Source organism: Scomber japonicus, chromosome 10, assembly GCF_027409825.1.
Source record: "Scomber japonicus isolate fScoJap1 chromosome 10, fScoJap1.pri, whole genome shotgun sequence".
NCBI lineage: Eukaryota > Metazoa > Chordata > Actinopteri > Scombriformes > Scombridae > Scomber > Scomber japonicus.
This window is the reverse complement of record NC_070587.1, coordinates 2,917,793-3,059,531: the sequence shown is the minus strand read 5'-3', so window position 1 is coordinate 3,059,531 and position 141,739 is coordinate 2,917,793. Positions and strand designations below refer to the sequence as shown.

General features: G+C 38.4%; 13 protein-coding genes across 21 annotated transcripts in view; 5 read left to right on the top strand and 8 right to left on the bottom strand.

The window, feature by feature from the left end:
* The window catches only part of lamtor2 (late endosomal/lysosomal adaptor, MAPK and MTOR activator 2), a 4,639-nt gene extending 2,280 nt beyond the window's left edge, over nucleotides 1–2,359 (bottom strand). Inside the window, exons 1-3 of the mRNA XM_053326984.1 lie at nucleotides 2,162–2,359; nucleotides 385–547; nucleotides 174–263 (exon numbers count right to left, since the gene is read on the bottom strand). Coding sequence (XP_053182959.1) covers nucleotides 174–263; nucleotides 385–547; nucleotides 2,162–2,229 — 321 coding nt within the window. The 5' untranslated portion in view covers nucleotides 2,230–2,359. The remainder of the gene's footprint in view (nucleotides 1–173; nucleotides 264–384; nucleotides 548–2,161) is intronic.
* A 3,069-nt stretch (nucleotides 2,360–5,428) lies between these two features.
* Nucleotides 5,429–6,448, top strand: LOC128366171 (uncharacterized). The gene is made up of 2 exons (XM_053326851.1): nucleotides 5,429–5,481; nucleotides 5,605–6,448. The coding sequence occupies exons 1-2, from the start codon at nucleotides 5,429–5,431 to the stop codon at nucleotides 6,446–6,448; spliced, it is 897 nt and encodes a 298-aa protein (XP_053182826.1).
* A 1,984-nt stretch (nucleotides 6,449–8,432) lies between these two features.
* Nucleotides 8,433–13,824, top strand: LOC128367088 (transmembrane protein 176B-like). The gene is made up of 7 exons (XM_053327888.1): nucleotides 8,433–8,524; nucleotides 9,658–9,852; nucleotides 10,274–10,390; nucleotides 11,264–11,320; nucleotides 12,147–12,389; nucleotides 12,595–12,717; nucleotides 13,334–13,824. The coding sequence occupies exons 2-7, from the start codon at nucleotides 9,676–9,678 to the stop codon at nucleotides 13,397–13,399; spliced, it is 783 nt and encodes a 260-aa protein (XP_053183863.1). The 5' UTR covers nucleotides 8,433–8,524; nucleotides 9,658–9,675; the 3' UTR covers nucleotides 13,400–13,824.
* Nucleotides 13,825–16,262: 2,438 nt separating this feature from the next.
* On the top strand, nucleotides 16,263–37,336 carry LOC128367087 (transmembrane protein 176B-like). Of its 5 annotated transcripts, none has more exons than XM_053327886.1 (7): nucleotides 16,275–16,371; nucleotides 33,415–33,597; nucleotides 34,041–34,157; nucleotides 34,660–34,716; nucleotides 34,914–35,147; nucleotides 35,508–35,628; nucleotides 37,138–37,336. In XM_053327886.1, exons 2-7 carry the CDS (start codon nucleotides 33,433–33,435, stop codon nucleotides 37,146–37,148), a joined length of 705 nt encoding a protein of 234 aa, XP_053183861.1. In that variant the 5' UTR covers nucleotides 16,275–16,371; nucleotides 33,415–33,432; the 3' UTR covers nucleotides 37,149–37,336. The 5 variants fall into 5 exon arrangements, with proteins under 5 accessions (XP_053183858.1, XP_053183861.1, XP_053183859.1 ...); XM_053327884.1 differs by lacking the exons at nucleotides 16,275–16,371; nucleotides 33,415–33,597 and adding exons at nucleotides 16,579–16,968; nucleotides 17,558–17,752; XM_053327887.1 differs by lacking the exon at nucleotides 16,275–16,371 and adding an exon at nucleotides 32,122–32,195.
* LOC128367089 (uncharacterized) lies at nucleotides 26,849–31,767 on the bottom strand. 2 transcript variants are annotated; one of them, XM_053327890.1, is made up of 7 exons: nucleotides 31,691–31,767; nucleotides 30,155–30,349; nucleotides 29,601–29,714; nucleotides 29,366–29,422; nucleotides 28,911–29,135; nucleotides 28,636–28,761; nucleotides 26,849–27,747 (listed from the first exon to the last, which is right to left on the bottom strand). In XM_053327890.1, exons 2-7 carry the CDS (start codon nucleotides 30,329–30,331, stop codon nucleotides 27,682–27,684), a joined length of 765 nt encoding a protein of 254 aa, XP_053183865.1. In that variant the 5' UTR covers nucleotides 30,332–30,349; nucleotides 31,691–31,767; the 3' UTR covers nucleotides 26,849–27,681. The 2 variants fall into 2 exon arrangements, with proteins under 2 accessions (XP_053183865.1, XP_053183864.1); XM_053327889.1 differs by having other exon boundaries at nucleotides 28,641–28,761.
* Nucleotides 37,337–38,281: 945 nt separating the features above from the next.
* Nucleotides 38,282–43,063, top strand: LOC128367093 (membrane-spanning 4-domains subfamily A member 4A-like). Of its 2 annotated transcripts, none has more exons than XM_053327895.1 (7): nucleotides 38,282–38,333; nucleotides 39,654–39,823; nucleotides 40,443–40,553; nucleotides 40,786–40,842; nucleotides 40,996–41,157; nucleotides 42,156–42,269; nucleotides 42,540–43,063. In XM_053327895.1, the coding sequence occupies exons 2-7, from the start codon at nucleotides 39,719–39,721 to the stop codon at nucleotides 42,606–42,608; spliced, it is 618 nt and encodes a 205-aa protein (XP_053183870.1). In that variant the 5' UTR covers nucleotides 38,282–38,333; nucleotides 39,654–39,718; the 3' UTR covers nucleotides 42,609–43,063. The 2 variants fall into 2 exon arrangements, with proteins under 2 accessions (XP_053183870.1, XP_053183871.1); XM_053327896.1 differs by lacking the exon at nucleotides 38,282–38,333 and adding an exon at nucleotides 39,076–39,106.
* Nucleotides 43,064–44,871: 1,808 nt separating this feature from the next.
* LOC128367090 (uncharacterized) lies at nucleotides 44,872–48,000 on the top strand. Of its 2 annotated transcripts, none has more exons than XM_053327892.1 (7): nucleotides 44,872–44,925; nucleotides 45,885–46,078; nucleotides 46,423–46,533; nucleotides 46,720–46,776; nucleotides 46,893–47,063; nucleotides 47,412–47,528; nucleotides 47,760–48,000. In XM_053327892.1, exons 2-7 carry the CDS (start codon nucleotides 45,908–45,910, stop codon nucleotides 47,826–47,828), a joined length of 696 nt encoding a protein of 231 aa, XP_053183867.1. In that variant the 5' UTR covers nucleotides 44,872–44,925; nucleotides 45,885–45,907; the 3' UTR covers nucleotides 47,829–48,000. The 2 variants fall into 2 exon arrangements, with proteins under 2 accessions (XP_053183867.1, XP_053183866.1); XM_053327891.1 differs by having other exon boundaries at nucleotides 47,757–48,000.
* Nucleotides 48,001–58,284: 10,284 nt separating this feature from the next.
* rpz4 (rapunzel 4) lies at nucleotides 58,285–65,165 on the bottom strand. Its single transcript, XM_053327879.1, has 3 exons — nucleotides 65,035–65,165; nucleotides 61,051–61,114; nucleotides 58,285–60,898 (listed from the first exon to the last, which is right to left on the bottom strand). Exon 3 carries the CDS (start codon nucleotides 60,871–60,873, stop codon nucleotides 59,698–59,700), a length of 1,176 nt encoding a protein of 391 aa, XP_053183854.1. The 5' UTR covers nucleotides 60,874–60,898; nucleotides 61,051–61,114; nucleotides 65,035–65,165; the 3' UTR covers nucleotides 58,285–59,697.
* Nucleotides 65,166–65,672: 507 nt separating this feature from the next.
* Nucleotides 65,673–69,837, bottom strand: rpz5 (rapunzel 5). The gene is made up of 2 exons (XM_053327878.1): nucleotides 69,763–69,837; nucleotides 65,673–68,127 (listed from the first exon to the last, which is right to left on the bottom strand). The coding sequence occupies exon 2, from the start codon at nucleotides 68,054–68,056 to the stop codon at nucleotides 66,875–66,877; it is 1,182 nt and encodes a 393-aa protein (XP_053183853.1). The 5' UTR covers nucleotides 68,057–68,127; nucleotides 69,763–69,837; the 3' UTR covers nucleotides 65,673–66,874.
* An 11,600-nt stretch (nucleotides 69,838–81,437) lies between these two features.
* LOC128367083 (protein rapunzel-like) lies at nucleotides 81,438–82,748 on the bottom strand. The gene is made up of 2 exons (XM_053327880.1): nucleotides 82,255–82,748; nucleotides 81,438–82,128 (listed from the first exon to the last, which is right to left on the bottom strand). The coding sequence occupies exons 1-2, from the start codon at nucleotides 82,746–82,748 to the stop codon at nucleotides 81,438–81,440; spliced, it is 1,185 nt and encodes a 394-aa protein (XP_053183855.1).
* Nucleotides 82,749–88,856: 6,108 nt separating this feature from the next.
* LOC128367091 (protein rapunzel-like) lies at nucleotides 88,857–93,195 on the bottom strand. Of its 2 annotated transcripts, none has more exons than XM_053327893.1 (2): nucleotides 93,137–93,195; nucleotides 88,857–89,617 (listed from the first exon to the last, which is right to left on the bottom strand). In XM_053327893.1, the coding sequence occupies exon 2, from the start codon at nucleotides 89,559–89,561 to the stop codon at nucleotides 88,878–88,880; it is 684 nt and encodes a 227-aa protein (XP_053183868.1). In that variant the 5' UTR covers nucleotides 89,562–89,617; nucleotides 93,137–93,195; the 3' UTR covers nucleotides 88,857–88,877. The 2 variants fall into 2 exon arrangements, with proteins under 2 accessions (XP_053183868.1, XP_053183869.1); XM_053327894.1 differs by lacking the exon at nucleotides 93,137–93,195 and adding an exon at nucleotides 90,409–90,538.
* Nucleotides 93,196–96,570: 3,375 nt separating this feature from the next.
* Nucleotides 96,571–100,462, bottom strand: LOC128367086 (uncharacterized). The gene is made up of 4 exons (XM_053327881.1): nucleotides 99,884–100,462; nucleotides 98,212–98,478; nucleotides 97,467–97,554; nucleotides 96,571–97,022 (listed from the first exon to the last, which is right to left on the bottom strand). Exons 1-4 carry the CDS (start codon nucleotides 100,269–100,271, stop codon nucleotides 96,602–96,604), a joined length of 1,164 nt encoding a protein of 387 aa, XP_053183856.1. The 5' UTR covers nucleotides 100,272–100,462; the 3' UTR covers nucleotides 96,571–96,601.
* A 13,059-nt stretch (nucleotides 100,463–113,521) lies between these two features.
* On the bottom strand, nucleotides 113,522–124,852 carry il21r.1 (interleukin 21 receptor, tandem duplicate 1). The gene is made up of 10 exons (XM_053327877.1): nucleotides 124,837–124,852; nucleotides 123,206–123,275; nucleotides 122,696–122,808; nucleotides 122,357–122,465; nucleotides 121,508–121,695; nucleotides 120,934–121,082; nucleotides 120,619–120,814; nucleotides 120,422–120,506; nucleotides 119,060–119,153; nucleotides 113,522–115,677 (listed from the first exon to the last, which is right to left on the bottom strand). Exons 3-10 carry the CDS (start codon nucleotides 122,748–122,750, stop codon nucleotides 114,910–114,912), a joined length of 1,644 nt encoding a protein of 547 aa, XP_053183852.1. The 5' UTR covers nucleotides 122,751–122,808; nucleotides 123,206–123,275; nucleotides 124,837–124,852; the 3' UTR covers nucleotides 113,522–114,909.
* Nucleotides 124,853–141,739: the final 16,887 nt, after the last annotated feature.

Sequence of the window (141,739 nt, the reverse complement as noted above, 5' to 3'; positions counted from 1 at the left end):
AATTAATCAGCTGTGTGGACTATTACAGGTCAGAGAGCGGGGACAATCAATCAAGCTGGAGAAGGTCCTATCACGTGCTAGTGCTGTAACTCTAGAAACACATGAGCTCCACAAGGTACAGCTAACCATAAGAATTAAAACGCCAGCACCGACTGTTGTGTTAAAACTCTCACCTTGGCTTTAAGCATACCGAAGCCCACCGTCTCTTTGGCGTACATACACAGGAGCAGGTTGGCTACACGTGTAATGGCCACTCTTCCCTCCTGAGAGACAAAACAAGAGAAGGAGCTGCAATGTCAGGTGTCCACATTCACAAATTCACAAATGTATCATCTCATCATGCATATCTAAAAATATGGCTTTGGGAAAAAATTCTCTTCCTACCATACAATCCATGAGGATGAATTTGAGTTTGTCTTCGTTGAAAGCTTGGTGGCCATTCTTGTCGTAGGCTGCCCAGATGTTGCTAGCGATGGCGGCTGTGACCCGAGCGTCGGTGTCCCCGTATCCAGAGTAAGCCAGCAGGGAACCTTCATTGTTCAGTAAACTGATGAAAATGCAAAGTTGCACATTTCAGTATCCAGCAGATTAGGGTTTTACATCGTACTCTACAGTTTATTCATTTAACTTTAGAGATCTCAAACAGAGCGTAGAGTCTACAGGAATATAGTAAATTATTATTAATCATGTTATTTGCTTGTTAAAATGATCATGTTGTAGTCACAATTCATCCAACGTGCTTTTAGGCTTAATTACACTATATTTATAACCCTTTAAAGACCATTTGAATGTCACCTTCACCCATAAATAGCTCAAATTCACTGCAAATGAATAAACCCACCAAAATCCATATGTACATTTAAACATTATAATTTCAGTAGAGGTTAGAAGCCATCAAATTTATCAGCTCTTTTGATCATTTCATTTATTGTTTCAGCTTCTTCAAAAGGGCAGATTTAATGCATTTGTTATATGTGATAGTAATATACATGTATCTTGAGCATATAGAAAGTTGACTGGATAAAAGAAGCAGTAGTTTGATGGTGTGTCGACATCTAACTTTTATGCATGTAACGATTAAACGGTTTGTTGCAGCCCTACATTTCAAACTATTTTAAGACTTAGCTCAGTCCTGCAGTGGAAGAAAAATGTGCTTAAAGTATAATAAAAGTAGTGCTTTAGTCCCTGTGACTGATATATTACCATATAAGACATTATTGGATTATTAATACTGAAGCATCAGTGTTAAAAAGCAGCATGTTACTGTTAAAGCTGCTGGAAATGTACTTTATATACAGTTAGCTAGTTTAGGCCAGTGGTTCCCAACCTAAGGGTCTGGTTCCTCCAAAGGGTCACCAGATAAATCTGAGGGGTCCTGATTATGATGATACACAAATCGGATTACAGTTTTGGGGCTCTTCCTTTCTTTTTAGATTTTTGGTGAAATATTGGATAATTTAATTTAATTGGAGCTGTTAACAACTCATAGATAAGTGAAATGTGAGCCCAACTACACAGTGCTTTTTGGTTTCATCTTTAACAATGTGCTGTATTTTAAAACCTTGTTATATGTTATATTATCCATTGTGTCAAATCTTCATCTGACAGTAACTTAAGCTGACAAATAAATGTAGGTTAGTGAAGTATGGTATATACTAATGTTCCTTGTGTCAAATCGTTTCAGAATTTGTAGATTTTGTAATCTGGGACACTATTTTTTAGGCTTAGAAATATTTTAATATATAAAAAGCAACCTTATCTGCCCAAACTTTCTGAAATGTGCACACTCATATTTGGTCATTTAATTTTGTCGGCCTGCTTTCTGCATCAGATGGTTAAAAAAAAATAGTACTCTGTATGTTTACACGTTCAATATCAAACAATATAACTTACACAGTTTGTATATAGTAGTAAGCTTTAAAATAATTAAAAAGAAAAAGAGAAAAATGCACTGGAGCCTGGTTGTCCCACACTGGCCAATGTCCCATATTACCCTAATCCACCGTAGCCTACTGTCTATTGTTCACGACATTATTCATAACGTTATATCAGTGTATAAATCCCCAAATTGTAACGTTATAATCCTTAAAAACCACAATTAAAGCTGCTAAAGTCACATAAATAGCATCTGGATAGCATGTTGGTAGCTCAGTGTACTTACAGTGTGCTTTGGACTCCGTTGGTGTTGGCCTGGCTGAGAACCTGCGTTAATGCTTTCGGTCGTAACATGGCTAACTTAATCACTAACGCTAAATTATTTACTTTATATTTTAAATTGAGTAAATGCTTGGCTTTAAACTGTCTCTAAAGTACACATCAACACGCAACTCAAGTCAGCTGATTGTGACGTTTTCTTCTATTTCCGGGGGACTTCGCAATGCATTATAGGAATTGTAGTTTATTTTGTTGCTTCTTCGTTTTTTTTTTAATGATAGATGGCAACCAGCGTTAAGGTGCATTACCGCCACCTAGTGGGGTATGTTGGAGAGGTGGATCCAAGTTTTCTACACCATTAAACAAACTAAACAAGAAAAGAAAGAGAGAAACCTAGATTTTGCTTTCAAATAAAGGAATGAACTCCCCAACTCAATGGTAAATACCTCTTTCAGGCTCAGTTCTTCAGCTCCAAGATTATTTCCATCTTTGTTTCTCATTCTCCACACAGTATTTTTGCCAGTGACAATTTACATGCTTCCTCTTTTTTTAGCAGTGCTCAGAAACCTGAGGGATTTTTGCTTTTTATCCTTCCTGTTGTCCTCCTGTCAACCATGCAACTTTTGTCCTCCCGGTTCAATTTCGACTATTAATTAAATAGTATTAAAAGTATAAATTATCAGACCTTTTAGCCAACTTCATTCCAACTTATTACACTTAGTTTGGGATTTTATGGTCAACAAGGCCTCATTTAAATGAGATCATACCTAATTTTGGTGTCCAAAAATGCAGAAATTATGAATTATTTTAACTAAATTTAAGATCAGAGAAAACTGATATATCTCAAAGTTTAGTCAGGATACAGTTTTGAAACCATTTGCATGACAGCACATAATCACACCTGCTGTCGTCCTGGGTCAAAATTGACTTGCTCTGGTTTGAATTTTTTAGAAAGCATAAAGTACCAATTATCACTCAGTTCAATGAAAGTAGTGATTATACTAAGAATGTAGAATGGAACCATCTTTGTGATTTTCAGGCAATTAGAAGAAATAAATCCATATTTAAAACAGGTCTAATTTGATTTGAGGACCACAGGAGGGTTAAGTGCAGTCTTTTATTAAGTCTGGTATGTCAGTCTTGTAAGGTCTCTTCTCCACTGTGCTACATAAAGATGTCGTCTTGTGTTTGCTGTATCCCAACTGTGCTGCCATTACATAGTGATGCTTTTAAATGTTCCTATTCTGCCACAAAAATGTGATCAAAATATTCCCATTTTAAAAATCAAATTAAAAATTCTAATCAAAACTTAAATTTAACATAACACACCTTACAAAACCACACTGTAAATGATTGACATATACTTAGAAGAGAATATTATTGCATAATAATATAGAATAAATATTGCAAACATTTAATGGATTGAATAAAAGTCACACTTTTGATTACACTATTAAACTAATAGCGTGGGTGATCATTATCAGCACCAAGATTTGCTAGGTAATGTTGGTCAATAGCACCCCACCCAGTCACAGAGATATGTTCAGCTATCGAGGGAAGCTGAGATTTGACTGTAACCATAACCAGTGACTGTGACAATAGCACGAGTGGGTACGCCCTTTGCTTTGGCTAAAAACATTTTACAGGGGACATTTTGACTTATCAAAGCAGGAAAAAGTACAAATGGTACTGATAACATTAATGATGGCTGTATTGCACTTAGGTCTACCATTTCCAGGACTCAGGGATTGTGTATGCTCCCTCACCGGCATGACTTACTGTTACAATTAATGGAACGGAGCCATTGTTAACATTATTGTTTATACTTGTGCTTTTCCTGCTTTTACAAACCAACTTCTGCTGTGAGAAAATGCCATGTTTGTGGCTATTGTGGCTGTGACTATGGCTAGTACTATTACAGTGGCCTATCACTGTTGGCTATAACATTAGCTTCAGTTTTGATGGTGACTGGTTACTTACAGAACATTAGGATTGTAACACTGCCCAAGACAGCATTGTTAAGCTACACATCCCTCGCAGGATTTGAAGATGGTGCTTCTATCAGATAAGACAGATATGTCACCAGTACACCTCAGGAATGTCAGGAACAGCTTCAGTAAAACAGCGCTCAGCTGACTCAGCCTATGTCAATTCACCCAGCACTTAATGTTGGGTTAGTTATTGTCATCCCAAGTTTGAACAGTGCTCCAATGCTTTCCAAGCATAGCAGACGTTGTGTTCAAGTGTTGCTGTTACCCATCGCTCATTAGTTAAACAACAGCTCTGAGTTTTGGAATAAAGTTGTATATCATGGATCTATCTAAAGATATCTAAGTTAAGTTCTTGTTACTGAGGTTTGGTACCGCCTTACCCATTTTTATTATTCTCGTAATCTTATGGAGACAATTTTGAAATCTATCAATGAATTACTACAATTTCTGATTTGGTTTATTGGGTCAGGTACATTGTTTGCCAACATACCTTGAAACCTATCTGACTGTAATTTTTGGCAAGTACTTTTCTCTATATTCATGCATATACTCCTGCTTTCAAACAAAATATGATACTCATCTCCCAGATGGATGTAGTAACAAAGGTTGCAGATAATCTGATTTCCATTCAGTCCAATTCTCACTTTCCATTTAAAATATATGCACATCAGTACATTTAGCCTATTTTATTGAAATTTCTGCAGTTCTGCCCTTTTTCCATTGGTGATTATGTTTTGTTTCATTGTGTTCCTTTGGCTGTTATTGCAAAGTTATGTCATAATTTTTATGCACGGGTGTGGCTGTATGCATTGGAGATCATTCCTGTTATACGTCAATAGCATATTTAAATAATCTAATCTAATCTAATCTGACCCAATTTCTTGTTCTAATAAGAGGACCCACCTTCTGAAACACACAAATGTCACAATCTGTCCAAACATGTTTGATTGTTCCGCATCAAGAACAATTGGTTTGACTCTTATCATGTGGTCCACACCTAGAAATTTTCAGATAATCAAGTAATATAAATTATGCATCTCTTGTGGAACTATACATTTCCCAACCATCGGAGTGGGTTGCTGTGAGATCTGTTTGGCTGTGAGGTACGGTAGGAAAAATTGGTACATTTTAGCTAACACTGTTAACTAAAACCTTCGAAGTGTATGTCTGTCTATTCTTGGATATTTAATTAGTCATTTATTCATGCATATCTTCACTGTCAGATTTTGTTTGATAAATACATTTTGCAAATCCTTTACTAGACTGCTCATATTTCTGCAAGAATGACGGCCGGTTACAAGAATCTGCTTTTTCACCAGGTTGTGCTTTCTGTCATGTAAGTATAATATGAGTATAGGTATAGTTTTGCAAGTAAAATACAAAGTACATCATTTTTAGGCTTCAACTTAGTGGCATTGGAGTTACTGTAACATGATAAAATCTTGCTCTGAATCAACAGTATTTTGTGCCATGGCAACGAATTTTTCAATGACAATGGAAACGTCATACTTCCGGGCTCCTACAACATTGCTTGGATGGCTAACGTTCAGGATTTCCGCACCCTCTCTCTCATCACCATTCCTGGCACCCATCACAGCATGGCCCGGTACGGAGGCCCGGTGGAGAAATGCCAGGCCTTGTCCCTGAGGGATCAGCTGAGGGCTGGCATTCGTTTCCTTGACCTCAAAGTGTTTGCACTCGGTGACACCCTCTACGTCATGCACGGGGTGATGTACCAGCGCAGCACTTTGAAGGAGGTCCTAGACACTGTCAGAGCCTTCCTGTCTGAGTTTAAGAGTGAGGCTGTGCTCATTAGAGTGAAACCTGAGTTTTTTGAGAAGGCAATGGTCAATGAAATGGTCCAGAGTCTGATTGCCAATGACCAACAAGTCTGGGTGAGCTCTGGAATGCCAAATATGGGTCAGGTTAGAGGGAAAATTGTCTTTTTGCAGAGAAGCACCTTCACACTTGGAATTCCCCTCCTACAAACAAATGGCAAAAGTATCAAAAAGGTTACCAACGTTAAAGATAAAGACAACACAATAATCGATCAATTGAACGCAGCCGTTGAAGCTAGTGGAGGTGATAATGAAGTCTTGACTTACACTAGCGGTACCGGCTTTGGTACTTTCTGGGGTATGTTTCTGACTCCAAAAAGAGTGGCTGAAAAGGTGAATCCATGGCTCAATCAATACCTGAGGCAATTTTACCCCAATCATCCCAGACCATGGCTTGGTGTCATTGCCATGGACTTCCCTGGCTTTGACCTCATTCAAACTATTATCGGTTTAAACGAGTATTGATACACACTGCCCACATGTGTTTAAGAGGTTCAGAGCTTAAACCTGATAAATTACTATAAATTGTTCCTATATTTTTCCCATCACATGTCACTGTACACACTCTGATGAAGCAGAAATGATCCAAAACTGATACTCTGTGTGATTTTGTCAGTTGTGTCGTAAACTGTGTAATCTTGGAATCAGCTATCATTTTCCATTCATAACATAAAAATAAAATTGATTTCACTCCCTGCTTATTACTGTTCTGCTTATTGATGTTGCATCTAAGTGACTTTGTATGTGATATAATAATGCTGCTTGAATATTTTACTTATGTAAAAGTCGCAATACAAAAAGGTAAAAATAGAAGTAAAAGTACCAAATTTAAAATCTTATTTCAGTAAAAGTGTGAAACTATATCAGTGTAAATGTACTTAAAGTACAGTAAGTAAAAGTACTCATTAAGCAGCTGAGTTGCTATAATATACAGTATACCAGATTATTAGATTATAATTGCTGTGTAAGAAGCATATTAATATTTTAGCTAGCTAGCTAAGAATGACCTTATTTTAACTACTGTATATGCTATTGGCTAGTTTAATCTATACCAACTGATCACAATGATTGCCATAATGAAGTTTAAAAAAAGGATATTTGTGTTATTACATACTTACATAAAAACTCCATAATCATTTTTTATGTAGTTGTAATCTGTTAGTTTCAGCAATAGATATTAATGTGAGCCACAGGAGCTGCAGCTGTTGTCTCTTTTACACCAAAACTAAGCATTACAGTGGGGACAAAACACAGATTTCCAAACTGTATTATTAGATGCTGTCACCTAAAAGCTTTCTATATCTATGTTTACATATATGTCAATCTTACAGTTGGATTCACGTTGTAATAAAAAAGAGAAGTTATCCAGCACATTAAAACCAACATTTTTATACACATTGTTTTATGACCTGCACATCACAGTTAAAAAGCCTTCAGTTCTTAACATGTCAGTCACTATATTAACTATGTAAGAGATGTTTAAGAGAAGTTTAGCTACAGTATGCAGTAAAGGCCTGATGATTTATTTTCCCACTAGAGAGGCCTCATAGGTAATTTTTTAGAACTGCTTAGAACAAATCAATATTTAATATTAGTTATAATAGTTGTAAAAGAAAAATATTACTGTAACATCACAGTAAGTTACTTGCTAATAATTGCAGTAAATGTACAGTATTATGCTGTAATGATATTATTGTATATTGTATTTATATGATATTGTATTATTCATTATAGTGTGTTTATACAGCAAGCCAGACACAACATTACTGTGGAAATACAGTATTTTAATGTAAAATTGAAATATGATACTGTCATTATTGTCTGAAATTAATTCACAGTTGATGGATTTATTGCAATTTATAAATATCAATAACAGTAGTATCCCTAAAAATCGATTAAATCTAATATACTGACTAGTTTCTTAGCTGTCTCTATTAACAATAATAGGTGTGATTTATATAACGCCTTTCACAAACCCAAGGACATTGCACAATAACCTCTTCTTTATTTTCCTTATGTGTTTAACTCACCATTTGCAGATTTACACCTGTAGCTCTCAGACCTCACAATTTAACTATCTTTAAGCAGAAAAGTTAATAAATCACTATAACAGAGATAGTAAAATTATCTTCACTTTTCCTGGCAGTGTGGGAAAGTCCATAATATATACCACATCCTTGAATCAACATTTTGATAAACATGTAATGAGATAAAATATACAGACAATATAAGCCTAATTGAACATTGTTACATTTTTACAATAATGAATGATGGAAACATATTGAGAAAATGAATGTAAAATCATTAGAAACAATTTTTGGAGGCTAATAAAAAATAATTCTTCCTCGCTACAGTCCTGAATGTCTTTGTTTTTAGCCTTCAAACTCACTTTAATCTGTATTGATCTGACTGGACAATAAAGGGTTAACGTCCACATGAGGAGGAGGTTCTTCCTGTAACAGGTTGGCTATACTCCCATTCTCTAAATAACAACTGCGTAACGCAATCAGGAAGTCTTTTCGCCTATTTAATCAGAGAAAAGTAAGTATATTTTCTATATTTGAATCAGTTTGTAAAGTAACCTATTAAAATTGTGGTCAATCCTTGTTATGTATATATTGTCCTGTCCTGCTTCTTCATAGTGAATGGTTGAATATTATATATATCAGAAGATAGCTGAACGTTTTAGCAACATATCAGGGTAGAAAACGTGTGCAGGTGGGTTTAAAACAATAAGAAACACAGTTTATACCGATGGTGGGCGGATTGATTTACATTCAGTATTGACAACACATAGTTTGATATTATGGGCCAAAATGACGCAGCGCTGTCTGGGAGCTACATATTAATCCAACTGTGATATTTTAAGGTGGAAACATCTCTAAAGTCAGTCCTGAGTTAAGATATGTGTGTCAAACTATAGTCTACAGTGTTTAAGTTAAGATTTCACGCCACCGGCGGCAGCACTGAACACAGCTGCAGAACAAGCAGCACTCAGGGTTGCCAGGTCAGAGATAATCCTGCAGAATTGGGCTAATTTGGCAATGATAGCAGTGCTGTTGGGTTTTAAAGCAGTGAATAAGGTTTGACCATAGACTGACCGAAAGAGGGTTTGACCAAAGCATGTTTTGAGTTTTGGTATTATGCTAGTGTTTATGGGATGGCTTTGATTGGTTATTTTGTCAGACCTGGCAACCCTGACAGCACTAGTGACTGTGAGTAAGGAAGAGGACTCTACATTTGACAACAGCTTAACATCAGATTTCCTCTCCCTGGTCATCTAACTCTAACTTGGCCTACTGAAACCTCAAATGCGGTTTTTCACGAAATAACTGTGGGTTTACTTACATTGAATGCACATTTAAAGCAGATCTTTTAATAGCTAGTATGAACAGGAGAAATGTTTACAGTGAGGAAAACCTCTTTCACTGTTCATATTAGCTCCTCTTGACTGTTTAAACAGAATTGTTTACCTGCAAATCACTTCCACATTCACCAGAATATCCATTTCACACTGCTGTGGCTGCAAAATGGAGAAAGTTTATATGTGAAACAGTCGATTAGGGAGAGAGTTAGACTTTTCAGATTGGTGAAATATGACACAATCCTGTACTTTACAATTTGTCGAAATCAGGAACAAATTTCAAGTTTGTATACTCTCTCTTCTCTTTCAGTCTCCAGGAGCGAGCAGGATGTCTGTGGGCATGACCAAGACGGATGGGGTCACTATATTGACTTTGACCTCCGACCCCAATAGTGCTTGTCCACCTTTATGCCAAATCTTCAAGGCCCTTTGCTACAGCCCCGTATGCTGCTCTGTGTCTCAGCAGCTGAGGAGGGTGCAGAAAACTTCTCAGTCAGTACTGGGGGTGAGTTACCATCTACTGTGTTTCAACTTTAAAGTTAACATCTGCAGTTTCCTTTCTCCTTTGAATTCTGATTTGATCTTTGAGTAAGATGTGGTTTAGTGGAATCATTGCTGTTACTCCAAATTTATTGCACTGCACATTAAAGCTGCACATCATTTTCTCAATCACATCATATGTTTGTTTCTGCTATCAATATCTAAGAACTGTGCTGAGGAGAGTTTTTCCATTACACTGTCTCAGCTCAGCATGGTAGCTGTACCTGTCTTAGAGCTTCAGCTTCTATGTTTATGTAGGAAAATTAAATTTAAACCCTCAAGAGAACGTGGTCTAACATAACTTTATGGTTGACACCCATGTGTGACACCTGATAACTGCAGTTACATTGACGTTTGTTCTTCATACGGTGTGTCTTCCTTTACAGGCTCTGCACATTATGGTTGGCTTGCTCAACATTGGCCTTGGATTAGTCCTCTTGGGCGGTCACGGTGGCCCTTGGTGGATGATGGATAGCATGTTTCCTTTTTGGCTTGGAAGCCTGGTAAGCAACTTAATGCTGGATATCTTCCCACCAAAATATGTTCTTAAGTGGCATAAAATCCAACAAAGGCACGAGAACAATTACAACTTAATTGGAGCTGTTCAGTTGATTCCAAAGGGGACACAACTATCGGCTTTCTTGAATGGGACACACTCTGATCTCACTCTGAAATGTTAAATGTCATGAAATTCATAAAAGTCACAGACAGGATCATTGAGTAGGTTGGACATTGTTTCCACTCTCATTTAAGAGATGTTAACATTCACCACAGCTTCTGTCCTACCTGCTGCTGTTTTATTATGAGTTGGTAGAGACTCAGTGCCTTACCACTTTTGCCTCCTCACACCCTGCCTGTACTCCATTATAGCAGGTTTTCAGAGAATGAATTTAAATGCTCATAGTGATAGTGACTTTTAGCACATATTTATGGAAATAGCTTGCTTGGATGGCTCAAAATTGTGTAAAGACATTCACGGTTCCCTGATAAAAACACAATAAAAAAATAGGGTCAGATTAGCAAATGTTATCAAACACATGCAAACACCCCAGACTCTGCCAGATGTTCCCCAGCAGACCCTCACAATGCGTTTAGGTTTGCCAGGTCTGACCGGCATCCTCCCCCACCATCGTAGCCAAGTCACCACCAGGTGATGATCAGTTGACAGCTCCGCCCCTCTCTTCACCCGAGTGTCCAAGACATGCGGCCGCAAGTCCGATGACACGACTAAACCCAAGCATTCTTGTCATTGACTTCTTTTTCTCTTTGTTCTCAGTTTAAACTCAGTTGTTTTGTCTCACTTAAATTATAATTTATGGTTTGTGTGAAATTATGGAGGTTAAAGAAATTATTTCTCTTTTTTCTCTTTTTTGTAGTTCATACTTTTTGGCATCACGTGCATTTTGTCTGAGAAGTTTCCCAGTCGATGTCTGGTGAGTATTCCAAGTTTATAACATCCTGACATTATATTAAAATGACTTCATTTATTTTCTTTTTTTAATTTCAAGACAAATAGCATGAATATATATGGCCTAAGGCTGTCAAACGATTAATTTTTTTCATCGAGATTAATCGCAGAATTTCCATAGTTAATCGTGTTTAATCGCATTTTGAATTGCATGTTTAAAATCCTGTTATTTTACATTTGAAGGCAGTTTTAAGCCCATAATGTAAAGCATTTCTTACCAGAGTGTCTTAACTGGGAATCAATCACGGCTCTGCTGCGACTCCCACACTCCAAAATGGTCCTTTGGTGGAGCTGAGGCTGGCTTGGCTGCACCTGGGTGTTTAGCGTGGAGGTGCTAACTCCAACTCCACGTACTCCGGTGGTAGTTAAACTCCGTTTGACACAGGTTGCATTTTACTTTTGACTTGTCAACTGAAGCGTCTGGAAGTTTTTAAAGTTAAACAAGCCGTTCAAAAGTCCAGTAGCTCTCTTACTTTCCATCAGCGCGGTAGGTTTACTGCAGGAGGCCACTTCAAAGCATAGCACTACAGCTAGAGGAACCGTCTACGGGTGAGTAGAAGGGACAAAAAGGCTTGCAATATTAAAACGCGTTATGGATTGCATTAATCTAATCGCGATTAACGTGTTAACGCTGACAGCCCTAATATGCCCATATTGTTTCACATGATTGCTGTATATATTTCCATTGGACAGGACAGAATACAGATTAAACATCCTGCCCCAAATGTTCTTGATTGTAATTTGTGATGTTAATTTCCTGGTCTGATTTTGTTTTTGTTTTCTTCCTTTAGGTCATCATCAACGTGATTCTGAATCTGGCAGGAGTTTGTTTTGCCATTACAGGCATTGTAATGTACTCCATCACTATGCTAGAAAGTGATTGGGATTTGTGGGGGATGTGCGACGATGACCGTTATAACCGTTATAACCGTTATGACTACGGGTATGGCCGTTATGGAAGGACGACGGCAAGTCCATCTCCAGAGAAGCTGATCATGAAGGAGAAATGCTTGGAGGCAAAAGCACTGATTCTTGTAAGTGTGGAAAAGTCATCTCAGCAGTCAAAATGTGACCGAAGTGATGAGAAGAAAAATGAAAGGCTTTTATTATCTCACAGGACTTAAAACATATCACTCCTTAAAATGAGATTAGACAGAAACGTATCAATGTAAGAACAAATTCTCCGATTGTATTGAAGTCTAAATAAAACAGAAAACGTTGCTTTTTGTGTCCCATCAGATGCTTAATAGAAGCTTGAATGCTGTGCTGATCGTCATGTCGACTCTGGAGCTCTGCCTCGTCATCAGCTCTGTTGTCATGGGGATCAAAGCCCTGAAGAGCAGTCAGAAGGGAGAAAACAAGGTAGAGTATGCAAAGTTTTACATTTTATTGTTAAATCTGTTTGCCCAGAAATAGGACAGAGTATTAGTGTTACTGAGGGATAATAAAGGACTGTATAAATTGCTGTTTGGCTGATTCTGATCTCTAGCTTCGCCCCAGGTGTGTCCGTCAAAACACAGATGCTGACAACTCTTCTTTAGTTTGACTGTTTAATTAAGCTCAAGCAACAGTACAGAGCATGGGCATAGCTTTGTGTGAGTGGTTCTGTCCAGAAAAAGAAATAAAAATATTGTCTGACCCACATTACATATACAAAATATATTGACATAATGCACCTTTAATAATTGTAATAAACACACCTTTCTGCATATTATATGCAGTGTAGCTAATTAGCATAAACAGTGCACTTTCTAACTTATTACAGGAAAATACGTAGCTACACATCCTAGCTAATCAATTAACAACCACATGTTTTCATGTTAGCAAGCAGCTCTAAGCTAGGTGGCTATAATTAACAATTTATGAAAACAAATGATAGTGAACTAGCAACATAAATAATATGACTTACAGGTCTCACGGATGCACACACACAATTACCAATTGAACCAATTAACCAATGTTCTTTATTCTCTTTTAGAGCACTGATGAACCAGAACACTACAAACCACTTCTGGAGGAGGTCACCACTTACCCTGTAGTCTAAATGAACATCTGTAAGACTGTGTATTTACACCACTGACTGTAAACACAATCAGCCATAAGGTCAGGGGTATGTTTTCCATCAGGGGTTGCTTAAAAATATTTGCACTTATATTTTTGATTATAATCTATACTAGATTGTATGTGCTGCTTTCCATATTATCCTCTGCTTTTTTAAACTGTTCCTATTGATTATGAATTTCTGTGCCATGTGCCTTATAGTCAGTATGTGTGCAGGTGACATGAAGGTACCTGCATGTTTAATGTGGTATTGTATTTCTACATATGAAACCTTAAAGGGAAATTTAATCAGTATAATGACTAGTTGTGGTCTTTAATCACAAATTATCTCAATGGTTATAAAGAAATGCTGTCATGTGATGTGAAAAATTGAATTAAAGCCACTCTTTGCAAACTAGTGTCAATCCAGCTGATGTGAATGTCATTTTATCTGTACCAGTATGAATACACTGTACTTTTTGATTGAGTTTTACCTTTTTTGGTATCAATCTGAGAACCTGTATCAGAGGAAGACGTTTTAATCATGTTATCACACAGAAAGTATTCTGGCCAGGAAATATACCAGTTTATAAATCCCCCTAATGTGTCATTTGTCAGGTCAGTTATGTTGAGTTCAGTATAGGTCACTGTTTCTTCAGTTGACCTCAGTGTGATTTAAAGGGTCCTAGTTTTGAAATAGTTTGGTACTTGACACATATCGAGCCTGGTTGGACTTGATCATCAGGTAATGAAACGCTGTGGCTCCTGCTTATTTACAGTTTTGCCACATCTGAACTGTTAGTCTGTTAATCTGGAGTACATTTGATTAAACTTCATTTAACTTCACAACTCAAATGAAAGCATAATTCAGTCTGTGTGAGTATTAAAACATTATTTATATTACCTGGTTTCAAACTCAAAGGGAGTAAATCTGCTGTTTTACAGTTTTAAACAAGTCACACATATTAACATTATAATGCAGACTGTTACAAACCCTGGTCACTTTTTAATTCTAAATACATGTCCTAAATAACTTCAAATAATAACCAGAATGTGAAAAAGTATATGTATTTACTTAAGATTATTTGATTCCTTTTACAAATCTGATTTATGTGAAATACAGTGGAGGAACTGTCACTTCGTACCAGGACATGCCTGCCCTGGATGAAGGGAAGAGAGCCTTCAATGCAAGGTAAATGGTGATCAGTTCAAAGACATTTATGTGCTCCTCCCACCAAGGTAGTTCCTACACTGCTCCCCACCCTGTCAGGGAGGCATCAATGGTCACCACCGTCCTCCTCAAAGGAATATTTCCAAGAGGAACTCCTTGGTGCGTCAACTGGGATGTTGAGTCCCACAATCTTTGCTGCACTCAAACCTTTGGAAATGATGTCAATGGCTGAAGGATCGCCATTATTAAGGGTCGATGCCCCCTCAAACTTTGAGGATCTGGGCTGGTTCTTCTGACTCAGCAGTGCCATCAGTCTTCCCACCACTTTAAAAAATGAGGGGAGTTTTGCGCATAAAGAGAGAGAGAGTCTGGATTATCAACATCCCTCTCTGGAATAAGGAGTCAACCTGTCAGGGGAGGACTCCTTTGAGTGCCCAGGCTCTGGTGTGGCTGTCATAGCAGGCCACTGGGCCTCCACCCTGCCCAATCTCTCTGACAGACCACATATGGTGGCTAGGATTTGCAATTGGGTGTCCTCCTGGCTATCCAGGCCTTCTGGAGCCTCCTGCTGCAAACAGCAAGAAACAATAGGGAAATAAAATAAATCAATACAAACAATAGATGATGCGACTTCTTTAACTTGCTTAACTTAGCTCTGTAGCTTTCCCTCACAAGGGAGAAAAAACTGTGAAAAAAGAACACTTACCAGGCGCTGCAGGTAATTACTACCAGGTACAACAGAGTATCAACTACCTGAAACAAGGAAAGAGGTTAATACGCTCCACCAGCAATTACAGCAATCAAATGCACATTAAACATGCTTAGGGAACAATCCACATACAGTCCTCAGGGACACAAGGCACCTCTACTGCAGTGATGGCTCGTTAATAGTGGAGTCCCACTTATATACAACTTACCTGCGCTCTCGGATGAAGTGAGTGAAGCAAAGAGGAAGAGGTACCTGAATGCTTTTATAGGCGGAGAGTCAACTCTCCTTAAGGTCAGTCAGACTTGTTGTATAATGGTCTTGAGGACAGGTAAATGATGACATCATTAAAGGTAAAGAACATGGTGACGGTCTGAGTGAGGTTGAAATATATCAAACTGAGGCAGATGGCAGAAGAACCAGACTGTAGCAATTGCAGCCTCACATTACTACCAGGTGAGCTCTCTGAACAAAGACATTCATTTGGAGTTTACAAGGAGACCAGATGAGTGACCAGTTATGTTTTTCATGATCAAAGTCAAGAGAGAGATACATTTAAAGGATGTCAAACACAAGCCTGCAAGCAGTTTCTGGAAAACAAAACTTAACAACCCATCAGTTTACCTCATCTTTATTTTCCTTGTGTGTTTAACTTGCCTTTTGCTGATTTATGGCACAATCTGTAGTCGCAGACTTCACAATTTGACTACTTTTAGACAGAAAAAGGGATCATCTTCACTTCATTTCCTGGCAGTGTGGGAAAATTCATTTTAATAAACATGTAATGAGATAAAATATATAGATTATAGAGGCCTAGTTGAACAATTATGAAAATGAAAGTGAAATAATTAGAAAACTTTTGTTGGAGGCTGATAAAAAACAAAATAAAACCTGCAAATAAAACCTCCTACCTGCAGCTCTGTATTTCTCCTTTAAGAAAAGCTCACAGCATAGTTTCCTTTTATTAGTGTTGATCTGGCTGATCATCAGGAGGAAGTTACGCAGCAGTTTGGCTCTGCATCGAAACAAACAACAATTGCGTAATAAAAACAGTTTTTATTGAGGTGTGTTTGCCTCTGTTTACAAAAAATACAGACAGGTAAGTATATTTTCTATACTCAAATCAGTTTGTAAAGTAACTATTAAAATAGTAGTCGATCCGTGATATACTGTCCTGTAGGCTACTGCTGCTTCACAGTGAGCACATTAATTTAATAATTAAATCAATTTAAAGTTGTGAATGGTTGAATATTATATAACTACAAAGTCATCAGAAGATAGCTGAACGTTTTAGCAACATATCAGGGTAGAAAACGTGTGCATCAGGCGGGTTTAAAACAATAAGACACAGTTAATACCGATCGATGGTGGGCGGATGATTTACATTAAATCTTAACACATAAAGTATTATGGACCAAAATGACGCAGCGCTGTCACTGTTGTCTGGGAGCTACATATTAATGCAAGTGTGATATTTTAAGGTGGAAACATCTCTAAAGTCAGTCCTGAGTTAAGATGTTTGTATCAAAGTATTGTTTCCAGTGTCCTCACTAATATCTTCCCACCACCGGCGGCAGTACTGAACACAGCTGCAGAACAAGCAGCACTCAGGGTTGCCAGGTCCGCGATAATCCTGCAAAATTGGGCTAATTTGGCAATGATAGCAGTGCTGTTGGACTTTAACGCAGTGAATAAGGTTTGACCGAAGTATGGTTTGAGTTTTGGTATTGTGCTAGTGTTTTTGGGATGGCTTTGATTGGCTATTTTGTCACACAGACCTGACAACCCTGACAGCACTAGTGTCTGTGAGTAAGGAAGAGGACTTTACACTTTACAACAGTTTATCAGATTTCCTCTCCCTGGTCATCTAACTCTAACTAGGCCTACTGAAACCTCAAATGAACTTCAGATATTTAAAATCAGGTTTTCACAAAATAACTGTGGGTTTACTTACATTGAAAACACATTTAAAGCAGATCTTTTAATAGCTAGTATGAACAGGTGAGGAAAACCTCTTTCACTGTTCATATTAACTCCTCCTGACTGCTTAAACAGAATTGTTTCCCTGCAAATCACTTCCACATTCACCAGAATATCCATTTCACACTGCTGTGGCTGCAAAATGGAGGAAGTTTCAATGTGAAACAGATTAGGGAGAGAATTTGACTTTTCAGATTGGTAAAATATGGCATGATTCCTTACTTTACAATTTGTCGAAATCAGTAACAGGAAGCTTAAGCCTATTCAGCAAATGTCAAGTTTCTATACTCTGTCTTCTCTTTCAGTCTCCAGGAGCGAGCAGGATGTCTGTGGGCATGACCAGGGCGGATGGGGTCACTGTGTTGACTTTGACCACAGACCCCAATAGTGCTTGTCCACCTCTATGCCAAATCTTCAAGGCCCTTTGCTACAGCCCCGTATGCTGCTCTGTGTCCCAGCAGCTGAGGAGTGTGCAGAAAACTTCTCAGTCAGCACTGGGGGTGAGTTACCATCTACTGTGTTTCAACTTTAACTTTAAAGTTAACATATTTTGCTCAGCAGTTTCCTTTCTCCTTTGAATTGTGATTTGATCTTTGAGTAAGATGTGGTTTAGTGGAATAATTGCTGTTACTCCAAATTTATTGCAGTGCACATAAAAGCTGCACATCATTTTCTCAATCACATCATATGTTTGTTTCCCCTACATATCAATATCTAAGAACGGTGCTGAGGAGACTTTTCCATTACACTGTCTCAGCTCTCCATGGTAGCTGTCTTAGAGCTTCAGCTGCTGTGTTTATGTAGGGATATTGGGAAAACGTTTACCTGGTTTATCGCCCTGGTTCATCGCCCTTATCATGGTCCACTGTCTCTTACTTACTGTCATAAAGCTACTTCCACTGTGATTAACTGGTTCCCAATTCCTGTTGTTATTTCACATCGCGAATCAATTCACAGGCACAGGTGCAGACGAACTGTTGATCATAATGTCCGCCAAAATGTATCCACCACAGATGATCTGGTATCTCACTACAATGATGGACTTCATGGACTGCTAAATACTTTTGCACCTCTGAAAAATAGGTCTGTTTCTTTTACCCACTCTGCTCCTTGGTTTACACCAGCACTACGCCAGCTCAAAACTAAAGGCTGTCATTTGGAGCGCCTTTATGTAAAAACCGGCCTTGCAGTTCACAAAGAAATGTATTATAATCACATACTTCAATACAAGAATGCTCTTTCTTCAGCCAAGACCACATACTACACAACCTTAATCAGGACAGCGGATGGGAACACTAGAGCCCTATTCTCCAGTATCAACAATATTCTGAAACCACCTGATGCTCTACCGCCTCACTTACTCACAGTTAAACAGTGTGATGCCTTCATGACCTTCTTCAATGCGAAAATCGAAAATGTCCACCAGACATTGACTGCTTCAAATAACTCTGCATCTTCTCTGCACTCTTGGCCTACATCTTCCTTCAGCTCTCTGCTCACCAGCGTCATACCGCCAACTGTCTCTGAAATAACTGGTCTCATCCATAAATCCGAAATCATCTACCTGCCAGTTAGACCCTCTACCTACCCACCTGGTAAAGGTCTGCCTACCTGCCCTGTCTGCGTTAATAACTGACATCATTCATTCCTCACTGACTGCTGGTGTTGTTCCATCATCAGTCATAAAGTCTGCCGCAATAACTCCAACACTCAAGAAACCTGGTGCCGATCCGAATGATTTGAACAACTTTCGTCCTTTCCTATTTCAAACCTGCCATTTCTCTACAAAATACTAGAAAGAACTGTTGCAGCTCAGGTCCACACCCATCTGTCTGACAACAATCTCTATGTACAACTTCAGTCAGGCTTCCATCCCCTCCACAGCACTGAGACAGCCCTAGTGAAAATCACCAATGACCTCCTGATGGCATCTGACTCTGGACTTCTCTCCATTCTGGTTCTCCTCGACCTGAGTGCAGCTTTCGACACTGTTTCTCATGACATCCTCCTGGACAGATTAGCCTCCATTGGAATCACTGACATCCCTCTGGCTTGGTTCAGATCTTATCTCTCTGGCCGCACACAATTTGTTCAACTCAAGAATCTGAGATCTGGCTCCTCTCCAGTCTCTAGTGGTGTTCCCCAGGGCTCTGTCCTTGGCCCCCTCCTGTTCATTATTTATCTTCTGCCTCTTGGTCACATTCTCAGGAAATTTGATATACAATTCCACTGTTACGCTGATGATACCCAACTCTATCTTTCCACTAAGCCTACTTCCACTCTGCCACCCACAGCGCTATCGTACTGCTTACTGGAAATTTAATAATGGTTCTCACTCAACTTTCTTAAACTCAACGGTGACAAAACTGAGGTCCTCCTCATCGGTACCAGATCAACCTTAGCAACACTCAACACTTTCTCCACGTCCATCAACAATTCCACTGTTCCTCCATCCCCTCAGGTAAAGAGCCTGGGTGTCATCCTGGACAGTAAATTATCTTTTGAAGCCCACATCAATAGCGTTACTCGGTCTGCATACTTCTATCTACGCGACATCAATCATCTCCGTCCCTCACGTTCACCAACCTACACCGCTGTCCTGGTAAACACCCTGATTACATCCCGTCTGGACTACTGTTACTCTCTCCTCTTTGGTCTTCCTCGGAAATCTCTTCATAAACTCCAACTGGTACAGAACGCATAACCAGAACTCCCTCTATTGAACACATCACTCCTGCCCTGCAGCAACTTCATTGACTCCCTATCAAATCCTGCATTGACTTTAAGATTCTACTCCTCACTTCCTTCACAACATGGCACCATCTTATCTCTCTGAACTTATTCACATCTACACATCTTCCCGAACTCTCTGATCCTCCTCTGCCAACCAGCTCTCTGCCCCATCTGCCAACTTAACTACCATGGGGCCAAGAGCTTTCAGCTGATCTGCCCCCCGCCTATGGAGCTCTCTCCCACCAGACATCCACACTTCTGAATCTGTCTCCACCTTTAAATCCTGCCTGAAAACGCACCTATTCAGAGTGGCATACTCTCTTTATCTTTGCACTAAATGTCTGATTTATATTGTTTTATGTACTGTTGTTGTGTTATATGTGCCTTGTAAGGAGTCCTTGAGTGCTTTGAATGGTGCCTTTTAAATAAAATGCATTATTATTTATTATAATTAAAACATCATGAACCCTCAAGAGAACGTAGTCCAATACAACTGTATGGTTTGACACCCACAGTGACACCTGATAACTGCAGTTATATAGATGTTTGTTCTTCATGATGTGTTTCTTCCTTGACAGACTCTGCACATTATGATTGGCTTGCTCAACATTGGCCTTGGAGTTGTCCTCTGGAGCGATCGTTTTAGCCCTTGGTGGATAATAGAGAGCATGTTTCCTTTTTGGCTTGGAAGCCTGGTAAGCAACTTAATGCTGGATATCTTCCCACCAAAATATGTTATTAAGTGGCATAAAATCCAACAAAGGCACGAGAACAATTACAACTTACTTGGAGCTGTTCAGTTGATTCCAAAGGGGACACACCTATCGGCTTTCTTGAATGGGACACACTCTGATCTCACTCTGAAATGTTAAATGTCACGAAATTCATAAAAGTCACAAACAGGATCATTGAATAGGTTGGGCATTGTTTCCACTCTACTCCAATTTGGTACATAATACAGCACAAAAATGCCTGTAGGTGCACATACCTGCAATATCATAAACAATACAGATGAATAAATACACATTTCACATCGCTCAATGTGGCTGTATCCAAGTGGAAAAGGTGCTATATCATCTGTAGCAACCATTAAAGAGATGTTAACATTCACCACAGCTTCTGCCCTACCTGCTGCTGTTTCATTAGTTGGTAGTTGGTAGAGACTCAGTGCCTTACCACTTTTGCCTCGTCACACCCTGCCTGTACTCCATTTAAGCAGGTTTTCAGAGAATGAATTTAAATGCTTAAAGTGATTGAAATTGACTGTTAGCACATATTTATGGAATTAGCTTACTGGGATGGCTCAAAAGACATTCACGGTTCCCTGACAAAAACACAATAAAACCCTGAATTTCATGTAGGGTCAGATTAGCAAATGTTATCATGCCAACACCCCAAACTAATTCCTCAAATGAACATTGTGCTGCTACACCTGCCTAACATCAGCATCTCAACATTGTAATTAAGCATTTAGCTAAAGTTCAAGATGTTCTTCTGATCTAAACCTAAGCATCTTTTGTCATTGACTTCTTTTTCTCTTTGTTCTCAGTTTAAATGAATACATTTCAGTTGTTTTGTCTCACGTAAATTTTCATTTTTGTGTGAAATTATGGCGGTTAAAGAAGTTATTTCTCTTTTTTCTCTTTTTTGTAGTTCATACTTTTTGGCATCACATGCATTTTGTCTGAGAAGTTTCCCAGTCGATGTCTGGTGAGTATACCAAGTTTATAACATCCTGACATTATATTAAAATGACTTCATTTATTTTCTTTTTTATTTCAAGACAAATAGCATGAATATATATGCCCACATTGTTTCACATGATTACTGCATATATTTCCACTGGACAGGACAGAATACAGGTTAAACCTGCCCCAAATTTTCTTGCTGTTAATTTCCTGGTCTGGTTTTGTATTATTTTCTTTCTTTAGGTCATCATCAACGTGATTCTGAATCTGGCAGGAGTTTGTTTTGCCATTGCAGGCATTGTACTGTACTCCATCAATATGGTAGAAAGTGGCAGATTGTGGTGGATGTGCGAAGATGACCATTATTATGACCATTATGACTACGAGTATGGCCATCATGCAAGGACGACAGCAAGTCCATCTCCAGAGAAGCTGATCATCCAGGAGAAATGTTTGGAGGCAAAAGCACTGATTCGTGTAAGTGTGGAAAAGTCACCTCAGCAGTCAAAATGTGACCCAGTTATATAAGTGATGAGAAGAAAAATGAAAGGCTTTTATTATCTCACAGGTCTTAAAAGAAATCAACCCACAATCAGTAAAATCTGTGCCATATGATCAGTGAATTGAAAGAAGATAACCGATAAATAGATAATTAGTTGCAGACTAAATAAAACCCAGTTAGGAATATAGAAGAAAACCTCATGTGACAGAAACGTATTAAGTAAGAACAAATTCTCCGATTGTATTGAAGTCTAAATAAAACAGAAAACGCTGCTTTTTGTGTCCCATCAGATGCTTAATAGAAGCATGAATGCTGTGATGATCTTCATGTCGGCTCTGGAGATCTTCCTCGTCATCAGCTCTGCTGTCATCGGGATCAAAGCCCTGAAGAGCAGTCAGAAGGGAGAAAACAAGGTAGAGTATGCAAAGTTACATTTTATTGTTGAATCTGTTTGCCCAGAAATACGACAGAGTATTTCCTCATTACATGAAGAAAAAAAAAGAAAAAAATTCCGGGACTAAATTAAACTCGACATGATGACTTTAAAGTCAGCACTTCGACATTAAACTCCAAATGTCGAGAATAAAGTTGAAATATCATGCCGACTTTAATCTCAGCATGTCGACATTTAAGTCGACATGTCAAGATTAAAGTCAAGGTTTCGACAATAAAGTTGGCATGTCATGTCGATTTTAATCTGGACATGACGACTTTATTCTTGACAAAAGTAGGAGAGAGCACGAGCGCTCCTCAGATGCTGAATCTGGACAGTCAGCCTCAGACGCAATCAGTTTTCCCACAAAAATGCCTCGTGTAGATGAATTGTTAAAACTGTACTTCAGAACCAGTTTTAGCAACAAAAAAATTCTCATTCTTTTAACGCAGAAGCACAATGTTATCATAAGTGTGAGAATGTTGAAAAGGTTGTGCCGAAAACTGTCTTTTCAGAAAGATAAACCATAAAAATTTGTAGGAAATGGCTGAATTCTTGCAAACTGAAATTGCTGGAACCGGGCAGATGCAAGGATATCGATGGTTCCACCTGCGTGCAGTACAGAGGGGTTATATTGTCGAGAATAAAGTTGACATGTCGAGTTGAATCTTGAAAAAGTTTTCCTCATGTGGCCCTAATACTCCGATTAGCTGTTCACATGCTCTTTTTTAAAATCTTGAGTTTGTATGCATGAATGAGGCTGTAAGGATGTGAACCTCTGGTAAAATCTCCAGTTTCTCCAGAAGGAATGTCCTAAATGGCCGTTAGTGATGCAGTGCAATGCAGCACACTGTTTTAATGCTCTATTTACTTCCTCTTCTTGCATTGGAAGCACATCATGAATGCAGAACAGTTGATTTATTAAAGTTGAAATGTCACCACAATAACCTAAAAAAGGAAGCAGCTGGCTGGAGGGAGATCGTCATGTAGCTAGTCAAGTTTGTGGTTAAGTTGCTGTTCCCATGTAACGAGATGCAGCGTGATAGTTGGACACTCACTTGCTGTTAGGACAATGTTGAACACTGTTTTTAAAACAAACATTTGCATAGTTTGCTGCCAAGTTGTAAATGATTTTATTAATGTTGTGAACTTTAAGATGTGGCCAAAATCAAAAGAGTAAAGTGGTCTACCAAAAATGTACACTAAAGTTAAAAGAATGATTCCCTTGTGTTTGAAAACAGTAGAGTGGTACAGTTCATGAATGTATGCAACATATTTTAAAGACTTGAATGTGTTATATGATTTACTGATGTTCTTTATTCTCTTTTAGAGCACTGATGAACCAGAACACTACAAACCACTTCATCTGTAACATCTGTAAGACTGTGCATTTACACCACTGACTGTAAACACAATCAGCCATAAGGTCAGGGGTATGTTTTCCATCAGGGGTTGCTTAAAAATATTTGCACTTATATTTTTGATAATAATCTATAGTAGATTGTATGTGCTGCTTTCCATATTATCCTCTGCTTTTTTAAACTGTTCCTGTTGATTATGAATTTCTGTGGCATGTGCCTTATAGTCAGTATGTGTGCAGTTGACATGAAGGTACCTGCATGTATAATGTGGTACTGTTTGACAGGGTTTTGGGCTTTTTGTTCCATATAATCATTCTGCTTATGAGATTAAGCCACATTTATTTCTATATATGAAACCTTAAAGGGAAATTTAATCAGTTTAATGACTAGTTGTGCTCTTTAATCACAAATTATCTCAATGGTTATAAAGAAAGGCTGTCATGTGAAGTGAAAAATTGAATTAAAGCCACTCTTTGCAAACTAGTGTCAATCCAGCTGATGTGAATGTCATTTTATCTGTACCAGAACGAATCCTTAAGTCCTTATTGGACTTAATAAACCAAACTTACATCTTTCTACATTGTAAACTGTCTTTGCTTATCAATAAAAATGTGACTTCTAAATGACTTAGAAGTAGATCAGGATCATAGTTGATTTATTTTACAGATGGAAATTGAGCGGTTTGAAGCTCCACCTCAACCTTCTGAATCAGGGTTGAATGGAGGTGTGTGGGGAAGTTGATTTGTGCTGTTGATCGTAACCACTGAGAAACAATGAGAAAGTATTGTGTGTTATTGATCTGATTCCCCGGCTTTCTGTCAGCGCTCCCTCACTTCATTGCTCCCTACCTTGCTCGACCACAGCTAACACAGCAGCGTCCTGTAGCCACTTACTGATGGAGCAACTCTGTCCCCCATTCAGTGTCCGGACCTTTTATACAGAACAGAATAAAGTTGCAGTATTCTCACATTTAACAGCAGTGTGACGAGAAGAGACAGCGAACTGTAGCAGAGGTTAACGTTAGCTGCTAATTTCTCCTCTCTATCAGCGGTGGCAAATATCTTGCACGTTCATATCTTTGTACCACAAAGATACAACAACGATATATCGTTCAGCCCTACTACACAGTTAGAGGAAAACTTGAAGGTGTTTTTCACAAAGAGAAATGAGATGTCCACAGAGTAGGGTTATGTCATCTGGGCTGGCCCGGATCTACCATGCGGGCTATCTCTCCCTCCATGATGGGAGAAAAACATTTTTTTCTTTTTCGCTCTTGATGTTGATTATTGTCGCTTTCATGAGAAGATATCAAGTCTCATGATTGGCTGTTTCATTTCTCATTTTAATGGCTGGGCACTGTGGTTATTGTTCACTTAGTGGAAAATGCACGGTGCCAGCTGTAACCAATAGACCAGTGAGGAAGCCAAAAGAAAAGGAAGAGAAAGAAGCTGCTGCAATAAATCCTGTGAAAATAGTTTTATAATTAAGGTGGATTTTCACGGCCAGGGTGGGTGACATGGGGTGGACATGATTTGTGCAGCGAGACGGTGCGGGGTGTCCATGAGCATCAGTGCCCAGGGGCCCATGGGAGTATTAATCCAGCCTTGCTTCTGGGGGATTAGAGTCATTTTACCTGAGAAAGGATGAGAACGGTGCTGTTAAAAGAGATTCACTCAGGTCATCAAGGCATAGTGAAATCAAAAGCCCTAGCTCACAAATATGTTTGGACCAACCTTGACTGTGATGTGTAACAAATCTGCAGGTTCCACTCCATCCATGGGAGTTTCCAGGTGAGTCCTGGAAGAGACTGCACAGAGACATTGCAGGACCTTTCCTGAACAGCACGTTCATGATTGTTGTTGACTTAACGCAAAGTGGTTGGAAGTGTTTTGCATGTCACTAATTACTTCAAAAAACAGTATCAACAAAAACATCACCATGACTGCACAGCCGCTGTTCCTTCGATGTGGATGATGCTGTGTACCTGCGTAGGAGGAGTACATGTGGATTCCTGGACTGGTGGTGAGACAGATGGGCCCAGTGTCCTATGAAGTCAGAGAGCAAGACTCTGACACAGTACACAGATGCCATGGAGATTAGCTTGGAGCTGGAGTCATTGCTGAACCTAATTCAGGTAGTACTGAATCACAGGCGGAACGGGCTCACGATGGCACTAAGCCCCAAGGAACTGTTGACTCTACCATGCAGCCATCGGTGCTTTTAGAGCCTGAACCAGTGACTCTGAGGTGCTCTACTCCAGTGTGTAAACCACCAAAGCCAGGAATAAGCACTGTAAACTGTTACACACATTAAACACTGACACTTTAATCACCTGAGTTGAACGGTTATAAAATGTATAGAAAAAGGAAAAAAAGTTCTTTAAGTTTGATAGAGGTTATCTTTTATTTTGTTAAATAGTTACTAGACAATTAATGGTAAGGGAAATTATGGGAACATGTTTATTAAAATTGCCATTTTTTATTTATTTATTTATTAGGGACTATATTTATTTATTAGCGACTACGGATGCAAATTAGCAGCTTTGCTATAATCCGGCATGTTTACAGAGATGTTTAAATAAAGCATTTATTATTATTATTATTATTATATGAGATGTTTTATGTGAAATGTCATTCTCTGCTGAGGGGGGATGGTGTGGTATATTGATCACATTATCATACAGTATGGCTGTTATGTTTACATATGCTTTTTGGATCTCTGTGAATACCAAGGTAAGATTAACAGACTAACAGTTCAGATGTTTCAAAACTGTAAATAAGCAGGAGTCACAGCGTTTCATTACCTGATGATCAAGTCCAACCAGGCGCGATATGTGTCAAGTACCAAGTAGTAAGACTCCAAAATACAAGGTGTGTAAGCACAAAATGTTAATTTATTTACAACTTGACTTAAAATTTAAAAAAAAAAGTTTTTTCCAAAATACAAAAATATATGAATGAAAGAATAACTATTTCAAAACTAGGACCCTTTAAATCACACTGAGGTCAACTGAAGAAACAGTGATCTATACTGAACTCAACATAACTGACCTGACAAATGACACATTAGGGGGATTTATAAACTGGTATATTTCCTGGCCAGAATACTTTCTGTGTGATAACATGATTAAAACGTCTTCTTCTGATACAGGTTCTCAGATTGATACCAAAAAAGGTAAAACTCAATCAAAAAGTACAGTGTATTCATATTGGTACAGATAAAATGACAGTCACATCAGCTGGATTGACTATACTGAGCAAAAAATGGCTTTAATTCAATTTTTCACTTCACATGACAGCATTTCTTTATAACCATTGAGATAATTTGTGATTATAGAGCACAACTAGTCATTAAACTGTTTCATATATAGAAATAAATGTGGCTTAATATCATAAAATAATGATTAAATAGAACAAAAAAAAAACGCCCAAACCCTGTCAAACAATACCACATTATACATGCAGGTACCTTCCTGTCACCTGCACACATACTGACTATAAGGCACATGGCACAGAAATTCATAATCAATAGGAACAGTTTAAAAAAGCAGAGGATAATATGGAAAGCAGCACATACAATCTAGTAAAGATTATAATCAAAAATATAAGTGCAAATATTTTTAAGCAACCCCTGATGGAAAACATACCCCTGACCTTATGGCTGATTGTGTTTACAGTCAGTGGTGTAAATGCACAGTCTTACAGATGTTCATTTAGACTACAGGGTAAGTGGTGACCTCTTCCACAGGTGGTTTGTAGTGTTCTGGTTCATCAGTGCTCTAAAAGAGAATAAAGAGTTTCATAAATCACATTCAAGTCTTTAAAATATGTTGCATAACGGGGGATTTAAATCTTGGGCTACGAAGGGACTGGGAAAAATAGGAGATCTTTACAACTCCCAAAAGGTGCTGATGACATTTGAAGAAATAGTTGATCAATTTAACATACCCAGCAATCATATTTTCAAATATCTGCAGTTGAGAAATTTCATTAGAACACAACAAAATCAAACATTAGGCATCTATGAAATGTCTACCATAGAAAAACTAGTGAACATAAATTGTTTAGGGAGGGGCTTCATTTCCAAGATTTATAAATGCCTGGCAGATGGATGTACAGAAACATCTGTAGGACGGCTGGGGGCATGGAGAGAGGATTTACAGGAGGACATCTCAGTGGAGGAGTGGGAAGAGGCATGTACTAAAGAACAATCGAGAACTACTAACACCTGCCAGAAATTACTGCAATACAACTGGTTGATGCGAATGTATATAACTCCAGAAAAGCTTAATAAATATAAAAGTGCTATTCCTGATATTTGAACCAAATGTGAGAAGGCAAAAGGTCCACATTTCTGGCAAGAAGTGAAACAATGTATTCAAAGCATGTTACAGATTCAAGGACCCTTAATCCCACAGATGTTTATATTAGGTTTGTATCCAGATAATTTGAAGATTTAAAAAAAAATTCCAGCTACATGGAGATCCCCCTCCAGCCAGCTGCTTCCTTCTTTAGGATATTGTGGTGAAATTTCAACTTAAATGAATCAGCTGTTCTGCATTCATGATGTGCTTTCAATTTTCATTTAGTTTTTCTTTGTTCTTGACCCCTCATCGAGCCAATCTTTTCTGGGCAAATGTAATTAAATAAATAAATATTTTGCATACTCTACCTTGTTTTCCCTTCTGACTGCTCTTCAGGGCTTTGATCCCCATGACAACAGAGCTGATGACGAGGCAGAGCTCAAGGGCCGACAAGATGATCAGCACAGCATTCATGCTTCTAATAAGCATCTGATGGGACACAAAAAGCAGCGTTTTCTGTTTTATTTAGACTTCAATACAATCGGAGAATTTGTTCTGTGAGATAATAAAAGCCTTTCATTTTTCTTCTCATCACTTCGGTCACATTTTGACTGCTGAGATTACTTTTCCACACTTACAAGAACCAGTGCTTTTGCCTCCAAGCATTTCTCCTTCATGATCAGCTTCTCAGGAGATGGACTTGCCGTCGTCCTTCCATAACGGCCATACCCGTAGTCATAACTGTAATCTCTGCACTTCCCCCACAACTCCCAATCTCTTTCTGCCAAACTGATGGAGTGCAGTACAATGGCTGTGATGGCAAAACCAACCCCTGCCAGATTCAGAATCACGTTGATGATGACCTAAAGGAAGAAAATAATCCAAAATCAGACCAACAGCACAAATTACAATCAAGAATATTTGGGGCAGATGTTTAACCTGTATTCTGTCCTGTCCAATGGAAATATATACAGCAATCATGTGAAACAATGTGGGCATATATATTCATGCTATTTGTCTTGAAATAAAAAAAAGAAAATAAATGAAGTCATTTTAATATAATGTCAGGATGTCATAAACTTGGAATACTCACCAGACATCGACTGGGAAACTTCTCAGACAAAATGCACGTGATGCCAAAAACTATGAACTACAAAAAAGACAAAAAATGACATTCATCATTTTACGTGAGATCAGAGTGTGTCCCATTCAAGAAAGCTGATAGGTGTGACTCCTTTGGAATCAACTGAACAGCTCCAATTAAGTTGGATTTTATGCCACTTAAGAACATATTTTGGTGGGAAGATATCCAGCATTAAGTTGCTTACAGATCCACCAAGCCAAAAAGGAAACATGATATCCATTATCCACCAAGGGCCATGACCGCACCAGAGGATGGCTGCAAAGGAAATGTTCAACCAGCCGACCATAATCTGCAGAGCCTGTAAAGGAAGAAACACAGTATGAAGAACAAGTGTCTATATAACTGCAGTTATCAGGTGTCACAGGTGGGTGTCTAACCATACAGTCGTGTTGGACCATGTTCTCTTGAGGGTTTAAATTTAATTTTCTAAATTTTCCTACATAAACATAGAAGCTGAAGATCTAAGACAGGTACAGCTACCATGCAGAGCTGAGACAGTGTAATGGAAAAAGTCTCCTCAGCACAGTTCTTAGATATTGATATGTAGCGGAAAAAAAACTTGAATATTATGTGATTGAGAAAATGATGTGCAGCTTTAATGTGCAGTGCAATAAATTTGGACTAACAGCACTTATTCCACTAAACCACATCTTACTGAAAGATCAAATCAGAATTCAAAGGAGAAAGGAAACTGCAGATGTTAACTTCAAAGTTGAAACACAGTAGATGGTAACTCACCCCCAGTACTGACTGAGACGTTTTCTGCTCCCTCCTCAGCTGCTGAGACACAGAGCAGCATACGGGGCTGTAGCAAAGGGCCTTGAAGATTTGGCATAGAGGTGAACAAGCACTTTTGGGGTCGGAGGTCAAAGTCAATATAGTGACCCCATCCGCCCTGGTCATGCCCACAGACATCCTGCTCGCTCCTGGAGACTGAAAGAGAAGAGAGAGTATAGAAACTTGAAATTTTGCTGAATAGGCTTAAGCTTGCTGTTACTGATTTCGACAAATTGTGAAGTACAGGATCATGCCATATTTTTCCAATATGAAAAGTCTTCCTGATTATTACTTTGTCTAATTTGCAGCCACAGCAGTGTGAAATGGATATTCTGGTGGTGAATCTTGGAGTGAATTGTAAACTCAAGAGCTTGTTTCCAAACCCTTCACTTGTATGTCGAACCTGGGTTTCAACTGTTTCAACTAAGGCTGTTAAAATCAACACGTACAATAATGTTTCATCAGTGTGTAACTATTATTATGATGAAAAGTACTGGTTGTGTTCATTATAAACTAAAGACATGGTTTTCAAAATAACCAGGCAGGTACAATCTAATGACACATGAGTTCAAGCTGCAGTACATCAACTTTAGGATTCAGCCTTTTGTAGAGATTTACACACACTAAGAAAAAAAAGTCAGGATATTTTCAGCTGCACTGATTAAGAATCCCACAACCTCCTGGCTGCTCAATCCTAAATGTTGGAGTATTTCCTTTATTAAGAGGCAGGCTTGCTGGTGGGTTTTTGATAAAATGATTCATAACGTGAGTAGTTATATAGGGTTCACAATTTTTCCAAGTGTGTTTTAAAAAGAACAGTCTGCTAATATGAACAATGAAAGAGGTTTTCCTCACTGTAAACATTCCTCCTGTATATACTAGCTATTAAAAGATCTGCTTTAAATGAGTTTTGAATGTAAGTGATGGGGGGAGGGGGGTCCCAAGTGCACAGTCCCAAGTGCTGGCAGGGTTGCCAGGTCTGTATCGAAAAAACAGCACAATACCAGATATCAAAACATGCATCTGTCAAACTTTATTCCCTGCGTTTAAAATCCACCGATATCATTGGCAAATTAGCCCAATTTTGCAGGATTATCTCTGACCTGGCAACCCTGAGTGCTGGTTGATCTGCAGCTTTGTGGTCAGTGCTGCCGCCGGTGGTGGGAAGATATTAGAGGGGCGTGAGTTTATTATTGATACTGGAAACAACAGTTTGACACAAACATCTTAAATAAGGACTGACTTTTTTGGGATAATTTATCAGCCTCCAACAAAAAAAGTTTACTTATTATTTCACATTTATTTTCATAATTTGTTAATGTTACAACCGAGCTCGCAATAACATAAAACCAGATGTTGTGGTGGAAATATAAATGATTTATTCACCACTGAGGAAACGGAGGAAGTTGGAAAGGGGGGAGAGGCAGGTGAATGCTGCTCAAATCAACAAATAAATATAAGTCTGTCTAATAAGGAAAACAATGAAAATAAACCTACCTAACTCTCGTCTAGTGGTGAAAGTAAAACAAACACAATGGGAGTAGCATCCCTACTCCTGGTGAAGTTTACTGAGGATAACACGATAACGGTCACTGAACTTCTCAACTGTACTGCGCCATCACAATAATACAGGTCAATGCGCATGCGTGACTTGCAGCTCCAGACTGTTATTACTGATAACAGCCTGGAGCTGTAAATTGCGCACAAATTATGAAAATGAATGTAAAATAATTAGAAAACTTTTTTTGGAGGCTGATGAAAAATAAAATAAAACATTATTAAGCAGTGAGGGGAATTCCTCTCTACAGCTTTGTATTTCTCTGTTTTACCATTAAGAAGCGCTCACAGCAGAGTTCACGTTTATTTGTGACACTGCCAGATGAGGAGGGAGTTCTTCCGGCAACAGTTTGGCTCTGCTCCCATCCTCCAAACAACAACTGCGTAACAAAAACAGGAGTTTTTTTGGGGGGGTGTTTGCCTCTTTTTACACAGACACATGTAAGTATGTTTTCTATACTTGAATCCGTTTGTAAAGTAACTATTTTCCTGCCCTGTTGCTTTATAGTGAACACATTCATTTAAGCACTCATTACATTTGTGAATGTGTCAAAACAATAAGAAACACAACTAATACCGTGAAGTAGCCTAAATATTATGGGCCAAAATGACGCAGATTTTTTCCCCCTGCTCACCGTAATGCAATTGTGATATTTCAAGGGGGAAAACATCTCTAAAGTCAGTCCTTAGTTAAGATGTTTGTGTCAAATTATTGTTTCCAGTATCAATAATAAACTTTCACGCCTCTCTGATATCTTCCCACCACCGGCGGCAGCACTGAACACAAAGCTGCAGATCAACCAGCACTCAGGGTTGCCAGGTCAGAGATAATCCTGCAGAATTGGGCTAATTGGGCTAATTTGGCAATGATAGCAGTGCTATTGGATTTTAATGAGTTTTGACTGGCTATTGTGCTGTTTCAAAGTTGATCTTATAATAGCTAGTATGGACAGATGTTTACAGAAAGAAAAACTAGCTCCTGACTGTTCTTTTTAAAACACACTTGAAAAACTGTGAATCCTGACTACTAACGTTATTAATAATGTTATCAAAAACCCACCAGCAAGCCTGCTTCTTAATAGAGGAGACACTCCAACAATTTAGGATTGAGCAGCCAGGAGGTTGTGGGATTTAAAAGAAAAGAAAAATCTTAATCATTGCAGCAGAAAATAACTTTTTTTTCTTAGTGTGTGTAAATCTCTACAAAAGGCTGAATCCTAAAGTTGATGTACTGCAGCTTGAACTCATGTGTCATTAGATTGTACCTGCCTGGTTATTTTGAAAACCACGTCTTTAGTTTATAATGAACACAACCAGTACTTTTCATCATAATAATAGTTACACACTGATGAAACATTATTGTACGTGTTGATTTTAACAGCCTTAGTTGAAACAGTTGAAACCCAGGTTCGACATACAAGTGAAGGGTTTGGAAACGAGCTCTTGAGTTTACAATTCACTCCAAGATTCACCACCAGAATATCCATTTCACACTGCTGTGGCTGCAAATTGGAGAAAGTAACAATTGATTAGGGAGAGTTAGACTTTTCAGATTGGTAAAATATGGCATGATTTCTTACTTTACAATTTGTCGAAATCAGTAACAGCAAGCTTAAGTCTATTCAGCAAAATTTAAAGTTTCTATACTCTCTCTTCTCTTTCAGTCTCCAGGAGCGAGCAGGATGTCTGTGAGCATGACCAAGACGGATGGGGTCACTATATTGACTTTGACCTCTGACCCCAAAAGTGCTTGTTCACCTCTATGCCAAATTTGCTGCAGCCCCGTATGCTGCTCTGTGTCTCAGCAGCTGAGGAGGGAGCAGAAAACTTCTCAGTCGGCACTGGGGGTGAGTTTCCATCTACTGTGTTTCAACTTTAAAGTTAACATATTTGGCTCAGCAGTTTTCTTTCTCCTTTGAATTCTGATTTCATCTTTGAGTAAAATGTGGTTTAGTAGAATAAGTGCTGTTACTCCAAATTTATTGCACTGCACATTAAAGCTACACATCATTTTCTCAATCACATCATATTCAAGTTTTTTTCGCTACATATCAATATCTAAAAACTGTGCTGAGGAGACTTTTTCCATTACACTGTCTCAGCTCTGCATGGTAGCTGTACTTGTCTTAGAGCTTCAGCTGCTGTGTTTATGTAGAAAAAATGGGAAAACGTCACAAACCCTCAACAGAACGTGGTCCAACACGACTGTATGATTTGACACCCATAGTGACACCTGATAACTGCAGTTATATAGATGTTTGTTATTCGTAATGTGTTTCTTCCTTCACAGGCTCTGCAGATTATGGTCGGCTGGCTCAACATCGGCCTTGGAGTCGTCCTCTGGAGCGGTGGTGGTGGCCCTTGGTGGATACTGGAGAGCATGTTTCCTTTTTGGCTTGGTAGCCTGGTAAGCAACTTAATGCTGGATTACAACTTAGGGCAATTACAACTTAATTGGAGCTGTTCAGTTGATTCCAAAGGGGACACACCTATCAGCTTTCTTGAATGGGACACAATCTGATCTCACTTTAAAATGTTAAATGACACGAAATTCATAAAAGTCCCAAACAGGATCATTGAGTAGGTTGGGCATTGTTTCCACTCTACTCCAATTTGGAACATAATACAGCACAAAAATGCCTGTAGGTGCACATACCAGCAGTATCATAAACAATACAGATGAATAAATACACATTTCACGTTGCTCGATGTGGCTGTATCCAAGTGGAAAAGGTGCTATATCATCTGTAGCAACCATTTAAGAGATGTTAAAATTCACCACAGCTTCTGCCCTACCTGCTGCTGTTTTATTATGAGTTGTTTTGTCTCACATGAATTTTCATTTATGATTTGTGTGAAATTGTGGTGGTTAAAGGTGAATTGTTTTCTCTGTTTTCTCTTTTTTGTAGTTCATAGTTTTTGGCATCACGTGCATTTTGTCTGAGAAGTTTCCCAGTCGATGTCTGGTGAGTATACCAATTTAATAACATCTTGACATTATCTTTAAATGACTTCATTTATTTTCTTTTTTATTTCAAGACAAATAGCATGAATATATATGCCCACATTGTTTCACATGATTACTGCTCCAAATTTTCTTGATTGTAATTTGTGATGTTAATTTCCTGGTCTGATTTTGTGTTGTTTTTTTTTCTTCCTTTAGGTCATCATCAATGTGATTCTGAATCTGGCAGGAGTTGGTTTTGCCATCACAGCCATTTTTTTATCCTCCATCAGTGTGACAGAAAGAGGCTGGGACTTGTGGGGGATGTGCGGAAATTACCGTTATGACTACTATGACTACCGATATCACCATCATGCAAGGACGACGGCAAGTCCATCTCCTGAGAAGCTGATCATCCAGGAGAAATGCTTGCAGGCAAAAGCACTGATTCTTGTAAGTGTGAAAAAGTGAAAATGTGACTCAGTTGTATAAGTGATGAGAAGAAAATGAAAGGCTTTTATTATCTCTCATCTCAGTTTTTAAATGATATCACTCCTTAAAATGAGATTACAAGGATAAAAAACAATCAGTAAAATCAATGCCAAAATGATCAGTTAACCGAAATAATAGATAACAGATAAATAGATAATTAGTTGCAGACTAAATAAAACCCTGTCAGGAATATAGAAGAAAACCTCACGTGACAGAAACGTATGAAGTAAGAACAAATTCTCCGATTGTATTGAAGTCCAAAGAAAACCGAAAACCTGTTTGAAGAGTTAAAAGGTAACGCTGCTTTTTGTGTCCCATCAGATGCTTATTAGAAGCATGAATGCTGTGCTGATTGTCATATCAGCCCTTGAGCTCTGCCTCGTCATCAGCTCTGTTGTCATGGGGATCAAAGCCCTGAAGAGCAGTCAGAAGGGAGAACAAGGTAGAGTAAATAAAATTACATACACATACACACATACATACATACATACATACACAATAACAACGAACAAATTACAAAGAAAAACTAAATGAAAATTGAAAGCACATCATGAATGCAGAACAGCTGATTCATTTAAGTTGAAATTTCACAACAATATCCTAAAGAAGGAAGCAGCTGGCTGGAGGGGGATCTCCATGTAGCTGGAAGTTTGTGGTTAAGTTGCTGATGTATTGTTTTTCATTTCCAGTAAAGAAACATCTAAATAAGACTTTTTCTGTTGAACTTAGAGCAGCAAGTAGTCATCTTTTTTTTTTTCTTTTTTTTAAAAAGATTTCTTTCTGGCATATATATCCCTTTATTTATTTAGCAGTAGACAGACAGGGAACATGGAAGAGAGAGGGGGGTGTGACATGGCTGGGATTCAAACCGGGGTCAGCTGCGTACATGGCATGCGCTCTAACCACTCGACCACCTGTGTGCCCAGTACAGTTTTAACTCGAATGGTTTGCTTACATGAACTATCAGAAGTGCATATTTATCAGATTGTCGGCAGAGAGCGTCCCATGTAACGAGATCCAGCGTGATAGTCGAACACTCGCTTGCTGTTAGGACTCTTTTTTTTTTTGTATAGTTTGCTGCTGATGGGAAAATACAAATCTCTTATATTCATTTTGTGTTCCTATAACCAGTAATACCAATGTCTTATATTCATTCTTACATTTGTATAATCAGTTTGCAGCATTATATGCAGCTTATTGGTGATTGTACTTTAATGCATTATATTAGTATGTGTTAGAATAGTTAGCGTGACTATTTTTATGACCATAGTAATGATTAAAAGTGTATGCATTATAGTTTGCATTGCACACTTGTAGAGAAGAGTTATTGTGCTTGTGTTTGTAAGAGGCCACAGTGCACTTACTGGGTGCTGGACCACATTAGGAAGTCAAGAAGCTGATATTTGCTCTTTGCTTGCTGCAGCATCATGTGTTATGAACTGTTTTGACTAAGAGAATGTGAAGGTCGCAGTAGTGGGAGAGACTCGACGGCGCAGGATGGCTCCAGAGGGAAAACAGGCCACCACCTAGCGCACCGATAACACTTGTTGATAAAGATGATTTGTTACTTTTGTTAGCTATAAAGCTTGTACTCAGAGGACGGCCCTCTGAGCATTCTCTGTCCGCTGTTGGTAGCGGTGGATCTGTTGATTTGCTCCTTCTTGCAAGAGTAAAAGCAACTTTGACTTTTGGACTTGGTTTCAGCCTCAGTCTTGTATTTAATTTTTCTATCAGCTGCCAAGTTGTAAATGATTTTCTTAAGGTTGTGAACTTTAAGATGTGGTCAAATTCAAAAGAGTAAAGTGGTCTACCAAAAATGTACACTAAAGTTAAAAGAATGATTCCCTTGTGTTTGAAAACAGTAGAGTGGTACAGTTCATGAATGTAAGCAACATATTTTAAAGACTTGAATGTGTTATATGATTTACTGATGTTCTTTATTCTCTTTTAGAGCACTGTTGAACCAGAACACTACAAACCACTTCTGGAGGAGGTCACCACTTACCCTGTAGTCTAAATGAACATCTGTATGAAAGAACATTTTAACATTTTGCATTTGAGTGTCTGTTAGGAACAAGAGAAATTGATAACTGAAAGACTACAGTATTTTTATTTTTATTATTATTATTTCTGTGTGGTTATGTGTGTACATATGTATATATAAGTATGTGTGTCTATGTATATATGTAAGTATATGTATATGTGTGTATGCATAGGTTTTTCTTTTTTACTTTATTATGTTGTGTTGTTATATTTTGTATTCATTGTGTTATTTTATGCTTATGGTCAGACATCAGGAAGAATAGCTTCATCAGGGCTGCAGCTAATGAGGATCCTAATAAAACTAAACTAAACCTTCATACAGCTGATTCAGTGACAATGTTCATCCGGTGATTCCTACATGTTTCACTCCTGAGTTGTTGTGAAATCTCCAAAGTGAATCAATGTGTGTAATGTTTAGGAATCTCATAATTATAAGTAATCTACTTTTGCACCCCTGCAACTGTGAGAGCCACTTGATGGAAATGGATTGAATGGAAAAAAGATGCAAAAGAAATATTTCAACATCTTTTCATTTTGTTGGTGTTTTCTGTCTTGTCATCGTCATGTGTGGTTGGACTTGATCGTCATGTCAGCATGGGAATGAAACGCTGTTGCTCCTGCTTATTTTACAGTTTGCCCACAGCTGGACTGTTCATCTGCTAATCTGGAGTAAATTTGGTTCAATTTTTATGAAGTCATTGAACTTCACATCTCAAATTAATACACAGTTCAGCCTGTATGGCACATTATGTATTCAAATGTTTTTTAATTATTTAAAAACTCAAATTTAAGAGAGTAATCAACATTAAACGTATTAATGCAAACATTAAATTAAACATTTTAATGCAAAGTCAATTTAGGACACTTTACAGACAGGGTGGTTTTTTTTTTCTTTTTTAAAAAACAACTTAACCATCTACACACTTATTGAAGGAGCAGACAGCTTCTTCTGGTTCTGCTTATCAGACTAAATTTATCTTTGTGTGGAAATGGTGCTTTTACTCTGAAAAACAATGAATAGGAAGTTGCATGTATTGTTGCTGCTGAACAAACTGAGACGGATGACAGAGGAGCCAGACTGTTGCAGCCTCACATTACTACCAGGTGAGTTCTCTGAACAAATAATTTGGAGTTTACAAGGAAACCAGATGAGTGACCAGCTACGATTTTCATGATCAAAGTCAATTAAGACAAATTTGAATGATGTTAGTGTTTCTACCTTTTACCAGAGAGAGAGAGAGAGGTTTAATGATGACTAACACAAGCAAGCAGTTTCTCTAAAATGAAACTTAACAACAACCCATCAACTTTATGAAGAGATTCAACATGTTAATATCAATAAAAGTACACCTTAATGATGTTAACAGTTTAAATACGATATAACGTAGTCCTGAATGCCATGTAGTGTTTTAATTTTCTCATAAAACTGATTTTTGAAAGTGACGCATTTCAATGAAAACTTATGCGGGCATCAAACCGAAACAAACTTGTTGTCACTTTGCCAACGAAAACCTCTGCAGCATATATTAGAGTTAACACTAACATTACTGTTCAGCTCCAATTAAACCTGTTTTTTTGGGGGTTTTTTTACATCTTAGAGCTGTTAAAACACCCTAAACACCTTTCTTTTAGTTTGAATTTCTATGACACAAAATGACCCACAATATAGGTATTTCAACGTGTGTGTGTGTGTGTGTGTGTGTGTGTAGCTGACACATTTTTGTTCACAAAGGGTTCAATTAAGGTTAAATTTGACTTGTGTTTATTGAAACAAAAACGACCACTGAAAAATGTTGCTATCTTTACATTAAATAAAATTCACTGAACTCTGGCTATTACTTGTGTTAGGTCAAGTTGGACCATAAAATAGTGTGATTGTGAGTGTTTTCTGCATAAACACATAGTGTAAAACCTAAAGAGTACACACTTTCTGCTCTCTGAAAGCTTGAGGATTAATCAGCCATGTATTAATGACTGATAAGGTGAATAAAAAAGATTTGTAGTTCAGAAGTTTGGAATAAAGAGAGACTATTTATGACAGGATACTGTGAAGGGTCATAATATGAACAGTATGCACTGAAGGGGTTAAATAAAGAACTTCAAGCAATGTCTTGTTTTTTTGGTGAGTTGTACAATAAGTACAATCTTACTGCCAGATAGCGACCACAGCCATAATACACCTGCATATTTGGATTTGATAGGCTTGTTGATCGATACCTTAGACTCACTGTTTACTCTGGCAGGTGCTGAGACTTTAAAACATTCATACACTGACCCACTCTCCTCTACACACACACAAGCAGCACAAAATATGAGCACGAACTTAAGAGCTTCAGCTTTGAGTCAAACATCCCGTAATTCAAGGGAGACACCTTGAATTCCCTTTTCTGAATCAATCTGATAAATAGCCATTTCTTGTTTCAGGTGTTTGTGCAGGGCTGTGATCGTTGTCCATACCTGTGATCAAAGACAAGGCTGACAGTAAGACCATGTTTCCACCACTGTACCAAATCCCGAAGGCTCTTTGTCGCCATGCAGAGCGCTGCTCAGTGTATGAGAGGCTGATGCAGACAAGTGTCACAACAGCTTTTGGGGTGAGACATTAGAATAAATGTATTCACATATAGCAGGGGTGTCAAACTCATTTTCATTCAAGGGCCACATACAGCCCAATTTGATCTCATGTGGGCCGGACCATTAAAAAGATGGAAGGAGCGATGGAAGGAAAGAAGGAAAAAAGAAAGAAAGGGAGGAAGGACCGATGGAAGGAAGGCAGAAAGGGAGGAAGGACAGATGGAAGGAAGGCAGAAAGGGAGGAAGGAAGGAAAACAAGACTGGAAGGAAAGATGGAAGGAACGAAGGAAGGAAAAAAGAAAGGGAGGAAGGACAAAGGGTAGGAGGGAAGGACAGATGGAAGGGAGGAAGGAAGGGAAACAAGACAGGAAGGAAAGATGGAAGGAATGAAGGAAGGAAAAAAGAAAGAAAGAAAGAAAGGGAAGAAGGACAGATGGAAGAAAGGGCGGAAGGAAGGAAGGACAGATGGAAGGAAGGAAAACAGACAGGAAGGAAAGTGGGCTGGATTGGATACCTTGGTGGGCCGGTTCTGGCCCACAGGCCGCATGTTTGACACCCCTGACATAAAGCTTTTACCTGGTGCTTTCTAAATGTTTAAGACTAAGATGAAGTGATTTGAATGTTTCGAATCGATTACAGACTCTGCAGATCATGGTGGGCCTGTTCAACATTGGTCTCGGACCAGGACGGCCAAGCCTACATCCTGGGGATTTGACCAACTTGGGAGCTGCGTACTGGCTCGGTGCTGTGGTAAAATCATATTGTTGGATTATATTAAATATGTCTCCATGCTGTATTTAGCCATGCTATCAAAATCTTTACAAATACAGCAAGTTCCACACAAATGTAATGATTGTAAAAAGTTTCCCCCAAATAATTTTGTCACTTGAAAGACAAAACTTAGAGCACAATTCCAAAACAAATGCACTATTTTTATTGCTTGAATTTCTCTAATATGATCTTTCTGCTGACCTCTCATCAGTTCATTGTAACTGGAGTCATGACCATTTTGGCCGGACAGTTTCCTTCTTCCGGCTTGGTAAGTAAAATCCTCCAAACTGCATTGACTAATTGAAGGAAATGTGCAGTGAACTGTCAGTACAATAAAGTGTGATCTGTCTTAGTTAAAATACAAAATACTATCAAATAGGGTTTGAATTTTACTTTTAAATGAATGAAATGATCTTCTCAGGTGGGCTTCACTGTGTTTATGAACATTTGTGGAGCTATCTTTGCCATTACTGCCATTGTGCTGTATGCTATTGACCTGAGCGATTCCTCCTTCCTCTGGATGTGTGACCTCAGTAGGAACAATGATCAGGAGAACTGCAGAAATGTGGCATTTTTTGCCCAGGTAAGTATCATCTACACTCACACATCTTAACTTAGAGATGCAGGTTCCCCGCTGCCTTAAAACATGCAAGTTATCTGAGGGCCTGTAATGTAAAACTAAGTTAAATTAACTTATGTCACTGCCACAGCTAGAACTGCTGAAGTCACTTTGTATGATGTTTTTTCTCTCTTACAGGGACAGTGAATTGATTTTATATTAACGTCCATCACATTGTTTCATATGCAAAGAAACAACTGTAATAGAATTTTTGTAAAAGAAGTTTATCTGAAGAAAAGCACATACGATGGAGTGATGAATCTTTCTCTTTTACTCAGTACAGTACACGCCAGCATGGAGAAGGACACACAGTCGTTCTGCCAAGCAACAACTAGTTTCAGCTTTTATACAGTACAGTACCTCCCAGTGGAATTTGAATAAGACAGTAGACATAAGTCGTAAAGTAACAAAAGACAGAAACCCTTCAAAGACTACTGATATCATGTGCTGACCCCCTACTGGGTCAAAAGATGGTCAGTTTGCTTTTGATGTCTTATCTACTATAGCCAAAGGTCTGACACTTAGGTGTTTGCAGTCGTTACAGCCCACCTGACTTAATGCTTAATGTGTCTTATACAGCAAGCTTCCATTATGTATGTTTTCTTCAAAAGTACAGAAAAACAAAAAGATCTCTTGAGAGTTGTAACTCATAAAATTCATACAACTTACATAAACTTGGATATTTAAATTAATGAAAAAAGATGACTTGATTCCATTAAATTCCTGCATGATGTTGTACAGTGTAAAATTCAAACGAAAATCCTAAAAATGAATCATTGCCCAACTTGACAATTTGATTTGAAGTGACTTTGGCAGCTCCACATTGTAAACATCTCTGCACTGTGCTGTATTTTGTGCTCATTAAATCATGCATGCTTAGATTAAGCTGCAAAGTTTAAATATGAATTGATATGGATTTGAATTACATTCATTTAAAAACGTTTCAATTTTGTATCCATCAGAGATTGTTGAGATCCATGGACATTACGCTGATCGCCGTCGCTGTTCTTCAGCTGTGTGTCAACATTAGGTTTTCTGTTCTGGGCATCAAGGCTTTGTGTGAGAAGGAAAGAGAGGTATGAACCACAGCAATGCACACAAAGCTACACTCAGCTCACATTAGTTAGAGGAAAGCTGGGTGGTATATTCACAAAGAAAAAGCAAAGCATTACGAGCAACTGGAGTAGCAACAGGAGTAGCAACAGTAGGAGCAGAAGGAAAACATACTGTAGTTGTAAGAGATAAAAATTACAACAGCTGAATTTCTCAAGTAAAGAGTAAACGTGTAGAGCGATTAATGATTAATATCTGTTTTAATGAACGTTACTTTTGTTTTGTGTCAACAGGGTGGCAGATATGTTGAAGATCACCAGGCCGAGTTGAAAGACGTCCCTCTGGTCAGTCCTGGTGCTTAAAATAATTTCAACATGTGGATTAATGACTACATATAAGCACTTGCTGAAAGTAACCAAGACAATGTTATATTACATATATATAAAATCTATACCTTTTTTTGTGTATGTGTTTGTAATTGTTCTTGCAGGTGAATTATGTTTTTGAAATGGGATTTTTCATTACAAATTAAACTCAGTTCATCTAAACTGTAGAGGGAGGTGAAATATGTTAAAACCAGAATTATTCATAGCCATTCAAGTTAAATTGCGGAAGTAATCCCAGACAACATGATGGATGTACAAACCACATCTTCCACATCCTTAAGTACACTATCTCAAAAAACACTTCATGAGCTTACTGTATACACAAACTGTTCAAACTAAGTAATTAAAGTCATGATGGTACCTTTAATGATCTGTTTTACTTGCTGTCTGTTTTAATATTGTGTATCAACATGGAATAAAAATAATATAAAGCTCAAACAATCAATGTCTGAACTTGATGAATATTTCTAAACGATTTCTAAATGAAGCTACAACACAACTTTCATTGAGTATGAAAATGATTCTTATTCAGATTTTTCTGTTAATGTTAATTCATAACTCACAGTGGATAGATTATGGATTGATCACAAGCAGGACTGCACATTTTGATCCCTTTTAATCTGTTTTCTATCATTAAAATGTGATGAAACTGGAGTTCATCTTTTAAACTTTGGTGTTTAAGAAAATAAAGTAGGGATGCTGGAGTAAGACGTGAAGATGCACGGTCAACGGGAAGACAACAGGAGGGTTAAATGTGTAAAATTAATGTATTCGGTATCTTATCTTCTGCTGTCCAGAAGTGTCATTCCTTGATTTATAAGTACAGAGAGAGAGAACATTCATACCATCAACTGTTATTTGGTGAAGAGTGAAAGGAAAAGCCAGCTTGGGACAGAAGAGGAAAAACACAGAACCAAACACTAAGAAACTCTCTTCAGTATGTCAAAGTAACATTTCAAATGGTCAAACATGCACGAGTGAAACCAGCACAATCTGACAGTCTGATACTGATACTCCAATCATTTCAGCATTTTAGATATTCAGCATGTAGCTTCTGTCCATCTACAGCTTCCACATCAATCTATCTTACTCTGGATGCCCTCCAGCTGTGTGCCTGCATTAGCTTTATTCTTCTGGGCGTCATATAATCTTTAGTATTAGTTGTAGTAATATTCCTAGTAGCTGCTGGACTACTTAACCAACACAAGTGGCACTCAGTAATCAGCAATGGTGGTTGTAGAGACTGTAGGTGGATTTCTAGTGTAATAGTGTAATGGATAAACATATACATTCAGTCAAGAGTCACACTGTAGAAGTCTGAACTTTGTCATGTTGGTACTGTATGAAGTTTCACTTCTTTGTTGAGGTTCTGCAACCAGATTTGAAGGAAGTCCACTCATGACCAATCCTGGTGCTTAAAATAACTTCAACAAAACAAGTATGCATGAGTATGAATAAGCATCACATCAAATGTTTTAATGTTACTTCTTTCTATTAGCTTGTGAGTGATGTTTTTAGATATTTCATTTCCAAACTGTGAATGTGGATTCAACTGGATTTAGACTGGTTCACATAGTAAAAGAAAAGTCTTTATTCTCTCTCTTGAGTAACAAGCACAAATGTTTCAGCTACAGATTCCACTTCAAGCTATCCATGAGTATTGATAGAGAATAGATAAATCAACACAAAGGGCATCAGTGGCAATGCAAGAGCACAACGAAGCATTAAACAGTCAGTTCATCTTAACATTCAAAGTATCCTTCTCCCATTCAGTCCAGACTTAACATCACAGTGATGACACGCTGGCTAGACTGAGACAGAACAATCAACAATATTGCACAGACTGCTGAATTTTATTATCTATTTATCAAGGCATTAAGTGACACACAGAGGTTTTTAAAGTGGGAGTCGGGCCTCCTTGGTGGGGCTCCAAACAGTTTCAGGGGAGGCTAATATAACATTAGTTCAGATCACGTAGAGATACAGTGGTTTTGGGAAATTTTACTGTATTTTGTAGAGTCTGACATATTATTGGGCTGCTTTGTTGAGTGTGGGATCAATTTACATAATCATGATCTCATAGGCATCCAGAATTGAATGAAACTAAGCAAGTAAACTAAGGAGGGGTGAGGAGGGTGGAGGCAGATTTGTGGAAACAGTACCTTTATTTTGAAGAAATCAAGCAGGAAGTATAATTTTCTTCGCTTGTTCTTCTTGAACTCTCTGCTTCTTGAACTCACACAAATCAGACTTTCACAGTTAGAGGGAGTCTGTGGCACTGAACCAGCAACAGGTAAGGGCTCTAAACAAAACACACACTATGATGCATGATCACATCAATTTTACAACAGCATGTTCATCAAACTGAAACTGGGTGATATGGATATTTTTTTAAATGATAATCATGTTTTACAGACTACAACAGATAAATAGGGGGATTATGGGGGGGTTATCTAACTGTGATTATATAGTTTGAACAGGTTTGTTGATGGATGACATTCAAGACATTAATTCTTCATATTGGTGAATTTTATGACATCCCATGTTTTGTGTCAGAGTTTGAGATTTGGAAGTGCAGATCCTTCCTGTGAAACAGATTTCGCTCCATCCAGAACACAAAACCTATTTGTGAACCTTAAATTTGCAGCACTCTTATTTTTAAGATGCTGATTAATGTCATACTGGTTGAGCTGAACGCTGAAACACCTCCTCATATGTGTCAAGTCCTGGTTAATGAAGCTGTGAATGTGAGAATGAGTCTTGTGAAACTTTTTAAGAAAAACTGAAGCAAATAATGTTCTGTTTTGACTCTGAAGCACATTTAGAGTTCATTTACTACAAAGTTTATTGGTATTATTAAGGAGCATGGTTGCCCAGCTGCATATTTGGGTTAGAAAGTGTTCAAATACTCACTGTTTACTTTTACAGGTGCCAAGGTTTTGTGGTATTTCTTTCACTGGGCCATTGTTCAATACACACACACAAAATACCAGAGACTGAGGAGCTTTATCTTCAATGAAAAGACAAACAGTGAAAATATTTCTTCTGCCAGTAACAAGCTACAACAATGGAAGGGGCAAGAATTCACTCATCAACAACGCTCATTCACTTTTTTTTCAGAAGTCCAGAGGACACAAAAGACACTTCACACAGAGCTTAAATTGAACTTAAAATCAACGGGACACACTTATTAAAGGATGGAACACAAACATTAGTTTTCACATTTACAAAAACATCTCTGTCATGTTGCAGGTGAGGTATCAGTACTGTGAAAGATGACTGCCACTGTCCTGAAAGACAAGAAAGTGACCGTTGTCACTGGGGCGACTGACAATATGAGAATCTCGCCAACACTGCTGTGTCAAATCTTGAAGATGATTTTCTGTCCTCCGTGCAGCTCGGTGCTCAAGGGGCTGCTGCAGACAAATGTTACAACTGCTCTCGGGGTGAGAAAATGTATTCATTCACATATAGCATCACCTTTAAAGGATTAGGCTGGAGATTTTCTATATTTTCTTATTGTCAGCAAGTCTCATGTTCAGAGTCAAACTACAAATGATCTCAATCTCTAAGTTTTGGGTGTGCATCTAAGTCTCTAAAGTGATCTATCTTGTTCCTCTATGCCAATGTCCATAAGGACTAAGCACAGAGGAATAAGATATATCAGGCTTTGGATACACACAACACTTCCAAGTACGTTCAATTCTTTGTTAGTTTAATTCTGCACATTTGTTGTCAGTAAGGGAAATTAATAGACAATAAGATTTTTATTGATTTCAATCTTTTACAGACTGTACAGATCATGGTGGGCCTGTTCAGCATTGGACTTGGCCCAGGACGAATGGGCATCCATGCTGAGGATTTTGCTGGTACTGAAGTTGTTTGCTGGCTAGGTGGAGTGGTAAGAAGACGTTATGTTAATGTTACTATAATAGCATATCACTGTAATGTCTCTTGTTTTGGAAATGCAGCAATGTGTTTGTAATTCAATACCAAAAACCTTTAGAAATGTAGGAAAGACGTGTGATATTTATTATTATTAAGATAGTATTCTAGCTCTAATGATCAGTCTGGTGTATCTCTTCAGTTCATCGCTGCTGGCATCATGTCCATTTTCGCTGGCCAACTGCCCACTCTTGTCTTGGTAAGTAATGGCTAAAATTGATGAAAAGTGAAAAAATGGTAAAGACCATATTTTGGCAGAACACTATCAAATGGTATTTGTATTTAAGTTTTAAATGAAGGAATCTTTCCTCTTAGGTGGGATTTGCCATGTTTCTGAACATTGTCGGATCGGTCTTTGCCATTATTAGCATTGTTCTGCATGGCAGAGACCTGGCAGGTCCCTCTGTCCTCAGCTTATGTGACCGCTACGGGACCGATGCTGGTAATGACGATGACGCCTGCAGAACAGTGGCATCCTATGCCCAGGTAAGCATACTTACTGCTATTTGATCTTTATCTCATTTTTAATTGTCAACAAATTCTATGAAATTAGCCCATTTCTTCCACACTCAGTGTTAAGTCCTTTGTTTCCTGTACTAATCAGTCACAAATAAATTGTTTAATTGTGTGTTTGTTATAAATTATTTTCAACTGTGCATTAATATACAGTACATTTGGTGCTCTAGTGAGTAATAACAATTGATGGATTTGTTCTTTTCATGAGATTTGTGGACAATAAAAAATATATGATTTACCAGTTTACCAATTAATATTTCATTTTAAAGTGAACTAATCACAATGTTAATTTATTACATGTTTCTTTTCATCTCTCAGAATATGTTGACGGCCATTGACATCACATCAATTACTCTGGCTACTCTCCAGCTGAGTGTCAGCATCAGCTTTGTTATTATGGCCGTCAAAGCTTTGATCAATAGGAAGAAGGAAGAGGTATGAACCAACATAAAATACACAAGTCCACAATCTACACAAACTGGAGGTTGTGTGTGTGAGAATAGTAAAGTAAAATAATGTTTAATATATATTTACTATAAGCACAGTTACACTATCATAAGGTATAACATATTTAAATGGATAAACAAATATAGATTTAGTCAAGGCTCACACTGTAGAAATCTGAATTTTGTCATATTGTCCCTTCACTTTCTTCTTTCTCAGCAGGTTGATGAAGATGATGATGTTCTCCAACCAGAGATGAAGGATGTCCTCGTGACCTGTCCTGATGTTTAAAATAATTTCAACAAAACACATGTGTGCACGAGCATGATTAAGCATCACATCACTCACTGTAATCAGAAAACAATCAAAAGCACATTATATTACAAAAATTACCAGTCTTTACTTTTCAAATTGTGAATGTGGATATTAGAATCAGGAGATTTCACTGGGAGTAAACTTGTTACTGAGGGATAATAAAGGACTGTATAAACTGCTGTTTGGCTGATTCTGATCTCTAGCTTCGCCCCAGGTGTGTCCGTCAAAACACAGATGCTGACAACTCTTCTTTAGTTTGACTGTTTAATTAAGCTCAAGCAACAGTACAGAACATGGGTATAGCTTTGTGTGAGTGGTTAGGTCTCACGGACGCACGCACACAATAATCAATTGAACCATTTAGTCTCTGGCTGGCAGCTTCTGACTGGCAGCCTCCGCTCTCTCTCTCTCTCTCTCCACTCTGCACTTTCTGCCGTCTTCAGGCTCGCGTGTGCTCGCTCCCGATGCGCCGCGCGTAACTGTCACGCGTATCTGCCTCTGATCACCGTCACGCGCCCAGATTAATCAATACTGGCCTACGGCCCTTTCGTACAAAACTAAATAAGTTTGAATTTTTTGTATCTTTTAACAAGCACAAATGTTTCAGCCAATGCTTTCATGTACACAATTATACAATTAGAACAAAGCAAGCATATGTTCACAAATCTGTAGATTCAATTTCATGACTGTTTCATGACTGTTGCCGTGAGACTGGGTTGGTAAAAGGAAACAACTGGCAGAGTGAGTGTATGTGGTCCAACAAATGCATGCCATCTAAAACTTAAAAGACTTTTGAACTAATTGTTGTTTGTATGTTATGTAGCCTATGTTAAAGGATAATTACCGTTGTTACAACCTGGACCTTATTTCTAGCATTAAATACCAGTGGAGCGCCGTGTATATCCGTATAATGTGAGTACAAGGGGCACCGAAGCACAGCCTCTATATAACACATTATCTGCTGCCAAACTACTTCATTTCACCAATAGTTTCTTATGATACGTTAGTGCTATTCCCCTCCGAGCCCGTGGTGGCATGTTATCAACATCCGGGGTCTGTAGGTTCACCTACTAACCTCTGATCTGGATGATGTCATTTCCGAACGTTTCTACCACAGCCCGGTTTATCATTGAGCGGGAATCCTCCAGTGTTGTGATACAGACAGGTTAGTAGGACAACCCATAGACATATAGGCTATGGGTCAACCTACAGACCCCGGATGTTGATAACACGCCACCACGGGTGAGTAAATGATCGTATTTTATGCTAGAAATAAGGTCCAGGTTGTAAAAAACGGTAATTATCCTTTAACCACTTAACGCACGCTGTTCCGTCTACGGAACGGGACGGATGTTAGGAGGTAGCCACAAGTTCTTCTGGATGTTTTAAACACCAACCCTTAAACATATATACTCATGCCGTACATCGTTAGAAAGCTTAGATTGTCCTGATTCATTCAAGACCACTCACGATGTTATATGGTTGCTCACAGCCGTAATAGTATTAGCGATTAGCTCGGCTAGCCACTCAGCTAAGTGAGAAAAGCTATACTGCCTACATACCTTCAAAGTCTTCCCTTTATCCACAACGATCATCTTATGACTCAGGACTTCCTGTACAGCTCGCCAAGTATCCATTCTTGTGAAATATGAAATCCTTTTCCATAAAACCGAAATACTTTCCTCAATATGTCAACATGTATTTAGTCCAACAGGTAACGTAATAACACAAATAACAAACCATATGCGGTCCGTTTACGTCATTTCCTGACCTGCACGTCCATCTCAGAGTACACGTGACTAGATGTTTACGACCGTGAGCCTCTTCTGCTTCTGACGACACCACACACAAGCCAATCGGTGTTTAGGATTAGGCAGTACATGTCTCCAAAGCCAATGAGGACATGTGACCGACAACAATGACGGCATGGCTTTGATTGACTGCTGTTCTAGCCTATGGAAATATTCGGTGAAATGAAGTTGATAACCTTTTAGCCAATAGTCAGAGGTTTCCAGCGGTGTATGACACTAAGCTATTAGTTTGACTGTCCATAAACAAACTCCAAGCGTAACCGGCGTGCGCCCGGTGCGTAAAAGAGTTGAACCATATATCATTACGCACTCTGCATTTTGGTACACGGTTGGTTCTTCTTCGACTTGACATATGACTTATAACAAAATAAACAGATAGATAGATAGATAGATATGGCCAAACAAAAAAAATATGGTTATATGTAATAATGATGATGATGATGATGATGATGATGATAATAATATGGTGTCAGCTTTCATTAGAGACCAAGATTTTACCAAGATTTTGATTGTAGGCAAAGGGGATGTGAAGTTATAGGTGTTTGACTGCGGTTATACAGCTTTGGTAACCAAGTGTCCATTTGGAGTCTCCAAAAAGGACCTGAGGAAAACGCATGGACATACCTGTTGAAAAATAACTCTGTACAATTCATCTTTTGGTCTTTTGACTCCAAATGTGGACTGCATGAAGCCAAGACCTGTGGCTGTGGCCTCATTGTGTCTACATCCTGCTGAGAGGTCCCTGAATGTCTGTACACATGTCATTGTAAAGGCAAACCTATGGGCGAGTAAACAACCCCATTATTCTAACCTCTGCCACTCTTTGTCAGTAAGTCACAGAATCACACAGACATGTTTACAAGAATCCTGAGAGTGTTTCCTTTCCAATGATACCAGACACATCTCTGAGTCTCAAACTATGTGGGATCTGTGCTGCTCACAACTTGGGCATGTCGTTTAGGCTAACAACATAAAAAACAGGGGCGTATGTTAAGTGGTTAATGGTAATGGTATAAAGTTAGACGCAAAACAACCCTCATCACGAGACCCTTCAACTCACTCCAACTTCTCCCATCAGGCAGCAGTTATAAAAAATTATAACAGTGTTGCAATTTGAATCTCATTGATTTTGTTAAAAATAAAATATATTGCATTGACTCTTTCCTTTTAACATTACCTCACTTTGTGACACGCATGCCTACGTGAATGGTCTTCGGGTTATGTCATGTATTTTCATTGTAAGGATTTAATTTTCATATATTTCTTCAGCCTGTGATGAGTCTGTTAGCCACTAGGTGGTGCTCTTTCCCTTACATACACATACCCAAACATTACCTGCTGAATTGTGGAGTTTTACTTTTTGTCATTTACACTGTTTGATTATTTTGAGAGGGGAACAGAAATGTACAAGAATATTTAAGAAACCTGAGCTCAACTTGCAATATGAATATTGTGTTGATTAATATTGATGATTGAGGTTTTAATCCAAAAAATTGAAAATGAATATTGAATATACATTTAGATATAATATTTGTGACAGCTAAGCACAAAAAGCCTGATGTCTTCTAACCTTTTAAGATTCTCACCCTTTCAACTAAAAAATGTTAGAGGAAGGTGAGCTGAGAGGATGTTGACAAAGCAAGGGAGGTTATTAAAAACAAATATTTTAGGATACAGGTCAAAATGTGTGGTAAAATAATTAAGAACACAGGGTCATATTATCTTATTTATCCTACAAGAATGAGAGTATGTACTTAAACAGCTGGTATCAGTTTGTTATGGCTGAGAGACGGATTAGTTGAGTCTGTCTGCAGATGAAGTGCATCAGACTAACTTGCATATTGTCAGTGTCAACACTTTCAAATTTCTTAACACTTATTTGTGTTCAGAGTAATTTGACCACCATCCTGATGCACATACTGTAGACTGACATTGACTATGCTTGAGTTGGTTAAAGATTTATTTATTTAACCAATCGGATCCAGACTGTCATTTACAAGTTATTCTTAAGCTATTCAGAGTTTAGCTGAACATGTAAGTAAGTCTGAGTTTATTGTAGCTGTAGTCTGTATTATAACAGCTAGATTTAGTTGTTTCAGTCTGTGCAGTTTGGCCTCAAACCTTAATTTTCGTCACCTGAAATTACTTACAGTACTAATTTAATGTTTTATTATTGAAAGGTTAAACTTTACACTGAGGTTCACCATCCAGGAATAATTGAAAATGTGATTTGAACTATGATTATATGACCAACAACTGTTGTCAAAACAAATTCCTTAAATTACATTTTAATCTCCTTTAAAATAAAATAAAATAATATTTCAAACTATTGATTTGGTGTCCTGCTTTGGTCAGTCCAGCTGTTTTTAAAATACACAGTTTTAAAAAACCCCACCAAATCAAGCATTTAAAAGAGGTGTAAAGACTCCTGCCAAGTATGTGAGTCAGACTTATCAAAACAAACTTCTTTTTTTTTCTGGAAAGTTGTAGACCAATAAATATCTTAACGTGACAGAGGCACCTGCCCGCAATATCCTAATATTAAAATGAGGTACATCAGGTGCCTCAAATGTACCTGTTGATTCATGCTGAATTCCTGTTGCATGATACAGTTAGCCTACAAACATGCAGAGTAGCAACGCCACAGGTATGTCTGGGGTTTTCATGCATTATCAATCCTGAACAGTGAGGTGCAGGCTGTCTACGTAACCTGTATTCAAAGGTACAGCTCCATGTGGCAAAATTCAAAATGCAGAATTAGATATCACTCACAAATTGTCTGACACGTCATTGTAAACAGACTACAACTACAATAGACTGTGTTTTTTTTTGGGGGGGGGGGGGGTTTCAAACTACAATAGACTGTACAATAAATAAAGGTTGAGCTCTTCCGTTGCGTTATATTCTTATTATTCATAGTATATCTTAGTATCACATGTGCTGGAATCATGCGAAATCATAATTTGAAGTCTACAAATATATTATGCCTATTATGGGCAACATACTTAACCCCAAATTGCTCCAATTGCTGTGCCAACGGTGTGTCTATGGTTAGTTTCCTCCTGATGAGCAGGTTGGCACCTTGTGTGGTAGCTCCTGCCATCAGTGTATGAATGTGTGTGAATGGGTGAATGAGACATGTAGTGTAAAGCGCTTTGATGAGTGGTCATAGTGACTAGAAAAGCTAAGTACAGTCCATTTAACATTTATTATATACATTAAGCTCCACGTGTAAATAATAGATGAGCTTTTTTAAAGGTGCAAAAGGGGAGAACATTGCTGTCAGAGATGCTTCTCTGGTTAAATAAAGTTATTAAATACTGCAACTACCCAGAACAACACTGTTTAACAGTTGGTCACATATATACTACATCAGCACAGTTGACAGTCTTTGAATTTTTATTATGCAGCTTTATCGAGCTGTTTAAGGATTTCAAACCAAGACAGAGTCACATCACTTCTTTTCCAACATTTTACATTCTTGCAATGCAACGAGAGAGAAACCAGTCAGGAGCTATCTTAAAAAAACAAAAAGGAGAAGATGGTGAGTGTTTTGATAGTTTGACCTGGTATCATTGTTCATTGTATCATTTCATCAACACTGATCTCATATTGGAGTCATTGCTTTTACTGAAAGGATCAGAGAGATGTCTCATGTTACATTTTGAAAATAAAAGTGTGGTACCACCCCTAAAGCGCCACAGTAGAGATGTTTTCTTTGACACATAATGTGGTAGCAGTGCCACATCAGCTTGTTGGATCTTGCCCAGACATCGGTATGTAAGGAGGGAGGACAAATGATAGCAGTAACGGGGCTGAAGAAGGGGACCACAAGGTGCTGAGTGATAACATAGTGTTTTATGACAGAGATTTAAAGTCAACAACTTTGTTTTTTTCCCCCTCCCCCACAAATTCCTGTGCTTGTTGTCATGGATCAGTAAAGCAGACTTTTTGGTTTTGGGGTCAGCTCAACTTTGACACATTACTAGCTACCTAAAAATGGAAAGAAATGAACTGAGAAACTTTAAAATGCTGAGTAGAGCTGAGGGGAGCTGCAGTATCATTACACATAGTTATTTAATCCATTGCTGAAATAAAAATAATTAAAAAAGCAGAACAGATGACTGGCACCATGCGAGTCTTTGTTTTCTATCAGTAGAATTACCCAATAAAAAGCTTAAAGTCTGAGTCTCAGATACTCCACTGTTCTACTGTCAAAAAACAAATCAGTTGATTTATTTTACACTGTAAACTTTTTAGAGCAGACATAACATATTTTTGTGATTTTCTCTCATGTTATAATGTCAGGCATCTATGTAAAACTTGAGGTGAATGGATATAAAAATGCTGCCTTCAAGTCAAAAGCCAGGGCTTCAGTGCATGCCCACAGCTGTCCATTAAGTAAGTCCATTAAGCTTTTGTTGCTAACATTGTTCCACGGGTTGTTTTGCGTTGTCCACTCACATTGGATTGGATTTGGGCTCGAGTTCATATTTTGTGTGAAGGATGAGGAAAAAAAAGTGAAATCCGACTATTGCTGATTTTTTTTTTTTGTAGCCTCTGAAACTGCCGAAAGTCTCCGAAGGAGCAGCTTCAGGGAGCTAAGAAATCAGAAAGGAGTGAGCTCACTGGACGTGGGCGGAGCCTCAAACTGCCTGTTTCAGACAGAGGCTGAACTGAGGGGCTGCATAAATGGCTATTATAAGATATTCATGCAAAGATATTCCAGTAGAGCACCAGAATTTAAATGTATACCTGGAAATGTGCGTGATATGTCACCTTTAAGAACGTCCAATAAAACAACTACACATCATAAAGGGTTAAATATTTTATAAAAACAATCATCCCTAACCCTCTCACTGCTATATTACTGAATGAAAGCTATTAAAAAATGACTAAACTTGGATTTAGATTTAGGCTACAGTGGCTGACCCACAATGAAGTCCTTCAAAGACTCTTTGTGGGAGCTTATTAGTAACTGACTAACTTTATTGGGTTTTCTTTGAAGTCTTCGCTTTGCTCCGCATCAAAAGACTACTTCAGTTTCCTCATGACTGAAACCCAATATATTTATTTCCCAATACTAAGGTGAGCTGCATTCAGAGCTGCATGCAGAGCTCTGAGCACAGGATATCTATCAGGACTTTAGCTCCTCCCATCAGTGAGCAGCCAGCAAATCACTGGAAGGTGCACCATCTGATTTAAAATATGTGACCTTTTCTTTTTCTTTTTTTTTACTAAAATGACTGCTATTTCCAATTAGTGTGAATTAAGTCAGAGCTGAGGGTTACACTGAGGTGATGGGTGGCAGTACAATGTATTCCTGCAAGGCGGGCGAATCTTTTCGTTGCCACGTGATGTTTTTCTGCGTTCCTGAGGTCACCTGATGGGCCGGACTCAATGCAAGGCTGTGTGGCCAAATCATATTCATGGAAGAGTAATTCTGGTCTGATTAAAAGCATCACTTCACCTATTCAACAGTTTTATTTGAGCAGCCCCCTTAACCCAACCCGGCGTAGACAGAAACCGGCCTGTAGCCTTTCCACACTGAAGGAGAACAGAGCACCAAAATCACTGAACACACTGAACACATTTAACACCAATACTTGTGGTGTATCATTTAATTCCAATAGTGAGGTCTGATTTACATTGACAATTTTTTTGTTGCAAAAATATGGATAAATGTGGATTTTTTTAGCGTTATTAGCCAACTTGCACAATTGTGTGTTGAGTATATTCCTAAAATCTGTGCGTCTTTATGTTTACTCATGTTATTTCATGGTTCTTTCATACAAGCCAAAGCCTTGGTGTTGTCTGTTATTCATATCATGGATCCCATTTCCTCCAATGCCATTTATTTGAGGTCAAGGTCAAGGTCAAGGTCAAAGTCAATTTGGAAAATAATGGACATTTCAGCTTTCACATGTATATTATCCAAAACATAATATATATACATGCAACTTTAGAGAAAAAAACAATTAAAACAAACCACAAAAGCTGCAAATACATAAGCTCTAAAATAAACATTCATGTCATCCTACAGTAGCTGTTCAGTGTGTGTGTGAACTATTGTACCGACACTATGCTCGGTACAATAGTTGACAGTGTCCTTCGTCCTGCATAATCAGTAAACAGATGATCATAATAAATGGATATACGCCCTTTCTTGTGTTCCAGCCAGCTTCCCAGCTCCTCTGGATACTTTATTTATTCTCTGTTTATCAGTTTACTCAACATTCCCACCACATTCCAGGATGTTGTTACACACAGACACACAAAACGGCTATAATCAATATTTTTGAACACTAAGGGATCAAATAACTGTATGTTATGTGAGCTGTGTTGCTTGTAGCGATTAATCTGCAGAGAAATTAATTTTATAGTGTATTTCAACTCATTGTTTTACTGTTTTGATTCACTCTCGCTGCTCTAGTAACTTTCAGCCGCAGCAAGCATCCGAAAAACACACTGTAGTGCACTACTGGGCAAAGTTAGTGACTAGCTGGCAAACACAGTGGAGCATTTAGATATATTTCCCTTAAGACCTGCACTAAAGGGAGAGTGAATATTGCACATTCATCAGAAACATGACTCCAAATGAATGACAAAGTTCTTCTGTGTCTGCCATCTGTGAACTGTTTGGTTTCACTTTAAAAGATGATAAAAATATAAGTGTGGGTGTTTTTCACTGCCTGTTTCTATACTGCCCAAAAATTGCCAAAAAAATACACTAATTGAAAGGTTTAAAAAATGATTCAGTGTCAGGTAGTGTTAATGTAACTGCTTTCATGGAATAGACTAATTTTGTGTAAGCATTTTTTCTAAAAGTTGCTGATGAAGCAGTGCATGTGCCTCAGCTCTCTAAAGCATCGATGTAACTGGGTCCCTTGCCATTGGAAATTTGGAAAGAACTTGAAACTGAGAGATGTGGTTCATTAAGACGTAAAAGGAAAGTTGAAATTTCTTCTGTCTCAGTTTTTGTTCCACTGGCAAGCAGGTATCCAGACGACAAGGTCTGTTTCCTCTCTAAGATCTGAACCCCCCAAATTTATGAAACAGTCTCTGATGTTATTACATAATGTTTCCAGATGCTGACACTGGCCAAAGTCTAAACTTTATAGCTCCATGTTATACATATTACTGTTCTGCACCTGAATTTCAGGAGAATTGACAATGCAGTTTTTTTCTTTCCTAGTCTTTTCTTTTCTTTTCCTCTGTGTCTGATGATTCTTACTTGTGATAAATAGCTGTATAAATAAATTACAGGACTCTGAACATGTAGGTGCAGCTACAGAGTAGACTCTATCACCTGACCAGAGGTTTCCAACCTTTTTTGCATCCCGAATTATATAATAATATAATACTAGTTTCCTCTTTTCTTAAGAATTCCCTCAGTATTTGTAAATTAGATTTATTTGGCGTTTGCTTCCACGTTGTCATGAAAGGTCAAAGGTCACATGTAGCTGAGGTAGGATACGTTGTGTTGGTCTTCATAGAGGTTAAATGATCAAATTATAGTTAGCTCTCCTGATAAACCCCCCCAAAACAAAACAAAAAACATAACATATTAAAATCTGTATATGACATCTTGAATCCAGACTTATATATCAAATATTTATTAAACAGTGACATCCATGTTGTTACTTTTATTAACCTAGAATTTCCTTCCGCTCCAATCCAAGAAAATTTCACCACATCTGGACAGAAATATTTGACCCACTTGTTTTTCTTTGCACTTGTTCATTCTTGACCTGCCACTGTAACGTACAGCAGGGACACGAGCCTTTATGTGCCGAAGATAGAAAAGCCACAACCACATAATTATAGAGAACTGTGGGTGTTTCCAAACTAGCTTACCATAATATCCTTTTGCTCGTTTTGTCTAAGCTGTAAAAAAAAAAAGTCTCTTGTTCCAGTAAGTACTTGGCTCACATGTGATATATATACTGTAGTACTCATTGAAATCTGTACATGTGACATTTGACTTTAAGTGGTGTGGTGTGATGCTCAAATACAGCGGCCACAGTACAATATTGGTTTTACTGGGACATCTGGTAAACTAAACTGAAAAGACAAGACCTGAAGGCTCAGATTTAAATCTCTGATGTGTTTTTAATCAACTACAACTGAAGATGCTGACATCAGCGACAGAGTCATCTGGCTTTTTTGTGGATGAAGGAAGACTAAATGTACATTTTTTTCCTTCAAGAGGCAATAAAACACTAAAAAAAGAGATAAAAATGTATTTGTATGATGCATGCATGGCATACATTTACTGTAGATAAATAAATGTTTTCAAAGATTAACCACAAATATTAGCAGCATCTGTCATATGTGCTTGTTTTGAAAAATAAATACATAAATGACACATTTCTTAATTAATATCAGATGTTTTTGTTAGTTATTGATAGCAGCTTATATGGATTTAAATTCCTGCAGTTTTTTATTCTCATTTTACTTTTAACAGCCCACCACAAAGCCATAACAAATCATCCAAAAACTAAGTATATGACATATTTATAATAACTATAATAAACAGTCACACTGCAACTGTGATTCTCATCCAAAGTTATTCACAAAAATATACAAACAAACAAAAAATGATGCACTGTAGATTTTATTTAAAAGTTTTTCTACATTCATTGCTTTGGTGTACCAAAAGTATATGAATCAGAGACACTGATAACCCATCTAATATGCTGTGTGGATATGCAAATATTATATAACAGGTGTGCAACATAAACATTTCCATCAGTACTTATACAGTAAATATAGGGCATATTTTGGTCAGAAGATAAATTCATTTTTCAATTATCAACTCAAACTTTGGCAATAACATATAAACAAGACAAACAAAGAAGAAACACACAGAACAGGTTACAGTGGTTTACAATATCACACAAAATATATTAAAAAAAAACCCAAAACATGTCAGTGATATACAAGTGTAATGTCTCCATGATGTATTTTTGCTCTCACAATGTGGTGTTAACATACCTCCAAACACCTGTCATGGTCACATTATGCAAACTTTGATCAAAATCACATCGTAAGAAGATCCCAAATCCACATGTTAAGATTTATAATGTCTAAAATAAAATTCCAACTAACTCTTGGATTAAAAAAAAAAAACATAATAAGTGAAGTTCAGGGTTTTGAGAAGGTACAAGATTCCAGTTTGTGTTGCACAGACACAGATGTAACACAGGAATAGCTATGCTAAGTATCTGTATGTAAACAAAGTGCTGCTGTGTAAATAAAGTTTTATTGTCGCCATTCTTCATTTTTCAGCTAAACAGGATTGTTCAGCCCTGAATGCTGCACTGCCATTTGCACCATGTTTGAACTGAATGTGGTCTGTACAGCAGCTAGTAACAGGGTTTACTACTTTTGGTCAGATGAATACAAGAAAATAAGTCAGAATGAGGATTTTAAGGCTTCTGTCTCAGTCTCTGTAAATCTGGAGACCTTTTCTGCCGTGGCTTTGGTGTGCACGTCCTCAACAGGGTGAGGTCATTGCTTATCACTACCAGAGAGGCATAATCTCCATATGACAGCTGGATTCTATAAATAAACAAATTGGACACGTCCACCTTGTAACAAAACAACTGCTTCCCTCTGAAATTTATAAAGGCTAAATAAAATTAAGATTTAGATGTTATGCCAAATTTTCATTTTAAAATCAACCAATTTCCTAACAAAAAGAGACATTAGAATATAATGCAGCCTAAACCAAGTGGTCAGCACTTGTGTCTGCTTTGAAAAATGAGCAAAGCATGGCTGCAGGGATCAGAAAAGACATTACTGTTAGTTAAATAATAGTTTATGTTGGTTTCTTATGGATGCTCCTCATGTCTGCAGGAGCAAGCATGAGGAAAAGAGGCCAACTCAGTTATAAAAGATTATCAGTGAGGGGCAGTTAAGGCACATTCTGTGAAAAGGCAAGCAGATAGGCAGCAGTGGTGCTTTTTTTTGGTGCAAATATGAAGTTTCCCATACATATAGGATGAGTGACTTTTTGAGTGCATGATTCTTTAAGCAGAGTGAACACAGACGTAGAAGTTTTTGTGCTCCTGCCAGTAGTGCAGCTCAGCGGAGAAGCTCCAGCAGCAGGCCAGGTCTTTGCTGGTTTTGACTGTGTGGACCACACAGGAGCCGGGCAGCTTCTCAAACAACAGCTCTGCAACACTCACCACTGTGACTTTCTTCTGACTCTCGATCAGTTGCTGGATGTGATTCTCATCCACAGGCTCAGAGGAGGAGCTGTAGGACACCACAACATTAAGTTTCTCATCCGATGAAGGGACCTGGAAGCGACTCTTCCCTGTGCAGCAGTGGAAATCCTTCTTGTTTGTGAACAGACCTGAAGGGGACCTGAAAACACGCACAGACCAGCCCACCCAGTCATACTTCTTCTTTAGTTTCTCTATGAGAGCATCAGCTAGCTGCTGGTTGCTTAAGTTCCCCTGGTCCCTCACCAGTCGACGGGACTCCAGCTCAGCCTGTTTGGGGAAGCTGACGATGCAGTCTTCGATCACAGCATTCATTTTATCCTGGACAGCCTTCATCTTCTCACCCCAGTCTTTCAGTAGCTCCTCCTCCTCGCCATACTCCTTTAGAGCAGCGTGACCCAACAGCGCGATGAGCCCGATGCAGAACAGTTTCTTCAGCCTGGCGCAGAAGTCTTCCATCGCCCGGCGACTTTTCTCCTCGTAGTTCAGGGTGATCTCGAGCACGGACTCCCCAGAGAAGTTATCTCCCGTCACGGCGTTGTAGAGGGTGTTCAGGTTTTTGTCCCCGCCAGTCTTGGCAAAATGTTCCAAGAAAAGCTTCTTCTTGACCTCCCTGAACTTAGGTTTGGCGTTGAGGATGTCCATGTACTTCCTGAACTGATTTGTGATGTTTTCCTCCACTGAGAAATACGTAGCATCAACCCCACTTTTCTTGATCTCATCGTTGATCCGCTGAATCTCCTCCGAGACCACCTCCAGACGCTCACGGACCTTCTGGAACTGCTCCTTCATGAACGCAGCCTCTTTGCTCTCCACGTTGTCTAGAGCCAGTTTAACAATGGGGGCAGCGATGGAGAAAACAGGGAAGAGATCACCAGCGATACTGGCCACTACTTCAGCGCCCTGCTCAAACACTTCCATCACGTTCTCCACCACGTTCTTCCTGTCTGCTATGAGCTTTTGTAGTTGGTCTGCCATGTTTGCTGATGTTGCTCGGACTTTTCTAACAAGAGGAAAGACAGTCAAAATGATTCCTTTTGTTAATATTTAAGCTACTTTTAAGTTCAGAGCACAATACAAACTGAGGTTTAAATAAAGTGGAGAAAGTGTCACCCATTTTAGCTTAAAAGTGTAATGTTTCCTTGGTTTACTTACAGCTCTGTTCCACTGTCGTTGAACTATGGCCTGATCTCTTGCTTCTCTTACAACACAGCAGAAACTGATAAGGAAAGAGAGAAACAGTCAAGTGAGCTTCAGTGCTGACTGCTGGCCACACCCAGTTAGCAATGAGTCAACAACGCAAAGGGAATTCAGCAGTGACGGATGACAGGTCTGAGATGAACTGTATGTTAAGTGTATGTTTACTGCAGGGAAATCACAAAAAACACATTGTGGACAGTGAGGATGGCAAAAAGCTGTTAATAAACAACACACTGACTTTGTTATGTAATATAAACACAATATGGAACAACACTTTTTCACTGGACTCATATTTTTAAAATAGAAAAATGACAACAGTGTAGATTAAAATTGTGAGAATGATGTGCTTGAAATATTTAGAGCCACTCAACTAGTCTGTTAATAATGTCAATAGTAAACTTAAGGGAAAAGCTAAAGATAACCCCTTTAAAAGGTCACTAATTAACCCCTTATAGGTTACTTTTTAATCTGTAACAAACCTGAGACATAAAAATGTTATGTGTTAATGTGTAAGATTTAGAAGTGCTGGTAAACTGATTTTTGTTTCCTTTGGACAGAGCCAAGCTAGCTGTTTCCCCCTCATTAAATGTCTGTTTATGCTATGCTAAGCTAACAGGCTACTGGGAACAAGGGAAAACAAGCTGGCTCAAAACAAAATCCACCAATTAACGCCTTTAAAATGTCACGGGAAGAGCTATTCTTCTTCAATAAGTGGTGTTTGAGTCGGGTTGTATCGTCCAAGTGTTGTTACTCTACACACAATGTACTAAGACAATGTTACATTTTCATTTGGAGGGTAAATAATTGATCTCAGTGGTAAAAATATACAAAATACTAACACACAAAATATTATAAAAGACGTTTTCTGTGATCCTGGGTGATTACTGATACGGAGGACATGACCTCCTGTCTCCCTGCCTGACATTCATTTCACTTGAGGAATCTTAATCTTCCTCCAAAGGGCTAGAAGCCAGAGAAATCAAACTGAAACTGTGGTGACTGTGTGATCATCACAGTCTGTCTTCTTGGGCATGTTCAGGCAAGTCCTTTAGGAAAAAATGGAAAATTCAGGTAATGAAATTTTGGTGCATAATCACTGTACACTCATCCACTGACAAAAAAGGGACATGTCTACACATGTTTTTACACAGGTTTCTGACCTTCACAGTGTTGTCCAGTGTTGTTTTCAATTGTGTATTTTATTTTGGCTGGCTGAAGGAGAAACTGCTGCTTCTCCTTCAGCCAGCCCAGTCAGCGAGCGTGGGAAGTGATTAAGTGGAAGAGGTTAAACTTGCTGGGCAAGGGTGCGTTTTCCAGTGTAACTCAGCAGGTTACCACAGCAACAAGACAATGGAAAATAATCAGTCAGCTCATTCGTCTCCCTGCTAAGGTCTGTCCCAAGGGGGTTTGTCTCACTCGACTGCAGAGGATAGCTCAATGTATCGCACACCTCTGCACATCTGGAATCCTCCACAGACAAAATGGAGACTAGACTAGATTGATTGAATTCCAACACTGATATACAGGTTAGACTAAAGATATCCTGTTTTAGGTGTGTGTACAAATAAAGGAATAGTTATTAGAATATTTTAGGAAATATGCATATTAATTTTCTTGGTGAGAGGTCAGATGAAGAGAACACTTTCATGTCATTACAGTAAAAATGAATGAGAGACAATTAGCTTATCTTAGCATAAAGACCACATATATTCCTAATGTGTTGCTTGTTTACAAAAGTCAGAGTAAAAATGACATCTTGTCTTTTTTTTGGGGGGGGGGCTTCTTGGCTAGAGGCAGAGACCCCCCCCCCCCCCACCATTGAACTCAAACTTGGTATTTTAATCTGGATTAAGCAAATGAGGTGTAACATGTTAATTAGGATAGGATAGCTGTCCCTCCCTGTAGTCAATCTTTGTGCTAAATTAAGTGAACTACACTGGATTTATATTTGCATTACAGCGAGTGGCATCAATAGTCTCATCTTTCTGCAAAAGACGCCAATCAGCATATCTCCCAACACATCAAACAATTCCTTGAGAACGAGCTTTTGACTCTCAACTACATATCTTTAAAACTGGTATAGTTGTGATATTTGAGTAATTTCCTTCTAAGACTTGAGAACAAAAACAAGAAAGTACAAGAAATTCCAGCCGGATGTTAAAGCTTTTACAGTTACTGTGTCTCATTTGATTTGACCATGTTAAAACTGTGATTCCTGTTTTCCTCTGTTGTTCTCTCTCTTTCTCTGGGTCCCATGGGATGTGTAACTGCACTCTGAGTGCATGTAAAGCACCTTCACACAGACAATTCAAACATAAAAGTGAGAGAAGAAATCACATTTTCAGAGACAAAGAGCTAGAGGTGTATCTACAGTTCACATAACAGAGATATGGATGCCTGCACAAGCATAAAAACTCAGATTTCCACTTCGGCCAATATGCTGTGACATATAGTTGTGCAAAGTAACTGCATAGTTTTGAAGTAGGCTACTTGTACTTCACCTGAGTATTTCCACATCATGTTTACATTTACACCGTCAATCTTGTACATTCCAGCCATTTTGGATTTTAACCCCTTACAAAAAGCCCAGCCTGTCTAGCTGGGGCTTCTTGTCATGTTTCAGATGTTTATAAGTTGTTTGCACTTCGAACACATCGAGATTTCCCTCTAAACTTCTCAGATGGTTATTCAAATAGTGTTTGAGGACCATATATGCACAATAATCCATTATTTCACAAAAATGTAAGATCTGAAGAAGGATTTGAAAAAAAGTCCTACCCCAGTAATCATCTCACCCCTCAGATTTATGTAATGACTCTTTGGAGGGGGCCTAGGACCCCTAGGTTGGGAACCACTGGACTAAACTACCTAAAAACTAGCTCCATCTCAAGCAGCTACAACAGTAACATGATGAACACACACACGGATAATGCAAAATTCAATATCAGTCAGTGTTCACCTTTCTGCAGTACTTTTAATTTTGATAACATACATTTTGCTGATAATACTTTTCTTATTTTTGTAATGTGACATTTTAAATGCAGGACTTTTACTTGTACAATAAGAGTATGTTACTTCATGGTATTAGTACTTTTTCCATCACTACTAATATACAGTTTTATGAAATGTACTGATTGCAAACAGCACACACTGAAAACATGATCATTACATCACATTTTATGAACATAATTGTGTTTAACAGCATTGGTGATTATGATACAAACCAAACAACTCTGAATTGAAACACATCATGTGCATGCTGCCATATATTTCAGACAGAAAATAGAGAATGGCTCTGAAAAAGTTGGTTGCATTTCTGTTAACGCTGGAGCTTCTTCTGACTGGAGAGATGACCAAACCCTCCCTCCCTCCTTCCCTCCCACAGCTGACCGAGGACAACTAAACCCTCTGTTAATGCGCCCTCTTAATGGAAAATGTATCGATCAGTGCGTGTTCAAGGGCTCTAATTGTATCATTTTACAGCCGAAGGATAGAAAGCCAAACAAACATCGCAGGTTAACGCCACAGATTAGGTTTTTATAACAACGCAGCAACACAAGTGGATAACACGCCTTTTACAAAGTTGGGCACTTCCTGGAAAAAAGTGAAGCGGTGGCACCACACTTGGCAAACAACGCCCATAAAAGTAGATCGTTTTTGTTTTATCTGCATTAAAATGTGCAGATTGCTTCTAATCAGCCACTTCACTTTATTAAATGAAGCTGCGTTAACAAAAAAATATGAAAGTGCACTCGATATTAAATACCATTACGCTGCGTCAAAGAGGAAAAATGCTCGATTATGTAACGAGAGACTTGTGAAGTGAAGTCGATAAAGAAGAATCGATCATGTCCTTTTAAAGTGTCCTATCATTACCACGTAGTTAACATAATTGTGTCTGTCCACAATGAGACATAATTTTAACAGAAATGAACTCACCTTAAAAAAGTTTGCGGAAGAAACACACTAACTTGCAGGCTGTTTGTCTTTCCTATTGGTCATGTGGCTCTCATATTACAGACAAGAGGCACACCCAGTCAGACAGAAAAAAACAAAAAAAACTTGGGTGGTAGAAAAAAAAAAGTTATGAACATAATAGGTTGTTAAAGATCAACCTCCACCCATTTGTCAAATAATGCCACGTTATTAAAGCATTAACTGCTGCAGGAGGTTATTTGAATTTGTTCTGACTAGAGATACAGCCAGCAGATTATGCCTCCTTTCTTAGTCATAATTTCATTGACTGTTTTTATATGAGTAAAAAAACGGAGTAGCCTAATGATGATGATGATGATGACAAAAATATTCATATGTTGTTGTTTATTACAAATACAAGTAAAATATACATAAGTATTTTAATGAAGATTGGCAGTGAAGTATTGCACCAAAACCACAAATATTAAAATAGATTTCTTTTTGCACATTTATATGAAGCAGAGGTCAATAAGAAGAAAACCTTCTATAGTATACTATTTATTTTGATATATATGATGTATAGATGGTACATTTTTGTTGGAAAAGAAATTGAAACAATTAAAGAATCAAGTAAACAATAAAAAAAAAAACAACAACGTCAAATTGCTTGCTTGTTCTGGAGCTTTTGATCATATCACACAGTCTTCATCAGCAGCTTTCCACTATTCTGAGTACCTCAGGTCTTCTGATCCATGTTTTTTGGTCATTTTTGGGGATTAAGTTCATTCACTAACTGAGAAGATTGACACTACTCTCATTTCTGTCCCTTAAATATGGATTTAGAGGCAGGAGATGGTTGGCTTTGCTTGGCGTAAAGCCTAAAAACAATAGAGACCCAGCTAGCTGTTTAACGTCCTTTGTCTGCTGTGGGGTCGGCCTCTTACCTATGGTGTGATTCCACACTCTTTTGTCTTTCGCAGGTATCAGCACCGACCCCCTGAAGTGTGAAATTAAGAGGTCTAGTCAACACAATTTAAAATACACATGGGTTTGAATGGGTGTCTCAGGTAGTAGAAATGCAAAGGAATTTAAAAGTCTGATATCTTGGTGAGAAGGTGGGAGGTTGGGTATTTTACAAATAAGTTGAAATTACCATTACAGTGCTAAGCTACGCTAACCATCTCCAGGCTGTATCAGAGCGGTGTCAATCAAGTATTCATTTAAATGTGTTACATGACAGTTCCTTTTCGATGTTGGAAACAAAAACAATCTCCACTCAAGGTCCAGTTACTTGTTTGTTCAAGGATGAACTGTGAAAGTCAAAATAACCAAAAAAATTCAAATCCAAATGGACAAATCAGGGTATGTCCTCACATTACAAATCCATTGACACCTTAAATCAGTCCTGCTGTTTGATTAACAACATTGCATACATTGGTCCTACACACCGACTGGGAAAGGGTACCCGGCATGGCAAAGTCTCTGGAGACTGACACACTGATATCATCTCTCAATCGTCCTATCACCCAGCCCCGGTAAAAATCATTATATGTTTCATAACAGTAAAGAGAAGCTGGCATAGAGATGTATGTATGGCTCTGAAATTTCTATAACACCCTCAAGCTGTGGTATCATCATCAGCTGAGGAAAGATACAGAATAAGAATAAAAAATCAAAAGAGTTAGAAAATGATTCACAAACCAGAACCCAAAAAGAGCAGATTATGCATCAGCACAGACAATATTTATGAATAGTTTTCTATATTTCTATGAAAGCATTTCCAGGATTCTGTGAAGACATTCATTAATGTATCTGTAGCTCATATCCTCCCACACGCAGCTACACTTTACATTACTCTTTGAGCCTACTCTGGGTGGATACACAGGTACGCTCTTTTGTGTTTCCCATAGTAATAACATTCCACATCAAAGTTGTTGGTCTCCACCACGTCTTTATAATGGCTGACAGCGTGGACCAGGCAGTTGGGGAATTCCTTGTTCAAATTAAGAGCCACTGCCATCATGTTGCCCTTTAGCTTCTGCTGCTCAATCTGCTCCCTGATCTTACTCTTGTCAATGGGCTTGGGGTTACTGCAGAAAGAGATCACCACTTTGATCTTGGTCTTGGTCAAAATGTCAAACCAGTTGGCTCCACCACTTCCATGGTACTTCTTTCCTGCCAGCCAGTTGAAAAAGAAAATGCGCTCCCTGTCACTGAAGGCCCTGACAGACCAGTTCACCCAATCGTATTTCTTAGCGAGTGAATCCAGAAGGGTTTTGGTGAAGTCGGAGCTGACTGTGCCGGGGTTCTCCTGAACTAGGTGCTCCATATCCAGCTTGGCTTGAACTGCAAAATTGTCTGTGCAGTCATCCACAGCTGCTTTCATTCGTTTCTCCACATCCTCCATCCGCTCTTGCCACTTCTTCACCATCTCCTCCCCGACTACTCCTTCCTTGAGTGCAGAATGGCCCATAACAGCAATAATGCCGACCACAAAGAGCTTTTTCAGCCGGGCGCAGAAATCTTCAACTGCCCTTCTGCCTCTCTGCTCTGTGGTGACTACTGTTTCCAGCATAGGGTCTCCTGAGGTGTTCTCCCCAGTGACAGCATTGTAAAGGGCGTCCAAGTTCAAATCGCCATCGGTGTTCTCGTAATGGCTGAGGAACTTCTCCATCTTCTTCTCCTTGAACTTTGGCTTGGCGTTGACAAAGTCCTGGAACTTTTCATACTGGCTGAGCATCTGAGCCTCTCGATCAAAGTTCTGCTTGTTCATCGACGTCCTCTGCAGCTCCAGTGCAATTTTGTCAATCTCATCTTGGATCCCCTCGAGTTTCTGGTTGACCTTGTCGAACTGCTGCTGCATGTAACGAGACTCTTTGCTGTCCGGGTTGCTGAGTAGCTCGGCTGAAGCCACGAACACAGCCTCCAAGACAGGGTGAAGCTGGCCCACAGTGGAAGCAAGCACTTCAGAAGCTTGCCCCATGATCTCCACACCTTTCTCGATCTTGTCCCTGTTCTGGACGAGCCAATTTGCCACACTGCTCATCTTTACTTTTTATCTAATTCACACTTAGTAATAAAATGGGGTTTTTCCACAGCCAGACACTTTGCTGGTACCTGAAAGAAGAAGAGACATAAAACCCTTGTAAAGATCATTATCATGTGATTTTAGGACAGGTAATTTATTTTTCAGTTAAATTTAGCAAAGCAGATATAATTAGCTGGCATGAAGTCATTTTTCTCACAGGACATTTACCTGGCAAACAAAACCCTACTACAACAAAGCAAATAGCAGGTCATGTCATCACATGTAGGCATCCAGTTTCATGCCACACCCTCAGAGCTTCAGTAAATGACAGTGACTTGTTTTAAGCCTTGGTGGCAATGACACATATTAAAAATAAAAAAAGCTCAAGAAAGTACACAAACCAGGCACACATGATGGCAGTTCAGAGCAAATATCAAACATAGAATGTGTACTCATGAATTGTGGCATGACGTATTGTGCAATATTGCAGTACTGCCCTCTGGGATGTCACTTTTTTACTGCTGTAACAATAGCCAAAAGCCAAAGTAAACACAGATGTTCACAACATGGGAAAAAGGGGAATTTACTTTGGTAACGATAGCATGATTTTCTATGTAAAATACTCAAGAGACATGAGCTAACTTAATTCCCATCCCCTGGAGCCCGTATCCAGTTCAGAAAAAAAGGCACACCCAGGTCTGAGAGAAGAAAACCCCCACCAATGCACTTGTTCAACAATGCAGTAACACTTCTCTCCTCATTACTGTCTCTAATGTAAATTCAACCAAACACATGCAAATATGTTTTTAGGGGGGTTTACATGAAAAGAGGCAAATACTTGTTTACATGTAAGCACAAAACATGGGCTTACTGATAATTGCTGCAGTTATGAGATCAGTGGTGTCATTTTACAGCCTTTCCTATCACTACACTAATTAGATTGACTTTATTCAGTCACATGCCATCAGTGTCTTTTACATTTTTGTTCTACATTTCCATGTGAACCAGATGCTGAAAATAACAAAAAGTGCACATTTCAAATTTGAATTTGTAATGACATAAAATAATGAAATATCATTCTAATCTAAAGGAGGAAAAAACACTGAAAGAAAAATACTTACTGGGTAATTTTGTTGGTTTTGTGCTTGAAAATATCTTTCCTTGTAAAACAACAATTAAAAATAAAAAGTTGGTCTTCTTTTAAGGTGAAATATATTTTTGTCAAAGGGAAAAAAGGCGAGTCCCACACAGCACTTCAGACACTGGCTTCCCTTTCCAGTGTGATATGCTAGAGACCACGTACACAAGTCCTTAACAAGACCAGATCCCCCAAAGGACTCATTTATACCTCTGAAATGCCATTTTTCAGTTGGAAAAACCCCAAATCAAAACAAAAATAGAGGACTTTACAGAAAACAGCCCCCAATGCTCTTAAGACAGGTCAACTCCAATAAAGGTCAGAAAAGCTGAACAAATCAAATGAAATATTGACTTTTGTTTTCTCTTTCTTTCTTTCTTTCTTTCTTTCTTTCTTTCTTTCTTTCTTTCTTTCTTTCTTTCTTTCTTTCTTTCTTGTTTGTCTGTCTGTCTGTCTGTCTGTCTTCCTCACTTTCTTCCTCACTTTCTTCAATTTCTCATTTTCGCAAGAAAAAAAAGAAAGCAGTGAAGTTAATGAGAGAGATGCTGAATAAACAATTAAAGCAGAAAATAAGAAAAAAACTCACCGTTTTAGGTAAATATCCAGTGGGCTACAATCCAGTTATCCAGTAGTCCAGTTGTGCCTGTGAGCACCAGGCTCCTTGGGATGTATATATACACTCTCTCTCTCTCTCTCCCAGTGGCTGCCTCTCTCTCTCTCTCTCTATCTCGTCACTCCCCCTTTGGAACTCCTCCATCCCGTTCCAGCATTCCTCAGAAACCCACTCAGATGGATGAGGGGCCGGCACTGACACAGATAACATCCTGTACACCATGCACCCTGGGAAAAATGGTGACTGGTTTGTGTTTTTGTGTGTTTATGTGTAACAAAGATGATATAGAGGGAGAGAGGAGCGCACAGAGATTAAAAACAGTATAAACAATGAGAAAGAGAATTTAAAAAAAAAAAGAGGCCAGTCACAGTAGGGTTCAGCAAAGTGACCCATTAGGACAAAACCCCTCTTGTTGTGGCTCGAACACGGTTGCCATGGCTACTTCACTGGTTCCTCCAACTTGTGTGAGACTGTGCACACTTTAAATCCTAAATCAGCTCGTTCTGTTCACAACAAGTTCAGATTCACAGCACAGTTAGTTTCCCAAATAACCAAACATTACTGGTTAGTTACCAAATGAAAATGTGAGAGGATTTGTTGAATGTTGACCTACTTCACTCTGAATCTGATAATTAGTGATGAAAAGCTATTGGACTCTGGATTCAAGCATTGCAAAGAGGGGCATTTGCCCTGCAGGGGCAGCACTTTCAGAATCAGTCCGTCACAGTGCCGTCCAGTGAAAGACAGTCTGTGTTTCTGAGTGAACACCATGACAGTCAGAGCTCACTCATGTCCTTTGTGCTTAATAAAGCACACACACACACAGACCCATGTCACTGTCAACTAGCCTATGCTGTTTAATGGATCATAAAGAGGCAACAACAGGAAGAGCAGGGAGGGACGTTCACGGCAAATTGATGCTGGTTAGCTGGGCAGAGCTCGTCCGCCACCGCCTTTTTCCTGTGTCATCCCACTGTCACATCTCACACTTTACTTATTTGCAACCATCAGAAAATAGAGATGAGCTTTCGCAGAGACTCTACAGTATGTAGCCGGATGGGTGGTACAGGTCGGCGCTGGTAAACACACACTGTCGAGGCCTGAGCACGACGTCACCCAGTTGGAAGTACTCACTCGCTTTCTATGGCTGTTGTGCTGTGTGTTTGTTTTCCAAACAGATCTTTCTAAAGAACCAAAGCTCTTTTATACTGGCAGAAAATTATCTGCAAAAACCTTACACACATACTGCACCAACTTTTGAAGCTTGAGAGTGAACAAACAACACACAGCCTATTAAAAAAAGCGCTCACTCTGGTATTAATGGAAAGTGTTGAATTTGTAAAAAAGCAATGCCTTTGTTGTGTGTGGGTCCAGGCTCACCAGGTGGAAATGTGGGTAAAATATGTGAGATAATGATAACCAGCTGTGGAAAGAAGAGCATAAAGCTTTGAGTGCATCTAGCTGCTGTTCTGTCTGCCTTTACTCAGCATGATTTTGTTTTTTGATGTCCATGTTTTGATGCACTATTTTCTGAGGATAGTGGATTACACAAATATTACAAATGTGTTGAGCCCTCACTGAAAATGTGTGTTCATTTTACAATAATAGGATGGTAACTTTTATGTTAGTGCTGTAGAAAAGTGATTGATCTGACCAGTCACTTTATTGGCTTGACGCTCTATTAAAACCTTACTTCTATTACAAATGATGGAAAGAGGTGTTTAACTAATGTTCCATATATTGCTGATGGAAGACTAATCTAGTACGAGTGTCTAGTGAGAGTTGTGTCATCTTTGTTGTTTGTGTCTGGAAGCTGAAATGATAAACGATTTCCTTGTCCGAGGAAGCTATTGGCCACGTTTTATCTTTTTGACCTTGGCCACTGCCTAGTGTTTCCTCTTCACCACAAGATGTCTCTTCAGCTCACAGGAAAAGACCCCAGTTGCTCATCTCATGGCTGATTGTGAGCAACATTTTCTGGGAAGGGGTCGGGAGTTTGAAAATGTCAACTGCACAAACTGTGAGGATTTTTTATAATTGCATATCATTTACTTAGAAAATAGAGAGCACTATAATGTAAAGAGATGATAAAGATAATAGAAGATAAAGATCCTGACATACTTAACTGTGGCAGAGTTTTAAAGGGATGCAAAATATTGATGACGCTGCGAGACCAGGAAATTTCATTCAGTTCCAGTTTAATGTTCTTTGTACATAATGTAATATGTTTTATAAACCATCTTGGATCTTAACACACCATCCAAAGTAGTCACTGATCAAGATGCTGCAGTCAAACAAGGTGAAATGTTTGGCAATAACGACCCGCTAACAGACATTTTCTTTCATGTTGTAGTCATCCACGCCTTGTTATTACATCAGTGTGTCGACAGATTGCTTCATAAATAGTAAAGTTGTTGGTGGGAAAAATGGGATTTCATAACTAGTCATGCTGGATTTCGATGACTCCCATGGGAAACTAAATGTGGGCAGGACTGGAAGGACTAAGAGGTTCTTTAAATACAACTTATGTTTAAAAATGAAAGTATTTTCCTGGTGTAATGAATGCTTAATTGAGGGATATCACCTCTGACCCCAAACAGCAGACAAAAAGTTGATTTGTGCCAACATTATCATGTGTTAACATTTCCCTCAAAGCTGCATTGGATTAAATGGCAGGAAGGGATTTCATACAACTAAAACAAAGATGAAGTCCTGCTGAGTTGTGAACACTGAGATAATATCAGTGTAGTGTGTATATAATCTCATAGGCAACCAACTGGAAAGATTAATATCCCTTTAAAATGTAAATGTCAACATAAAAATGCTTTTAGAGTGAGAGGAAAACTGCAGCTGTGAATATTTTATGATTTTATTTTTGGTTCTGCTGCTTTTACTCTCCCAGAAGATAAATAAAGCAGCCATGTCAAATTTTCGCATTTTGATGATGTTACTACCAGCAGTTCCCATTTACCGGGAAATACAAGTTACATTTTCGTGGAATACCTCTCTAGTTTTTAATTTGATGGTGGAGTTTTCTTTTTGAGTAACACAGGCTTTTCCACATCCCTCTCCAGATGTTTCCAGGTCACAGAGAACAGGACGTACATGGTGACAGACTTCAAGCATCACTCGGTATGTACACGTCAAAGGACAGCAGGGACAGAGGTAAAGTCCTTCCTTACTTCATTCTAAAGGCAGTTTCATGGAAAATGAAAGTTACAGATCTTTTATCATTGCTTATCTTGTGCTACAACACAAGCATTGACTATAAAGTCCTTGCTTGCAACATATCTCAGTTCTGTAAACTGAATTAACCTAACTTTAGAATAAGGGCATTTCTGAGGGAAAAGAAAGACAAACATCAGAAAAACTCCCAATTTCCCCTTTAATTCACAGTACTATTCTTTTAAAACTTGCCAGAGTTACTGTTTTCAAAAAGTTGACAATCATGGACAGAGACTGTTACACACAGCAGTTGACTATTAATAATTTATGGCAGTCCTTTTTTGTTTTATTGGCAGAAATAAGTTTCAATAATAGTAACCCCCATCATTGTTTTACATTTATGGTACCATTGACCATTAACACTTTGTCACTAATCTCTTCCTATCAGTTCTTTATTGAGTTTCTGTGTGTAGTTTCCTTATGATGCCAAACAAAAGTGAACTTTGACCAGCCTGAGTCACCCTCCAATGATCTCTATGCACAACAATGACCGCAGCAGCCAAAGGCCCGACCGACCACCTCAATACAAGCACATCTGTCACTCACGCAGATCAATACAAACTCAGGTTGGATCTCAGGAAACAGATAAAGGTTTAGAGGCTGGGAAAAGGCGGCTTATTGATTTCAGGCAAATTCACCCGAGTCCATCTTTGCCCTTATACAACTGAGTCAAACCACATTTAAGCCTCATGTAAATTGGAAATCCAATTACTCTTGCTGGCAGACATTTTGTTTAGTCATATTGTTGTACTCCTGATTTACCGAAAGCCTCCAAAAACGTACACACTACAGTAGTTCAATTAAATTAAGATGCTCAAATTATATTAATAAACTTCTTGATACATTGGTTTATTTATAGAGTAGAATCCAGTGGATTGGTTCACAATTTAGTTCAAGTTTTATCATTTTAAAGGATATCACAGCACTGACTGCAGAAATGTTTGCAGTCGTCACAGGAAAAAAATGTCATGTTTTTTTTTCTTGGGTCACACCTTTAATTCACTAATGGTTTTGTGGACAGACAAATACGCCTTGGGGACTATTTATACACTTGCTGGGGGGAAAACTCCCAGAAACTCCCTGAATTTTGAGGTTACACATCGTCATCACACAGCCTCCTGCTAAATTTATACTTTTGCTAGAAGAAACCACTCTGTGTTAGTTACAGAGTGGACTCAAACACTCTTTTAATATGCTTGAAATCAAAATTAAACTAAAGTTAAAGTCTAATCAGAATCAAATTGCTACTATCTGTTCTCACTTATTTTCCTCTGACATTCAATTCAGATTTTAGTTGGAAATCTAAGATCAAAGATTAATAAACACTTGTTACTTGTTACATTTCATTATGAGCAGCTGTACATTTAGGCAAAGGCATCTGTTTTTGGTAATAGCAGCCAGATGGCACAATGACACAGGAAACCAAGCTGACATATTTTTGTTTCAAAAATGTTTTTTCATATTACTTTCCCACTTGGGTCAGTCCGTAGATATGCTACTCAGACATGATATAACAATTTGACATGAAGATCCCTTCATATTCAGTTTGTTTTCAATAAGGAATCCACAGCTGCACATCTGCTGCTATAACTATAACCATCACAGCTATGTAATATAATTGTACTAAACAAATATTATCTGTGTTTGAACTATTGCCGAGAGCCAAAGGCAAATACTTTAAGAAACACTAATAAGAAACAGTGAATACAGAGTGATGATCAGTATCAGGACGTAGTGAATGGAGACTCTTTTCCCAAAACAAATGCCCAGAAATGATGTGTTTATGGTCATAGTCCAAAGCCCTCTATCAGGTATAGAAATCAGTCATATACAGGAGCCAAGGCAGAAATTGTGTGACATTTCAGCAGAGGTGGTCAAGTAAAAGTATCACTACTTTGATGAAATTTTACTTGAGCACAAGTACAAGTACTGGTCCAAAAATATACTCAAGTAAAAGTAAAAAGTAGCTTTATTCAGAGTAAAAGCTACTTAGTTACTTTTTTAATGAGAGTGGGAGGTGGCTGTAGTTCAAAAAGGACAAAGTGAGCCCATAAATCTCTATGTAGTTGTTTTAATTTAAGGTAACGGTTTACATTTACAAATTCAACTTCAATGACAAAATGAAATATGTCGACACACAACATTTAAAACATTTATAGAGACATGTGTCATTTTAGTGAAGACCATCCCATAAAACATTTTCAAATAACACAACCATTGAATTGAAGGTGGCATAAATTGTGGATTATATATAGCTTTAACTGAATATTTATTTTAACCCAATACTCAATCTTTCCATAGGCCTAACCACCCAAACCAAACTTCATGCTTAGCCCAATCTTAATATTAGACAACTTTTATATGTGTTGTTCTGTTGAGTGGTTACAAACTACACATTTTGTTGGTTAACTTGGATGACTTGATGGGAGACGATACTTTTCTCAGGTCTGGACAGATTGTCTGCAGAATGTCACCTTTTTGTTGGCTCCTACAGGTCCACTCTGTGGGGGGTCCACGCTGGTATTTGCCTCAGGGACTCAATATCATTAAGTCTGCTCCTGCATCTGATCCTCTGTATTTGTTGATAATCTAATGAGGATCTGTTGTAGATTTTGAGGGATTAACGCATTTAAGGCAATGACCCAGTGACATGGTGTTTTCTGGTTTTCCTCTCTTTCACTTCCTCTTTCTCACGCTATTACTCACATACCACTCCCACTCCCATGGGGTGATTATGCTCAAATTCACCTCCTCCATGAGTGTTGCACGTCAGGCTCTCCTAACTCACTAGTGAGTGTTATTGATGAAGCAGAAAAAAAGCGCATTAGGTTTGCAACTAACACTTCTTCATCTCACTAAACAAAGAGGTACAGATGTTTATTTCAAAATGTAAAAGCATTCCTGCACCAGATGAGTGTAGCAATGAGGGGCCTTGAAGGGGGGGGGGTGCAGATGGTGATGGCATCAGAGTAGAAAAGGAAGCATTGGAAAACGTGAAGGAAATTTTAAGGCACTCAGATGGCCGAGACACGTGTTTACCACCCAGTGGATTTCCATTTAAAAGCGTTATTGACAGATGGATTCCCCAGACAGTCCAGTCATATTCAGGCACACTAACTGTAAAGCTGTTTTCACTCAATGTATATATCCATCCATCCATATCTATCACTCACGATCCTTTCCAAAGCTGCAGATACATCATATCATTATTACAAGTAATACATTTTCCTTCATGTTACCTTGGCAACAACTTCAGAGACTACCCAAACCTAACCCTAAACATGTTCCTACCTACCTCCAAGAGCTGATAACATCACAAACCTCAACCCACATACTCAGATTGCTTGTGTATCAACCTAACCGTCTGAGAGCAGCACAAATCTCTCTCTTTTTTTAATCAGGAAGGGTTTTTCATTGTAACTAACTGATTATTGTCTTTATGTTGTGTATTCTACATTATTAATACTGCAGCACTTTTGAGTATCCTTCTTCTTCTTCTTCTTCTTCTTCTTCTTCTTCTTCTTCTTCTTCTTCTTCTTCTTCTTCTTCTTCTTCTTCTTCTTCTTCTTCTTCTTCTTCTTCTTCTTCTTCTTCTTCTTCTTCTTCTTCTTCTTCTTCTTCTTCTTCTTCTTCTTCTTCTTAGTAGTTGTATCATTATAATTAGGTCTACTATATGCTCCTTCATGTTTGCTGTAGTTTGAAAATGTACAGATTCCTGTAATTTATTTATTATGTAATTTTATTTTCCCTGCATAGAACAACATAAAAACTGTATCCGGTCACACTAATATAATAAAAGTTGGTGCCATATACTGTACAGTATATATACTATGTTATATATATTTTCCCTTTCAGATGATGTAATAACCTCAAGACAAATTACTGGCCTAGTGGACAAGTGCTGTCCACAGAAAAGAGGCTTTATCAGGGTGTTTTTTTAAAATTGAAAAACACTGAATCATAATTTACTTTACAATGAGAACCTGACTCATGAAAACCAGCATTTAAAACTGCTGCACCCTCCAAAACAGAAGACCAACTAAGGGTACATTGTTGTTACATAAACAGTAAAACTACCACACGAAAAGTGACATAATACAATCAAACAAGTGAATATACCTGAGTACATATTTCCTACAATACCAAAGACTACTGATAAAGTGCAAAAACTGCAAAGCTGTTATATAAATGTTATGCTAAAATTCTCATTCATTACTCTTTCCGGAAAGAGTCACATGTTTCATACCAAGTAATAGAAAAGTTTATGAAGTTAATACTTTATGTTGACACAACTCTTGTACACTCTCTTCCTTCATCAGGCCTCCTGATGGTCAGAACATTTGTGATATAATGTATATTATACAACTATAAAGGCCTACAAAATGTGTACAACTACTACCTTATCTTCAGAATCTCAATCCAGGCAGCACCTTGAAAAAAGCCTCTGGGCTTGGACCTGCAGCCAGTGTGTCACTGAACAAATGTTTTAATGCTTTTTATTGGATTAGTCCACTCAAAGAGCGGCAGGCTGGTCGATGGTCTACTCGGACTGATGGGTAATAGCATTATCCTGAGCTGGGATTGGCAGACACTAGCGGGCAGAGCTATCCAACCATTGATCGACTCTCCCCTGCAGGGCCACTCTGATGCTAGCCTCCACCCAGTCTTTCATTTGTTTATGAAATATTGATATTCGCTGCTATCTTCTCTTAGAGATGAGGAGATTCAGCTTGATGGAAAGGAGAGTGAATGGGGACGCTGAAAAAAGGTTTTGTTGGGTTTTTTGTGTACTTAATGGGTAATTAGTTTATTATTTTCAGAACAACCATCCAGCTTTTGAAATTAGTTTGGTTTGGGCCACATCTTACTCATTCAGCAACTGAAAAGGCAACATCTGCCTCTTATTAATTTTTATCTCTTATTGATAAAAATCAGGACCAGGGTCACCAGTCCCATGTGATATTCACATAAAACTCCCTTTTGCATGTAAAACTCCAGAATGAGTCAGTCTAAAATGAATGAGGAAACCATGGATCAGCCAAAAAGACTACATACTTTCACATTGCAAAATCTCTTGGCAAAAGTGCCTTACACTTTTACTTTGCAAAGGTCAATTAGGGTGACCCATAGCAACAGACAACATACAGATGTCCTGTGTTGCTTTTGTTGAAGACATGATTGCATGCACATCTGTATGTTGACAGCGCCCTCTGTCTGTAAACCCACTCTGGTACCATTTCGTCTTCAGATTTCATTCTTTTACTCAGAAAATCTTACTTTAAACCTTCCCTCAACCACAAAACGAGCTACCTCCGGCTGCTGCGGCATGAGATGGAAGCAGTAGATCTTGTCAGTAAACAGATGCTTTAGTCTTCCCATAACGACAGTCAAGATTGACGGGCTACCACAGCCTGAGCCTTTTATGCAGGGGAAGAGGCTCTTGGATCAATAGTTGTTACCTAGGCAAAGCCCACACAACCACTAATGAATCCACTTGGCTTATAGTAGAGGCTGCTGCTATTCTCCATGTCTACACAGGAGAGGAACCTTGGGAATACTTGGTAATGATGTAAAAAATATATCTAAATGCATCCACCACATTAAATTTAGAAATAAAAATGACTATTAAAATTAACCCTAATCATTATGTGAACAGCAGGTGCAAGTGTCACATCAGAGACGTTCTGGTTTTGTTTGTGGCATTGTGTTGCATTGTTTCCGTTTTCTGGGACTGGTTCTGTGGTGTGTTTGAAGACTGAGCTGCCCAGCTGTCTGTCTGCGCCGCATTTTCTGACTTTTCAGTGTAGGATTAAAGTAGTGATATATCAAAGGTAAAGTGTGTTAGTCACCTGTCTGGGATTTCTAATTATAAAAAGGCTTTGTGCCAAGGTTGCAGGTGCAGTGCAGTCCATAAGTATTTGGACAATGCCATATGTTCCATTTCTTTTGGTTTTGTACTCAAGCACATTTGATTGAAAATGAAATAATGATGATGAGTTTAAAGAGTTGAATTTTAGGATTAAAGATGTTTACATCCATCAACCAACAGTTTTTATATAGAGTTCCCTGTTTTTGACAGTGCAATAAAGGCATTGACCTGGTTATCATTTCTACATTCTTTACCCAATATACACATTGATAAATTAAAGAGATACATTTTGGACAATAGGCTTATTTGTTATCTTTCAGAGAGCTAGAAATAGATTGATATCACATATCATGTCTGCGATGATTAGCTTAGCTTAGCATGAAAGCTGGAAGCATGGGGTCATCACTAAAACAATGTACTTTATAATCACTTGGAATGTCAGTTATGATTACAGTATAATACATAAAAGTAATTTCTTGGATATCAGATAAATTACATGTAGTGGTCTTTTATGGATAGAATTTGTCCCCCAAAAATCTTACAATTTACACTGAGGTTAGTTGTAAAGCCAAATTTCATCTAGGAGGCCACAGAGACAATCAACACAGCCTTCTTCCTGCACTGCACTGTAAGTTACAGATAGCGCTTGATGGATTCTGACAGGCTTGATTTACGACAGAGAAGCCAAGCAGCTAAAGACCCTCCAGATCCAATGAGATATGAAATGACGACCGTCTCCGCAGGCTCTGCACCTACACCAGGCATAATGACTGATGCCATCCTGCTAAGCCAAGCACTCTGCTGCTCGTCTGCAGGATATTAGTTCAGCCAAGGGTTATTCATAGACAATCAAACAAGAGCTGTGGTCAGGAAATGCTGACTTATGTGTAAATATCAATTAAATTAGTCGGAGTCCCTGTTGCTGAGGGTGCACTGCATTGTTTTAATGGGCGCAGACACTAATAGTGCTGTGTAAATCACATTTATACATAAAAAGACAGGCATATTAGATTATACTTGTTTACACATCCATTAGCATTTGTATTTGGCCAGTAATTGTCATAAAAATTATGCTGAATACTGAACATGCATTGATTTTATTGAGATTGTGTGGAATGAATATAGAAACTGATGCGGTTTAAATAATTACACATGATATTTTAATATATAAATGCCCATTTCACTGATTTATATCAGCAAATATAACATAATGGATTTAAATGTTCATAAAAGTGATGTTTGTGATGGACGGGTTAGTTGTGGCAGACGTCACAATGGTTGGTTTGAGAGAGTAAGAGCCAGGGTATAATAATGCTGTATTTAAAACATTTGAAAACCATACATAAAAAAAGAAACACATCACTGGAGATACTATCTGCAGTGCTGACTTAGTGCATAATTTAGAACAAAAAATGAGATAAATAAATTAAGAAAATTGCTGATGAAATCTCTTCTCATTCACCTAACACAAACCATTACGTAATTACAGGCACAGCACTGGTAAGCAGTGGGGTTCAGTCGGTTTGGTTCAGCATCGAGGGCTTTGAATGTGTTTAGAACACAAGGCACATTGCAGCGTCTCCACTGCCAAACTCCGAGCCTCTTGTTTTTCACGCCTGAAAGGTAACCTCTGCACTCCCTGTCAGAGTTATGTAGGCCAGCCTGCTGCGTAGAGACAAAATGGGAGCACAGCTCAGTAGATGCCGCCTCAGCAAAACCATACAAGAGAGGTCTGTCTCTTTAGAGCTGCAGGTGCAGAAGCCGTTTCTCATGGGAGACTGGGTTATTACTGTATGCAGCTGAGGTAAAAGCATAGACTCCCTTTTTACACTGTTAGTGTGAAATACCTTATGGTTATGAAACAAACTGCTTAGTAATTCATACATTAAAACAGATACATGGTGTACATACATGGTGGGAGTTCATAACATGCAAGCAGATAATATTCAAACAATATAAAATAAATTAACATGAAATAAGTCAAATATTTGACACAAGCCTGAAATGTTTTAACAATGTACGCTGTAGTGCAAAGTCATGAGGGAGTGATGTGTAGCACAACAAGCTAGTGAATATCTGTAACTGAACCACATTCCCACATATGCTGAATGAAAACATGATGTTATTAGTCTTTGGTGCCATTTCTAAACAAACTAAAAATTACACACTAAAATTCATTGGGGCCAGGAAAGATGTCACCCAGTGCAGCAGGGTGGTTCACTGATGTGTTTTAATAGCTTTTGGACAACAACAGAGGTCCACAGCACAAAAGAATAAGATATCAATTCATTTCTGGTTTGGCTCTGCACATGAGATTTGTTGAGGATAAGAAAAATATACAAAATTGAGAGCCTTATCCTTTAAATTCTTTCAACAAAAGGGTTAGGGTTCGGCTGTTTGTGAGATTCAGTATCTTCAAAATGACATGATTAAATTATAAAATGATGTTCTCAGCTTGGTTTTGCAGATTAACAAGAACACAAAATTTGAATACATTGTTCTGTAGTTATACTTGTTCCCAAATAATCCCAAAAATCTTACATAAGTGTAAGCTTCACTCCGAGTGCACACACACTGCCACATTCTTGTGTCTCTCCCAGTAGTGACAGTCTTCCGGAAAGCTCCATGCAGCTGCAGACTCCTTGTGGCGACTCACGGCGTGAACAACAAACCCAGTCAGCTGCTTCTCCAGCACCTCCACCACAGCTGGAGCATTGCCTTTCTTTCCCTGGCCCTCCATCACCTGCCGAATGCAGTCACGCGGCACTGGCTGGGGTTTGATGCTGTGTGACACCACCAGGTTGATGTTGTTCACCTGGAGCACCTCAAACCAGTTCTTTCCAGCCACGTGGTGAAAATGTTCTCCTGCCCGCCAGTTCCGGTAGGTGCTCCCTGAGTGGTTGATCAGCCGCACTGACCAGCTGACCCAATCATACTTTTTCACCAAGAACTCTAAGAGCTGCTCAGTTGCATCTTGCAGGTTCTCTTCTTCCTTTTCTTGCAGGATTCGCTGGGCATCTAGTTTTGCTTGCTCTGGAAAAGCAGCGACACAGGACTCAATGGTTGTCTTCATCTTGGACTCTACTTCTTCAATTTTGCTGCTCCACTCTTGGATTTTGTCTTGTTCTTCCTCTTGGCCCTGGGTTAAGGCACAGTGGCCCAGGAGAGCAATCAGGCCCAAGCAGAAGAGCTCCTTCATCCGGACACAGAAATCTTCCAGAAGACGGCGGTTCCTTGCAACATACCTGCAAAACAGAGGAACCATGTACATGTAATGAATTTATCATGTGCTCCTATCTGGAAACATGCATATGAGTAGTACATGAGAAATGCATTGAAACACATAAATGTAACAAAATATAACAATTTACCTTTCTACCAGCTCTAAAACTGACTCTCCAAAGCTGTTCTTCCCCATCAGAGCATCATACAGCACAAACAGGTTCTTATCTCCTCCAGTTTTAGTGAAATGCTCCAGAAAAAGCCGAGTCTTCACCTCCCGGAACTGCTGTTTTGCCTCTATGATGTCCACATATTTCCTAAACTGATTCCTGATGTTCTCCTCTACAGCAAAGTACTGGGAGTCCAGTCTCCCCTTTTTGATCTCGCAGTCGATGTCTTCCAGTTGGGTCGAGAGCACGTCAAGTTTGTTCCTCACCGTCAGGAATTGCTCTTTGACATAGAAGACCTCTTTGCTTTGGACGTTGTCTAAGGCCAGTCGTAGAACCGGAGCGGCAGCCTCACAGAGGGGGAAGAGCTCCCCCACAGCACTGGCCAACACCTCGGCCCCCCTCTCGAACATATCCATCACTGCCTCGATAGCCTCCTTCTTCTGGGCGACAACCCTCTCCAGTGAACTGGTCATCTTCTATGAGATAGGGAACAAAATCTGGCATTAACTAGAAATTAGCCTCGGGGAGAATGGGCTACAGGCTTTAGTCTGTTATGTTCTTTATTTTGGGGTCATTCTCGGCTACAACAGGGTTGTTTTGGCTTGTGAACACTGAAAATTAAGCTAGTTCTGAATGCATCTGCTTCTCACAGATTGTGTAAATTCATGAGTTGTGAACAGTTCAACTAAAGAGACATTTTTTCATTTGAAAGAAGAGGTTCATATCTTTTATTTTACAAGTGAAAGGCATATATTAAATAAAAGACAACACAAAGGTCACAAATTTGTGGAGCAGACCACTTTTTTCTCTCTTCCCCTTTTCCTTAAAATCTACATTACATATTACAAAAAAACTGAAATGATTCTTTTTCAAAGCTTTTCAAAGAACATTTGCACCTTTTTCCCTCAAAAAGACAATTTTCCACATGCTACACTATTATGGAAATGAGAAGATGATTTGCAGATGCCTAGCAGGTTATAAAACACATTGTAGAAAAGTTATCAGGATGTTTGCTATAAAAATACATGACACTAAGTTCATTTTGTAAATCTTGTAAAAAAGCTGGAAGATGGATATACTCTATAAATTATACTTTTGGCTGAGGAAAAAAAACACCCACTCTGAAGGATGGAGGTAATGATGTCATATAAACAAAATGGGGGCCTGAGACACTTGGATGAGAAAATGACAGAGATGCCCTTGGGTCTGAATGACTCATTTCAGAGCAGAACATATCAAGGCCAAGCCATGTTTAAAAATCTCCTTTCATCCTTGCCTACACCGTGACATACATTTATCACTGTGTCCTCTCTGTTCAGACGTTTGTCTGTGGATGGACCCCAGCTGCTGCGTCACCATCTCCTCGACATATTTAATTAACATTTCCCATTTGTTATTTGTTTATCTTCTGAAAATGCGCAGCGATTATCTGAGTTTAATATGAAAATAGGCAAAGATGAAAAAATCATGAACTTGTCAAAACGTTAAAAAGCGAATAATATGTATATAATAATAATTTGAGCAGAGAGTTTAAAGTATTTAACATCTTATAGGTAAATAAATGAGGAAAAGGTTTGTCATGTGTCCAAACTGTCATGCGCACCCAAAAGAAATGCGCAATGGAGGTATTTTTACGCATAAGTCCCCTGAGGGCATCGGACACACCTTACAGCATATTAGTCCTTCTGATTGGAGATAAAGACATTCATAACATTCTTATAATAATAGCGTTTTCTCTTTTTATTACCTCAATGACACGGATATGCTGGTCCTTCACGCTTGGTGAGCCTTGACAGCTGCAAACAAGTTTTTTTTCTCCTTCAAGTTTGAGAAAATTCTCACGGTTCTCTCGTCCACTGTGGAGCTGGGAAAGGGTCCAAAGCAAGGATCCACAGAGGGAGAGGAGACGCGCACACAATGTCTGCAAGGAGAGAGAAAACAGAGAGATAGAGAGAGATGGAGTGAGAGAGAGAGAGAAAGAGAGAGAGAGAGAGAGAGAGAGAGGTTAAATATCTGGTCTACTCCATTTTCTTTTCAGTGCTCTTGTCAGCATGAAAGACGAAGATTCGGTCTCTTTTGATCGAAACGCAGATGAATAAACCGTTTTCCTGTCAATTGAACAGTATGTTCATCTGAAGGAGGTCTCTTGCGCACTTGGTTCAAATGTTTCATCGTGATCTTCAGCTGGTAAAGCATCCAAACTTAAGGTAAGATGACTAAAAAATAGTATTCATTATCTTTTTAGTGTTTAACTATGATAACCTGATCATCTTTTTCATTTTTACCACAACCTTATCTCAAATCATGAACGGTTGTGCAGCTGCGGTATTAAAAATCATCAGATGTTTGTATTTGTAATACGGTTTTAAATAGGTTATATCACATTAAATTAGACTTAAATTTGCAGGGAGCGAATTTGTCAACCACATAGTCTTTAGGCTAATTATAAATCCTGCACAGCTCAGCCTCACCTCTCTCCTGTTAGATTTCAACAAATTTAAACACCAGGGATTAAAACATCCCGTGAAAAATCGAAATAAACATCGTAATTTGTTTGTTTTTGTTGTCAGTCAGAATGATCAAATTATGATGATCAAATTAACCCTTACACCCCCCCCCCCTCATTTGTGCGCACACGACGCGCCCTGTGAGCGCTCAAGCTGATCCTCCCTCACCAAAAAAATCATTACGCGTTAACCGTTTCTCCTCCTGATCCATGAAAGACTTCATACACGACATGTGTGAAGATTTCTATTCAATGTAGCCTTTGCCCAAAACTTTTATTTGAATTTCTGAAATTATTTCTGCAGGTGAAAATGAATTGTCTGAGGCGAGCTCATGTCATGGGAAGAAAAACGAGCTCCATCACATGATGAAGGACGTGCGTCGGCGCCTCAAAGACACTCATCAGTGTGTCTGCAGAGGAAGGTAAGCACCTCAAATCTTTGTGTCTCAGTAATCTGCATTTCAAACGCCTGCAATGCACATTTTCCAGTTTTTGTTCCCCAACTCTGAGCCGTAAGTCAAACCTGTTCATCTGGATAATGATGCATGAGGGCCATACCACAGGTGCTTAACCTCTGCTATGTGCCCGTTCGGCGTGTACAGATTCATGTGGGTTGTCTTCGTGCTGGTCATGTAGCAGATGTGAGGTTTCATTGGCTCAACAGCTCAAAAGCGCAGATGTGGTGCGGCAGTCCAGTTGGCCCTCAGGGGGGTTCAATGAAAACAGGTGCAAGTGTAGCAGTTGAGTACTGACGCCCTCTTGCGACCAAATCAGTAAATTGCACCTTTCTCTGACCCTCCTAATGCACCATCTGGGAGGATTTAATATTAAATTCTACGCTTTTAGTTTTCCAAATATACCTTTCACTATCAGGCTAAATCAGGAGAAACTCTCTCAAGGTTTGTCTATTAAATGTTATGTCATTAACAAATAGGCATCTTGGGTTTGAATATTGTACTGTGCAAGCAGCAGAAACTAAATATATCTCACCAAACTGTGGATGATTAAAACTAATCTACAATGTTACCTGTATAGTTGTAGTGCAGTATAATAATTTTCAGTTTCAGAATTTGATGTTATCTGATATTCTAGATGAAGATGCTTATTTTCCAACACTTATTCTGCTGTGAGTCCTCCACAATCCATGAATGATATTTAACATCAGAGCCTGTTTGGTTATTAGTGTTACTATTGTCATGTCCAAGGTGAGAAAGTACATCCATATAATACATTTTCAATCCAATCTATTTCTGATCTGTATCTAATATTTTAAATACCAAGTAATTACATTTTCAACCCATTTTTGCAGTGTATTTCTGAGACTTTCACTGTGTTTTCAAAATGATTTATTAGACATTTTATACATCTAATTTTGCCAGGAAGGACAAATACACTATATATATACTTATATATACTTGTTTTTTTTCAATGTGTCAGAGACAAAATTTGCTATTTATAAAAGCGTCCCATAAAATGTGAGTCTAGCTGCAGTGATTTGGGCCCATTTGGCCACAAGAGCATCAGTGAGGTCGGGCGCTAAAGCCTGTCTCGCAGCGAGCGTTCCAGTTTATCCCAAATGTGTTGGATGAGGTTGAAGTCAGTGCTCTGTGCAGGCCAAGTTCTTCCACACCACGGTGGGAAAGACAATGTCTTTATGGACCTGGCTTTGTATTTATGGGTATTATATCAAAACAGGATAGGACCATACCCAAACTGTTGCCACAAAGTTAGAAGCACAATATTATACTACAGTCTAAATATTGTTGTGTGTTGTACCATTAATATTTCTATAACTGGAAATTATAGTAAGGAGTCTATAGCCCAGTCCATGAAAAGCAACCCCAAGAATTGTACGTTACAGTATTTAATATGAAAGTGTGATATGACTAGTTTAACAGAGTCATATCTAATATATCTAATCAGTAAGACATAACTTTTACTTGTGATAGCTCATTATTCCCCACTAAAGATGTTACTATAATAAAATATATACTCCTCCAAACCAGTATTATTCACTCATCTTTATTTATAATGGTGCATATACAACCAGGCATCAAAGACCCATAACAAAAAAAGGTAACATATTCACATATATGACATTTCAAAAAAGCATCAAGAGGTTTGTGTAATGTTCCTCCGCACAGCAGTTTGACTGTAGTTTATGTAGCATTCACTATATGGCACAATGACGCATTAACCACTTTAGGACATTGTTATTTATTGAAAGGATCAGAGCAGTAGGAGTCAGACCTTAAAAATAAAAATATACAGATTTAGTTTGGTAACCATAATCTGAACTGTCCTGAAACAGTGATCCAAACCTATCTGTTACTACTGATACAGCCTGTTTGCTATTAAATCTGAGCTGTAGCATATAGACTATTCAAAACCTTATACAATGATGTACTTAAAACTAATACAAAAATCCTTAAAAGAAAAAAACCCAAAACAGAATACAAAAAGTAATGTCAGATTTAGGCACTATTGGTCAGATGATGGGGAAAAGGGAGGCATAATATTTATCTTGCAAATGCTTAACTGTGAAAAAAAGGGAAAAAAGTTATTAAATGTGTTTTATGTTCAAAATCCACATAAATGACCATACATGATAATATGTATATTATATATTATATATTGCAGCAACACCTGGTGCACCTCCTGCATTGCATTTAGGCTGTACTTCACATCAAATAAAAAAATAAGAGTGATTGCACAGGAGAGTAGAAGTGACATTATAACTTCCTATAATATAACAGTTCCTCACATTTATCACATAAGTCATAAAATAAACATCTAAAAAAAAGGTTTGTGTGATGAAAGTGGACGCACATTTAAAGCCATTGCTAATTTCACCTCATGAATGGCACATTACATTAGATTAGTGTATCCTTTTGATAGAGAAGTGCTTATATTGTCGGATGTAGTGTTACATTAAATCTGATTTTAATTGTAATAGTAGTGTTTTCAATTTCTTAACCAAAAACTCTGGAAGTAAAGAAAATAAAGTTCTCAGTACAGCAGCATCAGAAATATTAGTGTACAATAAGATTCATTTAGTGTTGGAAAACAACAAGTATGCATAGTGTATCATGAGCTCCAAGCATCAATAACATACCTGTAGAATATATCTTACTAATTTTCACATGGAAGTATGATCATGTGTAGTATATTGATTATATCGCTGTAGTTACATTCATAGCTCTGAACACTTTGAGATGTTTGTTTCTTGGTTTGGTTTTTTAAATTATAGATACGAGGCAACTCACAGCAACTCTCTCTGTTTGGCAAAAGGTAGCAATTACTACATCAGTGGCATGAGATAAAACAGAGTTTGTACAGTAGGTTTAAATTTTAAAGAGCTCATAGGATGCCCTCTAGTGGTGTTATATCTGTATGACAGGAGCCTAAGCTTGTTTGCCTCGAATTAAAAAGGTTTGTTGCACATCCCAACACAGTGATTTCCTTGTATGTATTTTTCAAAAGATACTATAAGTGACAAATTGGTAGTATATATAAGTATTTTCAAAAAGTGCATAATGTGGAGACATTAACTTCAATGTCAGCCATTAAAGCTGGAAGAAAGGTACATCTATGTAACCCTAACCCAAAGCTTGATTGATAGATTATGTTAAAATCCATAACAGTGCAATTTCCTTACAGAGAATGCTAACATTTAGTGTTTAGAGTAGATCTGTGATGAATTGCACTGTATTTTTGTACACTGGCTGAAACCAGAACAGTCAAATTGATCAGCTATTCGGAGGAATGTACATTATTAATCTGTAAATTTTTGCCAATTGTGATATTAAGCCAATGCAAGACAGGCACATATTGTATTTCTGTTGTCTTAACGTCAGTCTGAATACAAAATAAATGCCTGCAACTTTCACATGCAGCAAGTTCAGACAAATTATGTGTTTTGAAAAGACCGAGCCACATTGCGGCTCAATATTATCGCTAGACTTTCATTTAGTGAACACAGATGCATACAAAGAGCGTCTAAGAAGAGAAAAAGATAGGAGGAATGTGGATGAGTCCCAAATATGAAGAAAAAGCAGCAGTGGAGAAAAAAAAAGCTTTTTTTCATGCTTTTTCTTTATTTGCACTTGCGAAGAGCCTCCTGCATCTTCTCTTGCACATGCTCCATCTTCTCGGCCCACTCCTCACTCAGCCCCTCCTCGTCATCTCCGATGATGGCTGCGTAGCCCATGAGGGCGATGAGCCCGATGCAGAACAGGTAGGTGAGGCGTGTGCAGAGTCGCTCCATGGTGACGCGGTCGCCTTGCGAGTGCTTCAGGTAGACTTCCAGGATGGGCTTACTGAAGAGCTTTGGTTTTCCCACCACGCCGTCATAGAGCGTGTGCAGGTTCTGGTCACCCAAGTCATTGGCATAGCTCTCCTCAAAGTCATCTCTTTTGCGGGTGCGGTGCTCAGGCCGTGCCTCCACCATATCCATGAACTTTCTGAACTGGTTCTTCAGGTTCTCCTCCACTTGACAGTACTGACCGTCCAGCGTTTCCTTCTTGATCTGCACCAGCGTGTTGCGATTCTGATGAGACAGCTCATCCAGCGCCTTGTTGACTGAACCAAACTCGCGCTTCAAGGTGCGGATGTCCTCGTCATCTACGTGGTGCAGCACCACGCGGATCAGGGATCCAGCCACGCCAAATATGGGGTTAACTACAGCTGCTGCTGAGGAGATGGTGGCCACACACTCCAGCACTTTGATGAGGCCCTGCTTCAGTTTGGCCCGGTCCTCGACGATCTCCTCTTCCATCATGGTTTTTCTGGGTGGAACAGACGATGAGGTCACGATGTGAAGATCAATACGGATGTCTGTGGGAGAGATGGAAAAGAGAGAGATCACAGTTAATAATAATATTATAAGGGATTCTGGCACTAAAGCAGTAATTAGAACAACAACTGGATAATTTTACTGTAGAAGCTGTAAAACAAACTGTTGTTAGATTGTCTGTATTAGTTGCTGCGTAAACAGTAAGTTATATGATTAGTTTTGTTTTTTACTGTTTATTTTATTAGTTGTTCTGGAATATACTTTCAAAACAAGTGTGCCTCCAAATCCCTGACAATTCAGGACAATCAGTCCCATAATGAGCAACCATAAAAGAAAATATCTTAAAGACAGACAACATGAGATTGCATCAGTAATTTGATGGCATGCCATTCAAACCTTCAATCCATGTTCTTTATAACTTTAACAATAATCTTTGGGCTAATATAAATTGTAAACTAATATTTACTGACATTTTTAGTAGTCAGGAAGTGGTCAGATTAATCAACTATTGTAATTGTTAGTTGCAGTCTAAGTCCTAATTATAAGATTCAGGTACAAATTAATGTATAGAACTCATTTGACAGCCATGATAAAGGAAAATAAGTAATTTCACTCAATAAATCAGTTTAAAGACAAGCAAAACTAATCTAATAGTAACATTTACACTGTGCCGCTAACACTCAGCAGTCATCACTTAACCAATTATTATAGCTCTTTGCAGCCTTAATACATTTCCGCAGCTCTTTCATGGAATATCCCGGCAGGACAGACAAATGATTTTGAAAGAAATGTGCTGTTTGGAGTGTAGGAGGAGAAAAGAGAATCATCTTACATCCAATGTTTACTCTTCGAGCTCACACAGGAACCCTGACAGGTATTGTTAAAAAGAAAGGGATCCTGATAATTGGGGATGATTGCTAAAACAAAACACAAACATAGATTCAGAAACAAGAAAACAATCCAGCACAGGATTGATTTTGGTTCATTCTGTGGGTCTGAACCAGGAAGTGAGCAGATGTTTGTACATTGCTAGTTGCAGCTTTCAGCAATGAAGGAGTTAACAGCCTCTTTCCTTCTGCCTGACAGAGCTCCATTCAGCACTGGAGCCTTTCAGCACCAGGCTGCTCTCAATGTGTTTCTATGGGCCGAGCTGATAGCTCCTCAGCAGCAGCGACAGCGATCTGAATGTGGAAGGCATGCTGAGAGCTAGCAGCTGCTAAATGGGTGGGACAGAGAAACTGAACTCTGAGCTTAGCCACAGCTGAGTTCGAAAACAAGTATGCTAAGGCTGACTGAGCTGTAAGACTTGTTTGTTACATAACAGGAGCTGCTATCTAGAAGGTTCCAAGCTAGTTTAAAGGAAGGATTTAGATGTTAAAAGGTAAAACTAGTGAGCATTTAAAGCTCTATTGAGGAGGGACAAAAATAACAAAATAAGGGTCAAAGAAAGACAATATAAGGGTTTTTTTCCACCAGTAAAAACACAATTTATGACTGTCACAGAGGGCTCAAGGACTTAAAGCATTAACAAAAGAGAGGAAAGAAAGTGTGAGAGTGTTCAGTGTGCTCTTATCTACCAATACAGCTCAATGACTTTCATTTAATAGCTCAGCATGTGTGCTATGGTGCTACTGACACGCACACCACTCACAGATTGATACTGTTACAAAAATAGTCGTGTTAGGGTGCTGATGACCACAAGGCCGAGCAAGTTCAAAAAAGCCCCTGAGACACAAATACACACAATGAACAGACGTGTGCATGTGTCTGTTTTGCTTTCTTTTTAACTACTCGTGTCCACCATAGGGGGCAGTAAATTACCAATAATGACAAAAGACACCCATAATATCCACCCTCTGATTTCAGCACCACTACTGTGGACTGACAGCAGTGACGCTCAGGAGCAGGATTTAACCCTTTAGTTTCAGATTCACTTTAAAATGATGTGTTTAAATGCATCAAATCAACAAAAACTATTCACATATTTATCTCAATCGAATACTTGAATATTTAAACTTGAAAAATCTTCTAAGAGCAGATTAAAAAAAACTATAAAATGATTCCTTAAGGCCTTTTTAATGGCAAATCTTTTCAGCCTTTGTCCATAAAGCTCCTTTGTCCTCCCTTAACTGGCTTTTTTTTATGATTATGTCACCCAATAAGAAGAGTTTTTGTTTTATATTTAGAGCTGGATAGAAATTAAATAATCAACAAATGACATTTTAATGTGTTATGTGTCTGTTTTTACTTCACAGATTATGTTCTTCAAGAGAAGTCGGGCCTCGTATCGAGACAATACTGCAAACCACAAGATGAGATGCAGGTAATGAAAGGGTTAATTATAATTTTTTGACCCAAAGCACTTCTCTGAAACACTACCACTGTAAAATGTATCATTTTTTAAATTGGGAGGAATATTCTGAGCGATATTTATCACAAATTGGATGATTTTGGTGCCGCTGACTGCAGCATTTCTGTCTGCAAAAAGGAAAATTAACGATTTGCGCAAATGAAATTATTCCTAAATCAAGACTTCACATGCAAGGAGATTTCTTAAGTGAAAGGATTAATTATTTTTTTGCATTATTAATCAGTTTAGAGATAAATAAGGGTTGACGTATAATCAAATTGGTTAATACACTAATAATAATTATCATTATGGCCCAATTAATGAAGTCAATTACAGCTGCTGAGTTAAAGTGTCCTCTGTGGGTTAACCAATCACTGCTGTGTGGCAGCATGGCCTTTAAACCTGAAGACACAACACCCCCACTTCTCCTTCAGACAGTCCTGGCCTAAAGTTGTGGCTCAGTGACTCAGCTTCTTCAATAATAAGCAATTTATTTAAAATCAAGTTATAAAAATATATATATATATTTGTTATTTCTAGACAAAAACCTTCAGCTATGTTTTGGTTGTAAACAAAGTAGCTCCGCCTGGCTAATCAGGAAGTGTCATGCTACTCTCACCTGTTTCCCTGCACAGGAGTGGCCATCTTGAATGTTTTCTATAATCACAGCAGTGCTAAGCTAACCAAAATTAACATCTTATATTGCATTATAATAGCTATAAAAATAAATGATTAACATTTTCATGACTTATTTGACTGACATTCAGCCACTTGCTCCTGTAACATGTTTGCTCTCTTGTTTTACAGAAGTCAGCCTGTGTGGTAGTTAGGGGACTTCTGAGGAAGTACACCCATGAGGCAGTTCCAACAATAACTGCACTAATGAAGACTAAAGTACAACAATGGAGGGTTTTCCGGAGGGCTTCTGTGTTTGTAAGTACTATGACAGGCAAAACATCCCCTCACTAACAGCTCAGAGCCAGGCAGCTGCCTTCCTGCCCAGCTCTGGCTCCCCCTAGCCGTCCCTCCATGTTTTCTTGTTAATGCACACCATAATGCCCTGACCCTCCCTGCTCTATCACACCAAATATACACCAAAATACACCTGAAAACCTCTATTTTTGTGTCTAAATGTTGAATATACAGTCTCCATCTGCCTCCCAGCCAACATTGGGCTCCACTGGCCATAGCTGAACATAGGATTTCTTACCTTTTGAGAGTGGCTTTGCTTATACCTCCCTCTCCACAGTCCCAACCCCGACAGCCTCCTTCTTCTTCCCAGCAATCCCTGCAAAAAAGGACACTTCCATGTATGTTGAATATGTAGGGGTGATCAAATTGGACTAAACCATTTATAATGAGCTCAGAGAGCCCCAGAAACCCCAAAATGGCCATTTAGGCCTCAAATATGTATAAGCTCCAAAATGCCATTTTATAATAGCATTTCAGTGCCCTTATACAGCAAAACCCACTCCTCAAATAGACCATGTCCTACCCCCATGCTTTCAACTTATTCTGGTCCATACACTAGTCATACAGTTGATACTGAGTAGCAATTGTCTGTCAGTGCGCAGCTGAGCTCTCAGAGACTTTCAGCTGCCTTTTGTGCATTTGCTAAGGCCTGGAGCATCACTGGGAGACTACAAATAGCCAATTGGTGGGTTTTATGAGTCAAAGAGACCCTTTTCTTGTGGACTAGACCAAAAAGACCGAAAGGACTATATTTTTATGAGAGTAGAATCCGACAAAGTAAAAGGACAGCTATGGATCCAAATAGACCTCTCCAAAAGTGCACAGGTGTTTCCAAAGGCACAGAGGGTGCTCCAAAGACTCCAGGAGAAAAAAAGAGAAGTTAATCCACTTTAAAAAATAGATATAATAATAATTATGTTGAGAATTTACGAATTTTACCGTAAAATTAAACCCTACGCTCAAAAAAAATGCAGAATTTAAAGTCCTTTTGAAAGTAAAGCGCAGCGGCGAATGTACCAAATTGCGCAACTGGGATTGCGTACAGTAAAGTTATAAAGGTCACACATTAACACATATATTTTCCTTAAATATATATGTAGTAATGCTGACAGCACTGTGGTACAGCTATCAAATTAAAATGACCGTCTAACTGACCAACAGTAGCTATCAGGTAGGCGAAAACATGAGCTGTAAACGCACCCAGTTGGTGCGCCAGAGTAGTCCTGCAGTGAGCCTTAATCTGTTTCTTTATCCAGGCTTGAAGAAACATAAATTCAGTCCAAACTTCATTATTCGTAAAATTCTGCAGTCAAATTCTAAGAAGTCGTTGTTGGGTAGGCGACTGTTCCGGTGGTTAAAGCTGTTTTCCCCAAAACAAGCCCCTATGCAAATTGTGTTGGCAGCTGCCAGCAAAGCGTTAAAGGACAACCCTGTTCCCCTCAAAGCTGTCTATAATGTCTATGTATGCCGTAAATTATAACAGCACATAGTCACAAATACTATAGGCGTTTGCCTCCCTGCGTGTCCGGACCTGATTCCCCAGCAGGTTAAAGACCCCTCATCCCCTCTCTGAGACGTCAAGCCTCAGGCAACAGCAATACAAGAGAAGCCCTGTCCTCCCTGCACAGCTTTTGATGGAAAGTGGGAGACAAAAATGGAAATGATTGGAGGAATATCGGTTAGATATGACAATGCCGTCGTTATGTGCTCATGAGCTCTCCACATCAACGCTCAGACCTTTTATTGTTCGTTAAACAGGCGCATGTGGATTAATGCAGCACAGCCGGAGCTGCAGCCGGACGCGCGCCTGTTCCCATCGTGCATTTGCTGCAGCAGCTGTCAAGCAGATCACGTTTCAGTCTGTGAAATGATAAATTCTCACAGTCCTTCAGAAAATTGTGAAAACCGCACTTGTGCAACCCCAGTTGTACGTGGAGTGGTGGTTAATAGGTGTAATATTTAGACTCATAGGTGACAAACAACCCTTGTTGCAAAACGTACTTGTGATTATTAAGGTGTTTGTGGGGAGGGGGGCAGGGACGCTATGTTCGGTTTGAAAGCCACAGTGTTGACGTCTGTAGGCAGTAAGCAAAAGTAAAAGCCAGAGATCGGCACCACCATCATACAAACAGAAAATACAAGAACTACACAAAATTTAACATTAATTATGAATGATTATTATAAGGTTTCATTTCATTTAGGTTTAAGAGAGTCAGGTTCCTGCTATTGCTCAAGTGAGGTCACATTAAATACTTGCCACTTTACCCAATAGAAGCTGTTTTCAATTTTTTCCCCTGTTTTTTTTTAATACTGCATACACATTTCCTGTATTTTCTGGTTGTATTCTAATGCCACCATCAGATTTGTTGTTTTAGCAATGCTATAATGACTATATATAATTATTTCTGCCACTTAATTAGAATACAACCAAAAAAATACAGGAAATATGTATGCAGTATTAAAAAACAGAAAACAAAACAGTTTCTATTCACTTGAGCAATAACAGGAACTTGGTTCTCTTAAACATAAATGGAATGGAGCCTCAATTAATGATATTTAATAATTAATGTTTAGTTTTGTGTACATATTTCCTGTATTTTCTGCTTGTATGATGGTGGTGGCCTAAGACTTTGCACAGTACTGTATATCCATGACCCTTTTTATTTATTATTTTGTATTCATGCTTTCCTTTTATGTGCTTGGGATTGTATGTTCCTCCATGCAGGGCTGTTTATTACAACAATCTGCTACGTTTCACTCGAATGCACATATCACCTAAGGTAACCCCAACAGGCCTGATACCGTGAATGTCTGATTTCACTCATTGTGGTTTCATAGTGTGTAAAACAATAAATTAAATAAAACAAGCAAGAAATTAACAAACAGGAATGTTGTCATGTTTTTCTTTTATTGAGGATCATTTCAAGAAATGAAAATAAGAACAATAAAAAAAAGCTGTCTTTATTTTATTTCTGTACAGGAAGTCAATTTTACTTCAGGTTTTCATGCGCTGCAGACACTTCAATGCATACTGATAAAAAAAGGAAGATTAAACTGTCTTAATTTAATGATTAAGGGAGAATACATGAAAACATAATTTGAATACCACAGCTGGATTTTAATCATATTGTTTTTATTATAATGTTCGGAGAAGGAAAAAAACACATTTTAAAGTCTTACCAGTAAAACTTCAGCTGTTCATTCATCTACCAGAAACACAAAAGATGTTGAGCTCATAATTTGACAATTACAGATGCCTTGATTGTAGTTACAGACACTGGACTCTGGGGGCGCTGCATTGACACAGTAGCTGTTAAATGAGTAATGCTGTACAACAGCTTTACATTGCCTCAGATGACATGTCTTCGATCTTCATTTGCAATAAGCATTTTGTACAGGCACGTAATGAAGAACAGAAAAGAAGGATGTGATGAAAATTAAAAAATGATGATAATTTAGAGCTAAAGTGATGCAGTGAAGTTTAGCTGTGTAATTCAACTATGAAGAAACACCAATAATCATTTAAAACACAGGGATCAAACTATCATGAGCAGACATGAGAGAAATCTCAATATCATCAGTACAAATCAGCTGAAAATATTACAAAGTCGAACATTCCCACAGTCCAGTGTTCTACATAACACCATGAAATGAACCTTTAAATATGCTCAATAGAAAACTGCATGACCGCAGCCTCATTTTATCAGCTGCACATAATTCCTCCACTGCTAGTGTGGGATCCTCCTCTGTTAGGTCCCTGTGTTTCCTCAGGTGTCTCCATGTCCTGGAGAAGGTGTCCATACTGTATTGGCTCTGGCTGATGGCGAGCCATTTTTCGTGCGTAGTACCTCCTGGATGCCGCTCTCCATGCCTCCCTCTGCAACGTCTGAGTCTCTTGAGGTAACTCGGATATTAGTGTCCTCCTCCTCTTATCCACAAAAGAGATGGGTTGTGAATACTGAGAGTCTGTGATGTGGGGAAAGGCGCCAGGGCGCAAGGGGTTTGTCTGCTGACGGGCTATTTTTCGGGCATAATAACGTCTGGAAGCCGCTCGCCAGGCAGCTCTCTTCAGTCTCTGGGCCTCTTCTGGCAGCTCCGACATCGGGACGCCTTTCTTCTTGTTCCTGAAGAGGACAAAAGGTAAGACGGGGTCACACAGATGAGTAGGCAAGCAGTTCACTAAGCACTCCAAATTCGGATTGTTTTTGTTTTGTAAATAAAGGTTAATGTAATATTTGTATTCACGTGCTGCTGCTTTTTTGCTTTAAAAATTGAAATAATGAAATAAAATGAATAATACTTCATGATCACTTATTAACAAAATAACCCCAGGTGAATTAGTGAAAGAGATCTTTTGTTGGAGGACTATTACCTAACAACACCTTGATTGCTGATAGTCAAAGTTGTCCAGTTGTTAACAGGTGTGGTGAAAATGTTCCAGCATAACATCACATTACTCACAGAAAATATAAATGGAAGATTTTATTATAGATCTTCCTTTTGATAAACCGGTAGCAACCTTAATAAAGTGCTCAGCTTAGCTCATCTGTACTTATGAAATAACCCACCTCAGGTGTTCTCCCTCAGCCATTTGGAGTCCGCTGTCTGCTTGAGGTTTCTCCCTCAATTTTTCTCTCTCTCTGTTCTCCAGTTTTTCTAACAAGATAAGAAGGGAAATCTTCTTAGTCATGCAACCCTACAAACCAATCAAACACATTTTTAAAGTGATGGTATCTAATCAAGACTCCTCTCCTAATAAGGCTGCTGCATAGTGCTGGATGCTGTTTGAAGATTTTTGATACTGGTGCCAATGAGTTTCAGCACTGATACCAAAATGACAGATTTCTCCATACCCTCCTTTGTTAAATATAAATATGCAACAAGGATTCACTTTTTCATAGACTAGAACTGCAACAAAAAATGAATTGCCAACTATTTTGATATTTGATTAATCGTTTCTCTGATGCCAATTTCTTAAATGTAAATATTTCCTTGTTACTTTTGTCCTCTATGACAATAAACTAAATATCTCTGAATTGTAAATTGTTGACAGAGACAAAACAAGAGATTTTTAGTTGCACCTTGGATTTTGAGAAACAGTGATCACAATTTTTCACCATTGTCTGACATTTTATAGACCAACTAAGTACCGTAATTGATTAATCAAAAAAGTAATCAACAGATTTATAATTAATGAAAATAGTCATTATAGCCCTAGAACTGACACAAAAAATATGGTCCAAGAACAAGGAAACAAGTCAATATTGAAACTTTACGTTTTTAAAACTGTGCTGTGGACACTACAGCACTGACCTGGATCTGTGCTCTCCTGATGAGCCTCATATCTCTCCTCACTCATTTCCCACTTGATTAAAACTGTGTCGATATCACACGGCTCTTCTTTGACAATGATGCTGCTGGGAGACTTTGGCAGATTCCTGACTACCTCTGATACGCTTGAAGTATCTGAGGAATGGGAGGTGCAGGTCTGGTCCAGACCCATTCTGCTGGGGGATGAAGGGAGAGCTGACTCATGGCTTTGGGAGGAGACGTGTGAGTGGGGTCTTGCAAAAAGACCTACTGTGGAAGGAGAAGACAAAAATAAGAAAATCTCAGAGGTGGAAGCAACAAATTACATTCATTACTGTACACAGATGCCTGCACGAGTCTCTGAGGATTAAAAAGGATTTTCAAATATGATTTATCTATATATATGATGGTTTATGCATATCACATATATCATATAAAACATGAAATATTTTGATTTGGTTTAATCACAATGCTTTATTGCCAATTTCATACTTAATAACTTTTCTTTAAATGTGCAAGCCCAGTTTGTGATATAGAGGGAGGGTGAAGCTTTTAATGCTTAACTAATACCTTTTATACGCTTAAAATATATTCAAAGGCAGTGGTAGAAAGTAACTAAGTACATTTACTCAAGTGCTGTATTTAAGTACAATGTTGACTGACTTGTACTTTACTTGAGTATCTCCATTGTGTGGTACTTCAAACTTCCAGTCTACTATATTTCACAGGGAAATATTATACTCTCTACTCCACTATATTTAACATTTATTTTCATTACTTTTCAGATTAATATTTGACACAATGGATAATATAACAAGCTTTTAAAATGTTAAAGGTTTAGTTTTAGTGCCTTTCCCTCTAAACTTCTCACATGGTTTCATTTCAATAAATGTTCAAATGATCCAATATTTCATCAAACACCAAAGATTAGAGAAAAAGCCAAAAAATTGAAAACAGATTTGTGTATCAGAACTTGTTTTTTTCTTCTTTCCTCTCCCATTAATCATCCCACGACCCCTCAAATGTATCTGGTGACCCTTTGGAGGGGCCCCACCCCTAGGTTGGAAACAACTGGACTAAACTAGCTAACCGTATATGAAGTAGTTCATACTTGAAGTGAAGGACCTAAGTAATTCTTCCACCACCCAGAAGGGGAAAAATAGGGTTGATCCATTTTCTACCAGAACAACAAACAAACAACAGCCTGCAGCCTGCCTGATGTCACACAGAGGCTAAGTACACCACATATAAATGTATCATAGAGACATTTATTTATAGCCAATTAACATCAGTAATAATAATAAATAAGACACATACACCACACTTTACATACATACGTGTAGCCTACTCTTGGATTTTATACTCTTTTTGTTCTATTCCTATTGCTTTCATTATTCTGATTTTTTTTGCAATCTGCAACCTCACCACTAGATGTCACTAAATACTACCCACTGGTCCTTCAAATATTTATTTACCTCCTTACTGCGTTGTCAAGGTGCTATACCCTAAGATGTTTACTCTGTTATACTTGTGTAATGAAATATAACAATGAATTAAATAGTTAAGTTAGGTCATATATTAGCATGTCAACTAAAACAAGAGGTTAAGTGACAGATCTTTAACTTGAGAGGTTTGCATCTCTGCTCTAATACTCTTTGCACTCGTGTTTACTTACAGGAGATGCTCATTTCACACTCCTTCTGTCCTGCTGGCATCTCGGTGTCAATGCAGCCCGTCTGGAAACCCCTCTGCTCTCCCTCCTGCCTCTCACCGGAGGTCTGTGACCCCACCAGGCTGTGCTCGTTTCCCAGCAGCCCGCAGGTGCATCCCTGCCGGTGCAGCACCTGCAGCTCCTGCTCGATCTCAGTCAGCCTGCACTCCAGCCGCTGGATCTCTTTGTCCCTGTCTACCACCATTCGCTGGTACTCATGAGTCCTGGAACTGTTGACGCCGTACAGCACGTTTATTATCGAGTCTATCGCCAGCCGGATGGCGTTTTCCACCACCAGCGCTTCTTCGTCGCGCAGGTGAGGGTGCAAAGACCTGTTTTTGACCAAATTCATCCTCAAAAATCAAAGTGTTTTTACACGCCTTGTGCAAAGCCTCAGGCAAGCTACGAGGACCCTTGGCTATTACACAGCACACACGCTCGTTAAAACAGTGTAGTCACATTTAATGCACGAAGTTGCCCCTTTTCGGTAATGTAAAACACGACAGTCTAAACAAGTTAAATCAAACTCATGTATTTTTGCTAATGTTGTATCCACCATGTACACCCAGAGATGCTTCCTGCGTCTTCTTCTTCTTCTCCTCCTCTGTGTTTATTGTCAGACCGCAAACCGTGGTGAAAGGTGCATACCGCCACCTACTGTATGTGTGTGTGTAGACTCATGACATTAAATCATCTGAAACCTGATTTTACTACAGAACCCCCCACCCCCCAACCTTTTTTATAACTCCTCCTGCATTACACAGTCAACCAACCCCCCTTCTGATTCCTGTTACTCAGTAATGATTTTAAGATAAGACTTTTTTTTTATCCTCAAAGGGGAAATTCTCATGTTACATCAGTGCAGGAAACAATGAAAACAGATAAGAATCAGGAGTGTTGAAAAGCAAACAAAATAAGACGTAAAGTAAATTAGATCCAATATATATATTAGAAACATTATAAGATTTGAATTTTGTTGTACAAAATATGCAGAAGTAAATGTTCTTCTGTTGATTTGTGGAACAGTGTGAAATGAGTAGGAAAACAGAAATTGTGTTGTATTCAAATCAGCAAATCAGGGACCATTAATGAAATCCTTATTTCTTAGCTCTACTATTTGTCAGAAACTCCACAGCGGACCTTTAAGTCCATAACTGGGTGGAAAGAAAACAGGGCCGGATATTGAACCACAATCAGTATCTAAAATTGGAGAGGTTATCTTTACAAGGTCTCAGTAGCAGGTACTTCTAAGGCAGTGGTTTGTACTTACTTCAAATACACACAGGAAATGGCAACTTACTACTTGAATTGTAAGTCATGCACTGTGGCGTGGATAAAAATACTGAGCAGGCCCAGTTGACTCTGAATTGTATCAAGATGGCAAGAGGAAAAGATCTAAGTGGCTTTGAATGAGGGTTGATTGTTGAGGCAGGAGCTTCTGTCACAAAGTTTGCTCAGCTGGCTGGTGTTTCAGTAAGAACAGTGTCTAAAGTGACATCTGAATTTAGGTCTATGGGAGAAACATCAGAAATTGTTGTCAACAGTGCACAGTCCACCATCATCAAAACACCAAATAAGGGAATATCTTTTGGAAGAATGGTGTTCACCCCTCCAGTAGAAATAAGAGACTTGAAGAATTAATGCCCAGGAGCATGTAAGCTGTTCTGGCAGTACGTGGTGGCCCAACATCTTACTAAGACACTTGTTTCTTCTTTTAATTCATCAGTGGTCTGATTCTTACGCCTCTGTGCCACAAAAAACACATCAATTAGTCACTGTGGCATGAGGTGATAGACTTTCACTACTATTAGTGCAGGCACTGAACTTTATTTTTATGCCTTCTGTAGCAGTGAATGTTGAAAGACGGACTAATATATTGTCTTTTAATAGGATTTGTTGATAATGAAGTGGAATAATGCTGAGTGCCGACCATATAATCTAAGCTGCTTAGTTGACAGCAACTATATAATTTATTACAGCATTGTAATTTCTGTAATTCTAGCAGTATCTATTCAGAATATTGAATTCAGACTATCTTTTCTCCTGCTGAAACGATGCACCATTAAATACCTCTGTCAGGTTTAGGCAACCTAAAACACTTAAAATATCAAACAAAGGAGACAAGACAACAGGATTAGAGTTTCTACTTGCAAGGAGAACGCCAGAGATCTGCTCAGTTACAATCTCCAACCCGCTCTGAGCAAACCTTGCCGAACCCTTTCTTTTTATTGGTTTCAGGGAGTCCCTAATTTACATAGTGTTACTACTAAAGGTTGGAGGTCACAAGTCGGTCACACATACTTTAAAGATTTTCTACTCAGGGTAACAAATTGATCAATGGTGGTATTTCCTGATCAGGTCACAAGTTGATCCATGGTGGTCACACACACTTCCTGAGCAGGGTCACAAGTCCTGAAAAACAACTTTAAAACAGCATGCTTGTAGACTATAAAGGTTAACAATTATAGAAAGGGTAAATATGGGATAACTTATATACAATAATTCCAACAACCTCATTTTCTCCCTGCTATAAAATCGACTTAAGCATTCAATATTTTAACACTTTAAGGAACATTCAACAGCTATTGTCACAATACAGGGCAGCAAATCACAAATTTATTGAAAAGGTCAAAGAAAACAGCTAGATCAATCTGGCCTCAGCTTTCAATCTGTTTTGTTCTTCATCACTTGTTACCTTTCTTGCAAATTCGGTGAGATTGATCCATATGAATAGGCCTACAGTGGTCCATCTATAACAGGGATAGTATTATTGTTTGAGTGCCTATCACGTGCCCTGTGGGTGTTGTTTTCACTTGTGGTGTGAGGTGAGTTTTCATAGGGGTGGCCTGATGGTATCTTCAGTTACTTCAGCAACATACACACTGAGTTAGTAATTTGATTGTCCTCTTTTGTGTGCTGGAAGTGTGCTGGACCTGCTGCTGATTTTCCACTATGTGAAATGGCTGGAGAGCTGTGAGGTGCAGAGCAGCAGCTGATTAGCAGAGCCCTCAGAAAATACAGCCGACGTTGATGCAGCAACCAACCAGCCTCTAATGAATGACTAGCAGCAACACAGCAGGAAAGAGAAGCTGAGCACACCCAGCCACACATATCATATTTACCCGTATCAAATGGACTGTAACTCTCCTGGCTTTTGCCTTGTTTTAGCCCTTTTATTAATTAATTTATTAGACGCTATCAATAAATACTGTGGGGTTTATTTTTTAAAACTACACAGTCTGTTGTCTTTTGTCCATTTTCTTAAAAGCTGGCTGGAACTTAGTTTTTTTTACACATTATTTCCAGCTCAGAGCTTGAACAGTTTGCACTTACTGGATGCAAAAAAGTAAACAAGATGGGATTTGGGTGTTCGTGAACAGGTCATGCACAAAGCAACTTTGAACAGACATGATCTATAACAGCTAAAGGCAGTGAGGGAATGGAAAACAGCTCACAGTTCCTGAGAAAATGGCTGTCAGACCGGAACTCATGTTGTGGTCAGAAACAGTGCTACGTGTTGTCTGAACCTGCTTCACATGCATGGGCCAGTGCATTTGGTTATGATGGTGGGATAGAGAGACAAACCACTAACTCAGTTCTTAGAAGTAAGCAAAACCAGAAGTCATGAAGACATTCATTTTTTCAAATCAACAAGAGTTCAAATCTTATTAATACGCCAGTCAAGTGGGGCATTATTCACCTCAATGGACAACAGCAGAAGATCTGAGAGCCCTCTTCGCATCTGGCAATGTAGCATTCATTTTGGGGAGTTCTGTCTGTGCAGAGCTTCTCAAAAGGTCTTCCAGATTTCATAACAGTTTCATGAGGATCAGGATCTTTTTTTACTTTTTAACATGCCGAAGCATAAGTTTAAATTCTACTGGACATCCCTCTAATTGCTAATGTAATACCTTTATCTCTTTCATTTCCTGCATTACAGTTGCATTCACTGTCTCTTCTTGGCATTCTGTAATCATAAGCTAAAGTGCTAATGTCTCCCTCTGCAAGTGAACAGTAATCCAGGCCCCCCAGATCCCCGACCTCTGAAAAAGTTAAAGTCTAAGCATGTTGGTGGGGAAAAGCCTCTGCTGACTGTTGGAAATCTACGTAGGTTGCACCCACACCTGATGAACTGATATGGGATAGAACGATGAGTGGGTGGACTCCCCGACCACATCCAGATGTAGCTGTGAAGGAAGGGAGGCTGAGTTGCCTGTTGAAGTTATCTGTTCAGTGTCAACTAATTAAGTAACTGAGCATATTTATTCAAGTACTGTACTTGTACTTGAGGTACTTTTTTTGAGAACTTTACTTGCATATTTGCATTTGATGTTATACTTCTACTCCACTACATTTCCAGGGGAAATATTGTCCTTTCTACTCCACTACATTTATTTGACAGCTTTAGTTAATTTTCAGATGAAGATTTGACACAATGGATAATATAACACACTGTACAACATTTGTTAAAGATTATACCAGTGGTTTCCAATATTTTTGTCTTTTGACATCTTACAAAGGGCAGTGTGTAGTCAGGGTCACATTTCAGATTTCTATGAGTTGTTAACAGCTCCACCAAAGAGTGATGTGCACATGGTTTCACGGCAAAAGTCAAAAAACTGAAAACATTTGTATTTGTCTTTGTGTAAATCAGAACGTTTTTTATTCTTTCCTCTCCCATTAATCATCTCACGGCCCCTCAGATTTATCTGGTGACCCTTTGGAGGGACCCCTAGGTTGGGAACCACTGGACTAAACTAGCTAAAGTAGTGTAAACTAGCTCCACCTCTAGCAGCTACAACAGTAACATGCTGCTTACACACTAATACTTCAGTATTAATAAATGTAATGATGCCATATAATAATATAATATAGGGACCAAAGCACTACATTCACTTCAACACTTTAACTACATTTTGCTGCTGATACTTAAGTAGTTTTACTTAAGCATTTCTCATGCAGGACTTTTACTTGTAATGGAGTATTTTCACATTGCTTTATTGGTACTTTTACTTGTCTAAATACTTCCTCCATCACAGCTTGCCACAGGTCTTTACTTGAGGCTCGCTTTTCATTTTGTTAATAGTGCTATTAACAGCCTCAAAGTTTGTTTCCCTGACCTCCTGTCTTCCTCCAGAGGCAACATCTGTAGTTCACTTTCACTTTTCTCCAACTTGCACTCCTGCCTCTTAATCTTTTTGTCCCTGTCAGCTGCCATCCTCTGTTACTCTGTGGACATACTCTGTGGTTGCAGATGCTGTGATCACATTCATCACTATGTTTATAACTGTCCTGATGGCAATTTCAACAGCCGGAGCATTGTCCTCATTGTGAAAACTTCGGTGCAAACCAGACTGTGGCTGTTATTATTATTACTCATTATTATTACTGAATAACAGTTTACTGTCTAAATCAGCGGTTGTCAAAGTGTGAGGCGCGTCTCCCCAGGGAGGTGCGAGGGGACTTCAAGGGAAAAGGCGAAAAGAAAGGAAAAAAGTGTATCATCTGGTTAACCCCGGTTAAAATGTGTTAAGAACATAGAAACATGTTTAAGATGTTTAAAAAAATAAAGATGTGTATGACATTTATTGTTGAAACCTTTTTCAACCTTTTTGTTGAAATATCAATAACAGTAATAAAAGTAATAATAATGGGGTGGGGGGGGGGGGGGGGCTGCTTTTGAGTTCTCTTAGGGGAGGTCCACTATACCACACTTTGAAAACCCCTGGTCTAAATGCTACCAGAAATGACTGACTAACAGCTAGTTCAAGGATAATAACCCCCCAAGAGAATAAAGCCCAACTCAACTCAGTATGAATGTTCGCTATATTAGCAAAATCTTCTGTCGTTGAAGTTAGCTGGATAAAATGATGAAATGTTGAGGCAAGTTATGTAGCACTAATTTTGACAAATGTGTTGCCAATACTTTTGAGAATTTAAATCAATAAAAATGCATCAACATTTATAAGTTGATGGAGTTATAGTATGAATTAGCATAGCGTCCCATGTGGGCACACACTTTTCTTCCAAAGTTAGAATAGTTTTTGTAATTTCCCGTGAGAGATTTGTGTTGGCTGTTTGTGCCTTTGTCTGTGCCACCCTCACTGGTTTGATGTTGGCCAGCCAGAAAATAATAATGAAACTCAACCTTTAAGCCAGCATGGAAATAAATCTTTAATGTTTTCTTTCAGAAAAATGGAAATCTGAGCATCTTCATATCTATTACTTATTGGCAGACTCCATCTGTTGACAAAGACAGAGTAAAGTGATCCCATCTGCATCACAGATTTAACAGCTGCAATACAGCTGCTGAATGGATGGATTGTTTTGTCAAGTGTTTTATCTAGTCAGCAAGATGTCAGTGATGATAACAGTGACGTTGTAGTTATCCTGTGTACTGGTGTGGATGTTTTTCTGTATTTATTGTTGATTGATGTCTGTGAGTCAAATGGCCACTCTAGGGCTTTAGAGCTTTACTGTGCTGAAAAAACACAAATATGCAAATACACAAAGTATAGCCACTTCTTTTTCAGTGGACAAGTACACAGTTTGTCTCACTGATACTTTTACTTGCTCTCATTCATGAAGAAAATAATAGAGACACTTTCACATTGAAATTATGCTTTATTGATCTTTTGGGGGGAAATACTGTACAACCTGAGCATTTGACATATTCAATCGGATCAGTGCGAACTGGCCTCACCTAGAAGCCATATATCTATAGGTTCTACTGCAATTCAATCATCTAGTGATGGACAGTGAGCCAGCAAAGATCTAAACGCCTCTCCACAGCCATTACAAAACAGCCTTTTGACATATTATAATTTTACTTAATGCCCCTTTAATTACTTATTCTTCATTGAAAAGTAAAAGCAAATAAACACATGCTGCATAAACAAGACAAGAATAATACATGTTTGGCTAAATAAAAACAATATATAGAAAGCTCATTTGAAAATCACACACATTCAAATGCCATCACATTCTGCAGTCACTGTGGCAAAGGCATCAAGTGCAATACATTCAAGCTGACCAAGGCAGAAGCCTACCACATTTTTTTCAAGTACTGAGCTGTGCTGTGTCTTTTTGCTTTTTGTTTTTTTTTGTTAGTTTGTTTTTTTGCTGCACAAAAAGATTGATACATTTATGAGGTTCATCAATGTTGTAGAGAATTCAATTCATAGACGTTGTAGGGAATTCAAGCCATAAAGCCACACAAAACCTGCACTGGCTTAGTAAGAAGTGCTTTCTTAAACACATAACAGAATACAGTGACTGTGTGTGTGTGAGCATGCAAACATTTGACCCAGTCCTGAAATGCAAATATACAGCCATTGTGGACTTCACTTTATCCTGCAAAGCCGTTAGTATCATTCATATTTGAAGAGCTCATCCTCAAATGGAACATTTAGGCTACCTCCTTTGGATACTAATACAGGAACAATACCTTCTGCTGTCTTGTTGAGAACACAGTAATCAGAAGATGGTGGTGGATTGTAATCAATAGGACTGCATGGTAAACTGCACTCTGGGCTTTGAGTCAGATCCTCACAGCTGCAACCAGAGTCGGCACAGCTGATGTTTAAATCTTTAGGTGGAGAGGACACAACAGCTTCTACTTCTCCAATACCAAACCCCCACACAGAGCAGGGGAGCTGAGTGTAAGAAGTGTTCCCTGGACAGGTCATGGTTAAAGGAGGGGGGGCCTCAAGCATCCCGGGTAAGCCTACATAGGAGGTTTGACACTGAGTCAAGGCCAGTTGTGTTACTTCCGGGTTGTGGAAGTCCTGGTTCTCTTCTGGGTCCTTTGTGATAGGTTTTGGTCCAACAATCACAGCATTGGTTGTTAAAATCTCCTCAGTTTTGTACGTTAGTACAAATTTGCCATGAGGTGAAAGCCATTTCTGTGAATTCAGGTGCATTGAGACACATTAGTAGAGTTAAAGTTGCATGAGTCATTCCAGCACACAAACAACACTGCAAAACACAGTCATACCTAACAATATGTGAAAACTAAATACTACTATATGTTTTTCACTATTGAAACAATGGATCCTACAGGAATAAACATTTAAACAATCTTGATAATTCCTTTACACATTATTACAAGATTGTTACTGATGTATAAAAGCTATAAACACTGTTTTAGTGTATATTGATGAAATTATTACTTATCTGCTGTGCCTTTTGCTTTGCTTTATGTCATATCCTTAATTCTGTTCATTGTAGTACAGGGATACTTTTACTTTTCTATAGTTGAAATTTAAACAAAATACAGTGGAGACCAAAATATCCTAAAGGACTTAACGGATAGGTTCATAATGTTTTTTTTACATGCAATGTAAAAAAACCCACTATGAATAGCCAGGTGTTCATATAAACATTGAAACAAGATTTTCTCCCTGTATTCATAGTTCCTGTCCATGCTAACTATTAGCGGATCGCCTCCAAATGTGTCCACAATGTAAGTGATGGGGGAGAAAAATTATTCCTTATTTTGAGCAAACATTTATTTTAAAGTTTATGTGAAGATAATATGAGGTTAGTCAAATAAAGTGGATTTCTTTAGTAAAAGATTCTCCCTTTGTATCTTGGCGCGCAGTGTTTTTTAATGTCCAGCTGAAACAGAAGGATTGTAACAAAAAGACACACTTACACTTCAATGACAATAAAGACTTTTTATATGTATTAGAAAGGTTTTTCCTGATTTTGCTAATTTGAATGGTTGAAGCTTCATATTAGCTTCAGATAACTTTTAATACATTTTGATAACTTTTAATACATTTTGTGTGCAAGGAGGATCGTGGAGTTTGTTCCCTATCACTTACATTGAAATTGCATTGGGAGGTGATCTTCTAAAGGTCAGTATAAACAGGAGGAAAAATAACAGGTATAAAAACTGGATTATCGCTTTAGGACAGACTTGAAAATTTGAGAGCCTATCCTTTAATATGATCACAGTTGAGGGCATAAAGTATTTGCTGTTTTTAGTGTTGTCATTAAAAGCACAGTTTGCTCAGTTATCTAAAATAAGACAAGGAAAAGAATGGACAAGGCGACACTGTACCTGGAGATTTCCTTCATGTTGTCTGAATAGAGGCTGGAAGAAAGGAGCTGGTGATGGTGTGTGGGACAAAGTTTTTATCTTCATTCTGAAATGAAAAATATTAAAAGAATGGTCAAACCTTATTTTTTACCTTAAATCAGCCTTTCTCCAACATTTAATACTACCGATGAATTACCTTGCAGCAGGACTGTAGAATACAAACAGCAAGACTCCAATAATTGCACACACCGGGCCCAAAGATTGGATCAAAATGACAAATGTATTTTCTTGTTCTGAGAAAGCTTCACAAAATACTGCTGAATTAGTGAGTCATACTGGCATGGCAGGAAGTGTATTAGGTGGCTGTATTATCTGTATAATTAAGGTCATGATAAGAAAAGATTGTTGTTAGTCTGTGATCTTTCGAACTCTGACTCAAATCATTCAAGTAATATATAACAGTTGTTCTTGATGGCAATGAGTCGTGCAATATAGAGGAACAATAAGAACTCACACAGACTGCAGAGAGGACAGGGCAGGCTTTAAATTACATCATTACATTTACATTCAGTGTTGAGTCAGTGACATGAAACTTTTGGACTAAAGAAAAAGGGGCTTTTACCTTCTCCTGCTTCTTCTTCCCAGCATGTCTCTGGACTCCATTTACTCCATATTGCATTATAATCACTACTTCTAGGTTTAGACCTCACTTTAATGCAATATGTAGCATGTGGTTCCATTTGTGATTTTTTAATAAAATTTTCTGCAGAACTGGAATGAAGAATCTGGGGAAAGGTTGAAGCAATTTAAATAAGAACCTTATTAGACCTTATTACAATAAAAAAAGTCCATCAAAGGATGGCTATTTATGAAAGAAGAGCTTACTTTGCCTTTGGTGCTTTGAGATGTTTGAAGTAAGAGCTCGTAGTCAAGGTCATCTTTAAGATAGTCGTGGTTTTCATATCCACTTGTCCAAGTGATGTTGATAGTCTTTGGTGTTAGTTGAACGTCAGCTTTATGTGGGGGCGTCAGCTGAACTGATCAAAAACATTCATCAAATCATATTTACATATATAAAAATCTTTCTTATACACAGTGCATTTTGAAAAGACATTACCTAATGTGTTTGTTGCAATATCTCTACTGATTGATAAAGGTAATTTACTTTTGAAATATCAAAGCTTGTTGAAGTTTTATCATTTTATGGATTCAAATACACATTCTCATACATATCTGTGTCTAGGCATGTAAAGAAACACAAACATCCACATGCCATCCAGACACATACAGTCAGTATGACTTGTTGTCGTTGCTGTTGCTGTTGTCCTGTTGTATGTGTGATGCTGCTAACTGACCCTGTCTAGGTCAGGACTCACTTGCAAAAGAGGTTTTAATCTCAATGTGACTTCCTTGGTTAAAAAAAAATTGTAATTTATTCATACTTACTGTTTTGTGATGGCCCAAAGTCTGTTAAAAATGTTTTGCAGCCAGATCCAGTACAAAGGTGTATGTCATAGCGATGCTCATACGCAAAATCAGAATAATCACCGATGGATTCACAGACACAGCTGTAACTGTGATTCATAACCAGACAGTTCTTACACCTAAAGCTACAAAAAACATCAACAGATTATTAACATTATTGCATCTTTTTGGTACAAACACAGACATTAATCTATGTAGGTAGAATTTAACATTTTCATTTATTCATATAATTATGCAAGAAGTGCAATTACTTCATATCTTCATCTGTGTTATTGATTTGCAGGTAATAGGTGGTGTTGGACTGCCCCACTGGATTAGCAGTGACGTTCAAGATGCAAGTAACTGTCTTGTCATAGTCACACAGACACAAATATCCATCAACTGTGAAAGTGAGAAGAAAAGATTATTCTCAGGTACATTTTGGACACAGAATATATGTTATTGCTAAAAAGAATATGACCAGTTCCTCACATCACATACACATGTGCAACACCACAACATAATGAGATGATGAAGTGGTTGAAGAAACACTCTTTACCTTTTACTTTACGTAAGGTAGTGATGAAACAATGATAAAAACTACATTACAAGTAAGAGTCATGCATTCAAAAGTAGAATATGAAGTATATAGAGTAGTTTTATCATCAAAATGTACTTAAAGTATAAAAAAGTGTCACTTTATAAAACCTTATTGTTCTTCTACTTTTGTAGTAGCTGGTGGAGCTAGATTAAACTACTTTATATATAGTTTGGTAGTTTCTCAATCTAGAGGTCGGGCCCCCTCCGAAGGGTCACATGATAAATCTGAGTGATTATAAAACTATTAATTGCTTAAGAATGAAGGAGAAATAAATACTATTACACCAATTTGTATTGATATTTTATATTCCTTGAATAGTTATTTTAAATGAGAACATCTGAGAAATTTACAGGGTAAATGAACATACTCATTTACAATCCTAATTTGTTAAGGTAACCAATAACTCTTGCTGTCGTGGAGCTGAATAAAATCAGTGTTTGAATAAAATATAAAGTAGACTACATTGAAAATACTTGAGTAAAGTAATGGTTGTGAGTAAATGTACTCATTAGTTACTTTCCACCAGTGGAGTAATCATGAATCAACATTTGAGTAGAATATTATTCAAATGTTAAGGGTCATGACAGATGACAGAAAGATAATATAATATAACAAGCAGATGATTTGAATTACCCTTTGACATTTCTATAATTTATCATTTCCCTTGAACCTCCCACTCTGGTTGAATACTGGAAATGTATGACACTAAAGTTATCTGTGCGCAATTAATCATAAAAAGAAAATTGTATCACATGTGTACAAGCCACAAGACGAGATAAGCCATAAACTGCCTTATTAAACCCACAAATAGCTCAGAGGGTAGTAGTACCAGTACCTTCCATGCAGTAGGTCATTGTAAGGACACTGGAGCACCAACATACAAACAGGAGCTGTGGCCACGCCATGTCCACTCTGTGGATATGAATGAAACATTTCTTTTTATCATCCTACAGTTCCTTGACTGTCTTACTCTCTCCGCTTTTGTAATACATTTAATAATCCATCATTCTATACAACATGCCTGCGAGTATGACAGCCACAAATACACAGTAACCATATACCTTTAATTTAAATTATTTGAAAAAGACAAAAAATAAATTTAAAAAACAAGATTTACCATTAGTGATATAATGGAAGAATGCCATTACCTTGGGGGCTGCCCTGGTGCTGTTGATGTCTCAGACAGTGAATGAGAGATGGAACTGAGGTTTAACTTATCACTGGGTGCATCACAGGAAGTTAAACCTCGTCACAAGCTTAGTTTCTTTCCTTTTTCTCTGTTTTTTTTTTTTTTTTGCCTATTTTTTTTATTTGGTTTTTGGCACGTGTTCTCGCTTGTGTTCATAGTAGAAAGAATGTTGGCTCTTTTAGACTAAATATGTTTATTTTTATTTTATTTTGTATTTGGTATATCCTGAGGAAAGTGTCCTTCTGATAAATAATACTGTAATGGATTGGACTAGGAATCATTTCATGTCACTGTAGCTTTTTTGTTGTTGTAGTGGGTTTAAGAATTTTAGTGATCAGGCCCAAAAGCTGCTCTATTGGAGGGACAGACACTTTGCTTTCCATTTATTATATACTACTTATAAATGTTAGCATAACACAATGGATTGACATAATAAAGAATTGATTATTAAGAATGGACTAGGCTCTATAATCATCCTATTTACTGCATATGTACCATAATGCCCTCAAAATGTTACCCTATACAATACCTACTTACACCTCTTTAGGTAATATACTATTTATTGATTTGCATAATGTCTTCTTACAAATATGTCCAAAATTGTTAGATATCATTGCAACGCACTGAGAAACAGGGAGGGCGGCTGCTTCCATCTGATAGCAGCAGTCATTCAGTTTGAGATTGATTTGGTGAGAACTGACAAGCTTCTGAAGAGCGATTGTATTCATATTCTTCTTAGCTGACATGTTAAAACCAAGAAATAAACACCCCCAATGGGTTTTAAAAACTTTTGGTGCAAGTCAAGTCAGTTGAATACTGATCATTCAACTGACCAGGTCAAAACATGATGCCATTGTTCTTGCTTTAAAGTCAAGTCACAGGGAAAGCAAGCCCAAATCTCAAGTCCTCATTTTATGACTTTAGTCCGTCTGAAGTCTGAAGTCTACAGCTGATGTTTGAAGATGACAGCAGTTTGATTTGACTTTTTATTACAAAATTAGAAATACAAGCTTGAAATAAGCATGAAAGCAGACACACACACACGCACGCACACCAGATTTTGAGACAATGTGTGCATTCACAGCCAAGCTATATTTACACTTTTTTACCTTTCACTGAAGCTCAAACTGTCTCAATTTTTATTCTTTCCTTTGACAATTAGCTGAAGTTTTGCTGTTGAATTGAAGAAACAAATGCATGCTGATGAGCCACCGAAGTTCAGAACATAACTGAACAACACAAACAAAAGAGAAAGAAACTAATTACAGTTATTTATGACTGAGATGTAGTTAGTCTCTGCCATCACTCTGAAAGCTGAAAGCCAGCACTTTTAGCCCCTAGAATACAGAGCCAATACAATACAAAGCATGTCACCTTACTTATGGACTGCACTCCATGTTACTATAGCTTTAACATACAGTAACCTATGATGGACTGTACAGTGGTGGGAAGTGTAGATATAACATGAAGGATGGTGTTGAACAAAGAAACAGACTTATACGTTGGGACCATTAGCTAGCAAGGACACTCTGGACGTGGACAGTAATCAGCCACATGTTCCCCTTTCACTTTCACTACAGCTGTCATCAGGGGCCTTTTCAATGGGAAAAACCCACTTTAGATATTGTCTGTTAACAATGTTCATCAAAGCCTGACACATGCATGCCATCAAACTCTAATTAAATAGTTGTCATGGCTACTTTTACCAAGAATTGCAGACATACACAATAAAAGCAGTTTAGAGTGAAATTAGAGTGAGTTTTTACAATGGTTGCACTTCCATCATTGTGTATGTTCAGTGGTTATATAATGTGAAATATGTCATTTGGTGAAAGAGAACAATGTGCTCTGAAAAACTTCTCAAGATAGTTTGTAAAAGCTTGTCTGATAAGTTTCTTTGCTTCGTTCGAACCAACGACACCATGGTCAGACACACAATCACTCAATCATGATTACAGATAATAACATTTGGGCCATGTTTGCTCTTTTTACTGACATTGCACAAAACAGGACGTAAGGTGACTGTGGTTACTAACAGACTGCGTTAGTGCAAGGAGACATTATCAGAAAACTGCATCTTGATAAGATGCAGCATGCATCCTGGTGCTACAGTACACGCTAATGTACCACGCATGACCATTAATCTGTATGTACAAAAAACAAAAAACATCCTCCTGCTGCATAAATCAGAGTACAGTGCAAACATTTTGATCACATGTTGCATGTCTATGGAAACTGGAGTCCCCCCAGAATACTTTAAGAGTTTCTCAGATCATTATTACAATCTATTAATAAATGTACACATTTATAAAAAGTTAATATAACTTGAATAATTTATTTAGCATTCATATGATGCATTTAAAACTCACTGTAAAGAATAACATCTCTATATTTGTAAATTGATATTTATTGATCAATTGAATTTGATTATAATTAAACACCAAAAAAATATTACTGCAGTGGTACTCTTCAGCCATTCCTCTATGTACAATCAAAATTATTCTTTCTCCTTGGACTGTCTAATAAAAGAAATATGTGCAAAACTAAAACATATCAAATGTAACAGAATATACGAGATTATAAAACGATCAGACACATTTCTTTTAAAGTATTTGTAATAGAAGTACAAACAATAATGTCCATCATTTAAGTCCCACAGCACTACAAACTGTAAAGCAGCTGTGGAGTGATCAGTGTGTTTCATGGAGTTTGTTCTCTGAGTTGCTCAAGTCCTCTTGAATAGTGCTACAGATCATCCACTGCTTAACATAATTTGAAGTATTGTTTTTGTGCTCATGAAATAGATCTGAGTCTCTGTGCTCTGCTGCCCCAGGACTGCTGCACTCTCCAAACCCACTGTCAATGGTGTCCAAGTCCACGTGAGGGTAGCCATCTTCTGACTGTTCGTTTGAGGCGAATGAGTCAAGAGATACCCTCTCTGGTTCATTAAACTGGGCACGTGGGTGAAAGTTTATATTTCCCACTGATAGGTCATTGGATATTTGGTTTTCATGCTGTGGCAATATTCCATTTTGTCTATCCATCCTGGATATCTGAGGCTCTAAATCATAGCCAGCATGCTCTCTGTTGTCTCCATCATAGGCACCAAAGCTTTCTGCACCTTGGTAACTTCTCAGGGTGTTTATGGAGCTCTGTGACATAGCCTCCCCCTCAAACTCTTCTTCTCCAGACAGGGTTACAGTATGGATAGAGATGTGTCCGGTGGAGTGGCCGGTCCCCTGCGAATTGTTGCCTTCCTGGAAGTGCAGCAGTGAGTTTGAGTAGTGAGGTTCCACCATAGGGAGGATGCGACCGTCTTGTGTCATCTCCTTGTCCTTACTGTATCTTTGTTTCTCACTGTTCCAGTGAAGGACGTCATGCTGCTTCTCAGTTATCGCCTCAACGTCTTTGTCAAATCCATGGTAATCATACTCGCCGAATGCAGGCTTCACCCATTCCTACAAAAAAGCAAATGGAAGATACATATTTTGAGTAATGGCAAAACTAAATAACAACACTGGCCTGTGAATGTTTAAACAAATAGTTTTGACATTTTGGGAAAATACACAATTGGCTTTCTTACCATGAGTCAAGTCAGAAACTCAATAGCATTGCACTAAATTAGCTTAGCTTAGCATAAACACTGGAAACAGTGGTGGGACTGCTAGTCTGGCTCCATAATGCAACTCCTCAAATAACTGTAACTTGTCATGTTAAGTTTTTGGTTTTTGTATTGATTAAACAAGTTAAACACAATTAGAAAGCCTTAGAGGTAATGATAGCAATAATTTGTTTCCTTTGGACTGAGCCACTCTTGCTGTTGCCTCCTGTTTCCACTCACCATGGTTAATGTAAATGGAGGTTTAATACACATTTTGCTGGATTATGCTGGATAAACAAGTGTTTTATAATAGGTTAACTGACCTTTAAAGGGCATCACACAAACTCTGAACTAATGGTAAGATAGTTTTGGCTTAATTTGCCCAGGTTTTTCTTAGAAATGCTAGTGGCAAAGGCTCTATGGATGTTCATGTGAGTCTGATGGTTTGATTCAGACTGACATATGTCAACAAGTGAATGAATCTTCAAGACATTTTCATTCATGGCCCCCAGAAAATAAAATTCCTGGTAGCATCGTCAGGTTTAATATTCCAGCTTGTAAAATATTTTTATTTAGACATAGCCTAATAGCTACTGCAAAATTATGACATTCCCATTAGCCTCAGCTGTACATTATGTTTAGTGTTAAAAGGCAAACATTAGCATGCTAACAAAATATACTTGTAAACATGGTAGACAATGTCCCTCTAACATCAGCATATCACTGTGAGCATGTTAGCATTCTGACATTAGCATTTAGCTCAAATCACCACAATGGTTTGGTTGAACTGACTCTTTCAGAGCCTAGCATTGCACTGCACAGTCTAATACTCACACAACCTTCACCAACAGTTTGCCATGAGTGTGTTACCCATAATATCTTTCTCTATTTGCACATATACAAAACAAACACTGACTCTATCTGATCTTTTTTATGTTATGTGTAAAACCACTAATATAGCATGCCTGAAGTGCAGTTGAGACACAGAGGCAAGTACCTAAATTTATTTTTACTTGGGGTTTTCACAGGGTTCAGCAGGATACAGGTGAACCTTGATCTACTACTATAGTAGTACTACTAGTGTTTTCTCTGTTCTTCTAGTGTTATTTCAGCAAATAGACCACACATCTTAAAATTAGCCCAGCACAGGAAAATACTGAAATACTGCATAAGGTGTCTGAAGTAAGGCTATAATATGTAATTAATAACAGAGGATCAAAATGTTTGTTTCATGTATAGTTTTAGGTAAAAATACAATAGTCTGACATTGTATTTTTAGAGATGCACTTTTAAATATATGACACAAATCTATGTGGCTTTCTATCAACTCATACATGTTGCTGAAATATACATTTTTTGCAGCTACCTATAGCCTCCATGCATCCACGTATAGCGTCAATGCAGCATGGTGATGCCCAGATAAGCATGAATCAGTTTTTTTGTCATGCAAAGGCCACCACATCCTGAAGTACAGCGCCTAACAGCATCACCAATTATTCTCTGAACCCCTGAGAAAACAGTAGCAGTCTGCACCACAAGAGTGAGATAGCACCGTCAAACTAGAACAATGATTTCTGAAAGAGCTGCTTCAGTCTTTTGCTGTGATCTTGGATATGTGATATAGTGTGCAAAAAGAACAAGGGTTGCACTATAGGAACATCACACCTGTAACTAAACTAAACAACAAATGTGTTATATCACTGTTTTTAAAAACTACTTTCACCTATGCACTAGAATTGATGACCTAATTAATGTGGCTGCACTGCAACAGAGTCAACAAGACAGGGAAGCGTTATAGAGGTTGCTTATATCTAATGTAAATGTAAAATATATGTAAACTAACAAATTTAAACTGAAGTTTCATATAAACTTATCCTTATGATAAAGGATTGGTGGCAAATTAAATGTAAATTGTCTTGTGGCGACAGCATCAGTAGCCATCTGTACCTAATTCAACTCCTTTCGAAAAGATTGTAGACATTGTCAACATTTTATAACTCTTTTATTGAAAGTATTCAACTTTCTTTTCTCCAACTTATTGCTCTTAAATCAAGAAGATAAGTCCTCAAAAAGGTATATGCAATTATGAATGATCCCCCTCACGTAACATATGTGATGTTTTAGGGTAAAGCCATTAGGAGTGCATTTTAAATTGTCTGTATGCAAAACAATTATTTTTATATTTATGTTTGCAAACTAGCTTGCTGAATGAAGTGTTTTGAAATAAATCATACCGCAAGTGTTCACTTCACACTTCACTTTGCAGTTTCACTTTGAAGTTTACACTATGTAGTAGCAAAGGTGCATCAGTGCAAACCAAGTAGGAATCTGTGAACTACTTCCCCTCTCAAAGTATTTTCCCTCTGTTATTTGCTACAGGTGCACACTCTGCTGTCAAATGTGTAGAACTGCACAAAGGTCTCAGGATAATTGTTTGGTTGAACTTTAAAATAGTAACCCAATCAAATATGGTAATCATTTTGGATGTTATTTTAAAAGTAGCTTTTGGTGTTTGCAACAGCTATTTATTCAAACACAAAACTCTGAAAATAATATAATAGGAATATACATATGATGATCAAATAAGTGACAGTCCACTAAAACTGTCTAATAAGTTCCTAACATAGGGCCTTCAGACCATTAAGACCAGGAAAGATTTTAGAAATATTTTATCCCCTACATATGTCTAGTTAATTTTAGGCAGATTTTGCCTTCACAGACATGAAGAAATTGAATCTGCAAGCACGAAGAATAGACAGTATATTTCATTCAAAAGTTTGACTTTGTTCCTAGACATCAAAAAACAGAAAGAAGATTAGTGGAAAACATTTTTTAAAAATGATGGAAAAGATAATGAAGATAAAAAAGGTATTCTATAACAAGACTATAAAACTGAGAACCTAATAATTCTCACTTTGTGCCCCTATCAAGTGAAAAACAGGCTATTTTTAACCTCACACAATGACACATCAAAGATCGAGACTACACGTAGCAGGGGTATTTTCCACTGAGGTGGAACAGGTCTCTCTGTCATATACAAATATCTACCCACAATATGTTCTCCTTGAAGCCCCTGCAGACTTGAGTCATTCATATCATGAAGGCCCTTAAATGTGGAGTCAGGGGAAAGTCCCTGTAAGGACTCCAGATGTGCTGAAAGTCCCCTCTTGGGACACCTGCTGGGCCAATTTGGAAATTACACAAAAGTCCGCAAGCTGACTCCGTTTTTTTTTTCTTACCTTGAAGTTCCCTCCATAGTTGTGGTAGAGAGGCTTGAAAAACTCCTCTGGCTTGGGGATGTATGTAATCAGCTTGAGTTTTCTCTGCAAAACCCTGAATCCAAATAGAAAGTTTTTTACAAATACATGAAAAATGAAATTACATTTATAATTCAATGGCACTGTGTCAGTTCTGACGAAGTGTTTTCGTTTTTGGTGTATGAGAATTCAGTGGTTTGGTGTGTTGTGAAAATCTGGAGGGGGTGGGGGGTAAAGCCTTTTTAAAATGCAGCCTTGTCAGTGGAGAGATGACGAAGAAAACAAGGTAGGGAGAGAAGCAACAAAGGTCCCCAGTCAGACCTGAACCAGGGACGTTGTAGCACATAATGTAGTCCATCCAGATTATATGTTGACTTACTGTATATCCTGAATGCTTTGAATGTAATTGAGGTCAAATTCATCTTATTGCTCACATTCTTCTTGCCCTCATTGTGACAATTGTGTATTACTTTGCAGTACATTTGAACCCATGTTTCTGCACTAGCGAGAAAAGGGTTGTTTTGAGTGTCTCAGTATGTAAGAAATATATAATCAACTGAAGTCTTAAATGTTGTAATGGCATATTTAAGAAAGCCAGTCAGGGACTTTCTTAAAAGAAATGTAAAAAAAACCCCAAGTTGGCTATTGTTTTTAGACAACTTTAGGTCGCCAACAAAAATCCTTAGATGCTTTGTATAATAATGCTGTGTACAGGGAAACTCTGTCTATTGTTAAAGACACTGAATATACTCCTCCTACAATGCTGGAGCACCTCTGGTAAACACAAAGATAGATAAAGGATCCTTTGCACTCTACCACCTAGTTCATGTTCTTTTTTGCTTGTGTTTTGCTTGTGTTTTTCTCCTGTAACTATGAGCGCTTAATAAATGAGGTGTTCTCAGTTCTGACTCTGATGCTCTGCATGACTTCCTATGTCTGCTAGCCTTTTCAGTGCAATCTATCTCTGCACGTACAACACAGCCGTGGTTTCTCTATATGTGGGAGGTGATGCCAGGAAAGTGTACAACGATGCAATGAGAAGCCTTGCTAATCATTTACTGGAAAACAAAGTGTTGCTGACCTTAAGTCTTAATTTTGCATGCAAATTATGTATGATGGCAAAAAGAACTGCAACCTTAAGCACTATTTACACATGTTAAATTCAACTATGATTGCATAGTTTCGTTCAGTCGTGATATATTTGTTGCAGTTTCTCTAAAAACTAGTAGGGCATCACCAGTTTCAAGGTGATGGTCTGATACTCAAATCCCACTGGAGGCACACATGGTATAAAAAAAAGATTGGGATTAAATGATCATACTCAGAAAAAAAGACAGTACTCACGTTTTTTGTGAACAACCCAACGAGAAGCATATGATGAGAACAACGATGCAAGTCAAGGAGATGTATAACCAAGATTGTTTAATACCTGTAGAGGAGACATAATATATGCACCAAATGTCATTACATGATAAACACATTTTACACTTCCTGTTTCCAAAATGGTGGTTTAAAGGATCAGTGCAGAAATGCTCCATTACCTTCAGTCTCTTCAGATATTCCCTTAGTCTGCCATTCTGTAGTGGAACTCCACTCACTCCACGGACCAAGATAGAGATAGTTACTACAAGGTTTGACCTGAACATCCACAGTATAGATTGTGTTTGGTTGCAGTTCCTTGTACTTATGGTCTAATGCAAAGTACTTTTGGGCCACTTCAAAGGAAATATCTTGATCCTATTAGAAAAGAATCAAAAATAGAACAGATTTGCATGGCAGTGGTCAGCAAAGAAACACAACAATAATGTATTCTAACAGCATCTCAAGTCCAATTTTTTTTCTTTTGGGGTTTTTACCTTGGAGTAGAAAGTTCTGCTTGCTCTTAAGCGCACTCTGTATTCAAAACAGTCATGTTCTTTTGTTGTTTCGTTGTTGTCGTCCCACGAGATGTTGGAGAACCCATCAGTGTTTGTCACTTGAACATTGATAGGTGGTGGATATTTCACTGTGAAAGTAAAGTGAAGTTGAAAATGTGTGTATGCCCTACACCAGATGTGGCAGTTGAACATTATTTGTGTCTTTTGTCTTTATCTGGAGGGTAAGCAAGATGGGCAGGTGTTTGCTGCCACACAACACTTGACATTTATGAAGACATTTTGGATGTGTCCAACAGGTGGGAAAAGTTTAGAGTGTGTAACAAGTGATTTAAATGTGTAAAAATAAATGTTATATTGAAAGGATAAAGATAAATTAACAGACTTTATATCATTTGATTAAACCAAACACGTCATTACTTATGTAATCATACTGTTATCATATTTTGGAAAACTGCTATCAGTGACCTTTCAATTCCGCTATCCTCCTATCTGTTCAGAAGAAATTACACAGAGTGAAACGTCAAATAGCCTAGTTATTATCAGTTCAACTTACCCACATTACGCAGAAGCCAGGGGATTGACTCACTCGCACTCATTATTACTTGATTGTCTTGTTGACTGACTGTCGCAGTACAGGTGGTCTCAACAACTGCAACGTCGTAAAAATCCTCTGGGTGCATCATGCACCAGGACTGAGGTGGTTTAACTTGACAGATGTCACTAACGGTCATGTCTCCATCACTAAAACAAACAGGGACGGAGTGTGATGATCAATAATGCTGTGTAACATCTCAGCACCAAAGGTTAGCATATGATGGTTTCAGAGCAAAACTGACATAGTTTGGAATATGTGAGGCAGTTACCGTTTGTACTTACAAATGTATTTTTCAACTGTAAAATGTACACTGCATATAACATATAAGTACATATCTTGGTCACAAATCTTTAATTACCATTATTTAAAACACTATGACCCAATCTGCTACTTCCACTAATGACAATAACACATAAGATAAATCTGACATTATTAAATCTTTGCATGGTGTTCATATTGAAAACAATATTGGCAGTTTATGATGGGCAATTAAGTGCACAATGGGGGTCAAAATCTATTCATCACTTTGCAGTGTTTCCATGCAGTGAGATTAAAACCATCGTTTTGTAGCATCTACATGTTCAAAGGTTGCTCACAAGGCAATAGCAAGTGACTACATTAGATCTATTAAAATGCTACCGATATTAAAAGCCAAATATTCAAAATTACCCACCATTGTAATCCTTGTTATGATCAATTGTATTTTCAGGGGGGTAAGTCAACAACATTTTAATTAAAGGCAGTGTTGCCATGATGTGTTATATACCAAAATGAAGCAATTTAACAGTGACAGACAACAAGTTTTACCTGCAGTTGACTTTGATGAGGACAGGATATGTCGGCACAGAGCCAGGAAGACAGGAACAGTTCAGTGAAACATCGTAGTCTGTTGTGCAGGTGACATTGCATGATGTGACTGCAGCAGAAAAGAAAATGCAGTCAGTTGTACAAAGTTGCATTTACTAAATTTAATGTTCATGCTTGTAGTCCAACCTACTATGTTTAAACTAAATCAGATTAAGAAACACATCTTCAAAGGAATCTTGGTCAAGACAGAGATATCAACAAGTATTTCAAAGTGGGAGATTACGTTTACATATTCATATTACCACAAAGACAAGACAGTGTTCAGATAAGTTGACTTACCACCATAAATAAAAACAGTGAGATCCCACAGCATAAGCAAGAACAGAAAAGCCATGGGGACGACTCTCTGTTATCAGCCACTGGTTTGCAAATAGGAAACACCACAGCTGAAACTAAATATAGACACAATCGTTGAACTTGAGCAATCGTTAAAAATCTGTTTTTTTTAGTTTGAGTTTGAGAAAAACACACACACAAAAAAAGAAAATCTGCCTTATTCTAGGATTTGGTGACTAAGATATGGGGTAAGGTATGGGGTTTAGTCATCAAATAAACAAAACTCAAACATCTATCCACAACTAACACCTAGTAAACATCAATACCGGCATCGATAATTTAATACATTTTCAAAAAGGGTGTCAAAATGAAAGCATCTACGGGTCAAAATCGAAAAGGTAATTCAATGAATAACAGCATATTTCTTTAAAAGGAGCTTAATGTTTTCTGTTCTAATTTTTAACTGACATAAATAATGAATGATCTGAATGAAAAAGAATGAAACAAACATACCTTTTTTAATGTAAGATTCTGCCACTTAATCAGTCAATACGCATGTGATGCATGTGAAGTGATGCTCTGACTGTGTGAAAAGGTTTAGTGGAACATGTTCAGAGTTTGTCACACTGAAGGCGTCATCATCAGTGGTGTGACTAAGGATGTGGTATCAGACCCTTTGAATGTGTGCGGTGCTTTGCCACCACATCCACAGAGCTTCTATGAATATGCAATAGTTAACCAGACAGAGAAAAAAGCAACAGGAAACTAATTACCGTGTGCAAAATAATTTAGTCATCATATTTTGTCACCTAATTTAAAAAAAGCAAACAAAACAAAAGTACATTGCTTATGCTATTTTTTTTTTTAAATAGGAAGTGCTAAATTATTTTTGGAAAGGAAACTACAGAAATATACAGAGATACTGACGAGCATTAAGCAATTCCTTCTCCCCCATGTAGTCTGTGTTTTCTACTGACAATAGTGATAAATATGTTCATTATTACATAGCACCTTCTTGCTCAAATGGGTTTCCGAACACTTACTCAAAATGTGAACAATACCAATGTTTCAGTACTGAGATGATCAGAAAAACTCATGTTTTTGAGATACCTTTCAAAAGACCCTTATCACACACCTACATATCTTTGTTAGCAGTTAATCAGGGGTTTTCAGTGGTTTCCAGCAGAGCATGTTAGAGCTAAATGAGTCATGATCGTTCACTTTTGAGAATTAAATGATCTTGTTTAACAGTTGTGTTAGAGTTAAATGTGTTAATTTGATGTTGGATGTGCACATTATGCGCCAAGAGTGTAACTAACGAGAGTAATAATCCATGTTTACATCAAATCTGCTGAACTGTGACAGAGTTTTTTTTTTTGTTGTTGTTTAAAGGTTAAACCTCTGCGTCATTCAAATCACTATGTAGGTGTGTTGGTGCATATTGTTTAATGTCATTGTACTGATATTAGTAAAAGCCAAATGCCACATTTATCACCTTTAGTGCTTTGTAACAGGTTAATAGTACACAATAAGGGAAAAGCCAAACAATAATTGCACTTTAACAAGGCTAGGATGGGTCAAATACAGTGGACCCATCTTCAGGACTGATAAACTGCACCTTGGTTTAATGTCGTTGTTGTATTACACTATCCTGTGAAATGCTGGCGCCCCATCCCACACTTACAGTGGGGCTGCATCAGACACAGCGGCTGTGTCTTGTACAATCACTTCATTGCCACCAGAGGTCACTGTATGGAAGGTTTAACTTGAACTTGCTCAGATCATTTTATTGTGAGTTCACAAGATGACTCACTTTTATCTGTTGATCTGAATGTAAAATTGCTGACAGTTAAATTAACCAGACCATACTGAGTGCTTCCTACTTATATCACGCAACGGAATTTCACATGTTTCACAAAATTTTATCTGAAAGGGGGTCCTAAGGTTTGAGGATGTTGTAAACTGTATAGATTGTAAAGCCCTGTGAGGCAAATTTGAAATATATACATAATATTGCCAACATGCAAAGGTGTCAAAGGCAACTTTAATATCAATTTAAACACATTGTGGTGTCAGAGACACATTGTTAGCAGTAATTCTGAGTGGCTACTTTAAAAAAGAAGGAATGATAGATAGAGTGATACCTTAGTTGGAGAGATTCTGTCCTCAACAGCCTCCAATCTTCTTCTCACACAGCTCCAACTTGATGAAGACTAGGCTGGGGACATTTCTGGCACACAAGTCTACAGTGTCCAGCAAGGACTGGGAGATCTATAGCTCCTCAAGCTCCACACGAATTGATGATGCTGCCAAAATAGCACCTTTGAACTATTGGAGGTGCTGCTGTTTCAAGACAGCGATAAAGAGATGTTTTTGAGTGAACAATGTCTCCTTGTGAAGGGAAGATGGGTCAGGTTGATATATCAGGCCAACAACCTTTCTGTTAATAATTGATGTCAAGCTTTGAATGACTAAAACAGGATCAAGGGTGCTAACACCTACAGACCTGAAAAAGAAGAACATATATTAGGAATCTACTAACCCCACAAAAAGCTACAATAACTAAAACTATGCATTTAGTTTACATTACATTTTAATTAGTCTCAAATAATCTAGCAAGTCATCTTTGCTGACTAACCTTTTGGCTTATATCATTTACTATCATCAATTATCATCAATCCTCATTTGTCATTATCTGCTTACTCACCACACTCTCTTTTCTCTTCCTCCTCTCTCTTTCTTTTTTCACCCCGGATGATGGATAATAACTCTTTTACTTTGCATATGCAATGCAACACAACTTGTTCGACAACTCCTGTGACAGGCCAGAGAAGGACTTTGGACAGGCATAGATGCCAATGTGATGGGGCCCCTTAGAGGGGGTTTTCCAGTACGGGTTGTAGGTGCTCTGGCACTACATTTAAGGGGGGGTTCCCACATTTTGAGACAGCTGGAGTCAACCCTCGGAGGGCCCCTAATGCCAGGGGCCCCGAGTAGGCGTTTCGGGACCGACACACACCGAGACCTACTTTCAATAACGGGAAGGTAGACATACAATATTATCCAAGCGTGAACTCGCTGGGGAACTCCGTAATGATAACTTGCCCGTTTCGATTTCACATCTTGTCTCTCTTATTGTGAGCTGATTGAATACAGACCTATTTATTTCCTAGGATGGCGAAGTCATAACCCGACCTACTCGGCCATTTAATTGGTTACTTGTGAGTTGTTAGGTTTAAGAGTAAGGAGTGCGATTGGGTAGAAATAGGGTGACAATATCATCGTAAGCCAATCAGAGGTAGAGAAGGGCGGGTCAAACCTTCGCCATACTAGGGGAAAAATACCGCGTCCTGTAATGTCAGTGAGTCACGGGGAAAGTAAAAACCATCAGCTCCAACCTGAACTCTAACCAACCTATTTCTTTGTTAGTCTAGGCTACTTCCCACTGACATTTATCGAATTTCACATGACTTGTTGAGTGACTTCAAACACCTTAAAAAAGAAGAAGAGAGAGAACCTCCTACTGTGTCCTTACCTTCTCAGTGGTGGTTTTCAGCAAATAGAACTTTAACTTCTGAACACTGTTAAATGTATCATTAACTACTAGACATACTGACAGAAACTAAATATCAAGTTTTTCCTTCTTTCTTTAGCCTGCCAGAATAAACGTGATGAGCAACTCAGTCTACTTCATATCCTGCAAAGATGACTGCTTTTTGTACTTTTTTTTGCTGTATTTGTACTTCCAGATGTTATCCAACTACAGTGTCAACCTGTGTACCACAATCATTCCTCCTGTTCATACTTACTGACCATCGGTTGATCCCTCCATTGTGCATTTACAACGTAAGTGATGGAGGCCAAAAGAGCTTCAATGTCCAAATGAGTCAAATCTTTTTCTTCTTTCGTCTTCTTTTTTTAAAGTCTTTTTTAGTGCCGAAGTCACTAATATGAAGTCTAAAGTGTTAAGTCTGTAAATGTGTGACTATTTAAGCCTCGTAAAAGCTTCAGATACATTTTTACATGCTGTGGATTTTGGCTCCCATCACTTGCATTGATATTTTAACAGCCAGTATGATCAGAAGGACTAATTACAGTGAGAGAAACCCTGTTCAGTGTTAATATGGGCACTTGACTGTTGTTTTAAGACAGGAGATAAAAAGTGTGAACCTGTCCTTAAATCTCAGAGAAGGTGGAAAACAATAACAAAGTATTCTACAGTTATTAAAATGTACTAGACCTTTTTTTGCTCATAAATACAGTCTAGAAGCAGCAGCATTTCATTAAGTTTTGCATTAATTTGCAATTTGCATTACATCACATTTTGTAACAGTGATACTGAAGCCTTTCTCACATTTGCAATATCATCCAAATTGTAAAATTGAAAGATCATGTTTGTACTTTTAACATGCAGTGTTAAGTTTAACATGCACAATACAAAACGCTCTTAAAATATGATGTATTGATTTATGTCCACAGTACATTAGTACCTGTAATAACATGAAAATACTTACAATTTAAGGCGAGGTGATCTTGCAAGAAGCAGCTCCTGATTGAAACTATTCTTACGCAGATTTGGCATAAATCAGAGAACTGATCCAATATAGAGGATGTAGTTAAAGGCAACTTCACTCCGTGGTTTAAACAAATAAACAAACTCCATGATGACAAACTCCTCATGTTGCAGCTTTTTAGTATGCAAGGAAGCGTCCAAAAATGCACTGCAACACATTGTTTGGTGACTTCTGTGAAATGATCAAACAAAAGTGTTAATGACTGAAAAGTTGCAACTATTTTAAGTGTCGGTACTAAGTGTCACCTGAGTTATCATGGTTTAACGTGCCAATGTCCTGATGAGTTCAACGGCATTGTTCAGTTTTATATAGTTTAGCACAGATGTTTTTTGAAATTTGAACAGAGGGCTTTTACTTCTTTCAAGTCGAACAAAAAACATAAATGTATCACCATGTCTTGTATATAATAAAAACAAGAATTAATTAAAATACCACAGAGCAAGGAACTAAATCCAACCTGTTCCAGTGGAGTTGTTTGAGTGGCAATTATTAAAGAACATGGTCTATGTAAAGCAGTGAGTTAGAGAAAAGGTGTTTAAGGTATTAACAATGAAAGTTGCCTTATCTTTTTTTTTTTTTATCACAAAAAAGTGTAAAAAAGGAATGCAAAAGATCAATCAGTATCCTAGTCTCTGCTCTAGTAAGCGCTATCAGTTTGGTAACTTTATTGTATTTTTAGATCTGGTCTTATTCAAAATGAATAGCACTTTGAATTCCCCTGAAGTTTGAAGCTTTAATTCCCAACACCTGCAGATGAGATCATGCTCTCTAATTCATGTATCGTCATATTTCATCTACATGAACAATGTTCTGCTAATGAGCGAACTCATAAAGCAAACAGTAAAGAATCAGAATCAGAATCAGAATAGTCTTTATTGTCACTGTACATGTACAACACAATTGAAATCTAAAAAAGAAAGAAGGTGCTTGTAAAGGAATACAATAAATGAGTAATTAGTACTAACACTAACTAAATACTAAACTAACTAAGACACATAACACACACACACATAAGACATTCCACTCTCTGCCACCAGTATTGAACAATTCCCCTTAATATTACACTCACAATTGCTGTTGCAATTAATACAGGATCAGATATGTGCAGCATTTAGAGCAGTTATTGTCCTAGGATAATTACTAATTTTTCAATTCATCTTCATCCTGAAGCAAATGTTTCAACTTCAGTTAATTTGGTTTGAGGCGGCACTGCAGAGCACCCCAGTTTAAAACAGTAGATGGCTTTCTCCACTAGAGGGCAGCATAGATGATTTCGCCTCAAGCAGATCAACAACACTTCAGTATTTGGGCAGCTGGATGGCTCCTGATGGGTCACACACACAGTGGAGTTAGCAGTCTCTGTAATGTTTTTTTATATAGCAGTGATTCTTTGAAATATGTGTCAGTCCTTTTATCCTTGTACCAGTGATTCATGTATTTAATTTTGCAGATGGTCACCAAGACAAATTCCTAAAACTTTGTTGTTTGGCACATAAAGTGAGCCATAGGATATATACAGTGCAAAAATGTTTTCAAGTATTGGACAAGTCCAGTCGGACCTAGATTATTTCACTGCACTCAACACTCTGTAGAATGATAATTATAAAATATACATATAAATACTGTAAATATGCAAGAGGGCCTACTATTGCGAAACATTTCAAAATGTGAATGCAAGTGAATCAGCTCCTCTGCAGACGTTATGTCAGTAACCCATGCTCTGTGACACCTACATGTTAGCTGAACAGAAAAAAAAACACAAATCATAAAGAGTGCAAAAACAGTCACAACATGTATTTTTGTGACCTTTTGCAAGTTTTTGTCATATCTCTCAGGGTGTTCCAGGGGGCATGATGAGTGTGGTGTGTAGGGGGAGGCGGGCTTTGCTCTTTTATACTAGAGGTGGCTGAAACAGCTCTCCTCAGGTTGAGAAGGGGTTTTATCTCTCTTGAGGGCTGCAGGCTCTCGTCGAGTTGTTCTGTGAAGTGACCCGCACACTGAAGCAAAGTGGTGGAGGTGTCTTCACCGTGAGGGTGGCGAGGGCGGTGGTGCGGTTACATGTTCAGAGGTGGTGGTGATGGTGGGGGTGAAGAAGTTGACTATGTGTATGTGTGTGTGTTGGGGTGGGGGGTGAGCGGGGGGGTGGGGAGGTATTTGGATTGTAGTGGGTAGATATGCAGTCCTGCAGCTGTGCGTGTGCTTGTCCATGTCTGAGCGAATAAGGGGAGAAGGGGCAGGGAAGGAGGGGAGGGAAGGGGAGGTGGGTGATTCAGGTTTAGAAGTGTTGAAGCATAAAATCTTTCTCTCTCTCTCTCTCTCTCTCTCTCTCTCTCTCTCTCTCTCTTTCTTTGCCCCTCTCTGTCTATCTCCCCCCTCTGTTGCTGGGCCAGACGCAAAGCAACAGCAATTTGTGCGATTTCACAGCTCACCGGATCCCTAAAACTCTGACAGCCTTGCACTGAGGTGGGGGGTAATGAGGGAGGGGAGGGAGAGATGGAAGGAATGAGGAAGAGCCCAGAGATGGAGGGATGGAGTGCAGAGGCGATGAATGTGGAAGTGACAGTGGAAAGTGAAGATGGACAGAGTGAGAAGATGAGCAGGAGAGATGAGGAGCTGATGGCTGATAAGATGGAAAAGATGTTTCAAAGAAGATACAGGCTCTCAAAACATACAGACATCTTTTATATATTGATACTTTGTTCAAATGATCACAAGAAACAGTCTTTGATGGATGAATTGTTAATATCTTTGACCATCTAATTGTATCATAAACTTGTTTCTGATTCGGGCAGTATCCATTCAAATCTTACAAACAGGCCAACTTAAACAAAATACTGGTAAAAAGTTTATCAAACATTATTTATCAGTGTTTAACTTGTAATAACCTGCGGGTATCCACAGTAAAATACAGTTGCCTTTTGGAAATAATTTGGCCTAATTAAAGGTTAAAAAGAAACTTTAAGCTAGCCCACTTTGTGCCTCTCATGTAAACTTATTATCATTACATTCGAGTGACAGATCAAATAATTTATTTTTTATTAGAAATAGATGTTCTTGAATAACCCAGAAGGTTGTTTAATGACATTTATTTCCAGAATCCTCAAAGACTCTTTTTACCATCTGGATGAAAAATGAAAAAATCAAGTTACGATTAAATGATTCCCTTCCATCTACAAAATATAGACATGTTATAATCAATAATATGATGTGACATTGCAGTAATACAGACAAACATGAATGATAATAAAACAGATTTATTTTTAAAACTAAACAGTTCCAGCTATCATCTTTTTTGTATTAGGAAACAATAGCACAACTTATGAAAGGGGTTAAAAAAAAATTTTTTGTGCAGCAGACAGAATATTATACACATAGTCTCAGAGGATCCTGGAAATTCCCTCAGATCTGCAGTAATTGTTTTTTAATGACTTTTGGGTTTTTCAGGGATCACCATTTATTTGTTTTTGTTTTGTTTTTTTTTTAATGTGCTTCAAACACAATAGTAGTGTGATAATACACCCTGAGGTGGTCTGATGAAAAACAACAGGTTAGGTGGAGAAAACTTCATTCTGCTTTGTGTAGCAGCGGCCTTTGCCTTCACGTCATCTGTTATTTTTCTACGTAGAGGCACCACATCATCTATTATTCCTTAATTGACCCACATATTAGAACAAGTTTAGGAAATAGATTGGAACTTGATGGCTTTTTACAGTAATATGACTCAATTTTCATTTTGTTTTTACTTTATCACTATTTTCATTATGAATCTTGTAACAGGGAAGGAAATGTGTTTCTTAGAAGTATCTAAATCTTTGTAACTGTTAACAGTACTCAACAACCTTTTGGTTATTCATGCTGTCTCTGATGAGGAAACTGTCTTTCCAAAGAGTGCTGGTCTGTGGCGAGAGAGCTACAGTTCCATGTTACCTTAGTATACATTGATAAGTATTTTCGGCCCACCAAAGAAGGAACAAACACAGAAAATAATTAACACCTAATCTCACATTTGGATTATTTTTTAGAAGATCTTTAAGGCTCTTTACTGATTGAAAGTAAGCTTGGATTGGGCCCCCTAGAGTGATTTAATCCATTCATTGTCCATCGTGCTCCTTTTAGCCTCAAATGACTCTGATTGGGTGGCCATTATTTTGACCAAGAATGACTAGCCCTAAAAAAGGGTCATAAACAACCACCATCAAACTCAAAGGACCGATTTGCAATCTCCATATAAAGTGTTTATTTCCTATTTTGATTAAGATGTGTCATTCAAAATCTCACGTTCAGTGTTTTCGCCAATGCCTCTTGACCTTGGTCCCCTATTTGAAAACACTCTACAACCAAAGGGCAGCAGCATATGAGATTGACAGACTAATTTCCATGCTGAGGTCATTCAGAAATCTGACCAATGCTTGATGTCAAAGGACAGCCAACACCTAAAGGGAGCCCTCTCAGGACCAGAAGGCAGACAGAGGGACCAAGAAAGAGAGAGAAAGATGCAGATAAGATACCAGAGATATCAAGTCAAAGAGTGGGCAAGTGCTCTCGGGATAAGAGATGTCACCTGAGTGCTTTGTTTTTGTTGTGGGGTCAAGAGAGAGTTCGAGGAATGGGGGTTTGTGTGTGTGTGTGTGTGTGTGTGTGTGTGCGTGCGCATGTGTGTGTGTTGGTGAGAGGTGGGTGTGCAGAGGGGGATCAGGACATCTGCGCAGGCTTTGAAGAGGTCAACCACGGGACAGGAACCAGTCTTAATCCCCCCAGCTGGGCCTGCAAGAGAGGATTTGGACCTCTGCTCGCTCTCCGCCCCCACCCACAACAGTAGCTAATTGAGCTCCAGTCCTCTGATCGCAGCACTTCCATGTAAAGCCCTGCATGCTTTCACAGGGCTTTGGAGTCTGACTAGGAAATCCCTTTTTACTGTCTACCTACTATCATCAACGATACCTGGCACAGGATTATTCACATCCTGCAACACATACGCATGGGTGTGCTTCTTGAACGGGTGAGATAGGATAGATAGATAGATAGATAGATAGATAGATAGATAGATAGATAGATAGATAGATAGATAGATAGATAGATAGATCTGGAAGGCATTTAACATCACAAATTGATAGTAAATAACAGTGTAACAGTATACTAAGAAGATTTTTTCTATTAGGTTTCAGAGATGAGAGATGACGTTGTGAACTAGGTGTAAATCCAAATGCAGGTATTCACAACAAGTCTGCATAATTGGCGGAGTTGGTTTTAAGCCTGAGTCAATAAACATCCATAATGGGTGTTATTCACTTAATAACCCAGTGAAGACGAACAAAAATGTTCATGTCCTCGACAGAAACACGAAGCCAGACAACAACAATGTCAGTATTTGGCAATTTTGTAAAACGGTAAAAGATCCCCTGCACGAAGGACGCACCCATCCACCACCTCAAACTTGCTACAGGACATGCTATTTCATGAATTGGAATTGAACACTGGCATTGGACATAATTTGTGAGTTGCCGCATTGCCAATACAGTATGCCAAGAATACTGGACTGCAAAAACAGCACAAAGGGTTGAAGGGGATTTTATCAGATTCTATATCAAAGTATAGGTCAACATTATTTTAGACTGCCTGAAATCGAAGGTGGTACGTGTGGAATAAAAAATGTGGGTGCATGTGTTTTTTTAATATGATATAGCCTACACAGTTTTCATCTTATTTTACTTTGTCATTAGACAGGAGTTATATTCATACACGAGAAGATGGAGAGCGGCTACTGGCCTTGAGCTCCAGCAGTGTTGCCCGAGTCAATGTCTTTCTCCCTGATCAGCCCCCCCGCCCCCCTCCAACACAACCTATAAATGACATTACCATACAGGCTGAGGGGGGTCAAGTGAAGGTTCTCGCCCTGATCAACCAACTGGAAAACTCATAAGATCAGAGGTCATGGATAAGCTGCCCTATTGGCCGATTGGTCAGACAAATCTAATTAGCATCCCCTGGTGATCCCCTCAAAAACTGCCACCCATGAAGAATTAGATGAGGTGGTTGCACATTTTATATTATTCATCATTGTAGTATTTGATCAGAGCTTATATGTGAGTATCAACAAAAATATATCTTACAGTTATACCACAGGTGTCAATTATGTGTGTAATAATCAACATGTGGTGTCCACTTGTACAGAATGTGGGTATGTGGTTTTATCATTTATTTGCATCAGATGCTCCACAGTGCTCGGATGAAAAAAATGGGGGTTGTTATATTGTAATTATTATTCAGTCTCTATCATGAGCAGTGCTGTGCTCATGACAAAGTGATAAGGTCATTCCAAAAAAACATCAGAGGAAAAAGAATGCATGCCTGATAATCGCCTTTTAAAACTGTCAACTAGCCGTTCATTCATAGTTGCATCTTCTTTTAACGAGAGAAGAGAGAGAACGGAGATTCACTCAGCAAAGGTCAGCCAGACTCAATCTGCAAGGTCAGCATCTTCAACCCCTAGACTACCAGGACAAGGGTCATCTTAGGACTCGACTAAAGTTGCTTACGTGTCTCTTCACACATGCAAACAGGGAATGGTTGCATGTATGAGTAAGTAACATGAGATACTTTACTTGCTGCCAGTCATTTTTTGAATAGTCCAATTATGTGCTGAGAATGTAACTTTTTCCATCTTTTTGCATCTTTTCCTTCACAGCCCGTACGAATAGGACTCTGTTTACCAAAAGCATTTTCAGGTAAAGGCGATCTTAGTCCCATTTTAACTTCATGGGATAAGATCTTCTTAACCTTAAGATGCTTTTGGGAAATAGAGCGAGATCAGCAAGAAGGTCCTCGACCCAAAGACATGTAGGTGTATTTTTGAGTCTTAAGCGCCTGATGGTGTAAATTTGACTTTGGCTGTATATACTATATGTGCGAGCCCTGTGATAGACTAACAACCTGTGCCCCACTAAATCTAGTATCCCAGGAATAACGTCCATGTTGGATGATTTTGCAAGAGGATTTATGGCCAATGCCAACATTCAGTGCCAACAGAAGACATGCTTTGCCCTTTATGTAACGATTTAGAAAGTAAGGGTGTAGAGGTCGGGGTGATGGATGGAAGTGTCTGTGTGACTCTCATACAGGAGACCAGACTTTGGCCTGTATTAACTGAGACCACATTCTTTACCCTAACCTTAACCAAGTGTTTCAGTTTTTTAACCGTAGCCATGCATTAGCTATAGTTCATCAGCTATAACCACAGTCATTCTGCAGATTTGACCAAGTTAAACTCCAATCTGCTGTTATTTTCAAGCCCAATGAGATATTTTGCACCATAATCACTATTAATCTCCTGTTCCCATCCATACACACAGTGAAACTCATTCATTAAGTAAGTAACAGCACAGGTTATGGTAATGTGGAGATATTTTTCTGCAGATGGATAAATCATGATAGTTTATTATTTGTTGTATGAAGCCCAGTCCTATAAGAGGACCCTGACCATGAGCTGCTCCTCCATGTGCACCTCGTTTAGGTAAATGCAGACAATGCATGTCTCAAAAATCTAAGTTGTCCATGAGCGCCACCTCAGAAGACATTGATGCTGGCACTCAACTTGACCTACTATCTTTGTGATTTTATTTTTATCCCCTTCCACAGCATTGACCTTGCACTTCCACCAGCATTCGGTAAACAATGATTTGTCTGCCAAATAAATTTGTTGGCTCCATTGGAACGTGTTTAAGGTGTGGGGTCACTCACTAGGTCAGAATGGCAGCTCGTAAATTGAAGCTAAGCGTGACTTAAAAAGCGAGACGCAGATGGGGATTTTAGGCGAAAAGGGTTTCAGAATGAAAAATTGTATGACTTCATAAAAAGTAAAACAATCTAGAGGAGAATATGGTGCAATCTTTAGATGCAAAAAGCAAGACACACATGCTGCTATCATTGGACACTTTACCTTGAGTGAGATTCAGCTCTAAGATGGTATATCAGTCATTGTGACAGTGTGAGGGTAGAGAGTGAAGGCCAGTGTCCCTCTCAGTGATGTGAGATCATGAAGCTTAAGTTGCAGCTCACCTACCTGGAAAATGTACTTACCTGTCGCTCATTCAAACTTATAATTCTTGTTAAGGTTAGTGTGGGTGTGTGAGCTGCTTATTGTGACATTGACTCTCAGTGGTTCAATTGATGAGTGACTGCAACCTCTCAGCAGACTACATTTACAAACAAGTGTTTGTGAAACTTTAAATGGAAGTAAAATTCTTCATTTTAGCCCAGTTCTGAATAAAATCTGGCCAATGTCATTTTGCGTAATTTTTTTTATTCCTAGCAGTGACATTTTTTCCAATTTTTTCTAGATCCACCTGTTATGTGCAAACTGTGTTGTTGAACTTTCCAAATCATGAGAGGAGTTTTAATATTTATCCCAGTACTGTTTGCATTCTCCACTTATGATAATAAAGGTACACTCATCCCAATCCAAGGTTAGAGACATGTTTTGATACATTTACATGTTATTTCCTTAAACTCAACATCTGATAATACTGGTCACAGCCACAATGTAGCTTTCAGAATCTAATGCTATTATCTAAAGTTTAGATAATAGCTATAGATGTTTCTTGTTTGTCTAATTATTTTAGTCGCAGCTTGAAAGCTTCTTTAGCTTGTAAGAAATTATTTTTTATTCAGCATTTCTTCAAATTGTGTTTATGTTTTTTGTAAGCAAGATAAGATCATGTAAAAGCATTGGGGTGAGGCCCAATTCTGGATTCACCCTGTCAGTTATTGTTTTACATACTAGTATTGTACCGTATGTGGTCTATTACTGAACTCACAGAACAGCAAGCTTTTTCCATTTTTGTACAAACAAGAAATGGTGTGCACTGAAACATATCCATCAAACTGCATCTTTGGAAAGTTACTGCAAGTAAAACTTAATGGATGGAGTGGTTTGGTATCCAAGTGGTTACCGCGCATGCCGCATAACCACAGCGTCCCTGGTTCAACTCTTTGGAAAGAAAGTCCCAGCGAGGGACCTTTCCTGCATGTCATTCCCCTCTCAGTCTCTCTCCTTGTTTCCTGTCTCTTTGCATTTAAATAAAAGGTAAAATGCCCCAAAACATAACATTTAAACAAATCCCATGAAGAGCTAAAACACAAAACAAAAAATACAATAATGAGTGTACTAGTTTATTTCTCAGTACTGTCTCATTTCTTTGCCCTGTCTGTGGGTCACAGCTGCATACAAGTTTTACTATTGAAGTAAAACAAACTATCACAAACAATTTCATTTTTGTGTTCATCTTCATGTTTCACTAATCTACTTAAACAGCTGGGCACTGTAGTTTTTAAGCCAACCTTACTCAAACAGTTTACGACAGCAGGACGTTGTGTGTGTGTGTGGGATAGACTCAAAATAAACTATGGATCCCATGTTCGTGGTAATAAAGGAAAATGTCCCAGTGGAGCTGCGTGGCTCATTTATCTGTTTTGATCATTTTTTGGACAACAATGGAGGTCTATGGCATATAGGACTAATCTTTGGATGCACAAAAAATACGTTATCATTCACAAAGAGAGATATTTTTTTTGCAAAGATTTAATATTTGCAAGAAGTTGATGCTCGGTCTACATGACATGCACAACCAACTCACAGCTCGAGCCACACTGTCTGCTGAGCTATTTCAAAAAGGACAAGATTGCTTCTTTTAAAATTAAGAAGTCCATTGGGATCAATACATTATTTGGTGATTCTCCTACCTTGCATTTCACTCATTTTCAATTTTGCATGCGTTGCAGATAACAATTACTTCCACACTCTGGCTTCCAACACCAAGGAGCTGCTTTGCCAAGGTAAGCATATTAAGTGCATAAGGTATGAGTATGCACATGAAGACAGTATAGATGTAAGATGTTACAGATTTTATGTGCCTTTAAATGTCATAACATATACTTACCATTAAGCTACAGCTTTGGAAATATTTTTGCTTAGTAAGTGGTTAGATATTAGATATTTTGAACTACTGCTGCTACTACTACTAATAATAATAAACTTTATTTATATAGCACCTTTCAAAACACAGTTCTATAAAAATATCTACACTCAAATCTCTATTAAGCATTATTCTACATATTCACACAGAATCTAATTATTTTGTAAGAAAATGTGGTTAATAGTACTGCTGATCCCACTGAGAATTAACATAATGGTTTGTGCAGTTGCTTTCAGGTCCTACTTGTACCCTGATATAAAACACTGGGAATGAACACACATTAACGGCTTAGCATAAAGTAGCAGAAAGATAAAATGAAAACAGTAACAGGTGAAAAACTTTTGAAATGCTTATATAATTGCTATTTAGCAGCAGAAACGCTGTTTAATCCTTGGATGTAACATTAAAGCTGCAGCATTTACTGTTCATGAGGCTTTTTGGCGAGAGCTCAGCCTCAGTCTGCCTGCAATCGGCCCTTTGTTTGGGCTAATTTGCCACCTGCAGTTGGGCCACGACTGCGGTGGTTACAGTAATACCGGTGCCAGGGGTCGATTCACACAGCTCGAGCCAGACTACATCACTGTAGGAGGAGATCAGAGAGAGTGGAAGTGGCCAGTCCTCGGAGCAGATGTTAGGAGCCCAACGTTAACAACGCCTAATCACTAATTAGGGCGGGGTTCTAATGAGGCCCTGCAAACAAGAGCCAGAGTGAAGGTTTGTCTCTGCCAAAGAGGAGGGTGCACTAAAAATCAACTGTAATCATGCAAAAAATAATTAGGGGATTTCATGGCTGTGGTTGTGCATAAATGCATACATGCACTCATGTTTGCCATATGCTAATCTAACAAAGCAATATACACTGAAGGTCTAACAAATGGAAGGAAACCCAAGAAAAGAAAACAAAGCTAATGCTCTCCATTGTTGTCTTTGGATTGAGTCATGGATGCTGTGACTGGTGGGGATTTGAACTGTACACGACCTGGGGGTCAGTCTCAGTGTTTGTTTGTGTTGGAATATGACTGACTTTGGTCTGATGATGCATTTGCCCTGTGGACCGTTTGCAATGAGGAAATCAAAAGCGGGAGAGTGCGAGAGAAAGAGAGGACCAGATGGGAGACTGAGATGGATTGGCTGGGCTAACAGGCAGATGTTTATGGGCCATTATTTACAAGCTCTTTAATCTGGGCTATTTCCTCGCCCTTGGCAATGGATAGGTCTATGGGTCATGCTGCCTGAACCCCTCCACCAGTGGTCATCCATCTCTCTCTCTAAAAGACAGGGAGGGAAAGAGGGAGGGAGAAAAGGAGGGAGGGAGGGTAGTTGTGAAAATTAAAAGAGATGAGATGTTTAAATGGTTATGGTTATACTTTGGAGCACTGTGAAAACTATGGATCATGTTTTTATTAAATTGGTAATCACTGTACAAATTAGGCAATTTTTCACTTTAAGCTAATTTAAATCAACAACTCTTTGTTTTACACTATACTACAATAGACTACTGCAGTTAAGCCTAATTCTCATTGATATGTGTGTATTAACAAAATCAAATTATGTATTTTTACCTGGATACAAAGAGCGAAGAAAGGAATGATCCCTCCAAAATAAAGAAAATAAAGATAATAAAGAAATGAAAGGAGAAAAATATACACAAGTAATGAAAGAGAGAGATGATAGGCAGGATGTAAAGGCAGGAAAGAGGACAAGGAAGAAAGAAAATGAGCAGTGATGAGAGAGAAAGTTATACATTGTTTACATGATGAAATGAAGAAGGATATCATTTCAGAGAAAGTGCGACAGCCTGACAAGATGTTGCTTCACTAAAAGGCTTGTCACAGCTATTTCCCTGTCATCCTTTCCCCACTATTCAGAGTTTTTTCTTTGCTGTGCATACATTCAATTAGAGGAGTCTGAGTGATGCTATGACCATTAGGCCAACAGTGTGTCTCCCCTCTATCTCCTGCAGGCAGACTTGCGCCTAATTTTCCCATCTGCTCGATGAATATTAGCCCAATTGCTGTCTATATCGATTTGTGCTAAGGTTAAAAGCTTGCAAGACCTTGGCTTGAATATGGGTTGCCTGGCAACTGCTCCATTCAACCCCCTAAACCCCACCCTGCTCCAGCCTTCATGGACAGTTTCATGTGGGATGTGGGTGAATGAGGGTGAGGCTGGAGGTGATGGGGGTGGGCGGGTCCGGCCTAGCCAGATAGCAGAAACCCGGGCCTTGATTTCCAGCCCCATCAGTGATTAAAAGCTCCCCCTTCTTCCTGACATTGTGACCTTAACCCTCGGACCCCCATGCTCCAGGGTCACTTAACCTTGAACCCAATTACAAGATAAGGTTACTTAAGTGTGACCCGCACCGTGCTCCTCACTCAGTTAATAGGACAGGCTGTAGGAGAAAAGGGCCAGCGCAGCTGATACGCCTCTAGGTTAATTCGCTGGGTTGACAAAGGTCGCGGGCAGCGGCCATAAAGAACGGGACGGCACTTCGATTTCTCATGCAAAGTGAGACTCAGCAATACAATATCGCAGTGGGAGCCAAAGAGCAGAGGCAGCAGAGCTTGTGTTCAGATAAGATGGTTTCATCACCATCGCCAGGTGCCTTTGCTGAGCCAATAGTTTGGTCTAACTATGCATATAGAGCTGCGTTTCACTCTTACTAATAGCCTCCTATATTTCCCTATGGATATACTGTTTGAATGTTTTAGTATGCTGTTTGAAAAGTTCATTTTTCCAAATCACATATACGCATTTAAAGTTCAAATTAGTACGTCATTTAGTTAATTTATAAATGAAGGATCCAGCTGATAACCCTCAACCTTAAAACCCCTTCCCCACACTTAAGTTACCCATTATTCTCTCAAATGTGCCAGTATATTTATTTAAATTTAAAAAGAAGAGTTAGCATGATGAGAACTCAAAAAGTCTCAAAAACCCAAAGAAACGACAAGACTGAATCAAGTTTCATGTTATATTATAAGCTGAAACATAAATCAATATTTTTAATATTAAATACTGTATTCATGTTCCTGTTCATGGGCTATATTGTGCCTTTGAATATGATGCATCTGAATTTGGTGTTTCATCTCTTTATCTCTTTTTTCAACTAACCAGATAGTGCCACATATTTAGAGTCAAAGTGTCTCAGCTTAACTAAGCCAATAAAGTGTGACTGGTTTGTTTTGTCCTGTGTCACGTCCTGGCTGTATCATGTGGTAAACTCTTACCCTGCCTCTCACCCCTTCAATCTGGCATTATCCCTCTTGGATCAAAGCCAATGGGCTGGCTTAACAAGCTGGGCCACATCAGAGCAGACAGGCAGGGAGGAGGTGGTGGTGGTGATGAGGAGGAGGAGGCTAGGGGGGAGGCGGGGGGCGATAAAATTCCCACCCAAGAGCAATGCAGTGGAGGTTGTCTTATCCAAAAATGACCATATGACACATATAACATCAGGAAATTAAAAGTTAATCTCCAAAAGGTTTTACATTCAAATAGAGTTAATTATTTTTTTTCTGAAATAAAACATCTGGTCAATTAAACTGCTGCAACCATTTTTTAAAATAGTGGATATGTTAGAAAAAAATCCTTAAGAAAACATTTCCATCACTTTGTGTTTTGGTCTCAGCTAGATGTATTTAGCTCCACTGTCAGCTCAGACGGGAAACAGCTGCTTAGAAATAATAAAGTTAGTTATACATATACCAGACATGACGCAGTGTCTATTTGAGGCAGTATTTCCTGACAACATTAGCATAATAACTCCATATTTGCTAAATGCATATGTAAAAAGCAATTCAGTAAACGGTTAGCCTTTCATTTGTTTAAAGAAAAAGAACATAATCTCTACAATTATTGCTGCTACTATGCTACTAATATTCCACTGAAAACTGAAGCTGAGTGAAGTCAGCGCGTTTGAGCACATGCAACATGACACAATTCAATGTTTCTCTATATGATTTGTGTTTTGTACTGTTGTTTGGTTTCAATGTTGTCAGTCTGCTCAGGTTTTGCGTAGCATTCCCCACAAATAAGGCTCTCAAATCCAGTCCCAACACTCTCGGCACCACTTTGTTTGAGGTCAGCTGCTGAAATAGGTCATTGTTTTTCTGTAATGAGAGACAAAGGGGTTTCTGATTAAATTTTGCCGACATAACGGTCATCAGGCTCACGGCACACGCTAGTCAAGCAGAAAAGGACTGTATGTCCTCATCAAAATTCCAATCATAAAACCAAAACAAAAGCTTTCAGGTTCATTTATATGATGTGGATAAATGACCTGAAAAAAAAAGGGATTAACGTTGAGTCAATTCAAGCCAACAAATCAAAACCTTTGGCTTTCAGTGGCAAGCACTTCGCTTTATGTGCTGAAAAGGGCAAATCAGGAGGAGAAAAAAAAGACATATCAAAAGAACAAACAAATACACTCAATTTATCATACAATTGCTTCAAAAACAGTGGAAAGGAAATTGTCATATTTATCATATTTGTCTTTTTTTACA

What these genes read in the sequence shown, in the direction of transcription:
- LOC128366171 (XM_053326851.1), top strand. Translation starts at nt 5,429, where the DNA reads ATGACGGCCGGTTACAAGAATCTGCTTTTTCACCAGGTTGTGCTTTCT. An exon ending in CAGGTTGTGCTTTCTGTCAT is followed by an intron (nt 5,482 to 5,604) that starts GTAAGTATAATA and finishes CTGAATCAACAG; the next exon opens with TATTTTGTGCCATGGCAACG.
- LOC128367088 (XM_053327888.1), top strand. Translation starts at nt 9,676, where the DNA reads ATGTCTGTGGGCATGACCAAGACGGATGGGGTCACTATATTGACTTTG. An exon ending in CTTCTCAGTCAGTACTGGGG is followed by an intron (nt 9,853 to 10,273) that starts GTGAGTTACCAT and finishes CTTCCTTTACAG; the next exon opens with GCTCTGCACATTATGGTTGG. An exon ending in AGTTTCCCAGTCGATGTCTG is followed by an intron (nt 11,321 to 12,146) that starts GTGAGTATTCCA and finishes TTCTTCCTTTAG; the next exon opens with GTCATCATCAACGTGATTCT.
- LOC128367087 (XM_053327882.1), top strand. Translation starts at nt 16,930, where the DNA reads ATGATAGCAGTGCTGTTGGACTTTAACGCAGTGAATAAG. An exon ending in ACTTTAACGCAGTGAATAAG is followed by an intron (nt 16,969 to 17,557) that starts GTTTGACCGAAG and finishes CTTCTCTTTCAG; the next exon opens with TCTCCAGGAGCGAGCAGGAT. An exon ending in CTTCTCAGTCAGCACTGGGG is followed by an intron (nt 17,753 to 20,563) that starts GTGAGTTACCAT and finishes CTTCCTTGACAG; the next exon opens with ACTCTGCACATTATGATTGG.
- LOC128367089 (XM_053327890.1), bottom strand. Translation starts at nt 30,331, where the DNA reads ATGTCTGTGGGCATGACCAGGGCGGATGGGGTCACTATATTGACTTTG. An exon ending in CGTCTCAGTCAGTACTGGGG is followed by an intron (nt 29,715 to 30,154) that starts GTGAGTTACCAT and finishes CTTCCTTTACAG; the next exon opens with GCTCTGCAGATTATGGTCGG. An exon ending in AGTTTCCCAGTCGATGTCTG is followed by an intron (nt 29,136 to 29,365) that starts GTGAGTATTCCA and finishes TTCTTCCTTTAG; the next exon opens with GTCATCATCAACGTGATTCT.
- LOC128367093 (XM_053327895.1), top strand. Translation starts at nt 39,719, where the DNA reads ATGTTTCCACCACTGTACCAAATCCCGAAGGCTCTTTGTCGCCATGCA. An exon ending in CGTACTGGCTCGGTGCTGTG is followed by an intron (nt 40,554 to 40,785) that starts GTAAAATCATAT and finishes ACCTCTCATCAG; the next exon opens with TTCATTGTAACTGGAGTCAT. An exon ending in ATGTGGCATTTTTTGCCCAG is followed by an intron (nt 41,158 to 42,155) that starts GTAAGTATCATC and finishes TGTATCCATCAG; the next exon opens with AGATTGTTGAGATCCATGGA.
- LOC128367090 (XM_053327891.1), top strand. Translation starts at nt 45,908, where the DNA reads ATGACTGCCACTGTCCTGAAAGACAAGAAAGTGACCGTTGTCACTGGG. An exon ending in AACTGCCCACTCTTGTCTTG is followed by an intron (nt 46,777 to 46,892) that starts GTAAGTAATGGC and finishes CTTTCCTCTTAG; the next exon opens with GTGGGATTTGCCATGTTTCT. An exon ending in CAGTGGCATCCTATGCCCAG is followed by an intron (nt 47,064 to 47,411) that starts GTAAGCATACTT and finishes TTCATCTCTCAG; the next exon opens with AATATGTTGACGGCCATTGA.
- rpz4 (XM_053327879.1), bottom strand. Translation starts at nt 60,873, where the DNA reads ATGGCAGACCAACTACAAAAGCTCATAGCAGACAGGAAGAACGTGGTG.
- rpz5 (XM_053327878.1), bottom strand. Translation starts at nt 68,056, where the DNA reads ATGAGCAGTGTGGCAAATTGGCTCGTCCAGAACAGGGACAAGATCGAG.
- LOC128367083 (XM_053327880.1), bottom strand. Translation starts at nt 82,748, where the DNA reads ATGACCAGTTCACTGGAGAGGGTTGTCGCCCAGAAGAAGGAGGCTATC. An exon ending in GTTTTAGAGCTGGTAGAAAG is followed by an intron (nt 82,129 to 82,254) that starts GTAAATTGTTAT and finishes TCTGTTTTGCAG; the next exon opens with GTATGTTGCAAGGAACCGCC.
- LOC128367091 (XM_053327893.1), bottom strand. Translation starts at nt 89,561, where the DNA reads ATGATGGAAGAGGAGATCGTCGAGGACCGGGCCAAACTGAAGCAGGGC.
- LOC128367086 (XM_053327881.1), bottom strand. Translation starts at nt 100,271, where the DNA reads ATGAATTTGGTCAAAAACAGGTCTTTGCACCCTCACCTGCGCGACGAA. An exon ending in GTGTGAAATGAGCATCTCCT is followed by an intron (nt 98,479 to 99,883) that starts GTAAGTAAACAC and finishes CTCCTTCCACAG; the next exon opens with TAGGTCTTTTTGCAAGACCC. An exon ending in GCTGAGGGAGAACACCTGAG is followed by an intron (nt 97,023 to 97,466) that starts GTGGGTTATTTC and finishes TGTCCTCTTCAG; the next exon opens with GAACAAGAAGAAAGGCGTCC.
- il21r.1 (XM_053327877.1), bottom strand. Translation starts at nt 122,750, where the DNA reads ATGGCTTTTCTGTTCTTGCTTATGCTGTGGGATCTCACTGTTTTTATT. An exon ending in CACTGTTTTTATTTATGGTG is followed by an intron (nt 122,466 to 122,695) that starts GTAAGTCAACTT and finishes TTTCTGCTGCAG; the next exon opens with TCACATCATGCAATGTCACC. An exon ending in AATATCTGAAGAGACTGAAG is followed by an intron (nt 120,507 to 120,618) that starts GTAATGGAGCAT and finishes TCTCCTCTACAG; the next exon opens with GTATTAAACAATCTTGGTTA.